The sequence below is a fragment of the Melanostigma gelatinosum genome, assembly GCF_949748355.1.
Source record: "Melanostigma gelatinosum genome assembly, chromosome: 19".
Lineage (NCBI taxonomy): Eukaryota > Metazoa > Chordata > Actinopteri > Perciformes > Zoarcidae > Melanostigma > Melanostigma gelatinosum.
This window is the reverse complement of record NC_136652.1, coordinates 16,168,068-16,282,579: the sequence shown is the minus strand read 5'-3', so window position 1 is coordinate 16,282,579 and position 114,512 is coordinate 16,168,068. Positions and strand designations below refer to the sequence as shown.

Genomic DNA, 114,512 nt, shown 5'->3' with positions numbered 1-114,512 from the left:
TCCTTCTCCATCCGTCTCCTCTCGCTTTCATTTCATCCCGCTACAGAGGATTAGTGTAAAACAGGCACAGCCGTCGCCACCCGCCTCCATCTCAACCGTCCTTTGTTTTCCTGGAGTCTTATTCTGGGCGCCATTCTTAGGCACTCCGGACCCCACTTCCACCCCCACCCCCTCACCCGTGTTCTATCTTGCTGATGCAGACCTTTCGTAATCTGCGCAGAATAAATAAAATAATAAATCCCAGGGCTTCGTCGACTGTTTTACACCCTCCTCATTTTTCTCTGTTTTTTTTTACCCCCCCCCCCCTCTCTTCTCCACTCCTCCCTACTCTCACCCTCTCTGTTCTCTTGAATTTTTCTTTTTCGACAAAAAGGAATTCAGGGGGCTTTTGACAAATCCTGGAGTCTGGCTGGTCTTCCTGCATTTTTTTGGGAATGGTTGAGTCGTGCTTCTTGTAAAGAGGATGTGGCGGAGGAGCGGTGTTTCCTGACTGATAAGGGAAAAGCCTCTCTCCGTCAGGATGTTTGGGCCTGGCTGGGCCCTGCATTAAAGAGCCAGAGAAAGGGAAGGGAACCCACTGTTCAGCAAGCGGGAGGAAGCACTGCCGTGCTGATTAGCATCTTACTAGCCCGTCGTTACTTACCCACCATTTTTCATGAGAGGCTTTGTCAACCTGGCATGTCGTACCGTGACCACAGACACACCACACGCATACATACATCAATGAGCAGGTTTCTTACGCTACAACCAGAAAACAACACTTGATATCGGAACGCTTAGCTACATATGTACCTAAAATTACCTTTCTTCGGTCCCCTATTCAACCATGAGCGTGTGCTTTTGACACACCTTGTGATTAAACTGACCAGAATGACAACATACATCAAACACCAGTGTTTGCATCTGGCTGCTGTCGTTGTTCATTTCTTCGGGGTTAGATCATTACCCTTTGGTGCCTACAGGGGTTCAAAGCTCTGAGGAAGGTCCATTTGAGTGGGACTTTATTTTGGACGTGGGAGATGAACGGGTGGTGCTCCAGGCATACGGGGTGAGCAGTAGTCTTTGTCAGGGTCAGCTCACGGTGCTGCTGCAGACTCCCTCGGTAAAGACGCCCTACTATCACATCCATCACCTCAGGGTAGGACACTGTAACAGGAACAAGGACAAAGACTCAAGCGTCAACAAAGCATCATTCGACTCAGACTTGTGCCCACAGGAAGACAGAACTTGAGCATAAATTGCAGAATAAAACTGTGTTTTTATCATCATATCATATTATTCCCTCATGCTTTCATATTTTAATCGTGTTTCACATCCAAATGACTCAGACAAATGCTAGGGCCACAACAGAGCTTTAAATACAGCCCTGTTTTCATTTTGGTGAAACTGCATTATTCAGATAATCCAATGCTGTTCTTCTTCACAGTTTATTCAGCTAGTGTGGAGCAGGACAATCTTCTGAAACCATAAAGGAACACTGGACATTTTCAGTGGCTACCATAATATAAATATACATATATATTATATACGTATGTGTGTGTAAATGGCCAGAGGCGCTCTCTGGGAGTTTTTACAGAGATGTGTGGATCCTGTGACTTTTATGTTTCAGAAAGTGAGGGCAGAACACTCAACTTGTCACTGTCAATCCTTTTCTCCCCAGAAGTTGACTCATCGTCATCACAACCTTTCGTCGTAGGCTTCTGCTGAAAACCCGAGACAGCCATTGCTGCTGTTTTCGCTGCAATAAATCAACAAGAATGGAAATAGAAAATGAAGTGTCAACAAACACTGGCATGACATTGTTGTGAACTGCATAAACCTTCCTCCTTATACATACAGGCACCTGCAGGAAGTATCTTTAAAGCCCCTTCTTCTGTGAGAAGGGAGCGCATCATCCATTTCATTTGACCAATTGAATCTTTCACACATTTTGCAAGATCACAAGATTTACAATATTTGCAAATATTAGGATATAGGCTGAACAAACAAAACGCCTCCTCTTGTTATTTCTCTCTGATTGCTGACTGGCTCAGTTCCAATCTCAGGTCAAGCCCGTGGAATGAGTCTGTCAGGTAGTCTGTTATGTTTCCTATTTCCCCCTCTGCCGTCATGTCACTTCCCTGGGCAAACAAACAACTCTCGGCGGTCTAACTCAACACCGACTGTCAAGGTAACAGCGTGGGGCTCTGTGTGTGTGGATGGGGCGCAGAGCTTGCACAGCTGTGTAAAGTATTATCCATCTCCTGGGGCAGAGGGTGCGCGGTGATCACTTTAAATATCATGTCCTCCGGAGGCAAGGAGGAGGCTGACTGTCTGGTTGCTCCAGCATCTATTGTGTAGCCGGTGAGGGAGCGTCCAATCACGTCACATTTGGTGGTCGACCATATGTGGGACGGTAATTGGTACATTAAGGGAATTTGGATTTGATTTGGACTACGTGATTAAGGTCTATAAACGCTTGAGACTAAGATGCCCTTTACACTATAGATACTATATCAGCATGTGTTTACTCTCAAGTTATAAAACGAATGTATGCAATTGCACATATTGTATATTTATTTGCAATTAGATGAAGCAACGTTATCATTCAGAGTAATCATCTCTTTCCTGTTAAGCCTTGCAAATAGAAAACAACATTCCCATTACAACATCCTCATCACAGTAAATGCAGCGAACTTTACACCAAATTAAAATTTCCCGTGCGATGGATAAAGACACACTTACATCAGTAAACACGAAATGTTGTCGGAGTGCATTTCCAGTTGGAGTGTGTTTCAGCAGCATAATAACCTGTTTACAATTTGTACTTGGCCCTAAATCTGGAAGGAGGAGGAAAAAACACACACACACACACACACATCTCACAGCAAGGGATTATGGGTGCAGCTATTCTTCATCTCATTGTGGCTCAACAACAGGCAGAGTGTGGGGTGGCAGGCAGGCGTGTACGTCGGACGAAGAATGGACCAGACCCGTCGAGGGACAGGTGCCATGTGGCAGAGGATGTGCGGGGGACACAGATGGGGACCCCTGGAAAACTTGGGGGACTGTACGAGCAGCCAAGGGCCTCCCACCCGTATACCTGTGCTGTGAATGCTGCAGCCGAACGGGATCCGGCACCTGTTCTAAGCAGATACAGGCTACCAGCAAAAGCGGAGAGGGAGGCCAGCACATGGCTGCCAACCCAGGGAAGGAGAAGGCTAGATTTCCATTTACCCATAAGCACGGACTGATTACCAAATCGGCACAGGCGGTAAAGCTTGAGCAGTACTGCAGAATGCAGGAAAAAAGGGATTTAGAAATGTCCTCCAAAACTATATGCATTTCAGTAAACTGCCCACTTTAATGAGAGATTTGTGTTTGTGTAAAATAACGTTTTACTCTAATTAGAAACAGCACTGGAAAGTCAAGGGATAAAAACGAACTTACAAGCACAGATGTATTATTTTTACCTCCTGGCACGCATTGCTCCCTCTTTCTCTCTTTAATATCATGGCTTGCACTGGTGTACGCTGCAGCGCTATCTGGCTTGTTTTTGACTGCCGCAGATTCTCCCAGGGGTGATGTAACTCTTCACCTCAATGTGGAGGAGTATGTTCCTATTGTGCTTCCTAATTGCAATGTGGTTGTTCCATTGAAGAGATAGAACGTCCTTATCTGTTCTGCGTGTGTTCCCATATTGTGGAAATAACTGGAAGAGGCATTACCTATTTTTGATTGATCGTTTTGATTGACATCGTGTTTTTAAATCTCTGACAACTTTGTTCAATCAAGACTGGGGTGATGCATGCAGAGGAACTGTAAAAGGATGTGGCTAATTCCTGCAAAGTTAGGAAAGCTTAAAAGTGTGCATCTTATGAGATGTTGCTGTTATTGCTTTATACAGTCACATGAAGTGCATTTGGACATTGCTCTTTAACAGGACAAGGGCTGCATGTCTTTGATCACAAGGGCTACATGTCTTAAGTAACTCTCCATCGTTTCTATTTTAGTGGGCCCACAAACTGCCATCACGGCTCTGGATCCTGCACCAACAGAGTTTACTCTCAGCGTGCATCCTGAAAAGCAGACGCACTGATGAGTTCGATGAGTGATGTTATAAGTTCAGCGTTGTGAGAGAGCCCCTTTTAACAGCTACTGTGGAGGATAGACAAAGCACACCAGGGTGACTGGTGACAGCTTGAGAGACATTCAGAGTGTGCTTAAATTATGAATATTCTAACACATATATCGTCCATAAAATGAAAATAGATAATATTGAGACGTTTTTTGACAACAATGATGAATAACTTTATTATTCTAATATTATGTTATTAAATGTATGAATATTATTATAAAACGGGTAGCTCAAATTCAGCAATCTGATTGGCTCATAGCCATGATATAACACCAACATACCGATGACATCGGATAGCTTTTTTTGCTGTCGACTTTTGTCGTATTCTTTTTAACGAGGGTAATAAACAACAAGCACAAGCAAGGCTGATGATGATTCGCCTTAATGCCAAGTATTTGGTGCCGAAATAGTCCAAAAATTAAACTGCAGTCATTAGGGATTGTTGATGCATTCTTTTATGCAAATGAAGCACGGCTGATGTTTGTGCAGGTTGGATGGGGCAATAGTTGAGGCGTGAAGGTAGGAGGGGAGAGGGGTTGAAAAAAGCCTTGAAAAGATCAAAGCTACTACTTTAATGCGGCCTCACTGATAACCTCACTACATACAATTGTTAGCCCGAATTAATATCAATTAGTATTTATTGGCAAAGAAAAAAAAGTGGTGACATCTCTGGAGTTATTAATGCTCCATCACCCAGGGACATGAAAACTGTGTAAGTGTGATGTAAGGCGACTGATCAGTGATGCAAGTTCCTACATAGGATACAGGAACAACAAAGCCCCTTATAGCTGCTTATTCAGAGATAAAGTGCGTCAGTCATGACACACAGCATTTCCGCTGCCTTGATGTGCGCTGTTTACAACCAGAGCGTCTGGGTAAGAGCGCTCCTGTATGACCTCGGCAATGGGTCACCCTGGCATCATTTCCACGCTCACTCCCATTCCTCTGACCTTCACGTTGTGGGTCTAATATTCGGGATGTTGTTGATGTCTGAGCTCGGAGGAATCCCTTCCTGCTAGGTGCTCAGCCCTGTTCCCTTAAAGACCCAACATCAAAAATGAGATACGTGGAAATGACTCACGCAGTTGTCCCCAGAGTTCAGACACTTTAACTAAAGTGCCATGTTGACAGGTTCAAAACAGGATATGAGCTGGATGGGTCTATGTTTATTACAGATGGCGGGCTACTTAAGAGCATTGATAGCTGAAATATCTGATAAGCAAATAAAGCATGCTACAGTCACGTATCCACAAGCCTGAACTCACAAACCAACTCAACTTACAGTGCTGTTCATTCACACAGAAGCGACCGTATTACACAAGACTGAGTCAAACGAGCTCCACTAACTTCATGTGTAGGCTCCCTGGACTCTTCAAGTACGTCTTTATTCCGAAAACAGAAGTACATGTGGGTACATTTTTCAAAAAATAATCACAGCTCTTTTTAAGCACAATGTACTAACTGCAAGTTTTGACCTGCAGTTTGGTTAATTGTGCTTACACAGCTCGCACTTTCACGAGGCAGATTTCCCCTCGGTGTTTGGAACTAAGAATCTATAAAAACCCATTAATTACAATAGCCCATGACCTTATAGGCTGAATTATGCCATATATAAACTGACCAATTTCTGCTTAGTAGTAGGATAATAATTCTAGAGGCAAGAGTGCCTCTCAGACATATAAATCAAACATTAGGACAAGATATGTAGGCTATACTAGGCTAGGCTATATAATAGGCTATATCAATCAATGAAGCGAAAAATGTGTTTGAACCATAATTTATTGAGATTAAATGATTCTCTTAATTGTCTCTAGCTGTGCGTAATCATAACCAACATCACTTAAGATAAGGCTACATGGGGATAAAAAAATGTTGCACAACAACTTGACAACCTGGCCATAGGCTTGATAAAGAAACTGGAGGATTCTTCCGTTGAATTGATGTGGTTTTCTGCGAGTTAGCATCTAGTGGCCATGAGAGACGCTGCAGCCAACAGCCCTTCTGCACGAGCTCACCACGGAGCGGAGGTGGGTGCTGTGTTGCTGACTTTCTCCCGATGCAGACATTTCCTGTCCCATATTTTATTCCTGAACTGGGTTTCCTGTCATTGCACTGGAATCCCGAAATTTGAGACACATGCTGACATTAGATTTAAGCTTTCTTTAGCTACATCCATGCTAGTTTTTAAGCTAGTATCTTATATTGTATTTATATAATTTTACATTATGTATAATTGGTTTTATCCGTTTTCATCTTCTATAACATTGTACTCTACATCGTCGTGTTTAGATTATATAGTATAATATGCGCCATTATCGGCACCGTCGTCAGGATGGCCGAGCGGTCTAAGGCGCTGCGTTCAGGTCGCAGTCTCCCCTGGAGGCGTGGGTTCGAATCCCACTTCTGACAGACTTTTCTTGTCTTTTTGCAAAATAGGTTTACACACATTGATGGATATTCTTTTAATAGTACAGATAATTAAGGCAAGTGTTTGACCGGCTTATAGATTCATTAAGGAAGACATGGCAGTCGTGCACACACGGGTACACATACACATGGAGATGCACACACACTTTGACACTCAGCATTACAGTACACACGAACATATTGTTGCTTTTTGAGTTATGGTGGTGGTATTACACATATGGAGCGTAAAGCAAAATTGTGAAAAACATGCAAATTTGCTTTGGGCTGCATATAATTTGATGTTTTTCATTATCAATAAATCTGGCGATTATTTTCTATATTAATAGTTGAATCGTTGGGTCTATAACATGTTTCCAAAGTCCAAGCTAATGTCTTTAGAAATACATGTTCTGTCAGTCCAAAATCCAAAAGAAATTGAGTTAAATATGGTAAAACGGAGAAAAGCAGGAAATCGCCTCATTTGAGATACATATTGTTTTGCCATTTTTGCATGAAACGTTTTCTTTAATAATTAATTAATTATGAAAATAGTTGGATGATGGATTATGTTGATTGACTAATCTTTTAGTAATTGTTGAAGCTCTAAATCTTTACATCTGTTTGGCTAAACCCCAAATATACAGATGTGTGCAGTTTAGAAATAATAAAACAAAACAGCAAATGTATGAATACAAGTAGACACTTTAAGTATTTCCCAGGAGTTCTCTTTCAGTATAATAGGATTTGTCCAGAGCTTGGGCCTGCTGCAGCAGGATAGTGTAAAATGCTTTGTTGTGTTTAAAAGTTGATCAAGGCTGCTACGCTTGGTCATATTTACATTCCCAGCCTGTAATCCTCACTGTGACCTCACTGCAACCTTACTCTGTGACAGGTATGGTTAAAGAGCAACAGGGGTAAAGCCTGCCATGGGTACCATTAGACTGGCACAGCTTCTTAATTGCATATTCAAATTTAGACTGAGTAAATTAATTTGTTCCTATTTACTGTATTGGTTTGTTTGAATGTATTCATCATGTCTTATTTAACATGCGGGGGCAGATGATCTGTTCAGGGTGTCGCCAAACAACAGATGAATGGGCAGCTTTCATATTGGCAAGTGTTTTTTCTAAATAGTATTTTAAAATCACACTGAAGAGGCACCGGCATTGAACATGGAAAAATACGCATCAGATAAACACACTTCTTCAAATCCTGGAACTGTATTATTAATATTTTATTATTATCTTATTATCTTCTCTTTTTATGCTCTAACAATCAAAGTTACGAATAATTGTTTTTTGTATTTTTCTTTTCTTTGGCCTAAATTAATCAAATGACATAACAATGTCAGTATTTGAGACCATCATGTACCTTTTAAGTGAGAGTATTAAAATATTCAACCTTGAACTTGGGTTTAAATCTAAGCCATTAACTGGGGCCATTCATCAAGGCTCCAACGTCCTGGGTGTGGAGCTTTGGTAGGTCTGTGACTAACATTGCAGGAGTACTGCTGCACAGCAGGTTGCACACTAATTAGCCCTGATATTTTAGCTGCAGCCAGGAGGGGGGAGTGCTAAGCCTGAGAATCAGTGCTCACGCTGACTGTGATCCAAACTGCATTGCCATGCTGGGGCTAGACAGCCGACTGCAGACTGAAATGCTTGCTAATCATATTTAATTCAATCTGATGCAGACTACAGGTTCTGGGAAATTCTTACTTTGTGGCACTTTTTAGCTCTGACAGGCAGGTGTTGGGTGGAGCAGTTTGATTGATTGATCGCATTCAGACTTCAAACATTTGATGAAAAGATATGTCTTCTCTCCATGATGACTTCATTCAGCTGACTCAAACTGATGCTGACCTCTTTCACTTGCCTCGAAGGAGTGAGGGGCGGTGCCTTCTTTACACAGGAAAGCACACAGAGAACAAAACCACGTTCTCGGCATTTACTTACATGACTCAGCAAAGGGGTCTTTCTGCTACTTTCTTCCCATGAGTCAGGACACAATTAATCTGCCTCGCTCGAGTCAACTCCACCCCACCATGACACATCAAGCTCCTTAAGACTGAAGACAGATGGCATGCCCCCACTGTGCGTGTGCTTGTGTAGGCTTTGTGGGAGTGGGTGCCCCCTGTGATGAAGCACTTCTTGAAACTCCCGGCATTATAGGGAGGGATCAGCATGCCTTCTGTGAGCCTCTGATAAGGGGTAACCCTTCATGTTTTCTGTGGCAGTTCCTTTGTCCTTGTAAAAAGCGAGCTGACCCCGAGTGATATTTAGTGAAATATAATGAAGTAGAGGCCCTAGAACTGTTCATTGGGTTGGCAAGAAAGGGCCACTGAAAATCGTGGGGTAGCACACAAAAAACAAAAATCATAACTGAATTTCCAGACTTTTATGCTGTTGTAGTTAATAGGCTAACTATGTCAATATGATATTTAAGGAAGCTCATACTGATATTCTTTGTTATTTGACAGTTAAATTGATCTGATATTCATACACAAATACTTTTACAGTTAACATTTTGTGGAAAGGTGAGGGTTTTTTGTTGTCCTACAAAAAATAAGGAAGTTAAACAAAAAGTTGAAAAAAAAAAAAATGGCAAAATGGCAAAATTTTCAGTTATAACTTAAGTAAAGTCAGTTTAATTTCTACAGCCCACAGTCACTTCTCACTAATTTCCAATCGGCAAGACAAAAAATGTCTCAAGATATTGACATACAAACATATTTCTAGTTGTTATAATAACAATCGTTTTCCACTCTAACACTTGGTATATAAAAATATATTTTTATATTTTGCACATGTTCTCTCTTACTCTAATAAAACATGTAAACATATTTATTCGAACCAATAGTGTTGGAGACGAAACCCAGCAGGAACTGCAGCCATATCATGATGACTGAAGGAACTAAAGGTGGCAGATAAAAGAAGCAACATTATGCCTAGTCATAGATTGCCACTGAGCCTTCAACTGCTTTCTAGAAGTGTGTTTAATTCCCTTCATGCAATGCTGAAGGCGAAGTCATGTGTCCAAAGCCTCAGCAGATTTCAGTCCAATCTCAGAGTGATTAGCAGGGCTTTTCATTCTCTCCTTAGCTTCCCATGTACGTGATTAGCAGGTAGGCCCGCTTCTGGACGGAGGCTTTTGAACTGGTTTCTCGCTTCTCTGCTTGCAACACCTCTGCTGTTTCTTTGGGAGTTAGCATCGTACATGCTGTTGCTTTGGAACTACTTATTTTCACTTTGGTTCTTTCATGTTTCTGGCTGATGTGAGTATACATACTTAGTCTATACTCTTGTACATTTTGGCTGGACTCTATGATCGTGTGTACATTAAATGTTATTTGCATGGCAACAGAAATGTGGACTAATAACTAAAAGAACAACACTGGAAATTAAGTTCCGATAAGTTACGTGACGTCATGTTGAGGCGAAGTTGTTTTGTGTGATTCGCACAAAGAAAGGATGCAATAATCCATGTTCAACTGGATGAACTCCTGTATGCAGGATGTGGCTTTTAATTTCCCTGTTTGAACTTTTTTCGTTGCCTCGGTTGGCAAACACGACACCTTAGGGATAAATAGCATTATTCTAGGGAACCAAGGCCACATATGTTTCCTGGTCATGGTGAATAAAAAAAATAAAAATAAACTTTTTGCATCTGTAATCCGCTGAGTAGCAGTTAGTTTAAAAAAAATAAATGTTGGCATGTTTTTTTAGTAACTATGCAATCTGTAGTAGACAGTACTGCCTTACAGTAAGGTTAGTTATCTTTACATACAAGTGTAAAATGTCCCTGTACCTTTTCGATTATGATCACAAACCATCCTGTGGCACCTGTAATGTTGGCATCCTGCAAAAAGCATCTAAAAAGAATAATGTGTGTTATTAGCCATGTGTTTTTATAATTTGGCTTGTTACTGAGCTCATGAAACATATGATGGACAATGTCAGCAGCTGGCTATGCGGGGCTTCTTTACTGTCTGACACAGATGATATGATTGATATTATAACTAGTTCGAAGAATGTATTCAAATATCAGAATTCAGTTCATTGAGGACAAAATATTCTGCTCTGGCTGACGGATGGTCTCAGATGCAGTATCTGAGAATACCCGTCAGTATCCATTTATAGAATTTTATAAATGGCTACAGTCAACCTCAAGACTTAAAGGCTGAGGTTGGCAACATGTATTTACAGCAATCAATTACTCAAAATGTTCAACTGGAGTAAACACTTGCTGCTTCACTTATCCACACCATTGCTAATACAAAAAAACAAGGACAACAACAGCCAAACCTGTTCTTTATATGTGTCAGTCAAGCTTAGCCGATTTTATTGCCACAGCATTTGACTCATTTCTATATGCATCTCATGGTGGGCTTGCGTGCCTTTCCATCAGGCAACAATGAATTATCTTTACCGCCCTAGTATTGTCACAGCAAAAAAATGCATTGTGCTTAGTGCAGATATTGCTGCTTTTTATCGGTAATCCTTGTGTTATTGATTGCAGGAAAAACTGGCTGAGGATGAATTTTCTTCCGTGACAGTGACAATCACCGAGGTAACGTCCACTTTCACTGCCAGCAGGCACTTACGCGTGTTATTTAAAGTCACTTGGAGGATATATTTGTGGCTGCATGCTCATTATCCCTGTCTTCATTTGCTCTTTCATCTTCTTAGCAGTCTGTACATACAGTATGTAACAACCCTGTCGTGTGCATCCCCATTTCAAATGATATTTACAATTGTGAGTGATTTCAGCAGCTGCTCAACTGTGAATACTTCTGTACTTACTCTGGATACATTTGACTGTTTTGTGTCAAATATAATAGCATAGTGTACATAACAAAGTATATATATTAAGTACATGAGTATTAAGTATTTTAATTTGTCTTTCAGCCTGGGATGAGTGGGAGCCACACAGCTGTGTGGTGCGACACCTTCCCCATGCGTAGGAGAAACATGACCACCCCCTGACAACCTGCCCTCTTCTTCTGCTCACCTGAGGCACCACCGTTCAGCCAGAGCAGGGAGACTACCGACCAAAATGTCCTCCCACAAACGCAGCTTCCAGTGCTTCAACGCTGTAGGTGGTGAAGGCTCACACAAGTCTTCTCTCCCCTTCAAGCATTGCACCAGCCGACTCCCCAGGATCCACCACCACGGCATGGCGGCCCACCACGAACCTCTTGAGGAATGCTGCTTTTGCTCTCATTATAGACATACCCAGGCCCAGGAGGCGATACACACTCAGGTCACACCTTTGTGTCACACTCATACCCCATGTCACCACCAGTATGTTCTCAGGGGACCGACCAGGCCTGAGGAGAACCCTGTGGCACATTCAGGCCACATCCTTCATCACAGGTACAATAAGACGGTGGTGTTGGTGAAGAACAGCGACCCCTCATCCAGGATGACCATCGTCTTGCACCGCAGGAGTCTACGAAGTTTTGGGCTTTTCTTAGAGGAAGTTTCGGAGCTCATGCATTACCATATCAGGAAGTTGTGCACTCTGGAGGGCCGCAAGGTAAGGTCATCAATCCCTGGAAATAGAAGGTTGTGAAAAGATATGTTTAGTTTGTAAGTTCTTTTTAACTTGAGATTCTCTCACATAGCCTACATAGTTTGGGAGTACAGGAGTTGTATTAGATGTTATTTTATTATGTGATCAGGGAACTTATTCTTTCAAGAGGAAGTTTCTGTGTTTGACACTAAATTGTGTTTCACTGAATTGAAAAGGATGGCCGATTTAGAAATTAACCGTGAGTTGGGTTTGGCTCTAAAAAAGTACTCACAGAAATATGTTTGTACTGCTACACATTGCTGCCTGAGATTGAAAATCAGAGTGAAAGAGAGGCCTCTAGTGACCGAACTGATTCCCTACTAAATCCCAGCTGAGAGCTTTGTAAACTATTACAAACACACATTTAAATTGTATGGCAACATTCAATAAAAAAACAACATATCACTGAACTGCATGTTTAATATCCTGGGTGTTTTGTTTTTACAATAAACACTCCACATCATATAAAAAGTATACATATTTGCTGGGCTGATTCCCTACTAAACTGATTCCCTACTAAATCCCAGCTGAGAGCTTTGTAAACTATTACAAACACACATTTAAATTGTATGGCAACATTCAATAAAAAAACAACATATCACTGAACTGCATGTTTAATATCCTGGGTGTTTTGTTTTTACAATAAACACTCCACATCATATAAAAAGTATACATATTTAATTATTGGCTTTGTATTTTTTTTCAAACACTCTTCCTCTGGACACTATATCAGACTACTGCATCTTTTGCCATGGAAATAAATAATGACATTTAAAACCTTCAAAAAGGTGCACCCTCTTTATTATATATTTATACTTACTATTCCATACTTTGCAAAATCATTTTAAAAATAAAATGTCACTGAATTGTATGGAAACATCCAACAATGGATGTTACCATCCGAATCCGCATGCTATTCTGTTTTATTTGTATTTAACTGTTCAGTTTCTGGGACTGCGCCGTCGCCTCACAGCAGGAGGAACCTGGGTTTGATCCCCTTGAGTTTACATGTGCTCCCCGTTTTAGCGAGGGTTCCCTCCGGGTTCTCCGACTTCCTCCCAAAGTCCAAAGACAGGCAACCTAAAGCAGCTTAGGTTAAGTGATGACTCTAATTTGCAGAATGTGAGATGTGAATGTGAATGGAATACCGCTGTAACTAGATAATGTGCAATTTGTTGACATTTACACAACAGATATGCTATAATATCAGTTTGACTTGCTTTGGATTCAGTAGTTTGTTGTAATCTAAGTCGAGTGGGATAAATATTTTGAGTGTGTGCATGAGAGAATGAAACGAGGATATTCCCTCACACATACATTCATCAGATTGTGGGTATCTCTCCGAACCTCATTAATCTTTGTCACATCAGAGCTATTTTTGAGAGAGGGAGGAAAAACAGGTCAACGTTGAAACTCCACTCCCCTACTTTCATACCAGAGGTGTCTCAGAAATGTGTCCTCCACAGCGGCAATTCATTATCTTCACCTGGGCTTTGTGTGACCACGGATGAAGCCATTCATCTGCCTTCACCGATATTGGATTTGAAATTCAAAAATGCACTTTCATCAAAACTGACTGCTTACTAGCAAAATAAAATCAACAAAACTCTCAATATTATAGTCTGTGCTTCTCGAAATGACATAGCTGTCAGTAGTGAACAGAAGCAGCGGTATAAACAAATAGGAATGCGGCATTTTATACAATCTATTTGCTACTTCACCACATGATGAATACAAATATACAAAATAAATTACACTGATTTAACATAGTATTATATTTGTTTCCTTGTTATTTTAAGATGTAGAATACAATGAAGAAGTCGTGCCTTTTTAACCTCGGTGAAAGTACATTTTTTAAACAAACCAGTGTGGTTTGAAAGTGTTTCATTAGTAATTTGTAACTAACAATTAGTAAAAAAAAGGTGTAATCCTATAAGGGACAATATCTGTTTATCAGTATGGAAACAAGATCCAGTAGCTGCTTTTATTAGGAATTATGTATGAGGCCTGTCATGATGAAGATGACAATCATCCTTGTTGTCAGCCATCCACGTTTGTCGATCACCTTGCAATACCAGCGGGCATAAAGAGAGACTGAGTGTTTCTGTTGCATTGTACATTTTGGGAGGAAGACATCTCCTAGAGCAAAGTAAATCAAAGTAATGATGTTGCGTTCATAAATTGCAAAGCACAGACCCCTGTTCAGCTTGTCTATATCATTTCGTCTACTATTTTCTCACACCCAGCAAGCTTGAAATATACTGTTGAGCATTACGTGTGGCTCTTACAAATGACAACGGAAGCTCGCCATTGCAATAATGCCCCGTCATGGTGACGTTTCCCTGAGATCATCCTGGATTAGCATATTTAACTTGTCTTTGACTCACAGCTCGACTCACAGCCTTCTCTGCAAGGATTCAGAGCACTCAGTTGCACAAAAAAGGGGAAATGCATACATAATACAATCATCATAACTTCTTAACTGTTTCCCTTGTAAACAGTAATCTCGCTTGTAATCTCTCTGTTTATCAGTGTTTTTTATTTTTGCTATAAACTTCATTCAGTAAAACACTCTCACTCTCAACTCATACTTCCTGTTCTTCTGTTTCAGATTGACAATGTCCAGAGTCTTATGCAGTGCCCCAGTGTGCTTGTCTGCGTGGGACGTGAGCCGTCTCACCAGTCCATTGTGGAGAATTTTCACGAAACATCTGATGACAAACTTCCAAGTGTGAAGTCACGCTCCAGCGGCTGCAATGAAGAACATGGCGGTAGGAGAAATAGTTAATTGTCACAGACATCGGTTCTGAATTATGTTTTTAAAGGAATTACTAATTACGCTCTAAGCTGTGTTTCACTGGTGAAGTATCTGCAAGATACAGTACAATTGTTTTACACACATGAGCTATGTCATCTATTTGTTTTTGTGTTGTCTTTTTTCTGTCTTGATTGTAAACCAAGGACTTCCAACGAAGAAAAGTGCCACCAATCAACAACCGGAAACCGACAGATCTACCAGGCAGTCAGTGCCATCTGACAAGTCATTGCCAGATGGAACCGACTCTCCGGAGAATGTGGACTCCTGCCCGCATACTGGTGATGGAATGAGAGATGATGAGATAGAGAAACGGGTTCGTGTTAATAAAGATGGCAGTTTGTCTATGGAGATGAAAGTGCGCTTCCGGCTTCCAAATGACAAAACAATACATTGGTCGACAGAAGTAAGAAAGACATCAGGCGGGACCTGTGAGTTCCTGCGAAGACACAATAACCCCCATTTTGCACAGGTCAGCTATTCAGAATCTGAAAACATCTCTGCTGGTGAGCAAGATGAGGCTTACATCACAAGGTGCTATCAAAGACACAGAGGAGAGGAGCCTCACTGTCCTCACTGCTGCAGTGACTGTCAGGATTACGACATCTGGAAAAACGTCCCAGGGACACAAGGGGCAACTCGCTGCATTCAAACTTCCAGCTCAAGTGCATCCTCACGTACGATGGTCTCTAGAAAGACAGTGGTTGAAAGGCAAACTAGCGAAAAGCATACAAAAGAGCATATAGAACAAGTAGTGCAGAGAGAAACTTGTGTGGAGCAGACTGTTGAGGCAGCTGAAATTGTAGAGTACTGCACCATCAGGAGTGGTACTTGCTCCCAAAAGTGCACGGTGCAATCCTCCACACCGGACAATTGTGAGGTGTGTGTTGACAGTTCCCCAAATGATCAGGTCAATGTCAACACTGCTCAAATACCAGAGCAAAAAGAACAAACTGAATCTGCTTCCTCTGAGCTTTTAACAGACAACGAGGAGGAGGATATCCCACTGAGTGCTTTAAGAGCATCTTCTCAGACGAGTAAACCTGAAAGGGAAGAGACCACTGGAAGTGCAGTGTTAGATACAGCATCATCAATGCAACATTCATCCCCGAGCTCTACGGATAGAACATCCAATGCTTCAGGGCACTCAAGCAAGTCAAGAAAATCCACGAAATCCTACACTTGTAATTGCGGAGTGTCTAAAGATCTGGAAGATGACTTAAAACGACAAGTCAATGCCCAATCTGATGAGGAAGATGGGATACAAAGAGATCAACCAAGTGCCATGTCTGTCAAATCAAATACCTCTGGCAGATCAAATGAATCTGAAGAAATGCAGAATACGGAGTCTTAAGACTTAGCGGAGAAAAGATCTAAAAGTGCCATGTCAGTTCATTCAAATGCCTCTACAAAGTGTGATGTTTTAGAAGTCACAGCTGAAGAAATGCAAGCACACGATGACAAAGAAACCCAAGAAAGACCATTAAGCAGCATGTCTGGAAAATCCTCGAAAACTGAAAAATCAATGAAGTCAGAAGTGGCAGCCGAACAACATGAATCAGAGGCGGATGTTGATGAAGAACGAGCATTTAGTTCAATGTCATCAAAATCCAAAGCTTCTATTAAATCGAAAGGATCAAGAGTCTCTTCTCCTCTGGATGAAGAACAGGATGAGGAGGTAACTGAGCAAAGGACGTCAAAAAAGGCTAAAGCTAGTTTTGAGGAAGAGGAGGGAGCTGAAGAGGCTGAAGAAGATCAAGAGAGAGTGTCGAGTGTCACGTCAACCGAATCAAAAACATCTGAATCATCTGAAGTTCCTAATAAAGAAAGTGATGACAATCATGAAGATGGAAATGATGGACAGCTAACTGAAGATGATGAAGCTGAAGCGAGAGCTTCCAGTGCTTTGTCAGAAAAATCTGTCACGTCCAAATCATCTGCAATATCCAGTAAGTCTAAAGATTTTAAAGCTAGCTCTGAGGAAAACAACAATGATGAGGAAATTGCAGAAAGAGCACCGAGTGCAATGTCAGCCAAATCTGCAAAGTCAAATGCCTCAGCAGTATCTACAAAATCATATATGTCATCAAAATCAGCAAAATCAACACAGTCAAGTATTTCTGCCAAATCGAATACGTCAGAAAGAGCTCCAAGCATTTTGTCAACTACGTCTGCTAAATCTGCACCGTCAAATTCTTCAGCAATATCTAAAAAATCAAGAGGTTCTGCAGTTCCGTCTGAAAACTGTGGTGCTGCTCCAGAAGAAAGTGTTGTTGAAGAGGAGACTGAAGGGAGATCAGAGACCGCAATGTCAGTACAGTCAGTTGAGTCAAGCATTTCTGTGAGATCAGAGAGGTCACAATGTTCCGCTCGTGTTCCAGCTGAAGAAAGCTCTGAGAGCCCCGATGAAGGAAATGACAAAGAGCAAACTGAAGAAAGAGCAGCAAGCAGCATGTCAGCCAAATCAGTCCAGTCACACGTTTCTGAAATATCTATAAAGTCTGCAAAGAGAGCATCAAGTGCTTTGTCAGCTAGATCAGCAAAGTCACATGTTTCTACAAAATCAAAAGCTTCTGAGGTTCAGTCTGTCAAAACCGATGCCGTTACTGATGAAGAAGATGATAAAGAGAGAGCACAGAGTGCCATGTCAACAAAAACTGCAAAGTCAACTGCTTCTGCAATATCAACTGAGTCAAAAGGACTGGATGGTCCAGCTGAAGGTCGTCAAAAGATGGTCGTCAAAAGAGCCAGCTGAAGAAGCAAAACCTGAAGATGAGACGACTGTAGAGAAAGAGATCACAAGTGAAGATGAATCAAAGGAAGAGATTGCTGAAGATGAAATTACAGCAGAAGAGACTGCTGGGGCAGCCACAACTGAAAATGAATCTGACAATGAGGAAGATGTGGAAGAAGATGAACCTGACGAGGATGAACCTGCCGCAAACGATGAAGATGAAAGTGCAGGCACTGATAAAACTGGAGATGAAAGTGCTGTAGAAAAAGATTTTAATGTCACAAGTGAACATGGATCTGACGAAGAAGAGGCTGTGGAAGCAGGGACAATTGAAGATGTGCAAGAAACTGTTGCTGAAGAAGGTTCTGCAGAAGGCACGGATGCCACCACAGATGATAATGAAACTACAGAGGAGGATTACACAAGCAAAGCTGATGGATTGTCAAAAGAACCATCTGCAGATGAAGATGAGGTCAGCCATCGATAAAAATGAATCAGTAAATAACACAACAACAGATGCCCATGAGACTGCAGGAGAGGATGACAGTGTAGGAGAAGATGAAAATGCTGAAGAGCCTAGAAATGAAAATGAGACTCGAAGTGAGGCAGAACATGCTGAAGTGGCATCAGCTGGAGAGCTCCATGACACAGTGTCAGATGTTCAAGAAGAAGAAAGAGGTAAAGAGGACGACAATGACAATGACAACGAGGAAGTAGACGAAGGTGAAACAACTGGAGACGAATCTGAAGAGGCGGGAAGTGATGAGGAGGAATGTTCTGAAAATGAAAGTGCAAGGGAAGATAACAGTGAAGATGAATCTGCAGAAGATAACGGACAGCAACTTACAGAAGGAGAAGAAGAAAGTGACGTGACTGAAGACCATCAAGAAGATGCCATTACTGAGACAAATGATGAAACAGAAGGGCCCGATGATGTGGTGGCGTTAAGGCCAGATGAGGATGCGGAGGAATTATCAGAAAACAGTGGCGAAAACATACCAGTGGAAGATGTAGATAATAAGGAACAAGGAAGAAATGTAACACTCTGTGAATGCATTAACATCACCAATGGAAGCCGTGATAATGATGAAGATGTCGGAGCCTCCGAAAAAGAGGAGGAGGAAACTGAGGCAGCCAATGTAGACTGGAGAGGAAACCAGGGAGATTCAGCTGATGGAGAAGATGAGGCAGAGGAAGATTCAGACGAACCGGCGGAAGAAAGTGATCGTGGAGAACAAGTTTTGGTTCCAAACAAAATGAAAAAAGTATCATGAAAAAGGAATCACTAAAACTTGAATGTATATATTACACTATATATGTAGGCTGTTTGTGTAGTTTTAATGCAAAACTAAATGGGTCTTAAGCACATATGCTGTAGTTTTTCTTGAAATTACTGCAGTATTTTTCCTCAATTGTTGCTGCTAAACATTTATTTGCCGGATTAAGTAAGTCTCTGAATGTATTTCATCTAATCAAAAGTATTATTTAAAGATTTTTGATTCTAAAGTTAAGATTTAAAGTTATATATTTTTCTAGTTCATATATTTGGAAAGCCGATAATATTTATTTTGAATGTAATACTTACTATTGTGCAGACACAGTACTGTTCACGGCAGTATTTTGTTTTTAGCAAAACTGATGATTAACATCAGTGTAAGAATCTTCCCAATTCTATCAGGTAAATGTGGTGAAGCTTTAACAGGTACATCTGGAAAGTAGCAAACATCATGGCAGGGTTTTATGCATCACGACAGGCCCTCCTATTGTTCTGTATTTTAGACCAGTCAATAGTGTTTATCTGTAAGAAAATATGCTATTCTTTGTGTTGCAGAGGTTATTACCTTGAATGTACTGTACTTATTGTCTCAGACATAAAGAAAATACTTTAAAGTCATTTTTGTTCGTCGTTTTTATGACACAATTCAACGTTTATATGTCACTTAGTACAACGTGTCAGTGTTTTAATATTTTGAAAGACCAGAATTAAAACTACCATACCATGCACACTACCATTGCTGATCAACAGTGTCATCCAGAAGGACTTTCTGGACCCAATATTACTGACAATCAGTGAAGAACTAACTTTGTGGGTACGGGTTCTTTTGGGTACTATAAGATACTTGAAAACGTAATCTATATTTAACACAAGTATAATCACATTCTGTGGAAAGGTTTGGCGAATGAGTGCGTGAGGCTGTCTTCTGAGACTCCATTCACACTCTGTGAGCGCCATTAGACAGCACTGATGGATGTGCCTCTCTCAGAGTTTCCATTAGCAGTCTCTTGTGGTCATGTGACATACATAATTGGTGTCAGTCTGATTGACTGCATACCTCCACAGTCAGGGGCATGAAAAACATCTTGGTTTCTTTTGCCAGCCTTAATGACGATACCAGCGACTAACGTGTCAACAATGTGAAATTGTTCCTCAATGAGGAAGTGTGACAGTAACAGTACTCCTGTGTTCTCTTTAATATGTGTCATTACCTCTTTCATAGATCAATGCTGCATTAATGTTTGACTTGATGAGATGAAACCAATCTTCAAATCTTTTGGAAAAGCAGCGTTTCTTTTTTTTTTTTTTGAGGAAGCACCTGCTTGCTGGCACAGAGCTATTTCCACGGTACACACTGGAAGAGTGAGGAACGTCATCCGGTGCACAATAATAAGGGGCTTTCCCGCATCCCGCATGTTTACCTCAGAGCAACTTGCCTCTGGAACAGCTGCACAGACTCGCTCCCAACTGCAGTACCGCAAACCCAACTGCAGACGTGTCTTTTAGAGAGTGACAGGTACTGGGGAACATTGAGTTCATGCTACAATATCAGGGCAATGGGTCATTTTACTGTACATAATGGAAGTTAACAATTATAAGAACAACTCATAAAACAATATATAAATGTAGCTAATTATACGAACTAAAATGCCTTTAAATATGCAGTGTGCTTGATGTCTGCTGACTAACGAAGGAAAAGAATCAGGAAAAGTGAAGCTCTCCCAAAACTCATGAACATCCCAGAGGAGCAGCAGAAGTGCCTGGTGAATGCATAAGGCAGTTCAATTGTTCCGTGTTTATTGACAATCACTTTGTCCTTTTTAAGGCAAATGCAGGAGCGAGACCTTCTCTCACTGCATGTGTGACAGAGGACAGAAATGGTTCCCACACAGACAGGAAGTCAAAGAGGGGCCTCTTGTGATGTAGAGGGGGATCAAAAATTGAAAGAAGTGTTTCTTTGTGTGTTGATGTGTGTGTGTGTGTGTGTGTGTGTGCACGTGTGAATAAATCAAAGCTTGATAAACACTGACTGAGCCCTTACTGTTAATATTCTTGTAAATATATATTCATTTTATATCATGAATGTCCAGTTTGACCACACACTAGCACACACATCTGCCTCAGACGCATGCAGTGCACACTCACATTGATGACGGGAATTGAAACGCTCATTGGCAGCATTTATGCCTTTGGCCAGAACCGCGCTATAGTAAAGGAGACCAACGCTCCCTTTCTTTCCCACCGTTGTTCAGGTTATCCTGCGGGGCCACTTATGACCCTTCTGCAGGCAGGATGCAATGTCTGGGGACCCCAAACAGGGCTGTACACAAGCATCCGCCAAGCCCTGGGAAGAAAACAAGGGCTGATGGAAAACCAGAAGAAGTTAGGAACCAGGACGCACTCAATAACACTTGCCATGCACCTGCAGCCTGTGTGTGTGTGTGTGTGTGTGTGTGTGTGTGTGTGTGTGTGTGTGTGTGTGTGTGTGTGTGTGCGCGCAGTGAAGTGAGTTCCTTCGGAGAACTACAGCACAGCACAGTCCTCACACAACAGCACAGGTGGTCCAAACAAAAACCTGTGAAGTGTTGCCCAGAGAGTAATATCCCCACGTTGCGTGTTGTATAAAGCCCCCCATAGGAAACAAACACATCCGGTACTGTAAGATGTATTGTTCCCCGCACTTATAGGTCATACTCTGAATGATATATTCATCGCAAAGGCTCTTTGATTCCTCCTTAGTATTTAACAGTCATTTAGCATGCAAAGCAGAAACAAAAGGGTCATAATTACTGCTCGATAACCGGACATATTGTTCTGTGTTTATTCTTTGCATCCTTGAAGAAGAGGGGTGAATTCCCTCTTCAGTGCATTGTGTGGTGAGAATAGGAAAGACCTGGTTAACAGTACTGTATGGTGTGAAAACCCAAAGCATTGTTGTACTTTGATAGATTGACCGCACATCAGTTTGCGATTTCTTTCCCCCAATGTCACTGACTTTGCATCCGTATTCACATCCGCACACCTTCCTCTGCACCAGATACAGATATACAAGCATTGCGCAACAGAAATCCCCAAAGTTCAACACTCTGTTAAATCATTCCTACATAGGAGGTCAATGATGAGGTTATCTATGAATATAAATGGCATGAATGTAGGTCCATGAATAGACCTACTTTAGTAGAGTCAGGGTTTAAAACAAGACCATCTACGCCCTCTAGGGTCAACATTGGGGAACATCAACAAGCAAACAAAGTATGGTACACCTCAGCGGAATCAGGAGACTTTGAAGACATTTTACTCTTCTAATTGAGTGTTTGTAAATTGTTTATTGCTCATGTATTTAGTGTGTGTCATGTTAGATCATTCTCTGGTTACATGCACACTCTTCTTCGTGCTTTCTGCCGCTGCTGCTGTTGAGTTCATGCACACACAAACCTCACAATAGCTCACAGAATTCACACCATAAACATTTGTCATTTAGCAATAAGTTGTCTTGTATTTTCACATGCATTTGACTGACAGAGTAACTAACAGGGAATCGTAACAAGCGACAAAAATCTATTTGGAAGTAGCCTATTTATGATGTATTCACCTTAAAATGTCTATCCTCTACCTGACAAACATGGTTGAATGACGGTTGTAGAGAGAGAAGGACACTTTCATTTAAAATGTGTGCAATTAGAGGTTTTCAAAACCAGTTCATCACATCCATCTTGTGGCAAGAATGTGTACTGCTTTACAGAAGTACCGTAAATATGTATTACTGTATTGATTGCTAAGAATTAAGAAATAAACAATGCAGTGGATTAAAAACCACGAGAGACATATTTCATGTGTCAATATGTAAATTTAAAAAAACATCAGTGTTATATATTACACTTTTTGATATACAACAGTAAACTTCCTTCTCTTCGTGATTTGACCTCGGTTGTGCTGCATTTGTGAGTCTGAAGACTGATGGTGAATTGCATTCATCAACTTCATTCATGACGTGAAAACTGTAGGGTTTGATCAACGTGAACGAATTGAAGTTTAATCAGCAGGTGAGGTTATCTTTGTGTTGTTTTGTTCGACGAACTGCTGCAGATGCAAGGGAGGGAGTTGTGGGACAAAAATAAATAGACAAACTGCTATTACAGTGAACTCAATGTATCCCCCCAGGGGAGGCCCTGATCGTCACTGAGAGAGAGAGAGAGAGAGAGAGAGAGAAAGAAAAGAAAGTATCGAGAGAGAGAGAGAGAGAGCAAAAAGAGAGAGAGACTTACAGACAGAGTGAGAGTGACACACTGACATGCAGTTGGTTTTCAATCAGGAAATTGAAGACATTTTGCATCTGGAGTACTTTTGAAGACAAGTTCAAGGTATTTATCTGCTTGTACGTTTATCTCACACAACAGAATGCTGACAATAGTGCGGGCAATGAACAATCGTATCCAAAAGTGTCAAATTTAGAATTAAAAACAGTGAATTAATCAACTGTTACAATGTTTTAAATGGAAGAAAATAAAAATACTTGAAAGGTTGCACACGAATAGAGTTTTACTGCTATGAAGTCACATGGTAATCATAATGGAACCGTTATCATGTGGGGAAAAAACATATCTTTAATCACAGAAGCAGTCTATGTAACTATATTGTGACAACATACACTAAATTTAGACTGAGCGAAATACAGTTCCTCGTGTGTGTGGAGAAAGCGTGCTGAATGTATTCGTATGGTGGGGTCATGTTGTGAAGCTCTGTGAATATAATGCACATTTTCCTTTAACTTATCACATGAAAACAGACATGGGATGTATACTTAAGCTGTAAAATAACACTTAAAAAGTCTAGAAAGTTTGTGACGTCCACTTGTAAAATTACCCCCACAGTATTAATTACACCTTAATGGATATTTTTAGGGGATAAAAGCTCTTTGATTGTTACCATAACATATTTAAAGTTATATTGTTACAGTGCGGACCACGCTGACATCAAAAGCCATTCAATGAACAGCAACAGCAAGACAGATAATGTGTGACGACAAGTCCAAGCCTCCTACACACACTGTAACTTTGATTTAAGCATTAATCCATTCAGGTTATTCAACTGAAACAGGCTTCAATTGGCTCTTACGACTATTCTTCTAACTGTTTGGTTCAAGTGAAGTATAACCTTTTTTTTTGATCATCATCAATTTTCTTCACATAGATTCAGAAAGAGCGGTTATAAGTGCACCATAAATGAAAAACATGATGCTTTCACATTGACGTAAATAGTGAACTTCTGCTTGGGCCTGTCGCCAGTTATTTCTCTATTTTGAACTGTGACATGTTGATATGGCTGTGTCATAAACTATAAATGCAAATTATATCAGATGAGAACATGTTTTCCACTTCCTCCTATGAGAAGCGATTCATTTTGAACGCATTTGTGTAAAACTCAGCACAGGGCATGAACTCACACAGCGGGCCCGGCAGTGGGAGAAGAGGAGACGGAAAACAGTTCCAATAAGGCTCATCTGCTTTATCAGGTAAGAGCAGAGAAATGAACATGCTGAAACTATCTGGAGGCTCGTAGCAGCAACCGGTACTATTTGATCATTGTGCTACATTGTATTGTTCTATTACATTGAGTAAATATAGTTTAGTAATATGCAGTGTAACTGAAGAAGATTGCCATCATAAATGCAGGATGGGCTGCGCTGGCAGTGGCCAGAAACGAGTAAACGATGACACGTTCTACAAAGGAATACACAACTTTGAGGCCCCCAACTCGTCGAATCACATAGTAAGTAGACCATTGAAAGGAAAAGTTGAAAGTATAGTAATTTACTGTGAGTTGACACACCTTGCTTTATTTGCCAGTGTTTTTCATTGACTTACTGCACATTCTGAACAATACAAAAAATTATATTTTATTCTGTTCTTCAGGCACGAAGTGGAAACACCTATTTGGATAACGGTAATCACTCAACATAAACCACACGCCAACATTTCTACCCAAAAATATCAGGCCTGCGTTTATGCAGTCAACCGAGCAGAGACACATTACTCGAGTCCGAGTACATTTAGAGATTGAAATCTCGCTTCTGTTTCCTCTGTTCTCTTCTGGGGGAAAGATGAGATTGTAAACTTTGTTTTCATGACATGCAATGCAATAAACGATGCTGTACAGATGCTTTCGCTCTCTGCTTACACGATTAACTTATCTGTCAAAAGTAGCACCCAAAAAAAAAAAGCAAATAATAGCTCAAATATGAAATAACTTTGCTTTACTTGTCTTTAGATGAAGTGTTTGTGGCACAACATGACTTCACAGCGACCACCGCCAATGATCTACCTTTCAAAAAGGGAGACACACTTAAGGTTTTGCAACAGTAAGTGGCCTCGTCCTGTAGCCCCTAGAATGCAGTGTGTGTGTCCAGTAGCAGTGAAACAGATCACTTAGTGCTTCTAACCTGAATAAATGTAAACGATGTGCAACATTTGCAGAAACGGAGAATGGTGGGTGGCGAAATCATTGGCGACTGGACAGGAGGGCTTAATACCGTGCAATTATATTGCCAGAGCAGATTCAATGGAGGTGGAAAAGTAAGAGTCAATTTCATACATATAGCTATCAAAATCTAAATTTTATAAAATGTTAAAGACATTTGTATAGATTTTTAATTTGTTGCATTAAGTGTGTTTTGTGGTTATCTCTTCTGCAGATGGTTTTTCAGGCACATGAGTAGGAGAGAGACTGAACGACTGCTTTTAGTGCCTGGAAATAAACCGGGTGCCTTCCTAGTTCGAGAGAGTGAGACCTGTAAAGGTGACTGCCATCAATCTCTTCTTTTGTGACCACGGATCAGCCCTTCAGTGGCAAATTGAAAAACACGGGAATATGTCCAATTTCAAAACAACCTGCAACTGTATACGACCTATTTGTTTCCCGCTTAGGTTCCTTCTCACTGTCAGTCAGAGATTATGAGACAGAACAAGGAGATGTGGTAAAACACTACAAGATCCGCTGTTTGGACAAAGGTGGATACTACATCTCTCACTCCAACTCCTTCCCATCCCTACAGGAACTGGTCAATTACTACACTCGTGAGTAAAAGACTTTGATCAAAGCCGGCATCGTTTAAAAAGAAGCAGATCTGCGTACGCAGATACTTTTAAATGTTAATTTCTAATTAGCCACGATAAAACATACATCATGTGTTGATTTGCATGCAGGTTCGGTTCACTGCTGAGAATTACAAGACGAATGCGTTGACTTTGAGTTGAGGGGGGAAGTTAGACCCTTATGATGTGTGTGTTGTGCATTTCCTGTGTGAGAGCAGTGATGCACTTTCCACTCCTGTGACTAAACCACAAGATAAGAAGGTCAAATCTCTAGATTGGCTTCCAATGCACGGCAATTCACGAGAAAGACGTACACACATACAAGCTTTCAGCTCATCAGTAACTCAATTTAGCTGCGAAGGAAGTAGAAAAAAATGTTGCTTATTACATCCGCATGTTTCTTGTCTGGGTGCAGGTACGGCAGACGGTTTGTGCCAGCGGCTGTATGCTCCTTGTAAGGTTAAGGCACCCGAGCAGCCGTGGGCACACGACGAATGGGAGATTCCCAGGGACACCCTGAAAATGGTGAAGAAACTGGGGGCCGGGCAGTTTGGAGAAGTGTGGATGGGTGAGAGAAAGCTGACAGTTCATCTTGTCGTTGGAAATTTTTTTAGAACCCACGACGGTAGGCAACAGTGAGTGAAGTGGCGCTGTTTTCATTTCTACTGCAGGTTATTATAAGGATACCCAGAAGGTTGCTGTTAAGACCTTGAAGGAGGGAACGATGGAGCCCGAGGCCTTCCTGCAGGAGGCCAACCTGATGAAGCAGCTGCAGCATGAACGACTGGTGCGCCTCCACGCTGTGGTCACCATAGAACCCATTCTTATTGTCACTGAGTTCATGGTCAATGGTGAGACGAAGAGTTTTTTTATGATGACCGGTAGGTCTCTTCAATGGAGGGTGATGAATTGTGCTACAAATATGTGATGATTGTGATGATGAGGATGAGGATTGTATAAGAAAAAGTAGAAGAATTCTCACATTAGAGAAGCTGGGACCAGAGAAAACATTTGTCATTTTGCTTGATAAAAAAAAAAATGTAAGTTGATAAAGTGGTGATGAAGTTATCCTCCTTTTCTCATTTTGCAGGATGTCTTCTGGACTTTCTGAAATCAGACAAAGGACAAAAGCTAAAGATAAATAAGCTGATAGACATGTCAGCACAGGTGGGGAACCTGATTCTAATTGCACAATTTCAACAACATGATCACTTTGAATGTGCAGAATTGTATCTTGTATGTGGCCTTTTCATAGACCACACCGCTCAATGATACAATGAAAGCGTTTTCAATGCTTTTTAATTGCGTTTTTAATTTTTATAAATACAGGAATACTTTGTTTGCTGCTGCTGTTGTTTAACAACATATTTAATTCACAGATATTTTTATTCTCTGACAAAAACAAAATTGCCATCCTTCCTGCTGACCTCAAGGGCTATTTATACACACTATAGCTTCTCTTTTGAATCTGTTATAGTATGGTTCTTTGACACAAGTTATGATGTAAATACACGTGGAAACTGTCAGCAGCCGCTGTGTGGTTTCTGTGGTGGAGCTTTAGCTTGTCTGGCTTGAAACCCTCACGCTACGTCAATTATTGACATCCGGACAGGAAGTCATGCTATTTTTCCATTTACAGTGAGCTCCCTCAGAACTCTTTTGCCCCTCCAAAAAAAAGAAGGTCTTTTGACTTCCTGAGAGTTGGCACATCCTGTTAAACCCTCTTTGCTGTCTTTAAAATACATGCAAACAACTATTCATACACACATGCTGTTGCTGCACAACCTGTACTGATAAAATGAAACTTTATTTTATGGGTTCAGTGTGCTGTACAACAGATATGTTTCAAATTGTGTTATTCCCTTGGACAAATGAATGACCGACAGCTTCATTTCCTGACTTTGCATTTTATCTGATAATTCCTTAAAGACGCTTTTTTTTCTCCAATATTTCTCTCTTCTTCTCTATACGACAGGTAGCTGAAGGCATGGCGTACATCGAAAAGAAGCACTACATCCACCGAGATGTGCGTGCAGCCAACATTCTGGTCAGCGACGACCTGCACTGCAAGGTAGCAGACTTTGGCCTGGCCAGGATCATTGAGTCAGAATACACAGCTCAAGAAGGTGCAGTATGTGCAGTGTTTCCCCACTATAAATGCATCCAGTGCCGAAGCCAAGAGTATTTATAGAGTTTTTGATTAAAGTTTACATCCCTATCCCGGAACATGAAGGTATAAATTACATTAACAATAATTTGGCAGATGGTTTTGACCAAAGGGACTTACAATAAGTGCACTCAAACTCAAACGAAAATAGATTTAAGGGCAATCCTCTCTAATGAAGAGTTTAAAAGCCTTTTTTTTCATACATTTTGTTTTTAAAGAAACAAGATGGAAGAGCTAGCATGTGGCATAGACGTGAAATACTGTAACGTGTTTCTATGTTTTTTCTAGACTGCCTAAAATAAGGCCCAACAAGCCCAAACACCAAACATGTGTAACTTTTTACTGTGGAATATTAACCCTCCCCAAGTTGCTAAAACAATTCACAGAATAAAAATATCGAAGACCTCAGTGTCCTCAATGGTGGCTGTGGTCCTGAATGCATCATTTGAGTACCATGCACATCATCTCTGCTATTATTCACATGCTCAGATTCTCATGCAAACATCTGTCCTATGCTAAAGTGCAGATACACAGCTGTGGACGATATGGGTAAACTCTTCCATCATAGTATATGACATTTTATACCTTGATAGCAATGTACTGTATATTGTGATTACAGTATATATTTCATAAATGTATTTGAGAAAGAATTTGTTTACATCGTGATGTAGGGAATGTCTGTTTTTAATCCCTTGAATTCTGGCAATCATTGCCAGAAAAGCAGAGAGGTTAAAAACATTTACACCTCTGAATACATGTTACAGTAATATATCTGTGTTTAAATCTCTATTGTGTCAGGGTACATCTTGTCATATTACACCACATTAAGAGGTATAAACACACACACACACACACACACAAACACACACACACACAAACCTATTCTCTACAGTTCAGTAAAACAATTTCTTCTGCTTTGTTTTTACCCTCTTTCTGGCAACTAGGTGCCAAATTTCCCATCAAATGGACGGCTCCAGAGGCCATCAATTTTGGCACATTCACCATTAAATCGGATGTGTGGTCCTTTGGCATCCTGCTCACCGAGATAGTCACCTATGGAAGAATACCCTACCCAGGTACGAGAAATGTTTGTTTTTTTTACTTTGAAGAGAAAAATATCCTTAAGCTCAAATTAAATTGTATTATTTTGTTTAGAAATGCAAATGCTGCATTGTTGCTTTGCAACTAAGGAAATTGCAGAATATGATGAAAAAAAAATGATGATATTCTTATATGATGTTCTAAATATTATTTTTCTTAATCAGGAATGACCAACCCAGAGGTGATCAGGAGCCTGGACAAGTTGTACAGGATGCCGTGTCCAGACGGCTGCCCCAAGGAACTCTATGACATTATGCACATGTGCTGGAGGGAGAGGCCCGAGGAGCGGCCGACTTTTGAATTTCTGCAGAACACTCTCAACGACTTCTTTATCGCCACGGAGGGACAATATGAGATGCAGCCGTGATTAAATAAAAGGTTTCCTGTTGATAATCAGAAGACAGCAAAATGTTCTCAACAGCGATGTGGGACTTGAATGGATAGCGGATGAGCACCAACCAAAAGTCATACAGTTTGGTTTGTTTAAACATTTTAAATGGACACATATTTTAAGCCTTCATTTTGAGTGAATGTAAAAGCTATTCATAGCTTCATCTATCGAGAGCAGCTAAGAACATTTGAAACATTTTAAAGTCAGAAAGGATTCCGTTCTGATGTACGATGGATACGGAATTTGGAAATACAATTTCAGTACATGCATGATGTAAAAACGGCTTTTGGACCCGAGGAAGTCAAGTCGGCACAGGTAAAGGTCACAGATGAAACATTTGCTTGGTGCACAAACAAGCAGCCTGAGATTGCATGCACAATACTTTGCACTTTTTAAAATTCCTTCAGTCATTCAGCAGGTACATAAAAAAGGAGGCTTTTTAATGATAATTTATACTTGCATACATGTTCTTTAAATAAAAATATTTACTTTACTTCGAACTTTGGTTTGTTATTGTATTTCATGCCACTTGGTTTCATTAAAGTGCTTTAAAACATGTTCCACATGCACTTTAAATCAAAGTTTTAGAGGTTACAATAACTTTTTACTGAAATACTCTATCATGCACTTAAGTACGCTTTTTTAGCAGTGTCACATTATAAAGAAGACGGCACTCTGAGTGAGGCTTTGCATGCACAGGATGCCCCGTACAAACACAATAATCCCACTGAATAATCACTTCTGCAAACAAAATGAAAGTCTGGGATGTTCATTTTAGTTTAACTTGTGTTGAAAAAAATAGCAAATGGTGGAAAATGCAAGTGATGAGCGATAGCAACTCAAAGCTATAACACTAACTTTACGACAGGTTTGTGTGAGAGGCGAGTGCTGCCTCGAGGACGCTTTTAAAAGCAAGAGACTCTAAATTGCAGTGGTTTAGATCCTCTATAGCTAAACCATCCGTTGGGGCCCTGGACGGTATCTTGAAGATAAGACATAAGTGGAATGGCCGCAGCAGCCAGGAGTAAAACCCTGCCACTTCCTGAGACGACAGGAAACAGGAAGTGTGAGTCAGCATTCCTTAAATGCCACACAGCTAGAACAACCTCACATGCCACATTGGTTGAGGTCTTCACATTTTTGTGTGGTCAAACATCCGTTTGTTGTTTGGTGGTTGAGAAAACAGACTTTTATTTTTATTTTAATATAATATAATATCTACTGCAAGTAAGATGAAAAAAAACATATTCACCAACTCTCTATGAATCAAACGTAACGCGCAAGATGCACCATCATCACGGTAAGTGTTACCTGCCATAAGTCTAGAAATATTATTACTTATACTAATTGTCATTATGGAGTGACTTCATATTCATGCCACACTGGCCAGCAGCTTTCCTGTTGAATCATCAAAACAGCCTGTACCAGCGATTGCAAAGGCTTTTAAAAATGACACATCAACTTTGGAGAGTTTCCAACCGATACAGCAATAGGAGAGCTCTAAATCAGCATCACCAATTACAATAACTGCATGCAAGCATATTATAGCTTCCACTTTGGCAGTCTATTTCATATCAATATTCCTTATGAATGGAAGAAAAGACAGTTTAACGGCAGTTTGGGCAGTTTAGCACCTGCAGTTTACCTTAATTCATGAATTGTGGTTACTTTTATTTTCTTAATAAATAAAACAAATGTAAATGCGTACACATTAGTAAAAGAAAGTCTGAAATTTGAAATGCAGAAAATGAAAGTCATTACCATACTCCTGTCATGCTGCAGAGGTCAGTGTCACACAGTTTAACGTGGTGTGCTCTGCTGTGACCTGCAAAGAGACTGTTGTGCCACTAAAGACGTATGAAGGCAGCAGAATACTGGTCAAGTTCTGTCTATGACAGGAAATGAGGAGAGAGAGAGATGGAGTGACATGCAACCAAGCCTCTCAGTCGGATGAAAACTATTTTCCTTCAATGCAGTGTTTTCATTGACTACTGATGATGCAACATACGGCAGGGAAATGCATCCTAAAAACATACTGCACATCCTCAAACTAGATATATTTACACGTTTCTTGGTCACAGCTATGGTCACACATTCCTCGTAAATCGTATTTTGGTACCATCAAACCATCCAAAGGTGTTCAACTGTGTACAACCTCACATATCCTCTCCTGCATAGTGGTCTGATTCATTACAGCTCTGGTTTCTAACTACTGGGCCACACTGTGCACACACGGATCCTCTCACAGCTTCCTGTATTCATTAAGTCTTTATGTGTCTGTCTGGCTTTCTTTGCATGCAACAGGTGTTTTTTGGCGCTGGAAGACGTTTTAAGCCGAGCAAATGATTTGACAAACATGATTTCATTTAATGAAGAATACTGTAGATGTTTTGGGACGCAGCGACTATTTGTTCACAGTTTTTAAAAAGACACCCAACAGGCGGAGATCATTACAACATCTGTCTGTCAGCTGATGAACCGAGGGAACGGCCATTAATCACGTCTCACGCTGCCGTGGGTTGGATAAGCAGCCTCACCTTGAAAGAAGCCATAATGTTAACACAAGATGACAAGAGGGTAAAGGTTGGGAGGCCTAATCACCCTCTCCCCTCCTTCTGTTCATCACTGCTGCCTGAGAGAGAATAATGACGGGAAACGGCGGCTCATAGGTTGATGAGTGATCCCTGCAGAAGGCAACACGTCAGTAGCATCCACTGAGGGTAACCCGGCGATGTCCTCTGCGATGAAGACGAGCACATCGCCACAGATGAAAAGAGATGTGCTTTCATCTTCCAATATTGTTGCTGTTTTCAATGGCGTTCAATTGGGATTATGCTCCTCGTGAACATGTTTTCTCTCCTGGGCTTTGATGTCATTGTATTAATGGAGTCCATCAATCAAGAGTGTCTGGTCCAATAGATGCAATGGCTCTTGAAATGATGACAGAAGATGTATCCGAAACAATTTGCAAAATTAGCATTTGTAACATAACAAAAAGAGACGGATTTTGAGAGGGAAACTCTTTACTTTGCTGATGTTGTACACAGCTCTTCAGTAGGCTGATTAAATTCTCTCTTGTGGAATTTGAGGAAGCCATTCGTTCTAATGGAATTTACTTTGGAGAGGCCAAAACTAAAGCACACACTCAGTAATTTATGGAGGCCTGCTTACTTTTTGTCAGGGCGATTGGGAAAGATTTAGGAAACCATCTGCTAGATTGATATTTTCTCTGATATATACGAGTCTATGTCAATTAATTTACTGCCGGAAGCCTCAAAGCCATGACGTAGCAGGAACCCCCTCAAATGTATATCTGGTAATTGACCACCGTGGTTGTGGTCAATGATGAACCAAGGGCACCGGCAACTACAGGGAAATTTAATTATATGTGCATTGTTGCAGTAAAAAGTAGTGAAGGATACTGCTGCCAGCGGCTATAGCAGCTGACATTGATAATGTTGGGGAAATGGAGAGTGGGCGCGTCGGTAAGGACGGCATGATCAGCTGTAACTGTCCCGAGCTAGGCAGTGGGGCACATCCAGTAGCATGCACTAAAAGGCCCGGCTATGGAAACTAAGCACAGAGAAGCTCAGATTACACACACAGAGGGAGAGCGACTTCATTCTCTGGTCAGGTAGACATTACTCCACTATATTTACATTGCAAATATTTGTACGCTGCTATATGAATGTCCTGCATATCGTATGGAGAGCCTTCAAAGCATACACGATGCTTTTATCCTGTCATGCCATTTCACTTAATGGGGACCAATACTTAATGTCTTTATCCTCGAGCCAGGAAACCTTTTGGAGTGGACTCAGTGATGGAGCAAGGTCAGCCTTCGATCAAAGGGTCGGCGGTTTGATTCTCGGCTCCACTGGTCCATGTTGATTAACGCCAAATTGCTCCTGCAGTGTATGCATGGGTATGAATGGTTAGATAGAGTCCTGATGGTTGGCACCTTGCATGGCAGCCCCTGCCATCAGAGTATCAATGGGTGTGAATGGATGGATGATGACATGTAGTGTTAAAGTGCATTTGGCATTTATTATCCAGCTTAATGATTCAAATCGTATCCTGTAAGTACCTAAGAGTCATCAGGAGAATGGACAAAATGAACTATAACAGTCTAAGTCTGCAGTCCTATTAAATCCCTGCCATCTATCTGCGTTGTCATTAATTATCAGGTTATTTTACTGGGCACTGAACACCAAGCAATTAACATTGTGGGTCTCTCCTCCTGCCAGGTGAAGTTCATTTTGGTATATTTAACCTTTCCTCTTGTTAGAACATTTTTTAAATGAAAGGATGACTCAGGAATTCTGAGAAAAATGTGACGTAAAGCAGGTAAACCTTTAAAAAGGTCTCCTTCACATTTACGTGCATAATGTATTCATTAAAGACAAGCTCTTTAAGACACCACCTGCATGAAATCATTGTCATGTTCCAGTGTTTGAGATTAATCTGACACTCCAGTAATGGGAAGGTGACACATTCCTTAATGTAAAAATATCTGTTTCGGTATTCCAAAACCCGCACGGTGTGTGTGTTTCCAGGAGTGTAACGGTATCACACAAATAATCAGTCCCACATGGTGCTCCCCCACAGAGAGTGAAAATCCACCAATCGTGGAGAATTGTGTGTTTTTGCACATAGCCTGAATTCAATTAGCAGAACTCTGTGTTTTACCCGAATTACACACAACATGCTCTCCCTTGACGCAGTAAACAGCTGAGCAACAGCGGCTACATGGTGCAGTCAAGCAATTATGACGAGAACAAACAACTCAACCCAAAATTACAATGAAGCAGAATTGAAGTGCAGGACGCGTTGAGTGCTGCTGTGCAAAACTAAAAAGCCATACGCCTGAGTGCTGCTTGTATGGATCGTTTTGGCTCCATTGTACATAAGCCGTTCATTAAATTCCTTAAAGCACACTTTCCAGTGGGATTGAAGCGTTCGTTATATTTCCAAAATGCTCTTGTTTCCTTCATTGCTGCTATAAATCATTCCCAACAATTCATCTTCCACTTTGATCCATTATGAAATAATTTTAAAAATAAGAGGTACCTGCGTAAACCTCTAATTCCATAATTCTACAGCAGCTCTTTCTTCTGACTGCTTTTTGATCACGGTGGATTCTGATGCAACTGCAGAGAAAGTTATCTTAAAGATTTATTTTGACCAGGAGAAATATGCAGCAGAAAGATGCTGCCTCCATTCCTGCTCTTGGTGTTCATCAATATGTCGATTCATGTGAAACAATGAATCTGTTGTCTGTTGCCTTTTTCCAGTGATATAGTAGATGCTCTTTAGTGATGGAGTTGTTTTTTGACTTGAAAAAAGAGGTTGTATTCCATCAAGTTAGTAACTTACGACGCGTTTACATCCTCTCATACTTTTTCCTGGATTCGCTTGAACTGGTGATTAAAGTATTGCAAGAAATGCTGCACTTTGCACACGTTAGCTCATGTTACTAAAGATTGTGTGGTTAGTGCTACATCACTCTGCAGTACGTTTGCTTAATGTGAGAACACAGGAGGAAAATGGGCTGAATATAAAACACTTCATGCTCATTACATTTCCCACCACAAGTTAAATGAAGGAGAGCAACACTACAATACCACTGTTTGTGGTATTTTCTGGCAGCCACAGAAAACATTCTGTCTCGGGGAATGCCCCTCAAATGTCCCTGTCCGCTCTCTTAATATCATCACACCACCTTGTTGCTATACGTATTAGCTGCTGGTGTCGCTCGTGGAATATTATAGCAGCTGTGTTCCGGGTAGGCGTGTATATCCTGTCGCTGCTGCTGACACGTGGAACATTAATCATGGAATGCTGCGCGTGCACTTGAGGTGAAACGCAAAGTGTTAGAAACCTGCGGGTCATACGGGCTACTTTACCGGTAAAGGACTGCAGGAATTACCAACCCCGCGCGCGTGAATAAACAGCCGTAAACACTGAGCTGCGGAGCACGAGGGGGCGGTCTAACAACTTAGCCGCTGTCCATGGTGCTGAATCGGCACAGGGCTTTCCCTCAGTCTGCGAGGGGACCGACGAGCCTGTGAGCGTCATTTTATCGACGACCTGTTCGTACCTGCGCGCCCGGGGGATGATGGACGTCCACAGTTTCAGACACCACATTTAACTCGGACACGAGGACGAAGGACTTGTGGATTTAAAAAAGCAAGAAAAAAAAACAAAACTAAATGAAGAATCCGCCGAGGCTCGACAAAATGTTTGTGAAGACATCATTTGTCACGTACTTTCACTGGTTATCTATTTACTGACCAGCTGCGAGCCCGATTCAGCCAGGAACCGTTCATTCATTCATCAACATGCTATAAAGATGAACTGCTGCGATTTAGTTGCCGTTCAAGCACCGGAGAGCTGCGTTATAATCTAAAGAAGAGCAACGATACCGACCGAGACATGGCTCGCCTGCTTGTTTTGGTCAACTCCGTGGTCCTGTTGCTTTTTGGCAGCGACATGTTCTTGGTAGCAGCAAGTGAGTATATGAGCCTCTGTAGCCGAGGAGTCAAATCGATTATTGTTCACTTTTTGTAAAATGCGCCATTAGCGATGCTCAAAGTACCATTTATTTTTGCTCAGGTCTACTCCCCTATCGCTCACCATTAACACCTGTATACAATGGATCGCAATTATGTTGAGGTTCAGGATGAATTCCTTTACTTTCTTTGAATTCATATATTTAGATTCATATATATACAATAACTGCTTGAATAACCTTGGCAGTTTGCCCTACTTATGCATCTAATCAAAAAACAATGTAAGCACGTTTACAGCAAGAAAGATGCCATTCATTTCCAAAAAAAGAGAATCTGCACTACAGTCACATCGATCCTTTTCTCATTGTGTCTGCGCCCTTAAGAGGTACTTGCTCTCAATCTTGTTTGAATAAAAGAAAATGCAATTAAATCATGGCACTACTGAATAATGTGAACATATATAAAAGCTCAAACCGAAATGTATGCGGTATTTACATTTCTTTAATAATAATAATCGAAAACCCAGTTGCAGAACCAACACTGTCTTCAGTGAGATCAAATAAGAGAGATTGATTCTGCCTCATTTACAATATACTCCCATAATCATTTTGCATTCTTTCCATTGCTCAGCTTCAGTGTTGTGTGAATGAATCTGTCCTATTTCTGTAGCAGAAAAATCTGCTTCTGCATGTGTTCATCAGTAACACTGTTTATCAACCTGTCTACCTCTATCACCCACCCAAAATAATAAACATGACACTCATAAATATAAATGTGGCTGCTGCAGTGAGCTTCAAAGTAAATGAAAATAAATGTTGTATTCATTACTGCCAGCTTCACGCACGCTATGAGACTGTGGGATTCACAGTGACATTAAGCAGCTTTAAATTAATTGTAAGCTTCTTTGGTTCATAGTGAGGTTGTCCATACAAATTTCAACGAAGCATGAAAAGGAACATTTTAGTCTCGCTTTGCTAATTCAACAAGTGGAATTTGTTTAAATATTTTGAAACTGACATTAAAACGTAATGGTGGAGGATTTGTTCTCAAAGCGTTTCATTCATCCATTAATAAAGAGTGTGTACCATTCATTTTATTGATGGTATTTATATATTTATTGATGATAGTGATATGTTGACTGGCTCTACAGATGTCAACAAGACACCAACAAGCATGCGCTCCTTTATGATACTAATACACTGATATAAAATCTAGGATTGAACTAAATCCTGTCTCCCCACACACACACACACACACACACACACACACACACACACACACACACACACACACACACTGGGGTCTGTATGTTTTGTTTATGTGTAAAGTGTCTGCCATCTGACAGCAGATACATTAATGACAACATGAGCGAACATTGGCCCTCACTATGATGGATTCCACTCTAATGCAGAATGTCTACTTGTCAAGAATGTGTCACAAGGTTCATGAAGAGCAGATTGCCAATTTGAAGAATGCATCAGCCTCTGAGTCAGTGAGAAAGAAGACAGAGTGCACCTAAAGCAGGAGTATTCAATCTAAATTAAACAAGGTCCATTTAGAGCAGGGGTCTCAAACTCCCGGCCCGTGGGCCGAATCCGGCCCGCCACGTCATTTTATGTGGCCCGCGAATCCGGCAGCACAAAAAAAACTGATCCTAGGTGCAATTGTGTATTTGCTCATGAGTGCATATCATTTAATAACTCACATCAGACGCAAAAAGCAAACACAAAAAGGCAGATTTATTGCTTTGGGCATTGGCCATGCATTTCCACCTTAATGCTTTTCTTCAGGCGGACATGTCATCTGTCAAATTTAGTTCCTGGTAAATCAGGCAGGTGATTTTCCAATTTTCTACTCACATCAAATTTTTTTTTTTCTGTTAAATCAATGTGTCATGGTTATTCAAGGTGGCGTTTGATCAACAGCTGCACAGGTTGTCTTATTGGGATAAATCAAAGGTGTTATTGTTTGACCATGAAAAAAACAATCTCTTCTTCTGTGAATGTACAGTATAAACAACCAACAAACGAATCATGTGTATTATAAATCAGGATATATTGAACAATTGTGCTTCGCCAGCAAATATAGAGGTCAAAATATGAGATACCTCGCTCTAACAAATCAAACTGGGCTCCTTTCCACGTGTCTCGTCAGCCATCCAGAGATTCACCGGCACTTTCACTGTGTCGCTATGTGCACTCTGGTTAGAGGCGGAGCAGCTAATGCGCTGGGCTTTGGCTGCTATACGCTATGATTCATCCTGGCAGTGCGCCCACATCCCAAGAGGGTCTTACCATTTGTTTGCACAGACACACACGTGCCTCGGCTGCTGTGACCTATTGCTGTTTGATCCCCGATTTGACATAACGCAGTGTGGAGTGGGGCTTACTCAGGACACGTGGCCAATAACAAACATTGAAATACCCACAATGACACTTATCGCTGCAGAAGAACATCAAACAAGCTAGAGGGGAATATGGGGAAGAGGATCGGACTATTGAACTTCACAACAATAAAAACATTTTCATTAGAACATCAAGTCAAAGTGTTTTAGATTAATGTCACACCTGATTCTGAAGTGTGTGCACTGTGCGACACGCGGTAATCTAAACTTCACGTTGTTTACCCGTCAAGCAGTTCGACTTTATCCAATAAACATCCTTGGTATTTTTGGTAAAGTGTGTATTGTATATGATGCAGTTGCAAAAGTAAAACGCTTCAGTGTGGCTTTTAGAAACACGATGCTGTCCATTGTGGGCATTTTGAAATGAGAATCTAATCCTGGTGTGTCAAAGACAACATCTGCTTTGTTGATTACCTTTTTTAGATTTCAGCAAGTTAATGTCCCAGCATGTTGTGATGTAAATTCACTAATAATAGATTCAATTACATATTTTTTCTACATTTTCATGACACAAAATATGAAGTAATTTAGAAACAAGGACACATGAGCCATTATTGTAAATATATGTTTGACTCATTCCTACAGCTCTCCAAAGATCAAGGACAATATATCCCTTGACTTAACCTTCTGTACTATCTTAACACCTGCTTCCATAAATAATACTCTCATTAAATTGACAAAATGAGACAGATGTGACCTCTTGATACCAGTGTTACCACCAGCCAAGCCCTCTTCTCTCCCCGCTCTCTCTACAATTGGACCATTCATTTCCTCTTGTCCTCCCGGCTAAGCTATACTCTGGCCTTTAGCTCATCTCATCCCCTCCCACAAACCAATCTCTGAGCGTGTCATGAGCACCAGGAACTGAGCTTCATGCCTGTGTTTGACCATCGACCCCCCTCCACAAGGGCCGAGGCGGGGAGACTGATAGCCTCGTCTGACCAGAGGGTCTTGAGATCTGCCTCAATCTCACCTTTTGCACCCAACACAGAGGCCATCATTCGATTGTCTCCGAGATAAAAACAGACATGAAGAGTCAGAGAGGGAGAGAGGGAGAGATAAAAAGGGAGACATTGGGAGATAAGAGGAGAGGGATGTGAGAGGGACCTAGAAAATGGCAAATCATTTGAAATGGCTCCCAATTTCATCATTTCATCTTTCATCTTTCTTTCTCAAGTGCACTTTTTGGATTAAATGTTGTGTACAGCACATGCCTTTGGCTGTCATCTCAAGATAACTGTGTTATGGGTTATTGCGCTCCTGCTACATGCGTTGATGAAAGCGGTTACATATTGAATGGAAAACGGTCAATTAACACTTCCTCTGTAGTGAACCCCTGATGAGCAGCTGTGATACTGTAGTTGCATCTCATTAGGAAAAGCATTTAAGTATGTTGTGTTCTCTGATGCCATCTCCTTTGGAAACTATTCTTTTTGTCATGATATTCACATAACAGCACAAGATATTTGCACATGTCTCAACATTGCTTCAGTTACTTTCTGCAACATCACATGAAGTCCATTACACCCAGGCTAATGACAAATGGCCTGCATGGGGATGGCGTCTAGGTCTCCATCTATCCGGCCAATCCCATCGCACCCGAGCGATTGCTTGGAGACTGAAGCTGTACTGTGCCCTCTGTTAGATCTGTCACACTCTGTTTCTCCCCCCCCTCCCCCCTTTTCACCCACTTTGCAATACAGTCTACCCTACAGTTTACTGTACCACGATGACACAACCAGCCTGTGCTGCTGTATTTCCTGTTTCCCAATTCATCTACAAACATGACCACATAAGTTTTAAGACGTCACGTTTGATTAAAAAGAGACACCTGTGGTGAGCTCAGAGTGCCAACACAATGCTTGAGACTATCCAGGTGCAGGTGTGGACACATATGGCTTGGATAATTTAATATCTAGTGGGTGGATTAACTGATCCCTCTGTTTCTGTTTCCGTTCCTTCAGATCGGCCGCCGGCTCCCGTCAATGTGTCCGTCATGCACCTGCGGGCCGACTCGGCGACCGTTTCCTGGGAGGTTCCAGAGGGAGATATAATAATTGGTTTCTCAATCTTACAACAGGTAAATCCTGAACTTCTAATGTAAATCTGGGAGACTGTGGATAGGTTAGCAGGATAACTGGATAACACTGTCTACGACACCCATGTATATAATGCATTATAATCGTCTTATAGCACTGTATAACAAGTCATAAACATTAATAGCAATAATCATAACACATTATAAAGCATTTTATTATGACGTATAAGGTCAAGTATCAAAATACTTCATAATTACTGTTTTTTCTGGAAGGATCATTGTATATTGTAATTCCCATTGTCTTTTATAATGCATTATAATCACTGTTATAATGCATTATAATGTGATTATAACTTACTCAAATGCTCAGTTTTCTTTATGTGTAGGGAAAAAAACATTAAACCTATGCTTGAACACGCAAAATATTGTACAATACATTTTGATTTCATGCATTATGGAAATAATATAATGTATTACAACTATGACAGTTATAATACACAATGAGCCTTGCAAAAATAAAGTCAGTGAGTGACCAACAATTACAACGTTCTATGATACTTAACCTTATGAGATTGTGAATCTTTATGAGTGCCTATAACTGTAATTATACAGGGCTTTATGCATATTAGAATGCATTAGAAGTGCATTTATAATGTGGGAATAATGGAAAGTGTTCACATATAGTGCATTTGTTTTATTTTTGGTTTTTGCCATTTGTGGTTTGGCATTGAGCCTTCGTCGTGTCCTGTTGAAATTCTGTTGGCGCACCATGAAGCAGTATGAAGACGTGCACCTGGAATCCATTTTCTACAGTGTGGGCCTGTGGAACACGGGTGTGAACGACTGAAAACTGATTTTTCGGGGAATGAAAAGATAATATATTCACTGACTGAAGTCCATAGAGGTGGTTGTTATGTGCTCAGCAAACGCTTCGTATCGTTTGTCCAACATACTGAGTACGTACTGTATGCACAAGTTCCCGGGTGAATAAAGATGTGTTGTTGTCTGCATATTCTTAGGAACCCCTTAAAGCTTTGCTTAGCATGAATAAGGGCAGACTAAATCTTTCCTTCAAGCCTGGAGTCAGAATAAAACAAATTGTCAAGAGAAAACAAGGGGTGCAGCGGGACTATGCTGCCAAACGGCATTATTTTAGGCTAAAAAGATTCAAAGGCTTAAAAAAGGTAAACCAATGAATGCTAATCCTGAATGGCTAAATGGCATATGGTGCCGGAATCGTGTTTATGCTTCACGCAACTCAAAACACCATGCAGCCATTTAACTCTGCTGCAATTAAGTCAGTGAGGCTGATGGACTATTTAACGCCTCAATGGCCGTTCGTCATGATATGCTGCTGAATCGGAACACGTTTGGTATGCCGGTGTAAGAATTACATTATTCAATATAGAGAGCTCACCAAGAGGAGAGTGCTGCATGCAAGCAGGGGGGGGGTGATTCTCACAGCTTTGGGTCTTTATTGCACCAATAACATTCTGAAAGGTCTCTGAAAGCTTGCGATTCAAGGCACTTGCAGTTTAAATGAATCAAAATATTGACTCCACAGTCAAGACTCCATATGGTGAGACAACATTGCCAACTGTTAATAAGATAAAGTGCCCAGCATGACGTTCTCCAACACCTTGAATATTTTCTGGTTGGTCACCTCCTTCTCACATTATCACGGCCCAAAAATAGGCTACATGATTGTTTTTAGCTTTTTTGTATGACGCTATGAAGATGAAGTTTATACTACGAAACTCTTTACAGAGGAGAGTGTCTTGCTTAGGGACACATTGTAGGTCAATCACCCCATTGACCAATGTTTTGATTGTTGTATCCCTCTTCCAAACCCCAGAGGCAGGAAGGACACACGCAGAGATTCATCCGGGAAGTCAACACCACCAGCCGCTCTTGTGTCCTTTGGGACCTGGAGGAGGAGACGGACTACATCATACAGGTCCAGTCAATTGGCCTCTATGGGGAAAGCCAAGCTTGCAAGAAGGTCCATTTTCGCACCCTCAAGAAGACAGACCTCTTCCCCTCCAACAGCTCCAATCAAGGTAAGCTGCCTGTTACCTACATGGCAAAGTTCATTTGAAAAAAATGGGTCTGTTTGTGTTCAGAACGTGTGATTTAAAGACGATTATAATTGATGATAATTGTGTGTTTTGGTGTCTTTATGGGATTTGTAAATAAATATTAACAAAATGGTCATTTAACTGTGAGATATTGTTTTAGTTTGTTAGCTGATTTTTCTTTTGTTTAGAGTCTCTCCTCAATTCAACTATGCTATGAAGTTTGCCAAAATGCAGAAGGATAAGGTGGCAAACTCACTGGAGCAATCTTTTCACCGTGTGGCATCTCGCTGTGTTATGTAAGGCAATGCTTTGCTTTTAATTCTACAGTGCATGGTACAGCCGTAGGCGTCTCTCCCCCCCCGAGGCACAGACAGGAGCAGCCAATTACAGATGCATCCCTGATGTTGCTCTGAAGCCTCTTCTGGCTGTTGAATGCTCTTAAGCATGCCCTCTCTCAGCGTCCGTCCGAGGCGGCTCTATGCAGGTTTATCTTCTCCTAGAAACCAATCCATTATTGACAGACTCTTCAAGCATGCTGCAGGCAAGCTCCTTTGAATGTGTGCAACTCTACATCACTCTGGGTGCCTAATCAGGATTTGGACACATTCTGAAGCACTTTGGATTTGTCTATGCTCATGGGCTTGAGGAAATATGACCAGCACCAACAGAGAATAAGTTCAGCAGCTCTCAAATTATTTTTGCTTTGTACTGTAGTTGGGAAGAGTACATTTCAGAAAAAGACCCTTTGCAAATCATCTCTGCGTCAGGGATGAGCCAAATACATAAACTTTTACAATAATGGCAGCTTACATTTGACATTGGTCTAGAAACCGGTCTGATACTTCAAACGTTTTCTTTTTCTTTTTTTTTAATCATATGGCGTGGTTAAGTTTATGATGATAAGAAGTGCAGATGCAAGTGAATCATTTGACGTTTCCCTGCAGTTGACTCCGGTTTGGTGTTATTTGTTCAGCTTGCAAGATCGGCAAAAGAGAAAGAAACTAATTTAAGCTCAAGTTCAACACAAGAGCCTGAACACCGTCCATCCAGCTGATACAGACACTGACGTTACACAGTTAAAAGCAATGGACATAGGAAACCTAACTAACCATGCATAAGTCTTTTGGATTTATGGCAATTGCTAAGACTCAATGTGCAACATAAATGAGGATTTAACCGAGTCATCCAAGTGGGTCAAATAAAACAGCCCGCTCAGCGGATGAGCAGCGTTTGTAGGAGTTTGTGTTTGTAAGAGTAGAATCAATCGGTGTCAGCTTTGCATAAATCTAAGGCCAGCACTGCTGACTTCTCATGCCCCAGTTTCAAAGGCCAATCCCATTTTATAAACCTAACTCTTGTCAAGTTTAGTACTCAACTGCTCTTTTAATGTTTGACACTGTGTCGGCGTATATTTTGACTCTGATGTTGTCTGTAAAAGTAACCTAATTAACGAATTAAAATGACCCCACTGGTGCAATCAGTGAAAGAACATAAAGAAGTAACAGGCAGTAAGTAGATCACAACAACATACTTTAACTGCATCAAGTACACAAATTACATTCTCCTACATACTGGCTTGAGACACCTCTTTCAGCCATGATATTGACTCACAACCCCTGAAAAGGAATGTCTGTTGTTTTATGACAAATAAATGTGTTTCTTGACAAGCTTTTGCACTTTCTGAACGGATGTTTACAAAGTTCCATCCTGAAATAGCAGCATATGTACTCATCATAAAACCTAATGCACCTTAATGTAACATGGAATCTGTTTTGTTCAGGATCTTCCTGTTGAGCATTATTCCTAAAAAGGCCTTTTTAATCTAGTTGGCTGCAGCATCACAGAGGCATTTCAGAGGTCCTTTGTCACAGCCAAGTGCCTCCGATTGAGACTAAATTGATTTGCGGTATGTTCCAGGCATTCCTGAGAGCTAGAGCTCTGATACCCATGAATCAATAATGCTTTTATTTTTTCCTCAATGCAATTCTCTTTGACAATGTGATTACATATTGGTGCATACTATGCCACTGAATGTACACCTGGTTTATGAAGTATTTCCTGGAAAGACATACGCCACATGTTGCTGGAGAATTTGAATTTAAATAAGCTACTGTGATTTTTTTTCTTCTCCCAGGATCAATATGTCTTTCCAATGTCTACTTCAATTCCATTAGTTCAGCGGAAAGCTTTTAATCAGAGTATATATTTGTGTGCTTTGCCCGCCCTTCAAAAGTGAGGTTGTGCTGTTGTCAGAGTTTCTCTAAGATTCATTTTTGTTGTATGTCAGCAGTTTATTAGTATTCCACTAATTTAAGCAATGAGTTTGTATTACATTTTCGAACTAAACATATTTTGAAGGACTCAAATATAATACATTTAACTGCGGTATGATTCCAGCATAATGAAGGGGCTTTTTGAAATATAAGCGATTTAATGTACGATTCATTACACTGAAAGTGATTCTCTTTTTGCTTACGGATGGGGAGACCTGTGATTAAAGGGGGGGGGGGGGGCTGTATTCATTAGCATGTGATGCCACAGTGCATACAAAAAATATCCAGATACGTTATATAAATGATTCCCAAATAAAAGACACGAAGGCGGTACAAATGCTACCTGCTGTCACTGAGCTGTCAAAGGGTTTCACACAGGAGAATACAAAAATATATTTTCAAAGGACGGATGCCTTGAGCAGTCAAATCTAACTAGGTCCCCTTAGACACAGTGCTACTTCAAAGAGATGCCAAACTGTCTTTGCTGTGGGATTTGGGGGGAGCAGAAGGAAGGATCAACTAATTACCTCAAAACAAACTCTTTGGTGCACCGACGGCACCACAATCTGCTCATCCTCCGCTACAGCAGAGAATCACATGGCATCGCTGAGTGCGGCGCCACAACATGAAACATGTATGATACAGCAGCAGGACATGTTATTCGGGTCATATTCACTCACTCTGTGGTATGAAACACTGCACATCAGCATGCAACACAAGCACTTTTTATCAACATGAAGTAGGGTCATTAGATCAACTAGAAAACGGTAAACAGTTGGAGAGTGTTGCAGAATACAGAAGCCCCAAAGGGTCAATTCCTGACTGAAACAGCCTCCTATCAGTAGTTTCTCGATGCATCCTCTTTTTTTATACATGCAGAACTACTTTATTTTTCAGTTGGTTAGGGGTCAGACAGATAGAAGAGATGTAGGATAAATAAAGTGGAGTGCAACTCACAGGAGGCACCAGTCATACTTTGCGCTGACCTCAGTCCTGACCAGGCATCGGTCGTCTGACTTCAGCTCTTCAGATCACTGTACAATGGGAAGGCACAATCAGTCTTCCGTCCTGACCTAAAGATAAACGTTTGATGATTCAGAAAAGAAGATGTGGAAAGTTGTGAGAGTACGTTGTTTTGCTAATACATATAAATATCGAGGACTTTTCTGTCATTTGAAGCTATTTTCCACTCACATTCCCACACACACAACTAACCGAGACTTTCAAAAAACGTGGCAGCATTGCCGCCAATCCGTAACAGCCATCAGAGCGGAGAGTCTGGCATTCAGGGGCCAGTTTCTTGAGAACTTGATTCACTAAAAGAGGCAATTGTGAAGAGTGGTGCTCTGGAAGAGTTCCATACAGAAAAGATATTAAGAGTTAGTTTGGGGAGTGGAAATAGGCCCATAGTCAATCCACTTAATGCTTTGTAATGCTCACCACATTTTCTGACATTTTTTGTTAAATGGCATAACAGTCATGAGAGATAAAGGAAGTGTCCACTTGCCAGTCATGAGCAACAGAATGAGGGTTTAAGATCTTACATTATTAGGAAATCCAGTAAAGAGCTCTGTCACTAATGCTACTTTTGTAAAAGTCAATGTTCAGTTATTTCAATCTTTGGTTGTGATTTTGTTCAACTGGACTGCATATCAATCTATTTCATATGTTGTCGCTTCCATGTAAAAAAGCTTAGGACCAACTGTTCTCAGTAATTAGGAGTCTGTGTTGACTGTACCTGTCCTGTCTGTGCTCTCTCTCATAGATGACCCCACTGTGCAGGGTCTGGACAAGTCCCGGCATCTACAAACAGGGGAGATGATCATCATCGTGGTGGTCTTGGTCATGTGGGCAGGTAGGTTTGCAGACTGAGTTTGGTTCATAATGATTCCGTCTTAAGAGAAATAAATCGAAGGGAAAGACGGGTAAAAACACTTGTATATTGATTAGTTGTTGTCAATGAAGAAATTGCATTCAAATCCTGCTGAATAAGCTAAAAGATAATTGGATTTTTGCAATAGGAACTGCAACTTGTTTGTATTTATTGTCAGCCTCAATGATATAGAATAATGGTGCTCACCTGACAGAGCTTTCACACTCTAGATTATCTTGTAGTTACATAAATACATTGACACACCAATCAATAAGACGCCAATGAATGGATAGTCGTCCAGATCAAGACCTACAGGATCCCTGTTAAGTGGAAGTTAAAGTCCAAAAAACGGAAAAATGAATCTGCCAGCTCTGCATGTCCCATCCCTTTGAGGCTTTTTCTTTTTGCAACAGCGATGTCAAAACAACATCACGCTTTCCTGAGCATTCTCTGTAACCAAGCGCTCCATCCATGTACGAGTTTCTACTCCTTTGAGGAAGCGTGCTGATTAATGAAGTGTTGAGGTACAATGAGAAGTGGCACATCTGACAGGCTGCCAGGAGCCGGGTTTCCCACCCCCGAGCACCAGAGTGAGATGTTAAATAATACGAATGAGAGTAACCAAAGTAACATGGACACTGTGAAGAGTGGGAGTGGAAGAATAAAAACACCTCATGTGGCGCATTCATCATGGACTGCACATTTGCAGCCAGTCCAGTTTAAAGTGAGCTTATTCCCCGCAAAGTATGAGGCATCAAGCAGCTCCAAACATTCACAATTGACAAAAGACAGTTGTTTACATTTGTATTTATTAATGTATTTGTTTATTCCTTTTCTTATTCGATTTATTTGTCCTATCCGTGTCATTTTATCTTTTATTTTGTGAACTTTCACTTGTCTGGGTCTGAAGAAAGTGAATGAAATGATAAAGTAACAAACAAATTGCTTCAACCCAATGCAATCTCCTCTGCTATATTTTACAGTGTGTCTGCGTAGCGATGTTCTGTTGGTTTCTAAAAGTGCTTAAAATGTTGTGAACCTTGTAAAAAAAATCACATTAAATTAACATCACAATAAACTGGAATGTAAACTTCACAAATGACACAAACGCTGCTGTAATTTAACCACCAACCAAACCAGTGGAGATGTCGGCCATGAATGTCTCACAATGACATGTAGCTGCAATATTGCAGAGCGCTTACATGATGCGTGCGTGAATAATAATTTCAATGAATAACTTTTATTTCTCACAGCTCCCTAGTTTTCATTACCACAACCCACCGGATCAGTTATTGAATATTTCATGACAGCCTTCTCATAGAAATTCATGAACCTCGGTGAAGCAGGGAAGTTAATTGTGAGCACACGGTAAACTGGAGGCAGGACTGCATCTGGCAGATTGCATATGGCAGCAAAGCAAACTCCATAGAGAATTACTGCCTTCCAAGCCTTCGGATAAAAGCCCGGCCATCACGCTCCCTTGGGAGCAGAATTCCATTATCAACATGGCCTTACAACGTGCTTAGTTAGAAGAAGTGGTGACATGTCTGTGAGCGACAGTTGCCGCCCCACCACTGAATTCCTATCATCATTTGTGTGTGTGTGTGTACACGTGCCCATCCCTCACCTCCTCGCAGCCGTCATCGCCCTGTTCTGCCGGCAGTATGACATCATCAAGGACAACGACTCCAGCAACAGCAAGGAGAAGGCCAAGCCGTCGTCAGAGAGGAGCACGCCGGAGCACCACAGCGGAGGGCTGCTGAGGAGCAAGGTGAGCATGACTCCTCTGAATACACGCCCACATGAAGGCTCTTTCAAGCATGCTGTATGCCTCCACACTCTCTGAGTGACAGTGAGCCAGCACACACAAAAAACCTCGGCCCTGAAACTGAAGCAGCTAAATGGGATTCAGCCATCATCACTCTTATCAAAATGTTCTGTTTTGTTTGTGAAGCACCTCCCTGCAGAAACAATGTCTTGCAGTGAATAACAATGTAATCTGCTAATTGTGCTCAGCCAACTCTCATTGCTGTTAAGGGCCCACTTAGTGTAGTTTTGTAGGATGCAGGTACATCTAGTACTGTACAGGCTGGAACACAAAGAGCTTAAATATGCCATGATTAATGATGGATTTATTGGGAGATGGTGCTTGATCAATAACTAAAATATCCCCCTGTGATGGTGTATGTGTCGCAGGTCCACATAGACTTCAGTTGGCTTACGACGACCCGACTGGAACCTCCTCTCTTGTGCTTTACTCGTCCACACAATCTCACGTAAAATAGATTAACAGCAAGCAGCCAGCTGTTCCCGTGATTAAAATGCAAGACATGAATTGACATTTGATTAAAAAATGTAATTTGCATGTGGAGAATATTTGTGTATGTTTAATTAAACCAAATCTGATATGAAGCCAAGGACAATAAATGGTTTCTGTTTTCACGGGTTGAAATAAAATGACTTCATATTTTCCTTTCTATTCAAAATATATTTCTAATTTCATTCACAGCGACATAAATCTGTTATATATTACTCAACAATGGTGTGAAATGCAACAATACATTTTTATTATGCCAAAGTCTTGCGCGTTTAAAGTGGAATGTAGATTATTAGGAGTCTTCCAGCATTTAAATAATACTAGCTGGGTTCATGGCTCCTCTGCCAGATATAGGTAACTGTAACTGTAACACTGTATTTGTCTTCTGTCATCAAAATATGTCTTTATTGTAAAGGAGAAAGACAAATTACTAATTATGAATTGCATCTATCTTGTCTGTTGCAGTTTCATCCTTCTGTGCCGTCTATCAACATCATCGAAGTTTGAGCAGAAGGAAGCCAAATTCCTTTCTCTCTCCCACCATCAATGCATTGACCACCTTTCTCACTGATGAGGAGAACATGTGTCGTTTCTGTGAGTCATCGTCAGTGAGTAAGGTTGGCTGAGGCTGTCTTTGCAAAAGACATACATGCATGTACATAGCATTTGTAGGAAAACACTAAAGTACAGGTACACACACCCATCCACATGACCCAACACACACACACACGCAATCATCTCTTGGAGGCCGGTCTTCATGACTTTAAATTCACAGTGTATTTTTGATATTGGCATGTGCAATTAGACACCACGTTCACCTGTTGTAGGCAACTCCGCTCTAAATAAACAAAGCATTTTTCTTTGACAAATAGTGGTTAATATGTTACCTCATCACAAATGGATATTATAGGACTCCTGTGGGCAGATTGTTAATAAGGAGAGAAAGCAAATACATGTGTTAATTTTTAAGATCCGCCACAACACCATGTCTTCATTTTTTCTGATAATATTAAAGTACCATTTTCTGGATAACATTGTATTTTTTCATATTTCATGAAAAAAAAAACATGTCTGTACATAAATCATTCATTTTCTGAAGTTGCATGCAGGTCCTTTGCCTGTAGAACAGCATTTGATGTGCATTCTAAGTTAGATGCCAAACAATGGAGAAATAAACACGATTGCAGTCCTGTGAAGCTGGTCATGTTTTCTTCTATTCTGCCTGCTTTTAGAACGGGGCGTTCGTTTTTATCATCCAGCGTTTAATATCACATCTTGCACATTTCCTGACAATTGTATTTCTTGAAGTGTAAAATGAACCCTCTTTAGAATGTCCCATCACGAAGTTGCAGCTAATTTAATGGAGTTTCTGTGCATAACTCATTTCCACTTTGGGTTTGGTGCATTAACTGCTGGCCCGAGACTTGCAGCACAGTAGAAAACTGCACTTCATGGAGGAAATGCTGGCCGAGTCACGAAAAGTGTTTTAACGCAGGTAATACTTCAGAGTAAATTAATTTGGTAATAATATGGGAGTTAAAATCATCATCACTCCTTTCATTCTGAGGAACAAAATGCATATAGTGCAGGGGAGTGAGACATTAAATCATGACGGGGGCACGATTTTAAACACAAAATTGTTTGGTGGAATTTTTTTTTCCTTCCTGTGATGCGAGGGATAACAAGCAGCGATTTTGAAGAGCTCAGCTCATGTTTTGTTACAGCTCTTCAATTCAAGAGTCGGCTCTCCATTCGAAAAGTTCCCTTGATGCCTTCAGTGATGCTGTTCTGTGACTCAGTGGATATCCATGTGAGTCGGACTGACGTTGGCCACACTACCAAAGACTACAGTGTACTCCTACTGTTCGTTCATTGTAGACACATAAGAAACTATTATGTGTTCACTTCCCTCTATATCTATTATAATACAACTAAAAGGTAAAGATTTATTGGGTAAATGTATTGTGCAGACGGCAGTCATCAAGCAATGAAGCAGAAGGTACGAGACAAGGCCGTCTGCTGCAGTACAAATAGGACATGTCACCTGGCCTTTAAACTAGAACGTTCCGAATCAAAAATGCAATGACACGTACTTAAGAATACAGCTCGTCCTAGAATAGAAAGTGATTGCAGCCTCCTGGGGATTAATAGGTAATGTTGTACACCATCTATATTTTTTCTCCCACCCTAACTTTATCGCTGCAGACTTCTTTCCATTCGTTGTTCAGGGGATTTATGGGATGTTGTTATGACTGAGATAAGCTTTGGTTAGAAGTGATTCAGAGATCCAAGTACATGCTGCATCTATAAATAAATACATTTATAAATATAGGGTTTGCATACAAGTCTATACTTTCCTTATGTTACTTGGTCCCAACATCAACATAATTCAAAACTTGCTGAGAAAAAAACTAAAATGTTCATGAAAAATGTCTTTTAGACCAAAAATATATCACACAAATAGCAGAAACAAAGATGTATCACTGCTATGCACTGAATAACCTGCAGTCATACCTCAAACTGTAATGGAAAAACTTGGAACGATATGGAAGTTATTTTCTTCCATATTGCACTTTCACAGATGAAATAGTAGTTCAGCCGGTCTCAATATATTCTCAATATAAACGGTACAAACATTGCCAACACAACAGTAAGCCATTAAAGCAGCAGAAACACCTTATCAGTGGTTTGTATTGTGAGAATAGTTCAGAATAATCTTGTAATAGGGTCTGAGGTGGTTTGAAGTCACTGCTCAGTGACTGCAGAGTGATGTAAGAGATAAAAACATGTAGACTCCTATCCATTACTCTTCATCATTACAGCAATATTCAGTAAATCACACTACAGATAAGAGTCTGATGACATGAAGTATCCTGTTTACAGTATATTTGCATTCCTCTACAAACATTCATCAGACTAAACAAACATTCTAAGAGCACCATCGTCTCACGGAACACTCACACACAAATTTCATTTGATTTGGTTTTACACCTGCAAAATATGAGAGGAAAAAATCCCTAATCCTTTTCTGTGTTTCAGGTGAACATACATATTCCTTCATGTTCATTCTTAATGCTATTGGGGAATTCAGTTCATTGAAATGTGTTTTACTTGTGAACAAATATAACAAGCTTCGTTGCGTCAGGTTTTTTTGTCTAGATAGTACTTTAAAAGATTCATCAGGTTTTCAGTGTACAAATAGTTGTACCTGTTATTTGATTAACTGTGTTAGGAATCAAAGTTCATATGAACATTCTTTTTTTCTGATTGAGAGAGAAGAGGAGCGATATTGTCGCTTTGCACCTGGTATGCATTATTTGAGTTTTCATCCATGAGCAGCGGGCAGATTGAAGACACATCGATGCGATCGTGTCAGTCAGACGGCCAAACAAGAGGCCGTGCTTGCTTTGGATCGACCGCAGTGAGCTGCTGTGAACTGTTTGAGAGGAAAACAGTGTGGATTCAAACTTCAAACTAAAACGTTCTGGACAGATCAACGATGGCGATAAAGAAGAGTGCTCGTCTGCACAGTGAGCTGAGACGCTTTAGTTTAGTTTAAGCCGAGTAGTTGAAACTCATTACTGATCAAATTATAGAGTAATTATGGAATCAAATTGATTTGCTGCACTTCACAATCATATTGTCTGGCATTGCTGAAGGCTAAAGTATCTTTGCAACTATACTGTGAATGAGAGAAGAAGCTTTTTAACAAAAGACCGGTTTCTTTTGAAAAATCACAGTTGAGTGCAATTCAATATTTATACAAAGTATTTTATTATGCAGATGTAACAAACCACAACAGTTTCCAAATTCTGTACACTTTTTTTTTTAGGATAACTGCTTGTGGTTTATAGACAAATTGCTTTAATAACACAACACTGTTGAAAACCCACTAATTGCATAGATAGAAAATAAGCACCTTCTTTGAAAAGTAAACTGTAAACACATCAGTGGTGAATTTGGGCAAGAATAGCGAATCTGAAATGTCTGAAAGCCTCAAATGTTTTCTGGGCCCAAAACCTTCACGGTCTGATTTGTATTCAGTGCACTGTACACTCAAATTGGCATGTTATACCTCCAGGAGCAGGTCGGTCTGATCACCCCCCTCTCCCGCATGGACAATTCTCGGCTGAGCCAAAGAACCACATCCATTCAAGATCTGCTGCTGTGTTATTGAAAACCATTATTGAGCCCGAGAGCTCCTGGACAACAGCCCATCTCCAAATAGCACTGAATCAGCAGATACTGAAGCATCCACACAGGCATCAGTCAAGGATGGAGCGGAAAAACGTGAGAAAATGTGCAAAAATGAGAAAGATGAGAAAGGTAAGGCAAAAATGACGACGTTGCGTTTTGACGGTGCACTCTGCTGAACAGTCGACGCACGGCTCGATAGGTCTCCCATAGACGAGCTGGAGGCTATTTACGACACCCAAAACCGCAAAGAGCTGACTGTCAAAGATGCTATGGAGACGCTATTTCAGCCAGTCAGGAAGGAAACAATGCAATTAAGCTTCATGGCGTAACCTGATAAAGCCATCCAATTATTCTGCAGCGGGTGTCATGACAACGACACTGAGCCCCCCGCCGCTACCTCCGCCTCAGTCGTGATGCCATGAATACAGAGAGAAGGACCACGTCAGACAAGACTGGGGAAAATATATAATACCCTCCCGACAGCGAACGTCATCCGAGAGTCATCTAAAAATAAGCAGAGATTCATATATAACAGGATCTGGGACGAAGGACGTGTTTTGTGGCACAGACTGCGGTTAAGAGAGGAACATGTGAACTGTGCCGATCGGTGTAACAGGTGATGACCCAATCGAGAACAGGACTTTGAATAATTGAATACTGTACGTGGGTGACTGATGGCTATATTGAAAAACAATAAAGCAATTCCTGCAGTGATAAAAAAACAAAAACACGTAGGATTATATTTTGTACAAATTGACTAACCTAATGAAAAACACACAGGCATACACATTAAAAACAACCTTTGTGAAGCCCTGAATGTATTCATCCTACTTCCTTTATAATGATACCATATGCATACATACATTACACAGCTTTGACATTGAAAAAATACAGAGTAAGGAAATATGTTGCTTTACTCTTAATAATTTGGCCTCGCCATACACTCGTCCTCTTAACCTCACATCATCGCTGTTCTTTAACAGTAACATCATCTTTATGTACAGTGACTGACTGAGGAGACGGCAGGATGTAAATTAGTCGTTGTATTTTGGTTACATAAGCCATATTCATATAGACGGTGTTGAAATACATATTTACAGGAATGTCAGCCTGTCTGCTGTTGTGCTGCGTTTTCTTTACATTGCAAACAATCTCCTGACATTGTTAACACAAAGCAAGCAAGCACACGGGAATACAATGGAATGTCACTTCTGCTCATTTATAATCCACATCTCTCGCAATAGTGTGGTTGTTCTTTGTGTGTGTTTTGGTGGATTCAAAAAAATTTAAAAACAGATGAAGATGCGTTTACCTTAAGACACATTTATGTTCCATTATTCAAAGAACTACTTGAATCAAAGCACAAACCAGCTGAAAGATGAACGCGTAATTCATAAAATATCATGACTGAAGATGTGTACCAGCTTTGCTGACGCCCTCTCTGAACACTGGACTTCCTCCGGTGACGGCTGAGACTGGCAGCGGTTACTTTTGTTTCGCAAAACGACGAGATCAGAGCTTTCAGGTTTTCAGAAAGGAGGCGACAGCCTTTCATGTACACACATCTCTAAACGACTTGATGCTGAGAACATCTTCATCTGAATTCCACTTCTCTAAGTGAAGTTTTTGACCAGTTCAGATTAAAAGAAGGAGACTCTTAAGAAGAATCTTCTGTGGAGAAACACGTAATTCGTGCACGTCTTGCAGTGCCGTGTTGTGCATCGTGTGCACGGCCTTTTCGTCTGGCAGTTGGTGAGAGGAGGGATATGGCGGCGGATGGCTGTTTACACTGAGTGGAGTGTCGACTGTCAGGCATGGCAGTTTCTATTATCAGGGCATCGCTTTCTGTCTTCTCCGCAGCAGCCACAGAACATCAAGCAGAGCCTCACCGATTCAGGTCGTGCACCGGGGAAGCGTGATGCGCTTTGCTGTCGGCTCAAGTGACGTTTACCGGGTTTTTTTTATGTTTTGATTCCCTTCTTTTTTTTCCTGTGGTGCTCTATTTTCCTGTGGTGCTCTATTTCGGCGTGTTTTATTCAAACTCATTGTTGCAAATAGATTCTCGCAGGAGACCTCGCCGGGACTCAGAGCTGCATCGTTAGAGACGGGTTCGGAGCAGGACGCGGCCAGTCTGACGGTGACAGAAAGGTAATATTGCGACAGAAGTCAAAGGCAGGAAATATGTATTCATCCAAAGGGGTTCACAGGATAGGCTAAGCTTAAAAACGGGGAGAGAAGAAAGGATAGGATGTGGAATGACTTGAATGAACAAATCATAGCTTATAAATAACTAGAAAGTGGCTTTGTACAGTACAGTGTGGAATCACAGATGTGCAGATGCCAGAAGTTTCCCCTCGTGGAGGGGGGTCCTTGAGGCATGTCAGCTCATCACAAAAGGTCATCACAAAGACGACCACTTCATTTAGATGATTTGCTTATTTCTGGACAGTCTGGAAATGAGCAGTATTCTAAATGCAAGGCTTCACGCAACATGCAATATCACGCATGCAAATAACATGCGAGTCACATCACTTACCGGTGTCCATCTCCTCTACTTCCATGTTGCTGCATGCCAGATAGAAGAAAGAGAAAATCATGACTACGTGACTAAATATGAGTGGTTTAAATATGTTAAATTGTAATAACGCATCATCAGATGAGATTTAATAATTCAATGGTCTCATTCCAAAGCCGCAAATGAGGGTTAACTCCAAGGTGGCCGATGAATGAAGACATCTTAAATGGAAATTAAATTATTAAATAAACCGAACGGAAGTTCATGTCAACAGTTGAATATACTTGAATAACTACCTACTATTCTTACAATTAGAATTTTTCCACAGTCCCCAACCCTGACCTGTGCTTACACAGCTAATTAAAAGTGGTGGAAGTGGTTTAACAAGTTAGAAGACTGCAAAGCATTGCTAGTGACCCCTGGAGGATGTGCTGCTACATACAAATAAAGTGGTTTAAAGTGAGCCACCAACTGGCCCCCAATGCTATCTTTCTTAAAGAGGCTAAGCAGGACATTAGCTCAAGAGGCCTGATGGTGAGAGGTTTCTGTACAGGAGAGATCGCTTACAAAAACGAAACTTAAAAAGATTCAAAAAAAATAAAAAATGACTCTTTAATTTGACTATTGGAAGGTTTTATGTTAAAAGCTACACAAAGCTCCTAAAAAGGGCCGCGCAGTTAAGAACCAAACCATTCACGGCTGTGGGACCAAAATGTAGAGAAAATAGGCAATGACGATGTCTTTTAGCGTGTAAAACGTTGGCATGCTTCTTCGTAACCAGAGCAACATCTAATGTTTGGCCATTGGCTGGAGCAGTATTTAAAAGTGTGATCCCTGAACATTTCGTAAGGGAGCAGAGACCACAACCCTCCTTCTGCTGATCTAAAGGCACACGTCACACTGAGGAGGTGTGACAGCCATGACAGCTGAAGGTGATCCAGAGTCTTCCACAGATCAGGGCAGATCTTATCCACCATTCGGGCTCCGCCATGGCAGAGCCCGACATCCTTGCTGACCTCTGCAGGGGGAGGATGTCCATCATTCCCACAATCCTTCAGGATTTCCTGTAGGATGGTCAAATCTAAATCGAAGTGTCACACCTTCCTCCATTCGGAATCCACACTTGAGGTCAGCATTTCCTCGTCCCTGCTCAGGAATGACTTCCCTTCACACCCGGCCACACATTTACCCATTTGCTTGGACCAAAGCGTTGCATGCTCCAACACAACAAACAGATATTGGCCACAGGCAACATGACTTCATGAGTTGTGGTCTCTTTAATGTGTGAAAGCACACCACCAGGCTGCTTTGCTCTCTTTATGGATGAACAAAACAGCACTGCAGGACACACACACACACACACATATCGGCTGGTAATGGGAGGAAATGTGAAGGTCCGTCACTGACTGACTGACAGGGTGATGAAATGACACAATCTGTCATGGCACTTTCAAAATGAATATGTGCTGCAGTGCTTCCGCTGGTAACGTCTTTGCCACCACAGCACATTCCGCGATCAACCGGCACACGGAAAGCCGATGAGGTCATCATTGGTCTCCTATTCCAATGGTTTAATATAGTTTCATATCGCCAGCTGGCGTTAACGTGTGCCTGAACGCCATCTTGCACTGAGACTACAACGCCAGTGTGCGTTTGTTTACACCAGTGAAATGTTATTTTTTTTAATTCATTTTTTTATGTTTGATCAACTTTTTGCATCTGCAGAACATATTAATTAGATTACAACATATCTGAGAACATTATAAAAGTCAATTTAAATTACGAAAGTAATTGTAAAAGTATTACTGAATACACATTTTTTTTAAATACATTTCAAATGCTTCAAATTATATTAAAAAAAGATTTAGCCAGTAGTAAATTGTTTAACAAGATATTTATTTTAAAAGTTTTTTGTGGCCACATTCTGGGTCTCAAACATAACTTAACCATGGCCTGTGATATGCTACTTCAGTACACTTACAACTATAAATATAACAGGAACCACCGTAGAAACCTGCAGATGGACATGCAGTATAACAGCTCCACCTTCACTCAACTTTACACTTACGCTGTCATTATTTGTCAACACCTCACCAGTCAATGATGACACGAACAAATAGGTTCTAGGACACCGAATGAAGTTACCACATAATTATTATGTGCAGCCTTTCTGCATCAGCTCATTGCCGTGGGTGTAACGGCATCTTTTAAGTTACATAAGAAAAGGAGACTGTTGCATATGCCTGTCTCTGTCTGTGAATTTCAATACATATTTGTGTCAGTCAATCTGTCAAATCCAGTTTTTCTCCTCTAAAAGAGTCAGAAGGATTCCTGACAGCTGACCATCACTCTCAGTGCAACTGTCAAAATAGATTGACAGCATTCAAATGGGCATCTACTGCATTTCTGTTTAGAACTGGAATCAACATAAAATTCATGAATTTGGTTTTCAAGGGGGAAACATTGAAGTATTTTGTGTGAGTGAACAATCCCATCTCCTTTCCTAAATGAAAGAATGAATCCCCAGTGTTCAGCAGTAGTCATGTGCAACGGTTACCTTGAGAACGCATCATCGAGGCCATCCTCCACGTCCTGTTGGGACATGAACAATATGAATCAATACACAATTACTTTAAATAACAATCCTGCTGCTCCTGGGGCTCTTCACTGAGTCAGCTGTTTGTCATAACGTATTTCATCCATGTGATACACAAATGAATTGATGAGCTGAAGAATCAAATACTGCACAACGCAGGTTTGATTGAGTGGCAATATCGCATGACTAATATAAGTCTGGAAACATATGGATATGGATACTTTTTTGCTCTATATTCTCTGCACAACGTTCGGGAAGCAAGTGATCCAGCCAATTTATATCACCTTGCCTTGTTTTAATTTACGAGATACCAATGAATATCATGAAATAAATATTCTGTCAAATTTACACTGAAAATAATAAACAAATGAACTCAATGTAAAGCAAACATGGATTATAAACAACACAACAGTAGGAGAGGAGTAAAGATGAAATCTGACTCAATTAAAGAACAAGTTCTACCGATGAGAGAAAAATCCCATAAAGGGAAAATATGCAACAATGAACACAGATGGATTTAGAAGATCAGCCCGTAGGTGAGATATTCTAATGATTATAGTGCCACCTAGTGTTGAGAATGTGTAAGTGAACACCAGGATGGTGACTGATGGTGAGCCTCTGCATCTACATGTAACTGCTCCAATTATACAGACATCAGTGTCAGAAACAGTTTATAATGTTGGGCATTTCCCCCACAAAACACAATAAAGGCGGCAAAATTGTTGAATTTTGAATTGCAAATGAAAAAATACAGTACGCTTTGGTATATTCAACTAAAGGTTGCAAACTGACTCGGCCTTTTCAAACTGCATGGACAACACTTTGCAGCGGCTTCTGCCATCTCTTCAAGTCAGCTGACTCTTAGCAATTGATCTCAAAATTGAATTCAGAAGGCAAGGAAAATGCCCAACAATCATGATATGTAGAGGTTTATTTCTTCAATATTTTGTTTGCCAATAGACACACTGCTCCCCATAACCCTTTAGATATTTTTAGATAGTCTTGTATTGATTTATTTACAGACAAGCAGTCGATGGTTTTAATCCAAGGAGAACGGAAATGACGGTGTGATTTACAAAACATAAAAAAATACGAGAGACACAGCAATCCGATACACCGGACTGGTAATGACACAATAATTGACAAAAGCTTATGTGAACACATTGATGGCCTCATGTTAGCGTGCATGAAAAATGATCCTTATACTATGGAGTGAGGTGTACATATTTAAACTTTGGGAATAAGACACTCGTATAGGATCGGTACCCTGAGTTTCAGGTATCAGGAATTTGGTATCAGGAGAGAAGAAGCTGGATAGGTGCATCCCTATCTGTCACCATAGCATAAAACCACTTTAACCATTATTGTTGGCCCAATCAGCAGGTTGGAGATGGTGTGACCTACCCAAGAGTCGTGTTTGATTGGTCGCCTCCGAGTGGGGTTACTGCGAGGCGAGGGCGAGCTGAGTAAAGAGGAGAAGAAGGGCCTCCGGAGCTTCTCCTCCAACCCAACAGGCTTGCGTGCCTCCGGATCTGAGGGAGGTGGCAGGCGTGGACGAGAGGTTGACAGGGACAGGGGAGGTGAGACAGAGGGGGACAGAAAAACGGAAAAGGACGGGACACATACAGACGGACGACAGAGAAGCGAGAAGCAGGGTGTCTTCAGTATTTTCTGCCTCTTTAAATCTCCCAGTCTGCAGAATCGAAGTGAAACATCAAGTCCTGCCTGTGGCACTCACGGCTCTCTCTGCAACAGGCAGAATTCAATTAACCTCTACAACTTTCTCTCTGCGCCGAGTTACTCCAAAAGTCCTTGAGGCTTTCACGTCACATTTTCTCTCTGTCCTCGGGCCTCTACCGCTGGAAGTTGAGCCAATTTGAATTGAAAGCAGCTGGGAAAGCCAGCCCTTATCTCACAACAAACTGAATGGATGATTATGTCTCATTTAGCAGATCCTGTGACCCCCTGAGCAGTGGGAAACATTTTGACCTATAAATGTGACGGCTATTGGATAGTACTTAAAAATCTCCAGCCCCCCCCAAAATGACTAAATGAGTGGCATAAAATTAGCCGATTTGTCCCAAAGTGAGACGTGATTGACGGCAGTTAAACTGTGAGCAGGCCGTCTTCCGGCTCAGTTTAATATGTAGCTAGAAGATGCTAAGTATGTGTATGGAACTGAAAAACCAAAGGAATTGATTGCTACGTACCGTTAGCGGCTTGCTAAATAACATTACATTTTGGCGAGGGAAAAAACTGGCACGTCTATTTTCAAAAAATGTCGCCTTAACCCTAAGGGATAAATGAAGGGGCGAATGAAAATGGCTTGTTTGGGTACCCATGAGTCTCTACTTCACAGAAATGCCCAATTTATGCTAATCTTATGCAGCTTGGGGTGAAAAACCAAGCTCATTGTTGTGTACCAACCTGCACTTTCAAAGTCATTACGCCAGTGTCTACAGAAGCTTTTACAGAAAGCCTCAAGTCTGGAGGAATCTGTTCTTCACTCACTCTAACTCTGCATCTACTTACTGTCTCGTTTCAGCGACTGCAATATGTTACAGTTGTAATCTTTACTAAATTACTCAGGTTATAATCTTGTCAGTGACAGGCAGTTGAGTCTCTCAGCAGGTTTGTACAGTAGGTTGAAATAACACAATCTTTATCCTCATCTTCCTAGAAATACAACACCTGAATTATTCCTGGGCAGTTGCAAGTGTAACTCCATCACTACAAGAAGCACACCTGCCAGTTAGCTCAGTGTGGGTAATTAGCTGTTAGCGCTAGCAATCGGGTCAGAGCCAAGTGTTTCTTGTGAGTGAAGCTGTGCCTGTATTATACTGCAGTTATCTCGTGTGTTTACACATCTGGCAAATACAGTGTCTGGCGTAACCGTAACTCTGTCAGCACATAATTATTTGTTTAGGTAGGTAATAAAAAGGTCAAAGTTGACTTTTGGCTGAAAATAGCGATTCATCTCGTCTTGTCGTAATTATGAGCAAGAAATTCTGCTGCGTCCAGTTCAGCCTTTTACAAAAAAAACAATATTTAAATAACTGCTGTTGAGCTCAATGTGATGTGCAGGAATGCACTGTGGACGAGGACAAAATCAAAGGAACTTACCTGCAGGAACACACTGAGTGTCTGTTGTCTGTGTCTGCCCTTTGCTTGCTGCACAAGAACAGCAGGTCCTGGCTTTTTTGTTTTTGTCTGAAGACAGAAAAAAAAAAAAACATTTGTCAAAACTAAACCTGAAGAAAAATGGGATGTTTGAAATGTGTTGGTATTTGATGACACTCACGCATTTTGATAAAGCTGATGATAATCTTATGATCACAAATGAACGCCACTTTTGTGAAGCATGAATACAAATCAGCAAAAAGCTAAAAACAAACTACGACATGAACGCGAGTTTACGCGAGGCTGTGGAGGCGGACTAGCCGGCGTGATGGTGTTTTGTAGTCTCATTGAGCCACTTCTTAGCAACCATATTTTTTTAAAACATGTAAAAGCTTCACAATTCAAAAGAGGGGTATTTACTGACATATTTTACAATGTAGAACAAAACTTAAAATCTCTTGTGTTTACCACATATCTTATTTCAGGCATCTAACCAGAGATGAGGGAACCGGAAGGGCAAACATGCTGACTCATTTCTGGGTTTTAGGTGGCCCTCAGATCTTTTGATTGTTAAACTTAGTTAGATTCGTCACAGATTGAATGGAGTAGAGCCTTTCCTTACTCATATGTTTTTTAAAACAGTTCAATGAACTGTCTCAGTGTGGCCTTCTTCCTGTTCAGTGAACTTACCTTCCTGAGCAATCTCCCACAGGTCGAGGGCCACTTTAAAGGCCTGGGCCACCGTTAATGTCACAGCCTGAGCCTGAAGACGAAAGAACAGGGGAAGAATAACACATTTATCATGAAACGTTCATCGTGAAAATATAAAACATGTGGAATAGTTGTGATTCAATTTGGTCCTCAAGAAAATGCTTTGCTTTGACATTTAACCATCCACTGTGATAATTTAAATAAAAAAGTTGTATTTCTCTAAATACAGATTGATGAGTTGTGTGTCCTGCCACAAGATGGAGCCATACACCATCTACATTTACGCCACTGGCTTCCCCAGGTGAGTTACATAGACTCAAACAAACTGACCTCAAGACCTGCTACAGTCCAAGAAGCATGTATTCCTCACTGTACATCAAGCTAAACCCAGACAAACACAAGTATACGCAACTAAATCACAACTGATGCACACTTACGATCTTCTTCTTTTGGCAGAGAAATGCGTGGCACTCCAGGGTCTCATTGAACTGACTCTGAGAGACATATGCGAAGACCTTATCCTGAGTTTTATCTGCTGTGCAGTACGAGATTCTGAAGGAGAAGAGACAGAACTTTTAAATAAAAATCATTGTTCCTATTTACTAACACCATCGATTCTCCTGACACAGGAGTGCATTTATGATGATAAATTAGCAATTGCACCAGATAGGAACCAATTGATGAGATGAGTAAATGAATAACGTGCTTTGGCAGGTCTTAACCTTTTGGCCTTACACACTCAGGCAGCCAAAAGACCTGCATGTCTGTGTGAAAGGGGATCAAGCTACGCTGCAGGTCACACATACATACATGTCAATTTAGGCCACAACTTTACTTTTTCTCTCAACCTTTTTCCATATTCATAAGCAAACCAATCATAGCAGGACGAGAGCGCTGGTTTTGAACATGCTAATTAAGTCCCACAGCTGGCAATGGTAGAGCAGGAGACAAATGAGCAGCAGTGACATCCATGAGAGATTTTTACATTAATTATGAAACACATAAAAAAAAGAAAAAATCTATAAAGCTGATACAACAATGTTTTGTGGATTCAAAGCTCCCATGCAAGGCACAGATGGTGAATTGACCCTGATTTATTTGAGTTCAGCGTTGTGCTAATAAAGCTGCAGTGACAACCTGAACATGTTCTGTTTTTGGGGGCTTTACGCCTGCAAGCTTAAATAGTGCGAGTGTTTGTTGAATTCACTGTATTCAGGTAACTTGCAGACGCTATTCCTCACAGTTTGGTCTTATTTGTCTCTTGAGAACATCAGCCAATATAGAAAGGCATGTGAAACTGCAGAAAATCTGATTAAAATGAGTTAATTTGAAAATATTAATTTCTGAAATAATAACCTCTTTATATATTAAATATCTGAATTTCTACTGTCAGTAAAGTCTTGGATTACAAAACTATCTCTGCTGTGATATTGTGCTTGAGACCTCATTCCCAACAGTCACACCGAATCTCTTCTGGATCCAATATCTGGTTTTCAAGAAATCCAATTGCCTGTAAATCCAGCGACAGAGTTATTTCCAATGGTAATCTAAAACCAATCTAGACAAAGTCCACCAAGCCGTTTGGCTCCCCCACAACAGCTCGTAAAGGTTTACTGAAGCGACAGACACACAAACCGATGGATTTGTTTTTGTCGGATTTTACGCACGCTATTAGAAGCCGTATCGATCTCGAGTCACTCCCCGTGTCCATCTGGGGTTGTTAGCTAAACCAGCAGAGTGTGTCATGTTTGTTGTTTTGGATAGATGTGTAAATGAGCCACAGTGAGTGATGGACTTGACCTTTGTCACCACAGTGAAATACAAAACCTAAATCATAAACTGCACAAGAACCAGATTGGATGCTTTCACTCGCATAACGCAGGAATAGAACTCTACAGGGCGAAGGTTTTTTTTTTTTTCCCCGAATAGAACACAATTCATACATTCTCAATTAGATGTCAGACACTCTGCGTCCTCAATGCATGTCATCATCATCGGTGTGGAGGACACCATACAACTGCAGTCGGTCCTGCTTACAGTAATCCGCAGCTATCAGCCGCTCATTTGCTGCACCGCTTCAAGAGGAGCACTAAAAATAAAGTTCATTTATTCGGTCAAACAACAAGCATGAAATCACCAGCGCTCGGATCTCCCTCTCAGATTGTTTGCTTTCTTGCTCCACTGATGCATGACCCACATTGCAATGCCCATGACACCCAGCTCAGTAGTTCCCCATCTCCTCCGTCCTCGAACTTATATTTGGGCCTTAAATTAATTGCACAAAAAGGAGCAGGGGGTGGGGGGGGGGGGGGGGGGGGAAGTTGAAAGGGTTGGCCTATTTAAGTTTGGTTTTCCAAACTGCTCAATAAAAAAAACTATTTATCATCTTATTGAGACATTATCTACTTTCTGCCTAGAATTTATTTGGCGCAACCTGATTTCACTCATTTCTGGGGGCTTTTATCATTTGAGCCTCCACAGATTTGCATCTCGTTGTATGTGCACTCTCTGAATTTTCAATTTGTTGTTCAATAATATTAATAACAGAGTACATTATTCATCAAAAAGTAATGCAAAACCTAGAAATCAGGAAGTGTGGTAAAGCGGTGTTACAGACAATATGAAACAGAAGAAAAAGGCCTGCGATTGATTATATTGTCTTTTTATAACTATATCCAAGTTCAACTTTAAAGGTCACCCTGTGCATGCTTCACAAAGTTGAAATAAAGGTTCTTTATATCATCATGGACAGTCGGATGAGGACGGAAGCCTGCAGATAGTCTGCAAACACAGCCAGTGCCTGGAACTCATCACTCCTCTCTCTCTTATCGTACACTGCGGTAGATCGCCAGTTCTGAGGCCGGGTTTTCCAAATGCACTGCAACAAGAAATGCTGTTTGTTGTTAAGATGTTCATAAGTAAACATACGCAAAATAAGCAAATAGGTCAGTGCACATATACAGGGCATGTCTGACGAGCCAAGATCTCCGAACAAGTAGCAGCAAGAATCTATGACTGTAATGTGAGAATTGAGCTGTGTAAAATTTTTTTAAATAAAATAAAATAAAATGACACAATTTACAGTCACTTCTATGCAGTGTGATGAAACAAAAGGTCTCTTAAAGATCCTTGTGCACGCACATTTTATTCATTATAAAACCAAAAAAACAAAACCTTTTAATGAGTGCCACCAATGTGCCACACAATGGATCGTGTTCACAGAACAAGCCTTCAGCTTGAAACAACAACAGGAAGGAAAATAATTGACAGCATCACAGAATTTTCACCATAAGCGTGAACAACAGAAGCTGAGCTGTCAGTCTGCATCATATCTCCAAAGGGGCTCTGTGGACCGCAAGCCTTTGATCTCCTCACTGTGTAGAGCACCGGTGTTTGCGAGGCAGAGAGGGGAATATCAATGGAAATATTTGAATATTTACAGTGCAAAGCGTGAATGGAACTTCAAATATCAAAGCCGCGGATTCTCTACGTACACTGAATAAAGCAGGTACGCCATTTAACACAACAATGGACTACTTTTGTTCAATTTTTCAACTGGACAGAAGCGCATTAATGAAACACAGCATTTTGCATCAACACTTTTTTGCAAAAAATTGAACAAAAATAAAATGGCAAAATACATTCATGGATGGTAGAGAAAAGATTGTTCAGGGGATCCGACAGACATCTCACAAATCTGATGGTACGTCAGAACAGCGTGTGTTCGTTATGCTTCCAGCTCTTCGTCTCTGACCTGTACGGTTTTGCTGATTGATATGCTGGTCGATCTCTGTGAGCTCCTGTCAGAATATGAATCAGTAACACCAGTGCAGATGGAGGCTGAACACCTCACAGCGTCCTGCTCATTGGGAGATGCAAGTTATACCGTCTGTTTGTTGTTGTTTTCTTATTTAGAAATAATAATAAAAAAATACCACAGACAAATAAGATAACAAGATTGTTTCAGTTTTCAGCAACGATAAATAATAGTTTCACATAAATGACTTGTATTCAGAAATGAGAGATTTCTTCTGTATTTATGATCCAAAGTTTTCCCGACTTAAACGAATAGTTTGGCAATATGGGAACCATAATTATTTTCCTTTAAACAAGAGTTAGATGAGAAAAAAGACACCACTATGCATTAACTATGGAGCTAGTTCCAGGAGAAGGTTAGCTTAGCATAAAGAATGGAAGCAGGGGGAACATCTAGCCTGTCTCTCTCCAAAGTTACATTAAAACACAAAAAAACAACAACAAAAAAAACCAGCTTTACTGTTGTAGAATATCATCAAACCTCCTGTGTGGCTTAGTCCTTGACATAATCCCTGCCAGCAGTTAGACCTGCAGCAGCACTATAAAACAGACATGATCATGTTACAACATTAAGCTCATGATAATATAATCCGAGTGGCTGATACTGGAAATTAGATGCACTGTAGAATGGGCTGCCAGGAACCGAGTGACTGTCAAGGCTGCTGAATTCAACATCCGTTTGTAAAAACTTAAAAGGCCACTGATACGGGATGATGTTCATTGTTTGTGTCAGTGCGTCTTTGTGTGGGCGCGGGTCTGCGTGTGGGTGGGTCATGGCTGCGGGGATCTTCTTTCCAATGCGATGGCATGATGCCTTCCTGTCTGTTTTCTATTCTTCACTCAGCTTCGCCTGAGGGAAAGTGTGAATCCAATAAGTGTGAATACACAATTAACTCTAAAAACTCACACATTTACATACATACTCGCTGTGTGAGGTGTATACTCAAATGTCCATCTATGGACATGATGTTTTCACCGCTTTTTTTCCTTACTTGTTATGCACAATAAACACACATTTGATCCGTGCCCTTACATCTACACTTTCTTTCACCCTTGACTTGCTGCCTTGGCCAATAAGTGGATTAATGTGCAACTAAAATAAGACATGAGAAAGGAGGGGGGAGAGGGGGAATGGGGCTGTAAGGAGGTGGGGGTGGGGTCTCATAAAGGGGATAAATCAATCCTCAGTCAACCCGAGCTCTGCATGTGGCCCTTCTCTCCTGCATCATTACTCGGGAGGATCGGCAAAGACTGGCAAGCGCGAGTTTCAAAGTGGCCAATTAGTGGTGGGGTGTTCCTGCATTCAGATCTCTGTTTATGTTAATATGTGCAGAAAAGAAAGATTTTTTTCAAGACATTAAATAAAATGAAAGGGAGGAGAGGCGGGGGAGATAAGGAGGGAAGAGGAGGAGATCAGAGAGGAGGCTGATTCCCCTGGCCTGTGGTCTGTTGCCGCTGATAAGGTGGATCAGGAACGGATGCAGACCGACACACACACACACACACACACTCACACACACACACACACGCACACACACACGCTCAGAAAACTGCTTGGTTTAATCCTGCGAAAGGAGTCCAAGCGATGGGCCGAGAGCAAAGTGACCGAGATAGAGGATATCAGTTTCTTCTTGTATCAGATGAAGCCACTTCTTTGGGTTTAGGACTCAACTTGAGGGATTATCAGCATCGTTACGCTTCGATGATGGCCCAAAGTTCAATATGGCAATAGCAATACTTTTTATGTTTATGAACCATCCATTTAATGAACCATTGTTAAGTGATTATGTATCATGTCATATTGCATACACATCCTTATAAAGTCAAACGTTTTCTCTTTGAGGTAACTGGAAATGTTAAGTGACACTTCTGCATGCAGCGCATCGGATTCTAAATGCTTTGCATGTTTCCAATTATTTCCATGAAAGTAACATTCCAAAATGAGCTCACTGCCACTTGTAACATGTAAAAGCACTTTGAAATCTATTTGAACACAGTATTTTCGTATTTACCTGTATATGGAGACATTTTCCATGAGGTCTGTAGTCTCTGTGTCTGTCATGATGATGCCCTTCGGTGAGACCGTCAACGTTACTTTTTGAAACTTCTTAGCACTGGCCCTGGCCTGTGAACATGAAATATAAAACACACATTTACATCAAATAGAGAACATCTTGCCAAAGAGCTACACCCTGCCACTCTTGACATAAATTTAAGATGATCTTACTTCTGATAAAACACCAAAAGAAAACCCTCAAATGCTTCAGTGGCTGCCGAGCAAAATTAGGCGGCCTGCATGAGTTGTCCCAGAAATGTGGGGGATTTATAAAAAAGGTGACGGAGCTTGGGGGAGGAAAGCTGCAATGTGTAGCCCAGAATGAAGGCTCGAGGTCGGGCTGGCAGCCCCATCACTCCCCCTGCCGCTCTGCTCCATCTGGTGTTTCAGAAAATACAGCCATAGTGCTGAGCTTGCGGTCTGCGAGAGCGCCTTTCGACAAGGACAATGACCTCCTTAGCATGCAATTAGCAAGCAAACGAGAGCCGTTTAGTTTCGTATCCAAATGGTGTCAGGTTAAGAAATCAGTAGAGCGACTGTGAAGGAACACAGAAGGGAAAGAAGAAAGAAATGATTTTGTCGTTGTGCTGCACATTTCGACATTCACCCTGCATGGGAACTCTTTCATTTCTGCAGAAGGTGAAATAAAGGCCAATAGGGAAGAGAAGAGCTGAGGATGAAAATAAGTGGGATCTTTGCTTTAAAACAGAAACAAGGACTTCTGAAGGACAGCAGGATCGGTGGCGTGGCTTGCTGTGGGAGTCTAAATGCCCTGGAGATGGTGACGAGGAACAGTTCTGCTTAAATTCACAGCACTTAAAATAAGGGAAACGTATAATAAAGAGAGACTGAGGCAGCTCCTTCATGTAGGAAGTGCTGACAACCACCTTCTCTTCGGTCATGTTCGTATGTCGTGCCACAAGGCACAAAAAAAACAATCTGTCAGCTTGAGATACACCAAGTTCAGCCTTTCTTTCTATGTTTGGTCCCTCTGTCTTGTCTTATCGTGAATGAAGCATGTAGCAAATGGAAAAGTCACAAATGTATTCAGTAATCCCATTTAGGTTGATTGGTTTCCAAGGAAACAGACAGAGACAACTGAGTTACTTTTCCTGTCCTGGTAAAATAAAATCAATTGAATCTTAATCCTGCCATTGGGTTCTGTCTCTAATTGAGAAAGGGGGGGGGGGGGTTCTGATTAGGTTGCCTGGCTTTTCTTTCTGTAGAGAAAGCCTTTCCGGCAGATTAGGCATTCTCATTGTTGCGGCGCTCAGTGGAAAAGGTGTGCACGTGTGCGAGCATGGGAGAAAGATGGGAAGAGGAAAGAAGATGGATGCAAGTGTGTGTTCTCAAAAACATCCAATTAGTTTGTGTAAGTCTACAAACTCACCGGTTAAAATGCAACAGTTTCTTCACAGTTGTGAAAACGGACAGGATTCTGAATTGATGTAGAAAGCCGTGCTCAGAAATCCCCCGTGTGGCTCAGTGTTGAGTAAACATCAGATCACTGGTTTGACTGCTGCACGTGTGCAACCACTGATAATCCGGGATTAGCAGCTATGTGTTGCTGACCTTGATATAAACATGACTCGACTATAAGCCAAGAGAATTACAGAAAGTTAAAAAGGTGAATGACACCGATTGCTCGGTTTAAAAGTCATTCTGCTGGTCAATTCAATATTTGACTTACTTTTAATTTGTACTTTTTCTCTTGAATGGACTGTTTGTCCAACATGCTAACTTCAAAGGCAACACTGAATACTGATTATGAGAGTGTATTTTTTCCCCATGAGAATACATTTGCTGAGGTGGGCGTGACTACTGTTGTAGTGCTACCCCAAAGTTGTATCATACTGCAGATACGGTGCAACAAACTACCAATTTATCAGACATGACCATCCTGACAAAATATTGTCCTGCATCATCAGAATAACGAGCATTCAAATCTGCATTTGACAAGTAGTCGTTCAAATATTATGCCCGGCAGTTTGAGGCTGTAATTTCACAAATCCCCAAGAGAATTTCTATAAAAAGCATCGGTGTAATTGAAATCTTCACAATGTCACTCTGGAAATTTCTCGTTGCCATTCAAGATCCTGACCTTGCCGACAAATGTATATGCAACTCCCGAATCAGCTCCATCGTGTGTACTGTATTCTGGTCGTGTGAGTCAGAAGGAGACCAGTGACTCACCGTGGCAACAATTCTGCGAATGGCAGCTGAGGCCATCTCCTCTCCTTTGGGCTGGCCCACCAGAGTCATACCCAGGTACTTCACATTGAACACCATCCCCTCCAGCAGAGTCTCCTTGGTGTCCGTCCAGTTCTCTGGCAGCTCTGTTTGGACAAAAAACACAAAAGGACAAAAGGAAATCACCAAAATGCCCCGATCTGTCTAAACAAGGTTCTACAATTAAAAGAATATTGCAGTGAAATGTGCTTTACTAAAAATAATATCAACAACAATACACAGAACAAGTATCAGCTCAGATAGTTGTGGATGGATGCTGAACATGTTACATAATCCACTTTGTCAAATGACTCCGTGCATGGGATTAAATTCAAAGTTATTTTGAAAGGGGATTTACATGTTAGGAAAGATCACTTTCAAACAAACTACAATAAAAAAATCTGTCAGAATATGTTTCAGTGTCTACATATAATAATGCTTGCCACAATCAGCACAGACAGCATGCAGGTTAGCAGACAGTGGTGTGTGGATATACAGACATTTGCTAAAATGATTGTGTGACATAATCATTTCAAAAATGTGTTTTTTTTGCAGTGCTTGGAATGTCGGCGCTCTGCAATATGTTTTCTTCTGAACTTGTAGAAGTAGAAAATGTGTGCACTGGAAGATAAGAATACAATAATTGTCCAACTTTACTGAGAGTATAAACACGTGGCTTATGGTTTACTTTGTCTATGAATCCATCCATAAGCGATCCTGGCATTCCACACTGTGCTTACCATCCTATTCAACTGGCATCTGTTATCACTCTCTTCTCAGAGAAGAAATTCTGCAGAGCCCCAACAAACCCGGTATCAGCTGCGCTCTGGTAAACAAAAAGGCTGCAATGTCTTGTTGTCTGTTACTGTGACTTCCAACAGGTAGCACAAAGCTGTCCTCTAGGCAGGTGGGGGGGGGGGGGGGGGGACACCTGGACACCCCACAGTGGACCATCAGGAGACGGATTGCTTACAGAACAATGAAACCGACCACATTCTGTGATAAACTTAATGGGGCGATAAGTGAAACACGATCCACATTTCACAGCAATGTCGCCGCGATAAAGACAACCACCAAACGCATGCGTAACCATCTGATAGATAGTCATATGGAACCTTTGTTTCCCCTGTCCAGAGGTATTTCTGCTCAAACACACACACTGAAACGATTGGGAAATTTAAAAAGAGAGAGAAAGAAAGATAAAGAGACACAAACACAATGGCTGTCTAACACTCTACTGGGCTTTGCTGGCACCAAATTCTCCAAATGGGCTCAGCCATCTGTCACTGGCAGGCCCCATGCAGCTGTGAAGGCGAACAGCAGAGAACACCATCCCCTAACAACGCTTCCAATAGCTCTGAATTATTAACTAATCTTCAATCATACTATGGGGGCTGCTTCAAAACCAGAGAGCGCATTTCATGTTATTAAATGCTGTTGCTTTGATGGTGGGCAGCACGGTTGGTTGCTTTCAACCCGTTCGGGATGAGAGGTGTGTTGACGATTAGAAATCTCATATTTTGTCGAATAGATGTTGTGACTCTTCACACTTTTAGCGATTCATGGTTCTGAGCCTGCCGTTTCACACCATTTATGAATGTGTTTTAAATGTGCTATGGATCCATGACGGGGGGAATTCATCCTCTCTTTCCCCTCTACAGGAGCTCAGAGGTCAGGGTCAGTTACTGAACACAGCGGGTTTCAGTTACAGCCCTGTGATTACCTCAATGCGGAAAACACAAGACAGAATCGTGGAAAGTGATGATTAGGATAGAGACCGCTGGGAAACACGGAATATCGTGGAATTTGCTGATAGTTTTTGGTGCTTCCTAACAAAAGCCCCATGGTCAGAGAGCAAATTGGCATTTGCCTCGGTGCTCGCTGTTCCAAGGACGAGAGTGTCGCAGATGCATCACCTAGCAGGCTGAATATCTGACCTGTCGGAGAGCTGCAGCCAATGAGAGCGCAAGACACGCGTCAGGGTCTTTGGCTACTCATCCAAAAATCGGAAGAATTCGACACTAACAGCGGAAGAGCACATTATTTTACAAAAGGCTGGAATATTTTGCAAAATTGATATTCAACTTTGATTGTTATCTTATGAATTGTTGGAATTTCAATCTTCCACCACATGATGAGACACTTTTCTGTCTACAAAATGTGGTTGAATCGTAAAAAACTGAATTCTGAAAAAATTCAAAGAGGGGTAAAATAAGGGACACGACTTTAAAGAAAGGCATTTTACTGTTGATTATTTAAAAAGGATGATTTAAACATCACAAAATAAACATACTTCCATTCACTTCTACTGTATTGCGGTAGCAGCAAACAAAATCCAAACTATCTGCACTTTTAAGATTTGAGTGTAAAAGCTGTGGAATATTTCAGTTTTTGACAGATTTATATGAAAGCTAATAATGCAAGAACACAATGGGGTGAAAAATATATATACATATATATATATAGAAAATAAAAATCGCCAATTGCGAAACCCGTCCCCCAACAGCAAATTGTTAATTTATAACTTAGCAACCATACCTAGGCACTAGGGCAGGTTTTAGTAGTAGCCTTTCCAAAACCATAAACACACCATGTTCTTGTACCAAATGGATTAAACAGTACAAGGGTCAGTATATTCCGAGTTGGAACATCCGCCATGTGGGAGCCAAGATGCTAGAGTTTGGATTAACAATAGCAGTCCAACTCATTGTTAGTTCTTCATCATAGTGCAGTATTTAGTATTTACATGCATTCTTTTTTTTTTTATGGTAATTGTTTTAAAACGAGTCAACTGGAAACTTCCAAAAGTCAGCTGGTGACGCTGTTTGCAATCAACTCCTGGAGTTAGCGCCAGCTAGCAGCTAGCTGCAGCTGATAAAAATCTGCTGGCAACAAAATCAGTGGTTATCACCAAGAGATTAGAAGGTTTTGTGTATAGTTATTGGAGAGATCGGAGACCCATAATTAAAAAAATTAAATGTGCCTCACCTTGATCAACTCCAACATCAATCCTTCAGTCCAGTTTGGGTCAGCCCAAGCTGTGATACAGCAACTCTTGGTCAAAACATTGAATTGCATGGTTGCGTCTTTTTAAAATGTCCCATCACTACAATGCTGAAGTGCTACAGTCCATGTCGTGTCTTCAGCAGGCTACACACATGCATTATTAAAAAGGGCTTCATGTTGATGCTGCAGGGTTTCCAATATATCATCCTTCTAAAAGAGGAGTGCTTCAATTTTTAATAAATCCTGAGTGAGTCTACAGAGGGACGGCTGATGAGAGTGACAGGCGCAAGCAGAGGGAGGCTAATTGGATTTGAACATGTTGAGGAAAATACTGGGAGGGGGGGGGCCTGCACATGGGCAATTTGAACTTTTATTTTTCTATATGCTTCATTTTGTCATCTGTGTGAGTGTGTGTTCGTGTGAGAGTGTGTGTCTAGATGATCTAATTTAAAAAGGAGCACAAAACAAGATTAGGGAGGGCTGAGGCCATGGTGGTGCACGGATGACGTTTGCATCTTTATTAAACCGATGCCTGGCAACACTTTCACACCCGGGCTGTTGCAGCAAGTGCACTGAATCCATTATCTTCACACAAAAGCCTCACATTTGGGGACACGCGCTAAAGGAATCGATGCATTACAATAAAAAAGGCACCGAGCGATTTGAGGACATTTTGCTGCACTGGGCCTCGAGTGTGTTCACATTGAAGTTATAATGCCATTGCCCGGAGACGTTGACCACGGTAAAATATTCTGAATTCTGCTCTGGATGAACACACTGACGGTTAATTAAAAACACAAACAGGAGCGCACAGATATGCGCACTGGCACGACTTAGCAAGGGCAAATTGCGGACCAAGAGTCGAGCATGTCGTTTGCAGCGTGCAAACCGCGGTTCATTGGCCGCAGCTCACTTTTGCTGCTGGATGCTGGATTTAAATTACGTTACAACCAAACTCTTCTTCACTTCACTGGAGTCAACGAGCAATGAGCGGTTCTCGACAGCGCTGCAAGCAGCACTTCCGGGAGCTAAGCAATCAGCCCACTCCGACTACGACCACGCTCTCCACACATCCGCGCCCCTGAACGGGCACCGCGTTAATCAGAGTGAGGAGCAAAAACTGTTGGAATAAGTGTGTGCTCCGGCGTCAAAATACCAAAAGCATTCCCTGTTTTCAATTTCCCTACAGGTCAGTAAGTAGGCCATTTTTCCTCACAGCATCTTGGTTTGAATCCAATGGAATAAGCACAACACCAATATGTGAGAAAAGAAACATTCCGCTTGCTTTCTAGACCCAAGTGACACCCCCCATCCTCCACATCCTTATAATATAATCTCTTTGCCTTCCTGTTTTACTCATCCGATAGAACTTTGAATCTAGGACACCACCTTGACAGGGAAAATAGGCCGCACATTCAGGGAAGATGGTGGGCTGAGAGGGTGTGTGTGAGTGTGTGTGGGGGTGTAACTGGTTTCCTGATTTTGCCTTGAGGGGGAACAGAGTAAAGCTCAGTCCTTCCTTTCAAACTCTCGCTCTTCCCACCATTTTCTTTTTTTAATTCTATCCCTCCACTCACCTGTCTCACACCTACTGCATCTCATTCTTCACTTCCTCTGGCTCCAATTGAACTCACACATTAAAAACAAATCCCCCTCTTCAAATATAAGAGATCTAATAATAATAAGGGGGGCTTGGGAATATGGATTAATATTTCAGATTATCAATCAAAGCTACAGTACAAGCCACTCATTAAACGTCGTCAACAACAAAGATGGAGTCACGGGATCAAACAGCCTGATTCTATCACTAACAGCCCAGCAGCAGCGTGGAGGTGGTACCTGCACATTACATTACTGAACACTTTGGCTCGGCATCAAAGGAAGGGTAAAAAAACACATTTAAAGTGCTCAGATGAGGAGGAATTACCTTGCGCTTCAAACTGGAGCAGTACATCAAACTCCCAACTCTGAAATTTAATATTAAACATCCAATGGGCACAAATACAAAAAAACTCATGCCAAGCTATTTCAAAATCCTGACACCTCAACTTTGGCTCCCTTCAATTTACCTCTATACAATGTCATACAATCGTGAAAAATTCCACCCATGTTAATTGGCCATTGTCAGTTGTTACCATTGTGATGCTTCAGAAGGGGAAAATTGCACCTACCCACAGTTTGTGAAACGCTCACAGTTGTAATCACGTGGTTAGCGTTGTGTATTTAGATAGGTTCAGAGCATGGTTTGGTTAAAATTAGTACATTTATTACGTATATAAGACAAATTTAAAAAAAGTTAACGTGTTGACTTTAGCACAAATGACGATCAGGAACTCTCCTCCACAGGGTCTCCATATCAGTGATTAGACAGGATGAGACAAACATGTCTTTTTTACTCAAACAAGCATATTTGTCTTCAGAAGGATAGCACCCATTTCCTTCACTCCAATTTCAGACGCAGCAGCACCCTGACCCAGAGAAACAGACTTCTAAAATAATTGATAACTCTTTTATTCCTCAAGCCTGTATCAGCCTGTGTAAAATGCCCCGTAATCAACAGGTCACTTTCACATTTATATTTGAAGAGGATTTAATGATTTATTTTCTTTGACTTCATTGTTTATTCTGTCTCATTCTCCCGAGGCGCTCCATGGCTCACAATTCCCTGGCCTGGCCCTTTGGTTAACCCCTCCCCCACCAGTACCCTAATCTCAACCACTCTCCTTCGCTTGACTGAACCCGACCACACCCCTTCATCTGTATTTTACTCTCACATACCTCCATCCACGACCTAATCCTAACCACCACCCTCAGCCCTATACCCGGTCCTTCAACTCTGATTCGCCATCATACGTGACCAGCAGCTCACCAGCAATGAATATGACTCAGTTATTCCCCCACCGCCTCTCTTTTAAAATAACCATAAACCAGTATTTTTAGTTGCCTAATTTGAACAAAACCTGAACCACAGAAGTGCTGAGGTCTGCCGGCTTGCTGGTCCATTCTGTTAAATAAGGGCTTCATTCAGAAAATCTTGTGTAAAGCCATTTAAATGCTCACTTGTCTGCATCACCATGAGCCAATTAATCAAACACAACACTGCCGGAGGAGAGATTGTTCGTTACACAGACTGTTTACAATCTCTTGACAGTTGTAGTTTATCATTGACAAAAGGGCATTACATAGGGAGCTGACGCACACAGTAAATGTCCATTGAAAGTACCTTGGATCATTTTTTATTGAGCTTTTATTGTTTGTCTATGTCTAAGATGTAACGGTATGAACAACCAAGGGCAATTCTTCTACCCAATGACCTGTATGCATATTTCATCCTACAGTTATTACTTTAACATTTCCAAAGCTGTTTCTAGAGGTAGAAATGTGCATTTTAGACACTGAACCACCGAGGACAAAATAAATTGTCACGTATGAAAAGAAAAAAGGGTCCAATCAACCTAAATTATGAATTAAAGTACAGTACAAATTTACGAGAGAAAGAGTTAAATTCATGGCAAGAAACCGTAACCACATTAACGATGCAGATACTGAAGGAAATCTTTCCCCGCGGCTATTTATTCATAAAGCATAATTGCTCAGAACCGTAGGAGGATTGTTTTCATTTGCAATTCAAACAGGGCATGATTCTCTCTTTGCTGATACAGATCTTTTCCCCCTGGAGTCTGCTGGCTCCCATTTCAACATCTTCATCAACTATAAATAGCTCCCTCAACAGAAGTCCTTTCATGGAACAATAGCTTTCTTTTTAATATTTTGTTTTCTGTTCAAGGGCTGCGACTTGTAAAAGAACGAAAAATAAACCCCCAGGTCTCCCAGTCCTGATCTCAAGCCGAGTGCTATAGGAAAACACCACTCATTAGCTTTCCCATCCTTTATCACAGCAAAGCAAAACAAGTCACCTTCAAGAGCTGCTAATCTCATCGGAGACAGTTCATCTGTGCCCCTTTCACAGATGAGGGCTTCCCACAGGAATCCCCTCTCATGCGGTAGATCACTTTAGACCCTTCCAGCTGAGTGATGGATGCTGGTCTGACACAGCCAGATACCTCCTGGAGTATCAAGGGTCCTAAAGGGGTGATCGATGCGAGTGTTTGAGCTCTGCCCTACAGTTTGGATATGGCCCATTCAAACTCACGTATACATATTGTATTTGTATATTTTTGCCTTTACTTAAAAAAAAGGTGCATCGTATGAGATAAGGAGCATTTAGATTGTCTTTAAACGGCTCTCATCATTGCGATTTGATAGTTGTTGAGATATTCAGTCTGGACCAATGTGGTGGATCAACAAACGGACATTGCCTTCATGGCTAACATTTGTAATTGTTCAGTTGCTTGACAGAGACCTGATATTCCATCTCGCCTTAAATGGGCACTCAGCTTCATTAAATAATTCATAATAATCAAGGCAACTAAAGAGCAGCAGCAATTTGCTTAGATGTTTCAGTCCATCATCATCTGCTTCATAATTCATATTTAGTTAATCATATAATCATTCAAAGGAAACTGTTAAAAGGTAATTCACTACACTCTGCTGGTTTGAAGAGAGCTCGTCTCAAATCTTTCAGTACATCAAGATAACTTCTGCTGGGCTTTTGTGCTTTAACACGCACACTACACAGCAATACAAAAGTTTCCCATTTTTTCACTTTGACGGTACGGAGTTACATTTAGGAGTGGGTACCTCGGCTCTTGGTGCCGAGCTCAGTTGGGGACATGATGTGTCAGAAATGGTGAAGGGAGTTTGAATTTTTCAGGGGGAACAGAACACAGAGATGGGATTTAGCTCTCAAGTGGAGAAGCAGGTTCAGCTGATAATGCGCACACACACACACTCGCACACCGACAGAATGACAATAGAAAACATGCTCAGAAAGACTCTTAGTGACAGCATTTCCCACTTCACAGACAGCTGCCACGGAAATCAAACAGAAGGAGGACTCGGGTGTTAGGACTTTACTCTACACACTGAACAGGAAGCTGGATGGTACGCGAGCGTGCGTGTTGTTGCAGCAGCTCTCCCAAGATAGGGTCTCTCAGTTTCCTTGTGGTGCATAATTCACTTGACTTCGGGCCGGGGAACCTTGTTGGTGCTAAAAACACTCCAGAGAGACTGCACAGAGCAGAATAACAATGAGCTGCATACAGGACACTAAAGGCTTCGATAACCTAGAAGACTTTAAACGAAAAACAGCTGAGTTCCCAAACATAACCACTTACAGCACATAATATATATACACTGGGGGCTTTGACATAATGTTATACACTCGCCATAACGCAACTCTCAAGGGTCTCGCAAAGAAAATCAATGAAGAATATGATGTGGAGCAGTTTTTAATAACGTGAGGCCGAGGCTTTCAAAATCAATATTTGTGGAGTGCAACAGTGAAGAAAATATACTCGCAGCTTAAAAAAAAAAAATACCGATCATGAAAAGTTGGATTCAGTATGCATGAGCGTTAGGCCGAAAACGATCCTCCAGTAACTCAATTTCAACGAAGACGCAACAAAATCAATGTGGCAGCTGTTGTTCTGAGAGACATATTTGAAGTAACATTTGCAGTGACCTTTCCAACTACAGGAAAAATAGGCTTTAAAAGATTTAACCAAACCCCCTGATAATACACACGCACATCTCGTTAGATCCTTCATACGTCCTTATTCCAAAGCGTCCTGCTATCCTTAAACCACAAGGAAGAATTAAGGTGACTCTCATTGGGGATTTAAGGCATTAATACAGCCATGATACTTGTGGAATAAAGCTCAGAAGGACTCCCACTAAGCTTTGATTAAACCCAGACTATTCATACAACTAAATAAAACTGCATTTTAACATCACGTTGCCTGAGTCATTTTGCCAAACTTCATATGCACAAAAGAGAGATGGCTATGAAGTACTTTTTGAAGAGAAAATGTTTATTAAATCTTTATTATCTCATGATAACTGTGAGCTTTTTGAGCCGTGAATTCTAAAAAGGACCTTGAGGAATACACAATGGGTTTAAATAACTTAAATCTCCAATGATAACCTGTTTAATTGATTTCAAAGCCCGTTCCATGAAAACCCATTAGCGGGCCTTCATCATCTTATCTGTCCTCAGTCTGCGACTGGTGAGACTGATGAGTGTGCGAGCATGAATTATGCAGCGTATAGGTGGGAAATCTGCTTCGTTAAATCGTCGTCTGATACACGACGTTTTGATGCTTTTAATGGTTTTATGTGAAGCACTTTGAATTACCTTGTTGTTGAAATGTGCTATACAAATAAACTTGCCTTGCCTTGCCTTAAGTGGTCGTATAAATGACTGAATGTGTATAAGCTACATAGATCCTGGAGAATGCATGATGCAAGAACTGAGTGTTTCTCCTTTAAACTGGAAATGATGGACCACCGGGTTATAAACACATCTCAGCTATTTCCTTAGTTTTGAGTCTTCAGTATGGTTGATGTCATTATAAAAATGAAAAGAAGAAACCGGTATACCCTTTGTAACTTAAATCTTCCGTTTCCGTTTCTTATTCTCTTCGGTTTGTCTGCTCTCGGTACATTTTGTGTGTGTGTAACTGTAAACAGGGCATTGCTGTAAAAGGTCATGCACTGTATGCAAATTCAACCTTTCCTGCAGACATGACGTTAAATAAATCCAGGACCTACAGCCACTGAAAGCACAGCATTCAGGCGATGCAAAGATGATGCAAATTAGTTCCACTGTAAACTTTTTCACAGCAAACTTTTAGTGTTATTCAGAGGAAACTAGGAAAAGGATTCTTTTTGATTTTCAGTGGTTAAGGCACGAAGAGCTGAAACAATTAGTACAGTGATTGATTAATCGATTGGCATTGAAGATAATCTGCAACTATTTGGATAATTGACGAGTCGGTTTAGTCATTTTTAAAGCAAAATAATACCAAATAATAATTGGTAGGTAAATCAATAATGACAGTCGCAGCTCTATTAGCAACACAAACTAAATTGCATCCCCCTCTATTGTATTGTGGCAAACTGAGAAAATGTATATCTCTGAGAAAAACAGATAATGGGCGGATAAAAACTAAGCCATCTGCTATTCCCGTCCACTGGGGGTGGTGGGAAAATATGCTTTCTGTGATTTGGGTAAAATCTATTTTTTTAATTAGTTTCTAGAAAGACTATACGGTTTTTAAAGAAGCATTGATGACTCTTTAACTCTGCATCATAACACCAATCCAAATGCTCCATCAGGCCCCAATTCTCAACATCTTTTTCTTTCTTTTTTTTCTTAAATCACATTAAAAGCTGAGGCATCCGCTGTAATTTGCTACACACTAACCCCAACATTCATCCCTCTCATTCCTAATGTATTGCTGACACTCCCTCTGTCATTATCCTGTATGTTCCCACCATTACTTCTGCTCTGTCTCTTCTTCGCTGGTGTGCCCCTGACTCACCGGTTACCGAGCCTTAACGAGCCATTGAGAGATAATTGCTCCTCGAGGGTCAGTGCTAACTTCACACCGCTGACCCCTGCATGTCATTCAGTCGAGCCCCTGCCAGCTGTATTGGAACTGCAGGCTGTACTCGCTGCCAGAGCTTCCAACCAGTCAACGTTGAGTCCACTAAATACAATACAAAGTGCACATTCTGACATTTTCCTCTCCGCAATAAAACACACTTGAAATATGTATTCAAGAACTAAAAGAAGCTTGTTTTTCTTTCTTTGATATTGAGAATGCAGCTGTGCAGCAGAAGCAAGCTTTGATATTTACACCACGAACAGAAACAATCATAGACCGAAGGATGCAGCCTGACTGGATTCAACTCAGTCTGTCCCACAGCTACACCATTTTTAAACGGATGCAGACTGTACAGCACGCACATCCTTGGTGCCAAGGGCAAGTGTGTGTGTGTGTTTATCCTGAGATCCAGAAATGTCTGCACCGCTTATATGTGATGTGATCCAAAGGGAAGGCTTGTACTCCAGGCGCATGCTGTGTCCTCTTCCCTCCTGCCAATGGCTGTGACCTCAACTGATGACAACGGACGGCCACGAGGAAGTGCGGTGGGTGTCGGTTTTCTGTTGGCTAAAGAACTGAAGACCGACTTCATGCAGCTCCATAAATAGATCTTATAATGGTCGTGAGGTAGAGTGAAGTTTCTTTACTTGTGAAAAAGGGCGTCTCTTTACGAGTGTAACTTAATATATTCACGGATCATCGACATATGTGGCCGTTGCGTAAAATGATCCCTTAGAGATGTATACAGGCTTGCAGGACCCTCACAAAAAGAGACAATGCTTGCATAATGTTTGGCACGTATACTGCACGGGAGAAAGCTGCGACACTGAAGGAAGAAAAGTTGAATCCCAGGCTTCATCAGCGTTGCGTTTCAGAAGTTATTTTCCCGTTCAAGCCTGAAATGAAGACCGTCGTGTGCGTGACAGACGCTCGTCTCCTCACCTCCTCTTCGCCTCCTGAATATATTTTCTCAGCAAATTTCACAAACAACCAAAGCAATAACAATATGTTCAGTTGGGACTTTAATATCACATGGTGGTCACATGATGTGCTGTATTGGATGTGTTACTCGGTATACGACCTCGTAAAAATACAATACCCAAGTCATCATCATCCAATCATATGCTTCCGTCTAATGCTTGACCACGTGAACTTTCAACAGAAACTCAAAAGTCCCTGATGGCAGTTAAAATCTATCATATGACAAAGTCTCCACATTATTTCTCTATGAAACAACCTAACAAGACACAGCTACAGTCAGAATTTCCCACAGATTCACTCTATATTTTCATTAGATGTGGTTATTTAACTATTTAAGGTTAAGGTGAACTAAGCCTCTCATCCATAGACAGGACACAAATAATTCATCTCTTTTTTTTCCCCCCCCAACTTTTGATCACACCTAATTTGCGTGGATGAGCCAAGCAGCTGCAACGTTGCCTCATTTGCATTCCTACAGGCAGCTTTGACGCATCGCCACATGCTGGCATACAGATGCTGTCCTCTCTCCAAATGTCCCGCTGAGTAGCTGCTGGACATCAGCAGTCACGCTGTACTGGTTTGTGAGTGCTATTCCTCCGGTGGCTCTGAAGACTGTCATCAGGCGCTTGAAACACATCTGGATTCTGCTCCGACAACACCAGTCGGTCTTTTCTGACGAAAACAACAACAACAAGAGAAGAGAAGCACAACGCAGAGGCTCCGCCTGATAATGTGACACCCACAATGTCTTTCAGGATCACGTGTTGATGGTTTGTTTGTCACCACAGTAATGATGAAGAATATTGGTGGTGTTGAGGGAAATAATAACAATTTCCATCCATCAATGTTTGCACAAAACCAAGATCATAAGTTTTAGTCCAACAGCCATCAGGCAGCCAACATCTGCATCATTATTATATATCTAATCCAATGAGAACACTTTTAAATCCCAAGGACTTACTCCTGACACTCAATATTCAATAATGTTAGAACATAAGAGTGAAGACACCAAGCAACATCTTCCTGGATGTGGAATTAATCAGCCACTTTTAATTAAAGCTGGCCGATTATATGAATCCACGATAAGGCAACAACAAAACAAAAAATGAAACAGCAACAGCATGCTTGCATTTATGGCAGCGAGAAGCTCACAGGCGATGCAGCTGCAGGGAGGGAGCAGTCAAGACATCACTTCACACATCGGAGAGACAGCAGAGCTGCAGGCTGCAGCAGCCCGTCGCCCAATGGCGTGAGGTGTTTGTTGCTCTGACCTTTCACTCAGCACTCCTAACCTCCTGCACTTCACACTGTGGTGACTGGGGCGCGACCTTTCACACCAACACTTTCTGAATCATTTGGAAAATAACTGTTGTTTTATTACATGTAGAGAGGATTTGTTGAACTGCCTCATTGTTTTGTGTGTTTGGGAGATAAAGACAGTAACAAGCAAACTGATAAATCACTGTAGACTCACGTCCCAATTACATTCTTCAAATGTATTCAGTGCCGAGTCTATAACTCAGTATTTATCTGTTGGTGTAGGATTAAGTACATATTGCAAGATTATTTGTATTTATTGTATTCAATTTCAGTGCTGCAACAAAGGATCATTTTAATTACCAACTGATTTGTGATTTGTTTATTGTATTCTCTATGAAATGTGAAAAAAGAGAGAAAAACGACTTTGATGCTTTCAAATGTCCAAACCCCAATAACATTAAATCATATATATACTCACATCTGAGAGGCTGGAAGCAGAAAAATATTCGGTATTTTTAGGTTGATAAAACAGAACGATTGATCAAACATAAAAACTTTTGTTTTTGTGGATCGACATACTCGATTATTCATCCAATTTCCGGAATCAGTTGGAATTGGCTCGTTTGAATGCATGCTATAGCTACCCCAGTTCTTTTTAAGGACAGTTGGCAGTGGGACGAGCCAGAAGGAAGTAAAGCAATTACAACTGAGACTGAACTACACAATAGTCTAACAGCGCGTAATTGAACAGCTTTCTGCACCTCAGTACATCTCAGTACAGCTACAATTGGCAACAAGACAAACAAAAGCTCTCCGGTAACGGACACACAACAGTCCATCACTACAGCCAGAGGCACACATTGTCCTCCTTCCTTTGCTACGTCACCCAGATCTTTACAACATTGTATCCGAATCCAAACATTGCACAACGCACACGTTGCCCGACTCACTTTCGTGCTTGGAAGTTCCCCATGTGTGCCGCGGAACTCCGGGGCTCTTGATAATCGCTCTGCCGGCGGATTTCAGTGCATCCATCCCGAGGTGTGTCTGATCTCCCGGCGGCAGGTGGATTCCCCAGTGTCCCAGGGAGGTAGAGACAGCAGGCTGGGCTCGACCGAGAGGATGCGCCAAAAGAGAGGAGAGAGAGAGAGAGAGAGGAGAGAGGAGAGAGGAGAGAGGAGAGAGAGAGAGAGAGAGAGAGAGAGAGAGAGAGAGAGAGAGAGAGAGAGAACTGATTTAAGTTCCCATCCTCTGGATCGCTCTCGGTTTCTTCCCCTCTCACAGAGACACAGAAGCAGCTGAGGGCACATGCACGCTGCACCGTCTCTAAAGGTAAGGGCGTGTCCCAGTCAGCTTGGCGAGCTGTCAGTCCAAGGTGCTCCAGTTTAAAGGCGCGTCCTTATTAAGGAGACATCAGCGCGGTGTCGTTGCAGTGCGACGGACTCAAACTAATGAGTTTATGGCCAATGGCACTTTTGTTTCCTCGAAGGACCGTCTGTGGTATTATTAAGAAACAATACGTTGGTATTGTTTTAATTCATGACAGAACTCAATATATAGGATTCATTCGTTATCCCTTTATTCGCTTTTTTCAGGCTTGGTCACATATATGATAACTGCTAAAAACAATGTTTAAATGACACAATATATTTTGGTACAAATGATGAACTAACAACTATAAAACTAGGCTTCTTTTTAGGGAAATGCTTGAATATTCTTTTGTATGTTGGCGCCCTCTTTTGATTACAACCAGTTATTACAGCCATCTTTAGCATGGTACTATTTGGGGATATCAGCAGCACTACTAGTAGCTGTAGGTTATTGTTTTAAACAAAATAAACTATAAATTGATTCTTGAATAATCAGTTTTAAACATAAATAATTATGGACATCCTGGTAAGACAATGTTTCCAAAACTGATGATCAGGACACCTACAAAGGGTCGGCAGATGAATCTGAGGAGTCTTAAGATGGTTCACAGTAGAGGAAAGCAGATGAAAAACGAATTTCAGCCGCACAAAGTTATAATCATCTTTTTAGATTTTCCGAGAATCTTTGTCTTTCTTCTTGAGAATTATTGGATAATTTTACTTCAGAAAAATATTCAAATAGCACAAAGTAAATCGAGAGTTACGGGCAGTCAAGTGGAAGTTTGCATATTCATCACGTTATCCTACTTGACATTTGTGTGAAATTGTCAAGATTTGCCGGATGGACAGACAGACAAGCTGTAAACATGATGCCTCTGGCCAGGGCTGTCGGCACAGAGATTATTGAACCAGACATGGAGTCGGTTAAACAGGTTCTCAAGAAGATATTTTAGAGGTCACATGTCAAACATTATGAACCATTGAGTAAAACGATGAACATGATCTGCAACTTCCCCAGTTTAATTTCCTTTGTATGACCTTTGCATTACTCCAAAGTTCCCTGTCTGTACCTTTACTGTAAACGTAAGGCGAAATGCGCCAAAAAAACAATTGTGCCATATTAGGAAATGGGGAACTCTTCACTTGAACTTCCACTGAAGAAAGAAATCAATTTGTGACACAAAATATGCATTGTGTTTTTGTCCTTCATGGTGAAATCTTTATTTTATTTCTCTCCACAACCCAGCACAGGTTATCATTTCATGTCCGAGTTAATCTCTCACAAGTATTTCACACGCAGGAAGCTAAGCAGAGCATGTATAGTCATGTGTTTGTCATCAGTCATCTCGTGGGGGTTATTAGAGTTTAGCCTGAGGTGGCATGCTGCTGTTGTCGTTTTTGGTGCTCTGTGATCATTTGAGAGGGTCTTTAGTTTATATCTAATACTCTCACTACTGCATTTACACAGACTGCTGTGCGTGTGGACATCTGTCTGTCTGTCTGTGTGTGTGTGTGTGTGTGTGTGTGTGTAATCCTGGATACGCAGCGAGTAGTAGAATCATGCAGCTACTTTTAAATTTAAGACTCTTTAGAAAAAGACTGCAGTCTAAAAGGAAATAGCCTCTTAAAGGCTAAAAGCTGCACTAAAATGATGCAAAAGTGACATTGCCTCCTGTCTGCTTCCCTGGAAGACTGTGGATTTAAGATCAACAGTTATAATCAATGGTATTTAAAAGCCATCCAGTCAATAGAATCGCTGCCATAATGTCACGGAGCACTTTTTTTACTCCAATAGAGAGCAACAGTTACAGGCTTCAACAGTTTTCAGATGCCATTTTTAACTGGTTCACAAAAGAGTAACAGTCCAGCATGCTTCGGCAATTTAAAGTTCTCCAATTTAGGTGTGACCAATGCATCTTAAGATGCTGGAGGTATTCTCTGAGGTAGGAAATAAAAATCACCCCCTGCTGTCCTGCAACGTGGGCTGGGAAAGCATGTGATATTTATTTGCTGACACAACAGTTGTATCGATTATTAATCCCCCATAAAACAAATCATGCTTGTGGGTGTCTCTTTATTTGCAAAAGGAGCGGGGGGGAGGGAGGTGAGGTCACTAAAAGAAGTGTAGAAGTACAGCCAGACGAAGAGAGAGTCTCATGAAATAGATTTATGACAGATGGGGTGTAAGGTAGTCTCTTTCAGAAAGGACAACATCGAAAAAAAACCATGCTCTCAGTCACTCCCGCTTTAGATGCAATGATGGATGCTATCCTGTCTGCTTTACAGTCTATTCCCCTCCAATGCTTACGTCATAGTCTCATGCTATTTGTCTCATACACACACGTTTTCATTTGCTCTCTCTCAAGCCGCGTCTTCCTCAGAGGCTGGAGCTAGAAGGCAACTGGTGGGAGGGCCTGTCTTTGAAGCAGGAGGTGGCCTTGGCCAACGATTTTCAGGTCAATCCAGTGACAGGTCAGCTCATGGATTTCTATATTTCTGTAAAATCTCCAACCAAGTACAAAGCCTGCATTGGAGGACTTCACACACCGTCTATTTCAAAGACTGGGAAAACTGTCCCTTCATCCCCTCCTGGTTTCTCTCTTCCCTCCTGCTCCTCTCCTCCTTCTCCCTCTCGTCTTCCTTCCAGTTCTGAGGCACACAGGTAGTCTCGGGACTGGGACTGCGAGTGTCCCAGGGACTCCACTGACAAGCTTCGGCTAGACAGGATGCTACTTAGGCTGGACTGCCGGGCGCCTCTGTGATGGGTCTCAATTTCCACACGGACCTCGATATTGGTTCCTTCCCTGTGGGGGCAGTAGAAAGACAAATAAATCAATACCACGCTGCCAGGCAATCAAAATCAAAAACAGAAGTCTATGCAAAGAATGCCTCGATTGTGAAAATCTGCTGAAGTCACATGACTGATCAACAGCAGGATTATATGCTTAAACATAGGTATCATATGTTTCCAAAAAACAATTAAAGAACAAGACTAAGAGTCTACAGCCATGCCAGCAGCTCTGTAAGGCTGTAGCTACTTAAGTTGCGCTTTATGCTAACATACTTAACAGGTATACTGGTTACCTCGTTCACCAGCTTAGTTTTAGGGTGTTAGAATGCTAGCATCTGCTAAATAGCACTAAACACAAAGAGAAGAAACAGAGACGAGGAGGGACAGAGGCAACATTTACCTCAAAGGAAGCGCTTGTGTGTCATCGCGCTTGCTATCAGGCACAATAACCACCTGGCAGTCTGATTGGCTGTCCTGCTGGGTGTATCCGTGGTGTTGTGTGGCTTCATCCAATTCCTCATAGCTATCTAGCTCCGGGGGCGTGGCGCTTGTACTGGGGAGGTCGCCCACTTCCTGTACACTGACTCTGACTTCCTGGACGCTGGTGTCGCTGGGTGTCGCTTTATTCGGACCTGTCCAGTGGTCACTGACTACATGGGAGAATAGAAGATCTATAAGAGAAGTTGAAACTTCATCAGATCAGGTCGTGCTTTGGAGCAAAAATGACAATGCACTTAGTACTGGTGTCAAGAGTCCTTAACTCAGGTTGATTACAAAGTTATAATAGGAATAGCTCTATAATTTAGGCTATACACTTATTCACTTTTGTGTTTTGTTTATTGTATGGAGCGAGCCAGGAGATGATTCTCTTAGCTTAGCATCAAGACTGGAAACGGCTAATCTGGCTCTCGCCAAAGCCTTCATGGTTAACGTAGAAAAATAAGAGCGGTAGCCATTTTCTCATCCAACTCTTGGGAAGAAAGCGAATGAGCGTGTTTCCCAAATTGTCAAACTATTCCTTTAAATTCTGTACTCACAGCTGGCTAAGTCCTCCAGTTGGATTTTGTGTGTTTCAGGGGGCTCACTCTGCGGTCGGCACCAACCGTTCCGACAGAGCGACATGGGGACGACCCCGTAGACATAAGTCAGCATCAGCGGCACACCCACGCCTGCAGGAAATCAGAAAAAGCAGAAGAAAACAATTCATAATACATTTCTCATTATGAGTGGTGTTGAGTTTGTGCCAAAGAAAGAGTACCCTTGCAATTTAGTACTGCACTTCAATAAAGTAGGAGGGGAGGGACTTGCGAGAGAAAGTGTCCAGGTTTTTAGTCCCTGGTATAGATCAGGCTCCAAAGATACTGGATTCTAGACTTCCCACAATGCAACAGGACACTATCTTTTGGCAGACACTCCATGGCCAATAAATCCTTCACATTCAGCATGGCAGTCTTTCTGCTTTTACGTTTTAGTCTCTGAGCCGAAACCAAGATGTAACTTGAGTAAATGACAGACTTGGCTTCCACAGAAGACACATCTGATAGAATAGGACTCCCTGTGACTGATAAATGCATTCATGTTAATGGCTTTAACATTTTACGACATGTTAAATTGATGGACGGCCCCTTTAAGCAGTTTTATCATCATACTATTTCTGCAATACCCCAAATAAACACAAGAGGGATCCCCTCCTGCTTCTCTGTGCACAGCACACAATAACGTTTCTGGAACACACTGATCTATAAAGCTTTTCTTGGCATCATAGCCTCCATATCGATGCAACTTGTATTGTTTCAAATACTGCGAGCTATTGCTTATGCTCCAGGAAGTTATATCTTCTCTCAGGAACCTATTTCCTTGCACGCTTATGAATCAATTCTCTTTTAATTGGATGCAAGCCGATCACGCATTTTATGTTTTTATTTGAATCTACTGCACATCTAAATGTTTTTGCATATTTATTCATGACTGCATCTAAAAAGCCCTTTTCATGTTTAGTTATTAGTCGTCTTCTTAATTTTGTGTTTGTCGCGATAGATCATCGGCCTTCATAATAAGACCATCACAAGTTCGGTTTATCCCCACTCTCCTTCAAAACCGTCACAAAAGTACTTTCAACAAGTCACACAACTCGATGAGCAGCCGCCTCCCTCCGCTGTGTGATTATACAACCTGTGATTGAGACAGGAATTTGGTAACACAAAGCGGTGCAGTCCAAACAAAGGGACATCATTAACACAGCGGGAACACCGGGGCGCTATTGACTCAGCAACAGGGTGAAACCAGGGCAAGAGGATGAGCCTGCCAACCAAAACGTCCACAGACAGACGGGATGTGTGTGTGTGTGTCTGTTTGAGTTAAAAAGAGAGAAACAACAAGACAGGGAGCTTTGAGTAAAATATGAAAAACAACAATTGCAGTGCTGTGAGAGAGAAAATGAAATGAGACCAAGGGGGCGTAGAGACAGGGCTGCAAATAGAAGTAGAGGTACACAGGTGGTGGGAGGTGAAGGTGAAAAGTAGAGTGCAGCTAAATTCGTTTGAGTGTGAGTGTGTGTGTGTGTGTGTGTGTGTGTGTGTGTGTGTGTGTGTGTGGGGCGCGCCAAGGTAGGGCCCATCAGTGTGCGGTTCAGTGATGGTCGTGGCACCGCAGAGGGAAGCTGAGAAGCTGCTAAAGCCTTTCTAAAGGATTTCTGTCACAGCCATGAATGTTATCTACAGCAGCAAGGCCTGAGTCATCAAAACGCGACTTTGCACTGCACTGAGTGTGTTCATGAAATCAAGTGGTATATGTTTGCATACAGAAACTTAGCGTGTGGGTATTTATATGGCTGTAAAGGTTTATGCTAGATCAAGTCTGGCTGCATGTGCATCTCATGATTATTTGTTGGTGTTTGTGCATGTACATTTGGGTATCTAGTGCCGAACAACCCACAAACTGTGAAATACGACTTTGTGGGCTGCCTGGATCAGAAAACATGTGTTTCCACAAGCCATTCAGATTTTGCTCCCCTTCCTATGTCACATGCAGGCTAATTAGAATATATCGCCCCGATCTGAGTATCTCTACCTACAGCTGGCGAACTACCTTTGGAAAGGAGCGCCATGCTTTTCTTGCAAGACTTTCGGGAGGGGGACATACAGACACAGGCAACAGCGCGAGAAAAATGTGTTTTTTTGAAGGGTTTGAATTATAAACCTGAAAATAAGCATGATATGCGCCCTTTAAAATAATCGTTTTACATTTTAGGAAATCTGTTCATTTGCTTTCCTTTCAAGAAGAATGATATCATTTTGGAGTCTGTATGGTAATTGTGAAGCTCCTGCCAGCGGCTCTTTAGCTTAGCTTTATACAAAGACGAAAACACGAGGAACAGGAAGCCCGGCTCTGCTGAAAGGTAACAAAATCTAGCTACCTAATATGTTGAACTAACTCTTTCATATTATTTTTAAATGGTGCGTTGAGTGTGGAAAGATGTGGCGTTTCTCTCTCTCGTTGATCCTAGGCTCATTATTATGGAAGGGATTATCCGAGACACTCCACAGCTAGAAGCCAGTGTGCTGGTCAAACCCACATTAATCATCTCTTCTTTAATGGCTCTTTGATCCACATGAACTACAGCTTTATTATTCAAATAAAAAAGATGATTAACATACGCTGCCTCTTTGGTGTCTGACCTGAACTGCTCTGTCTCAGGACATGGTGGTAATTTGATCTCCTTTAATCACTCTTCTCTGTGTGCAGTACAGAAGGTGGCCGTGTTGTCGTTTTGTTCCTTACCCACAGTGATAGCCGCTATGACCGGCGACACAAACACCGACATCATCACCCCACTTGCCACAGTCAAGTAGTGCTTACTTCCTGAGATATTGTTTTTCTTACAGCGACCATGGACCTGGAAGGCAATACATAGAACACAAATTAGATGACGGAAATGTAATTCGATTCTTGCTGTTCTCCTTCTCTGCCACCGCTTATTCATGTCCACTAAAACATGCGACCCAGCATGCACCAGGGGAAAGGAAACCAGCCTCATTGACACGCACAAGCTATCGCAGAGCTCCAACACAAAGACAGACGCGATTAATGAATATTAAGTGCAAAAAGTGCGTACTCAAAAAGTACGCACATGCATTCAAAAGGTATTTGACGTGACACAGGATTTACTGGTTGTTTTGTACCTTGCGGCCCATGTAGATTGGTATGCCCACAATGATGACTGGGATGGCGATGCCGGCTATAAGGGAGATGACCACCGGTGCTCCGAGCAACATGCCCACCTGCCACAGAACCTTGCGGGTTTGAGACCACGGCTTCTTCCCCCAGAATGTACATCCTGAAGGACTGAGGCACACAGGAAACACAAACAGGGGAGTTCAGATAAGAGTTCAAAATATATACATCATAACGCACGCAGTGCAAATAAATGATACAAATAAAAAAACATATAGCCATTTTACATATGAATACATTTTTACCTGCTGAATATGTTAGCATTAAGCTCAAATGCCAAACATCATTCTTAAAATATTCACAAATGGTGTGATGATCCGAACCCTTAACCCTTAACGCAGCCCTCGCAACTCTGACACCAACGATTTTGAATGATTCTTCTTTTTTAAAAGCAGGTGAAATGAAGAAGTACTGACAATATTAAATGTCTGTCTCATTGCTGTCGTTACATCATTACCCAAACCGAATGACCTCATCTGCATTTCTCATTCTAGCTTTGTCCTCTTCCAATCAATCACAGTAATTTGCATCTACTATCACTCACTTATCTTCCATGCTGCTGTTTGATCACTTAATGTGACGTTGGGTATAATAAGTGTTGCCTTAAAGTGCTTATTTTATGTAGTATCTGCCTTTGGTGTAATTCTAACTACCGAGGAGAGCAGTACAACGCTGAATAACGCCGTTTGGTCTTAATCAAGACCAAACGGGGGGGGGATTAAAGGTATTAAAGTCGCACTCTGTTGCTCTAAACTGGTCGATCTGTTGTGAGACGCTAAAAGCTTCTTTAAGGTGTTCACTATAATGTGAAGTGTGACAGGCAGCCAAGGATGAGGGGAGAGAAAAGAAGGGTGTTAAGACACAATGACGCTCATGCTGACAAACACAAAAACTCTCTTTCTCATCGGAGACATTCATCAAAAACATATGCATGTGACACCATGAAAAATGAGAGATGAAAAATCCATTCATATCCACACACTTCTTCAAATTTAGCCAATCAGCTTCTAGCTAGCCTCATAGCTTGAGTTACATATTCTGCCAGCATGGAAATATGGAGGCAGGTAGAGTTTATTAATTGATGACAAGTCAGCAGTGACTCCCTTCCAGCACTGGAAAAATCAATGGAAGCTCAGCCGATGAATTCAAAGCCTTGCTGACTGGCCCAGTTTTTGTATTTCTTAAAAACATGCAGATGTTTGTGTGCATACTTCCTCTGTGGTCACACACAACTAATGAGTCGGGGTTTTTTTTCAATATTTTGTTGATTCTTTTTGGGATTTTAGTTTGTTTGAAAAAAATCTTCAAATACTTTGTTTTGACTGCCCAACAGCCCCAAAATATATCAAATTTACAATGAGCCAGATGCAGCAAACCCTCACATTTAATGATCTGAAACAAACAAGCATTCTGCATTTTTGCTTGATAAATGATTTCTCGGCCATTATATGTGGTGTTGATTCATTCTTAATCGACTAATCGTGTGATTGTCTGACCTGGTTTGGTGCGTCAACGTGTTCATGAGTACCTGAGGTAGTGCACGTCGGTAATCTCCTGCATACACAGCCAGCAGAACTGACAGGCGCACACAGTGCAGTTCATACGGTTACAGCTGCCATCGTTGGTCTTCATGATGTAGGCACCGCAGCGAGGGCACGCTTTGATCTCCTCTGCATCTTCAGCAACAGACTTAACATGTGAGGGGTGTCCACAATATACATTCACCCATGATAACAGAGTACACGACAAATAAATCCTCTGGTTCCTGGCACAAAGGATTTGGATCAAAGGCAAAAAAAACAAACAAAGTCTCACCTCCTCCAGGTTCTTCATTGAAGACGTACAGCGTGGAGGCGTCGTTGCCCCCTGAGGTGTGGCGGGCTCGCTGTCGCCGGGCCTGATCACACGTCTGGTTGGGGTGCCACAGCTGCCGACAGTGGTAGCAGAACTCTGTGTCACATCCCTCACGGCCACAGCTCAGCTTGGGACACTCTGCACAGCCGTGAGCTATGACTGCATAGCTGAGGAGAGAGTATTTCATGTATTTCATGTATTTTGGTGGGAAGAACTGAAACAGAACAGCAGCAACAGTAAGGTCACGGTTGAGAAGTGAGTGTAAACGTTGTGCTCCGTCAAACAGACCACACGCGCTTCATTTTGGGGCACAGACACAAATCCTTCCTCAAACATGAGAGTACGGTTATGTCAGATTAAAAAAAAATGCTGGTATTTGACATCAGCACAGGCACAGAAATAATTTGCACTTGAAATACTTGTGCTGCGGCTTCTGTCTGTGTGCGCTGGAAAAAAATCTCGGAGCATCACATGTGCAGCAAAAACAATGACAAAGAAAGAACCACTTTTTGCCACACTTTCTGAGAGCCGACATAATCTCCAGCTCAGCTTCTGTCACTAAGATCTCGAGGAATGTGTGTATGTTGGGAGCATGGGAATACACAAACCAGAACTGTGACCAGAATACATAATGGGTCACATCTTCAAAGGCTACTCTCTGTGGGAAGTATTTAAAACTCCACTGACCTCCACATGGAAACCTGTGGAACTCATAATTCTGCTGATCTGTAGGAGAGGCTCTAGAAATCTGATCCTGTTTCTTTGAGTTATATTTAATTCACCACAGCATCAGACAGGATTGGCTTATTGATTTTTGCTCCACTCATTCATCATGAACCGCCTGTGAACACTGACAGTTGGGGAGACACACAGTCTAGCGCTGAGTCCTGAACCCTGGTGCAAACATGCTTTTGACCACAAATATTCACTGAACATATTCACACACACACACACACACACATTATGATTTCCCATCAGCAGCCCTATCCTGTTACCCCTCCCTGCACATTAACGTGATCCAGCAATGTATCAGTGTCTGTACATTGTGTTAACAACAGCAGAGAAGATGAGTTAACTCAGAACATGTCTTGCGGTTGCATTGCATTGTGGTCTATTGTGGGAATGGGAAAAAAAAAAACACATCTAATATTTCTTCAGTGTATTTCTCCCTGAATCATTTGTGATGAAGTCTTCGATCGATTCTGCGATGAAATTACATCGTAGCTGTGCTTTAAACATCTCTATGCGACATGATGTAATCCGCAGAACAGCCAGTTCTCCTCAGGGAGCAAGAAGAAGTCGAAGACCCAGACACGCCAGGCACGTTGGAAGTTAAAGGCGAGTTCTTCCTTCATCTCCCAATGCAACATGCATTCGGTTTACTATATGCAGTCCCACATTTACATTGATTATTGTAGATACAAAATGGAGAGAGGCTTGCTTCATCATTCACGACCGGTCCGTTTTGTCTTAGGATCTGCATAAATATTGCATCAAACTTTTTCCCAGCCTTGGGATGCTTAAACAGCTCAAACCGAGCTTCCAGTTGCTGCCAGTTCATCTTTTCAAAGCCCCGTCAATCATTGTGACACTGAACAGCTGCTCCACGTCTTGTGTTTTACAACATAAAGCCGGTGGTGGGATGACAGGGTTTTGACAAGAACTGCCATCTTGTAACATTGAAATAGGCCTCTCTCTTTGTTGTCTCATGGTAATTACAGTACAGGGAATTGCTACTGTGTGACTAAAATATGTCACTAAAAAAGTACACTTTTCTGAAAGTTTTGACGATTTAGAGACGCAATTGTTTTCATTGTTCAACCTTTATTAAATGATCTTCGCTCAATGTTGTTAGGGAACTATCTTCATACCAAAAAAGGGTCTTTGTAATTATTTGTGATTGTGAAGGGTAAAAGGTGTTAATATGCAACCAACTGTGGTGTTCTGATTCTCACCTGCAGTCAGGCGCAGGGCACCAGCGTGTATCTGGATCAGCAGCCAGGAAACGCCTCAACTGGTACTCCTCAAAGCGATCCAGCAGCGCCTGGTCATCCAGGATGTCCCGAACGTCCAGTGGCGCCAGTGTCTCAGGGCACTGCGGGCACGCGATGCACACCCGGCTCTCTGATATCTCGATGCGCAGGTACTGGCGGAGGCAGTCGGAGCATGTTCGGTGGGAACAGGAGGTGAGTCGTGGGAAGTGGCAACGTGGTTGACTGAGCAGGCACAGTGGGCACTCCTCCAGGTGTTCATCCAATAGCTGCTCCTGGCTGGAGGAGGAGACAGACAGGACGCCAGTGGAGCCGCTGCTGGCCCCGCCCACGCACTCAGCTGTGGTGGCACCGTCCTCGCCGGCCTCCGCTGCTGGCGGACCTCCTCCTTCTCCTCTTTCTCCTCCAGCCTCTTCTGCTGTGACGCTGAGGTCCTGCGAACCATTACAGAGCTGCTGACTTACCAAAGCCAATCCCGTTAATTAAAAATATTCTCATACACGGGTTGGCTTGTGAGGGTACTCTGCCGCTGTTCACAAAAATGGTTTATATTAAGAAATTCAAAAAAAGCAAATGGAATATCCTCAAATTTCGAGTGAAAATCATTATTACTGAGTGTGTAGGTGGATGCTTGGTGTACTTAGTTGCTAGGCAACATCATTTCTCTAAATGACCAATTAATTGAATAAACACTCTAATGGATTTGGTCTACAACAGTATATGAGAAAGGGAGGAAGCAAGCAGAAGCTGAAGTTAATGATCTACAGCCTCGCCAGCTTCCTTTGTGACGAGCCATTTTGATTCTGGCAACAAATAAAAAATAGACATAAAGGATAATGAAACAAATATAAAAATACCTGACACATTAGTACATTTTCCTCCAAATGCAAATTTCTGTCCGTGTGTTTGCAAAGACAGCAATACAGATACAACTCCAAGTAGACTTTTTAACAGAATTGAATATAATAAAACCAAGATCAAACATTTTAGGGAAACTAAAAAACTGCTGAACTAAAACTCACCATGTAGCTAAAACAAAACTTGGAGGAATAATATGATAAATATGGGATTACATGCTCAGTCTCACCTGCTCTGGATGCTTGCTCGGGGTCAGGGTGATGGCCACGTCCTCTCTGGGCCAGGCTTCCACTGGCCTCTCGGGCTTTGGCTCCGATTTGGGCTTCCTGCTGAAGAAGTTCAGGAAGCTCAGCGGCCCCGTCTGCTGCTTGGGCCTCTTCATGGTCTATGACTAGAGCGGTAGCAGCAGCTGAGGAGGGCAGGCCAACGACCATGAGCAGGATGCAAAAGTGTGTGGGTGTGTGTGTTTGTGTGAGAGAGAGTGAGTTTTGTGTGTGTGTGTGTGTGTGTGTGCGTGTGCGGGTGTGCAGCGGGAGCTCTCACAGCTCAAACTCTTGGAGCTGGGCGGCTGCTCTGCTATGCGAGGGAGGAAGAGCGGGAGAGATGGAGAGGCAGACGACAGGGAGGAGGTAATCCCTGCCCGAGGGGAACATCACCAATTTGGAACCTTTCCGAGGGCTGGTCATGTGATTTGCTTTCTCTCTTCGGGCTCCTTTCCCTCCTCCTCTTCTTCTTCCTCCACCTCCACTGCAGTTCCCTCAGTCCGAGCTAGTCCTGAACTGGCGGACTGTCCTTCATCGTTTTAGGCCTCCTCTTCACCGCGAGCAGTCCCTTACCTTGGAAAGAAAACATCACAAAATTACACAAATTATGGGATGTGAATTCTGCCATTTAGTCAGGAAATATTGTGTAACACAAAAAAGTCCCTACAGAAAAAAATGGAGCTGCTAAACAAATCAGAGGCTCTGCGATGGTTTAATATAATTATTCATGACATCATGATGACGATGATGATTCCCCAAATAAATATGAAATGTAAAAAGTTTTTGTTTTTGATATTTTCTTGTGAATTCACGGGGAGTTTTTCTTCTTGATAACTCCAAAAAACGATTGAAATACAGCAATAAATAGCAAGCAAATGAACTCTTTGGTTTTACTGCTCACAACCGGTCAGCAACTGGTGACGAAGGGTTACAAGTACACGTGTCTTTGTTTTGGGAGGGCACAGGAACAAAAGGTTGGGAAATGATTATCGCCACATTGTCCAGCCCTACATCAATGCCATTTACAATGTAATAATAAATGTCATAACATCATTGGTGTTTACCAGTAATCAGCTGCAGATTGCCTCGATTTATACTGTAATTTAACTTTTATTGTCTTTTCTTAGAAAACCCTCTCTGTGAACCCCATGCACTTAAATGTCATCTATGAACTTTTTTCCCCCGAATGGCAGCAAATTCTGAATCCGATGATACAACAGCAACAGGACGTTTACACATAGATGGCACAATCTGTGCTATGAGGTTTAATTTGTTATATTATATTAATTACTGCAAAACGACTCCACATCAATAGAAGATATATCATGTTTTAAACAGTGAGCCCAGTCTCAGACACATTAACAGGAACTACATTTTAAAATCTGACATCACAAAAAACAGCGATTTCAAACACAAGCAATGCCATTTAACTCCGAAATCTCGATCTAAAATCCCTTGAGAGCCGTTTATAATGAAAAACATTGGAACAGATAAGACACTGAGGGGTTTGGGTCTCTGCGACCCGGCCCTGGCCGACATACCGTCTGAGACATGAGCAATAAGGTCACAGCCCGGCCGTGAGACACAAAGAGCAGACGGACGAGAGAGAGAGAGAGTTGTGACTGGTTTGACAGAAAGGATCGGTGGAGATGCAGGGCGATGCAGAGGAGAGGCAGCGATAGACAACTCATTCTGTCTCCATTAGGCAGAGGCGAGCTTTCATAATCAGGCCCAGAGAGCAAAGAGAGCATGAGGTAATTCATGCAGCCCCAGACCAATTAAAATAGCTGTCTCCATATTGACGCTACTTCAAATCGGACCATGGAACACGGCCTGAAATAGGATGTGGTGATAGATTGGAACCTATTTAAAGATCCGTTTCACATTCTCTCAAGTAAAATCTTTAATCTTTTTTTCATATCCAATGAATTGGAATGACTCGGGTCAGGGTATGCATGGCTACAGGAGCTATATGCCTCATCATTCTTCGAACAGGGATGCACAAAGAATCTGGATTTATGTAACACTGCAGTGCCTAACCTGCCTTCTTGCATAGAGACTGAGAGTTGCAGTAGTATTTATATTCTAGTCTTGTGGATATGTTCAAATCCCCATGAATAGCAGGCTCTTCTTGCAGCGGCACATCATTATATACATGTATGGTCATTTAAGAGTACAGAACAGACATTCTTGCCCTTTGAAAAAGTTGGCACCATAAACTGATGATTACTGTTGATATTTTAAATGCAAGATATTTTTTCCACTGTAGCGCTGCTGGAAATACTGTATCTCTGGATTTTGCTGTGATACAATTTGCCACAACAAGGAACATGCACGGAACACTGACAAACAGCTGTTGTTGTTAATTATCTGCTACAAAAGCCGCACAACTTTAAGATCCTCTTTGAAAAGGATGTTCTCTTTAAAATGTATCAACCAAATATTCAAATAAGTGAACCGATTTTTTTTTTTTAATTGTCAAGATGACAACCGAATGGGGAAGAGTGCCAGATAACATATTACATCTTTAGAGGTGAAACAAATCGCGAATAAACACAGGTTCAAATCAACATCTTTCAGTCCTGGTCCTCTTCCAGACAACTAAAGGAATATGAACTGGCTAGACAAGAGGCGTTTGTGAACACATTCAAAGCTTTCCGTTTCACACATGGCAGACAACACGGAGGATACAATATCAAAGCCACAGCTACAGTATCCATACAACTCCGACAAACGGTTTCCTGTGCTGACAAATTCAGCTCAGCGGTGTTTGTTCAAAGGTCTACTTTACCTTTTCCAACATTTAGAAGGATAAAACTGTTACAGACTCATTTCTCTCATGAAAAACCTTTGTGTGCAGGCGTTTACATATTTCATGTTTCATTTTCACCAAATGTAGCTTTTCTGCATCGGATTCCCAGCCACTGTGTTGTGCATCCGCCTGAATTTCCTCAACATCCATATTCCACAGGGACTAACTTTCTTAGTACAAGAAAGGTTCCAAAGCAACGACCTCTGTGATCAACACATCCCTGTGCTGCTGTTTATTTATAGACATAATTATGAAGACAACACAAGCACACACATAACACTTTCAAAAGAGCTCAATTTTGCATGCGATGCACACACTGTCTGTGCAGTGTATCCACACGTTCAAACACACACACACACAGGCATACGGATACATGCAGGAGTAGACACATGCAACACATAGAATTTAGTGTTTTTGAATTGCTTGGTGGCTTATCACTTCACACTACAAAGACGGATAGCCAAGTAGTTAAAAAAGACTATTTGCAGCTTAACGTAGACAAGTTGTCACTGCGAGGGAAAGTTTCCCATCAGAAATAGTCAGAAATGTTTGTTTTGCACAAACCTCATGCTCGCTGAGCAAAGATAAAGACAAAGATTAAGATTAAGATTAAGGGGGAAATAAGAGTCCTGCTGTATTTAACGTCATCCCTCAGAAGTCTCAGGGGAACATAATTAACAACACGAGGGATGGACACAGATGTGTGTGTGTGTGTGTGTACAATATACCGAAAAAACGCTCCTGAGGCCAAAGACACACTTAAAGATTTGACCTACCCTCTTTACGCTATAGGACGCCGGCGCTCCGGAAACACGGCCTCAGAGCAAGAATTCTAATTCTTAATGCGTCTCAGGGGATTACGGAGAATTAAAGGACAAATTCAAAATCTGTCCTTCGAACTTTCTTTCAGTGCCAGAGCACACAGTCATAAAATCACTAATTCTGACAGGTTTGTTTTCACCCCTCCATTCTTGTGGAAATTCTAACCTGAAATATGAGATTAAATGACTTTGAATAACTGTGATAACACTGTAAGTATTCATTATGTGTCATACACATGAGTAAAACTGCAAAGTGAATCACACTGTAACCTGCTGCTAAAGGTTTGGGAGACCAGTACCTCTGAGAGTTTAGCAGCCACACCACAGGTATCTTTCTGTGCCGTTTTACTGTTGGGCTGTATACTGTACAACAGACTGTTTTATAAAATATACAAAGTCATATCATTTGTATAATTTACATATCACCTTATGGACTTACTGAACACACACATCACGTCTACAGTGCGAGGACAGTGAGGACAGTGTGTCTCCAGGATGTGGATCTCTACTAACTCAAGAGGACTTCCAGAAGATGGCTGTTTGACCTCGTGACCTGTTGAAGCACTTTACAACATGACCAACATTTATTCTGTGTACAGCTAGCTACACTAGCTCACATTAACAAAAGCTTCGGCCACACGTCTCACTCTTCATTCACAGCAGCAAACCCTCATTTTTTATTGATTTCCAACAGGCAAAAAGAAACTGATCCCTTGGCCAAAAGCACCCGCGGACATCATGACATAATGTACAAAGGTGTTGGGTGAAGTCTTGTTGACATGATTCAACATGCTGACTCACACATATTCTAATCCGACAACAAACGCAGCACACACTCAAACACATTTCTAATGTAATGTAATAAAGGTAAAAACTTCTAAAAAGGGGCATTCTACCAATCTTACACATGAATAACTGTTGAACCCTGGTGATATCACCAGGGTTATCTCAGCTTGAGCTTGGAGAGTTTTTACAGAAAAAAGCAATCTGGCTCAACATGTGTTACAAACTGGAGGCATGGAGTTCGAAAGACATGAGCATTTACCAGGCAGGGGAGATCACATTAAATGATATTGGGAGCATTATGGGAAATGTGGGACATCTCTGGCTCTGCTTCTCCGATTTTTAACATTATTTGTATCATCGTTCTCTTTGGAGTCCCCAACTTTATGGAAGTGCGATACTAAATAGCTGGAGTAGCCCTTTAAATAACTTATGAAGGCTACCGAAGGCACTGTTCAAAATGCAGCAGCTTGTACTGATTTTATTACAATCATTAATTCATCTACAGATGACGACACGGTGAAATTACTCTTTTAAATGAGTGATGCCCTATCACTGTTACATTTTACCGATATGGTTGGCTTTGTGACAAGAGAATGTAATATATCCAAACATAATTAATGTAAGTTACATTCTAAATGTGCAGTCATGGCTTTAATGTTCTCAAATGAATCATTTTCTGCAATAAATCCGGACAAAACGCACTGTAATCCTGTGCATGTGAAAGTTATTCTCGGGTTTGTTATAGCCTTTCTGATTTCACTAATGACTGTCTATGGGTTATAGAGTCTACTGTGGCACTGTTGCTATTGATGACAGATAAAATCACAATGACAGATGGGATTATTACACAACCAGCATCTGACCTGAAGCGTTTCTCCCCCCTTTGAAAAGCCAAACAGGCACCAAACGGGCCACCTTTTTTTTTTTCATTTTGTCCTTTGAATGAACCACATCATCCCGACCCTGTTATCTCCTCAGTTTTGAGTGCGTTTTTTTTCCGAGGACACTTGTTAACAAGCTGTTGCTATGCAATCACTGATCAGAGAGGATGTCTGATGTTGAGTTCTGCCTTAGCTGAGGGAAACCTGATGATACACCCTTTTAAATATCTCTTCACTGGACACAAGCCCACATCAGCAATGCGGGTTTCAGAGGCATGAGAGGAGTGACCTCAGCACGCGCGCGCACGCACGCACACACACACACACACACACACACACACCAAAATGTTCTGTTTCTGCACCATGTGGCGCGCAACGCTGAGCCTTATAGTGACCTCTGGCAGCCTGCAGGTTACTTTATGTTGTTAAATAACCACAATATAAGGGATTGCAATTTTTACATGGTATTAAACAGTCGTGTATATTGGTGTGGGATTGCATAACAGTGCTGCATGTGTCCGTAGTGTATTGCCACTGATCCATATGCTTTGACTCCACAGATTAAATAAGAGAAGTGTTGTTCAACCAAATAAAACGATAATATAAGGACAGGCCATTTATTGGGAATGCAATTGTAAACTAAAGGAAGCCTCTTGTAATAGCATACTGATCAAATGCAGCCTTGCATAACCTCCACGCGTATTTAAGAAAAATCAGAAACACATTTCCCTACTTCCATTTGAATCATTTAAAGAGGGGTCTGTCCAGGGCATCAGTATGCTATTGCAGGGAGTGGCATGTTTAATAGGCTACGTATTCGCATTCACCTCCACCTCCAGATATCCCGCATAAACACGAGCGATTAGCGAATGTTAAGTGGTCTAAACGCGCGTTCCAAAGTCTGCAGATGAAACACACAATATTTTCGATTCCGTAAACGGTATCTTACCTCTCAGTGCGGCGCCTTCTCTTTGCAGCGTAGAATCAACAACTGGCTCCTCCCCTTGAGGACCAAACAGTAGCACAGAAACCTCCCCAGTCTCCTCTTCCTCACTGCTGCACACAAAACACAATCTGGCCGTCAAAAGCTGCACAGAGGCTCGGTGCGATGGTTCCGGTCCGGAATACGGTGCATGGGAGAGCCGAGGAGACGATATTCACGGTGAGGAGAGCCTTTCTCCCCCCCACCCCTCCACCCCCCACCTCCCGGTGCAGCAGCAGTAGACTGATAGCTTTGCTGTGCGGCGGCCTGAGGGGAGGCACAGTGCAGTGACATGAGCCAATGGGATGACGCAGAGTCCCAGGATCTCCTCTGCATAAATGCCCAGTCTCATTGAAAAACACAGTGGTTCTCACATGTTTTCAGTGCTAAATACACACACATGCCATCTCTTTTTATATTTTGTCCCAGTCAACCAGATATGTTTTGCTGATCATTTCGTATTAAAAGGACATCATATAGACCCAGTGTCCACGAGAGTGAAAGTTTATATTCTGTAAATCTCATAAAATAAATTCCAGTAAATTAAAAGCCAACAATTGTTTAGGGATCTCCTGATGCACCTTCTGAGGCCCTGGACTCCAATTGTTAAAAACACATGTTTTATTATAGGGCACGCATTAAAAGGGGTTGAGGTCAACCTGTACATTCTTTTAGATTAGCATAATCCCAAATAAATATATAGGCCATAGATGTACGTCTTTGTCACTGAACAGCTTATAATTATTTGTATTGTCCCTGTAATGTACTGTACGATTGCATTTTATAATTATAATTTACAAGCATACTTTATTAATTCGTTGGACAAGGAATTATAATAAAAATATAGAGAATGCAATTCATTTCAAGCCACCTTGAGACGGATGAAAGTCTTTACAGAGGGCATGTTCCTCATTATAACTTTTAATTATTTTGAGGAAATAATATATATATATATATATATATATATATATATATATATATATATATATATATACATACATGATGCAACATTTGCATCTTTGCCCACATTTGACATGTTAAGAGGCAATGTTGCGACAACTTCCTACAATTTTACAATGTACTGTGGAGTGGATGTTTTTTGTGTTTTGCCATATTGTGATGAGGTTACAATCTCAGAGTAGACTGCTGTCTGCTGGTTTTTGGAAGTATGCCTACTGGGGTAGTCAACTTCCTTTCCAAATGGTGAAAGTGCATTGTATTTTTGTTGGACTGATACATATATCTATACGAACTACAACTATAATGATTCAGTGTTAGGGGTAGCAACCGGAAATTGTTTTCGGAAACGGAAACACCCATCCCACAGAGTAGGGGATGGATACAACACAATGGAATCAAGACATATCCCGCCAGCAACAATAACATGTCCGGTGTGCGCTCCTAACCTTCAGGATAAAAGCAACGAATTTAAACCGTTTAAAAAAAAGATTCTGAAATAGTGTGATTTTGACATCAGTAGAAATGATTAAATGCAAAGGCACAACAGAATTGGGACACTACCCACATATCGTTTTATTAGTAGAGTAGAACATTGTCTGGATGAAAATAGAAAGCGAAAAACAAGTTGAGCTCTCATTTAGCACAGTGACTACAAGGCCATACAACTCATTAATGCCAATATAACTAAAATAAATCATAAAATCACCTCATTATACAGTGTAACATTGGATTTACATGTTTTCTTTGCTTTTTACACATACACATTAAATTACCAAATCACATGAACGTAACGTCTGTTTAGTATTCATTCAATATTTTCCGTTTTTTTGTTTAATTCAACTTTTACGTTGTCGTTGTTGTAGATTTTGCTTTTATTCTGAAGGACTCAGGCCGGAAGTCCTCTTGTTGTTGCTGCTGATGCCGGATCACAGGCGCATCAGAAAATCAATTAAGTTATGACAAATACCATTAATTGCCTTTCTTTGTCACCGCAGCTCATGAAGAAATGGCGGATCTCCAGACGTTGTACAATTGAGGGAAAACCTTCCGCACCTAATGGCGTGTATTCCGACGATAACGAGCATCTCAATCCACAGGAATATTTACGTTTTTTAGGTAAGTTAGCTTGATAGCTAACTAGTGAAGTTGACATTCGCTGCTAATTTAGCAACAGGTTAACGTGTTAAGCCACGGCTACTATTGACTGAAGAAGGCACTTGTCAATCATTACTACGTGCTGATGAGGACGCGTTTTGTTCAGCCACTCGTTAGGTTGCAAACCGTCAGTTTCTCCCAAATAATGCTAACATTTCACGTTGTACAGGGACCACATCTGTTAGCTGCATGCTAACGTTACATGAAGGCATCTTTCAGTTTTAAATTGCTAGCTGATTCGCTTGATTGCTCTTCTGTCTCCGACTACAGCACCAGAGCTAACGTGTTAGCCATTTTGGTAAAGTAGCCCGATAGCTAGCCACTTAAAGGTGGATTCTGTGTTTGTTTGCAGTGTAAGTGCAGGGAATACACTCGTATAGCATGTTTCCTGTGATGTTAGTTTATCAACTGCACTGTGTGTAATGTCCTCCAACCGGCTTCATTAGGACACAATAGATGTGCTGAAGAATGATGGCTAGATACACTGCAGTACGACTCATGGCACTGAATTAGTGACAGTTTATATTTGTTTTATTTTACGCAGGGGGCTTAACTGACGTGAACGAGCTAGATAATGCGCATATGTTACTGTGAAATGACTAATGTTGTTTAATAGTCTGTATGTACTCTGTATGTGCAGTATTTGTTTTGATGACACCACCACTCTTCACTACAGACTTGATCCAATTCAGTTTTTAACGATTAAGCTTTGTAACTGAAATGTGTGTTATTGTATTTGTCGGTACATTTTGGAGCTGAAACGATTTTTAATTTGTCAGGTTTTGTTTAATAGAAAATGCATATTAAAAATTCAAATAATTTTTTGTTAAGCAAAAATACCACAAATTCAAGGGTCCAACTTGTCAAATTTGAACATTTGCTGTTCTTATTCTTTTGTGATATTTGTGTGGGTTTAGGACTGTTGGACAGGGAATTTCAAAATGTCACCTTACGCATTAGGAAATGATGTTTGGCTTGAATTTAAATGAGTGGGTAAACTTACATTTTCTAGACCAATACACTATTAATCCACAAAAATAACAACTAATTGATTTTGTCTTTCATCTATAGATATACTGAAGAACACCTTTCAAACAGATGACAATGAGCTGATGGTTTTGGAAGTCTGCAAGAAGACGTTGCAAAAAAGAGAGCGGCTGTCTGGAAGATGCCAAGAAAAAAACAACAGAATCCACAGCCAGTCAAGTGTAGGTATTCAAAGATCCTTTTTTCACGTTGACAAGTTGATTGCATAGCAAAGAGCTTCAGAAATTGTCTTGACATCTTTTTTATTTTTATTTTAAACAACATACACTAACTGTGGCTTCACATTTAGGTCTCCGATTAAATCCCTGTGAATGTTGGCCTGGTCGTTTACAGCGTGTGTCCTCTTTCTCTGCTCACATCTGGACACCAGGCGTTGCTGTTTGAGTACTTGAAAATGTTTCACATTCTGCGTACAGTCGCATCATTTTTTTCGAAAATGTGCATACTGCAAGTTACGCCTGAAATTCATAAAGTTAGAAATGTACAGGCACGTTAAGAGATCAGATCCTCAGTTACTCATTGCTTATTATTGTTAGGTATGTTCTTAAAGAAAATAGCAAAAATATTGTTATTGTCATGCAGTAATAACACAAAGGGTTTGCTTCAGGAAGGCTTCCCTTTACCAGCACATACAACCGTCCCACCTGATATATTATCGCCATCATGTCAAGCACCCAAAAACGGCCACTAGATGGCAGCATGATGCTGTTTCTGTAGGATTTGCTCAGCAGTGCTGATGAGCTCAATGCCCTTGAATTGGGCTGCTGATCAGTGCCAGCTGTGCGATATCTGTGTGGATTCCATCAGGCTTTGAGAGACCAGGTTAGGATTTTCAGGCATCATTAGCTGTAACTGCAGTAAAGGAGCTCCATCTGTCAACTGCCAGCATAAGATGCTGTGTGTACACTGTAGGGAAGTAAGATTGTGTATTATTAAACAGATAACCCTGTAGTGTCACTGAGAGGATTGTTACCAGCAGAAATACAGACCAATTACTGATTACATGGCCAATTGCTTTTAAATACACCCCGTATTTGTATGCTTTACGCAACTTTAATTCTACAGCCATGTACAGTTGTGCCCCGAATAGTTTAACAACCGCATGGAGCCCGGTGTCCCAGGACCTGGTGACCAGTCAAACAGCAGGTAGTGGGAGGAGTGTGGCTGCAAATGCAAGCCCAGAACTCCCCCTGGCTCAAATTTCATCTCATCTGGTCACCCGATTAATGTTTTCTTGCCCCGGGCGAACATTTAATGTCGAGCCCTAATCGGGCCGCCTATGATTGTATTTGACACTGAGCTGTGGAGTTTCTCTGAAATGTTGCTTTCTGCTTAATGTGCCTTTTTAAGAGCTTGTTGATTTAAAACTGAGTAAAATGCTGGTAGTCATCAAATGTTGATTTGCTCTTTTCTGTGACCGTAGTGGATTCTGAAGATGGAGTAGCCGTTGAAGCTCCTGGAAACCTCACCTTAGACACGGACTTCCTTCTAGGACAAGACCTTGAGTTTTGTGATCCTGATCATGACCACAAGATTCTAGGCCTGGACAAATTCTCAGGTTTGTGAAGCATTTTTTTTAAAGGAAATTACTAAGCAATGTTCTAATCCTCAAGATTTCAGTTCGTGGTCAACGTTACAGTGGAAACAGCAAAGTGCTTGAGCCTCTGCTTTGTCAGAAATATACAACTGGAGAGCAACCTGTATATTTCATTACACCCACAGCCAAACACACTCATGATAGTTCAAGACAAATAGTTTTATCGACTGCATTCAGTGCTAACCTTGTGACGAAATGCACTCGTTTCCTGTGGTTGCTTCACAATAAAAGCCAATCATCACACTGGAGTAAAGCCAGCGTCCTCTTTGGAAAACACGGTGAAAGGAGCCCCCACGTTGTTGTGCGTGGGGGCTCGGGAGTATATTGGGCGTCGTGGTGAGAGCGGATTTCAAAAGAAAAGCAACACTCCAGTGAACGTGATAGTCTGTCACTAATAAATGAAACGACTGTAGAAAATGATCGCAGAGTATCACTCAGACAATATCGGCACATTCTGATGTGGAAATTCAAAATTGAAGCTCCAATTACAGAATACATTTGGATGAGCGCAATACCCCTAAATCTGTCATTGTTCATGACACAAGGTGAACAATGGCAAATCATTTAGGCTTCACGCACGGATGTATTTTCCCTCTAAATTCAAATTGATGTTGAAAGGAATCGTCCTGTTTCTCTTCAGAATGAAAGACCACCTCAGCGTGGAACTCAAGACCGCGTCAGGACATGCTGATATGTAATTTCAAAATGAAAGCCTTTTAAAATGTAGCATTATGTTCCCTCTAGATTCAGATTAGAATTGAAAGAAAATGTCCTGTTTCCTACAAACCAATTTTACTTCAGAGTAATTGCAGACCACCTTACAGTGTCACCGGCAATATCGGGACATTCTGATGTGGATTAAAAAAACAACAACCTCATGAGCCATATTCCCTCTGAATTAATATTAAAAGGAAACGTGCCATTTCCACAGCCCAAGTTTACTCCGCAACGATAGCAGACCACCTCTGAGTGGAACTCTGACAGTATCAGGACATTGAATTTCAAAATGAAAGCCGTCTAAAATGTTGCTCATGACAGCTCTGATACAGTGAGGCAAAATGACCCGCTGCATCATTTCCTGGTACTCCCACGTGTGAAAGTAGGCAATTTTAATCTTAACAATGAAAACTGCTCTATAGTTACAGAATGTAAATACATTAAAGAGTCGTTGCAGGACGTTTTTTTTTAAAAGGTGTCGCGTGCCGTTGATGTCAGCTCGTCTGTCTTTACACTGAGTCTGTTCGTAAGTAGGTCAATTCTATCGGTCAGCCACGTTTTTCTCTTAGTGTCTGAACTGTTTCCAGTTGCATGTTCGTGTTTCTATTAGTATATTTTCTAAAGGTCTGGTCTGGTAAATGAGTGATTATGATACAATAAAGGGAATGGGGGTATCACACAGCCTGATCATTATAGTACATTTCAATTGACTCCACAGTCTGAACCTTTTCTGGTGGAAGGACGATGGTGTCATTATGTTTTGTCAAAGCCCACATTTTGACTTCCTGCCGTTTGTAAGAAAAACATGTAATGAATCGTCGTACCTCTGAAAGGCTTCATTTGTAAAGTAACCGCTCCACAAAGAGGACTCGTAGGTTTTTACAGTTAGTTTGTCAGCGTAGCGCCTTCTGTGCCACCGTCGGAGAAATGGAACGAGCAGCTCATTTTTCCCAGCATGCCTCTTTGTCAGAGAGAATGATCTGAAAAATGGAAAAGTAGAGAAAGGAGCTGAGACACCATTCCATTATTATACAAGGCTCATAAAAACAGGACCATTACCATCAAGGACACTATTATAAGAGGGCATTTATTCATCATCATCATCATCATCATCTGCTGCTGCCTCTGGTCCCACTGCCATTTCCCCCTCATCATCATCATCATCATCATCTACCCTCGTCATCATCATCATCATCATCTACCCTCGTCATCATCATCATCATCCACCCTCATCATCATTATCATCAGCCGCAGCAGCCTCACCATTATAGTCATCATCATTACCATTAGGCTCGGTAATCATCCACGAGGGGTTTCCATGGGGCAGATAAAAGGGCAGCAGACTCTCGCCTTCCTCACATTTTTGCCTCGGCGTCCGTGGAGGAGGGTTGTTTTTCTTCTTCTTCTGGCTCCTCGTTCACTTTCGGAAAGAAGACGCTGAAGCCCGGAGAGTTCTCCGTCTTGCAGCTTTTCTTCCTATCCTCTGTGAAAAGTCTCCTTTTTTCTTTTCTTTTTATTGCCTGAAAACCTGAGATTGCACGAAACAGCACAAACCTTTAGCGCCGTGAGTATGAAATATTTCTCTGCTGTTTGCTGTGGAGATGGATTCTGTCTGTACTGAAGTCCTCTTACTCACCGTGATGGAAACAGAGGCGTTATCTGTAACCGCTCGCTGTTTTCTTTACTCGCGTTTGAAGTCGTTCAGTGAGATTCGTTCAGAGATGCAGTGTGAGTTGGATGTTTGCCTTCAGGTGTCAGTCTGACCTGACCTGAACTCGGTACAATGAAATGTGTCACTTATTTTTATACTAACTGTGTAACCATAAAACATGTTGTAATCACATATAAATGTAGTGAGTTCAACAATTATACACATTACAAACAAGATATTTTGGATTTGCTAACATTTGAGCTCAACATCTGCAATAGTTATAATACTCCTGTTCGATTTCGAGGAACAATACAAATGTTCTCACTGTATAATAATGGCTGTGTGTGATTGTGCTGTACTTGCAAAAACATCTTGGTCTCAATGACATTACCTGCGCTGTATACAGTATAACACAAAATGCCATTCTAGATGGATTCAGGACAGTTACTATTGTAAACCGTGGTGTGAAATATTGCAGAATGAACAGTATAGATATGTGCTCTTGTTTGATAAAGTCTGTAATGACATTTGTAGTGATTTTGGGGGGAGGTCTTTGTTCTGAAAACATGTGCAGTGTCTATAAACAGCTTTGTCTTCCCCTGCTCAGAAGTAGCTGCTGAGATCGGTTTCTCTGTGTATCCTCTGGGTGATGAGGAGAGCCCCGCCTACAGCCAGCTCAGCATGGAGAGTGAAACAGACAACTCGCACAGCACAAACGACACCGGCAGGGAAGACGAGGGCGGCGCCGCCCAGTCCGAGCCCGCTTTCCCTCCTTACCTGTCCTGCAGGGGCTGCGGACAGCTCCGCGACGAACCTCTGGGGCCGGGCATAGACCTGGTCGGTCCGTACTGCCTTAGGTGCTGCAAAGCCTCCCGGGAGGCCAAAAGCACGGACTTCTGCTCCCCTTTCGGAAGCCTCGCCGGGATGCGCGCGGCTGCCCATTTGCAGCTGGACGGCGACGAGTTGGGGAACGAGATGGGTGACAAAGGGCTGACAGTTGAGGACAAATTGGCCAAACTGCACTCGTGCCACCTCTGTGGCTTCTCGTCGCGTTACGCCAACCACGTGAAGCGCCACATGAAGACGCACAACGGGGAGAAGCCCTTCAACTGCCCCTTGTGCACTTACGCCTCGGCCCAGCTGGTGAACCTGCAGAGACACCTGCGCATTCACACCGGGGAAAAACCGTACAAGTGTGACATCTGCTCGTTTGCCTGCAGCTCCCTCGGCAACCTCAAGAGGCATCAGCGCATGCACGTGCCCTCTGCGGGGCTGCGACAGGACGTCCCGCCGCGGCCCACCGGTGGCCCAAACAGCCTGAAGAGAGACTGGGCAAAGACTGGGCAAAGACCCAATGAAGAAGTGTCTTGTACTTCAGCCAAGGGTATGTGTCATGTCCGTCATTCATTATTTCATCATCTTCATAACTATTTGTATGTTATCATTTGTCATTTAGTATCTAATAACTCAGTCGTCTTTTTTTTCAAATTTCAGAAGTTGCAAGGCCGACTTCAAATCTGAGTTTGGGAGCCCAGAACAATGACTACCTGTCAGCCTTCGATGGCTTAAAGGGGGCATCACCACCCCCCGTACCAGCCTCTAACCCTGCTGCTGGCCACCAGCCTCCACCGCAGCTGAACACCGCAGACGGTGGCGGCGGCAGCAGCAGGGCGACCAGAGGGGGCGCAGCGGACGGCGCCGCCCTCCCCTCTTCCCTTTTCCCCTTCACCTGCCGGTTGTGCGGCATCGTGCTGGAGGACGAGGACGGCTCCTCGGCCCAGATTTGTGCCAAGTGCACCCTGGAGATGCTGACTAAAGACTCGTCGTCGTCTCCCAACAGCCCCGGCGAGCGCAGCGACAAGGTGTACACCTGTTCCGCCTGCCCTTTCCTCACGCACTACCCGAACCACTTGGCGCGCCACATGAAGACTCACAGCGGCGAGAAACCCTACAAGTGCCCACAGTGCGACTACGCCTCAGCGCACTTCGACAACCTCAAGCGCCACCACAGGGTGCACACGGGCGAGAAACCTTACAAGTGCCATTTGTGCGACTACGCCTGCGGGAACCTCGCCAACCTGAAGCGCCACCAGCGGGTGCACTCGGGGGCAAAGCCCTTCCAGTGTGCCGTGTGCAGTTACAGCTGCAACCAGAGCATGAACCTGAAGCGCCACATGCTCCGGCACACCGGGGAGAAGCCGTACAAATGTCAGGAGTGCGGCTACACGACCGGCCACTGGGACAATTACAAGCGGCATCAGAAGAAACACGGCCTGGCCACCGACGGATGGGTCAAAGTTCCAATGACCGGCAACGACGAAGGGGCGGAGGCGAGGAAAGGGATGGGAGTCGGCGCTCCGACTCACAGAAAAGAAGCGGGCGTTGATATGCAGTACATGTCCAGGGAGGGAGGTCAGACACTACACTCGTGCTACAAACTTGAGATTGTTTAAAAAATATATATAACTCAGCAAAACTAAGCTACCAGCAACTTTTTTTTTTTTTTTTTTTTCCACGAAGCCTTTATATATCGTTTGTGTGTGTCAGACTTTTTGTGTTGTCGGATGTCTTCAGAGGCTGCTAACTGTTTTATTTGTAGAATCTCGCACAATTTGTTCTGAATATTTGGATTGAAGTGGATTTTGTTTTTCTACTCTGCTTTTGCGGTCGGGACAAATGGACGTCGTCTACCGTGGAAGCCCTTTGACTGTCTCATTCTGTACGTTACAACAGCCCCCTCTCGTATTACAACGCACATCTGGTGATTCCTGCGAGGACGGACAACGTTACAGAATACTCCCTCAGTACACACGTGCACATTTCTGCCTGAACTGTTGAGCTGCACTGTGTAGTGTGTGTGTGTGTGTGTATAAGTTTGTTTGTTTTTTTTATAAGGGGGATTTGCTTCTTTTTCCTTTAAAGTTGTTGGTCTCAAAGTTTCGCTCAAATCTTTTCTTTTCGTGCCAAAAAATGTAATGACAGAGCTTAAATGATCACATTTACCTGACTCATTTTAACTGGAGCATTTTAAGTGCAGCTTTCAGTAAAGATGGGTCCTTGTAAGGGCCAATGTTGTGCTTTGTTTGCATTGGGGCTCTGGTAATGGCATGCCTTCACATTACTTTGCTAATGTATGTACTATTAGAGTGCTATTTAATAATACTGGAGTTGTTTTACCCTTACTGAACTACATTGAGTCATTAGGTTTTGCTAACCTAACGAACTGCATTGTCTTTTTGTTTTTGTTGCAAACCCCTCAGGATTATGTGATTGGGAAGATTATAAAGTATTTTAAACACACAAATTGCATGCACAAGCATTTTGAAAGGCCCACTTCAGTCTTTATTTGGTTGTTTGGTTAAAGTAAAAGCACACACTTAAAAAGGGTTAAGACCAAGTTGTGCAAGGGGGGGGAAAAAAGCATTGTTGACATTTCTTATTACAAATTCTCATCGAGCATGTCGTTCAAAAGATTTATTTCCCCTCAAACTTGTACGTTCTAAAAATAATTTTATAATTTCAAATGATTCTGGGTCTTTCTGGTCTCGTTCCTGTCGATTTATTCTTTACTGTTGACTGTGAAATTAGCCCATTCTCGTGTTTTTTACTTGAAAAAGATCACACTATTAGTAAGCATGTGCGTGTGTGTAATGTTTCTAATGTGGCTGTAATACACTGCTAGAAGTGCATACTTTAATATATAGAAATGTCTTTTTTAATCAATTTGAATGTGTGACGTGTCATTTAGTTCCCATGGGAAAAATATTAGGGACTGATTTAAGTTTACACTTTATGAATTACTGTTATATGCAAGTGAGATATTTTTCAGGTTGCCAACTTGCCATGACACAATGGAGAATTGATTAGTGCCGACATCCCCCCCCATCTGTTTTTTTGTCTGTTATGCAGTGTCTCATAAATGCCTTAAGTGAAGATTTTGAAATAAACACATTGAATTAATTTCATTGACTGTCAAACAGACTGGATCTCACTTCTTCCTCAGATCTGAGTGGCATTTACACACATTCTAAGGATGCCGTCCTGTCGATTGGTGAGTGGGTCCATCACTTTGGCCTTGGACTGAAATATGACTGACATTTGTGGTTCTGAGTAATATATTTTGGATGGATGTTCATAACATTTAATAGGCATTCAGAATCATGATGACCAAACACCTGCAAACCTGGCATCATCATCGAAGCTGTACTTTAAATTTAGGAGCAAATGTTGGCATGCTAACACGCTACACTACGATGGTAAACATGAGCATGTTTGGCATACACCTTAGTATTTCTGACATCTCTTGTTGACAGACTGATCTGACGATTCATTTCAAAAACAGGTTAAATTTCCTCCCTTCAAAATGCAAAAATATGAAGCCGTTAAAAGGCAATATTGCTTTAAAAAAAAAAAAACTCACTGGATGTTGGTTTTAGAGAGAAATAAATTCCTGTCTTCTTGGTTTGTTGCTCAATCTTCATGGTCCTCGGCACACACTGGTTTCTGTCGTCACTCGGTCGAGGGAACACCTTAACAAGAAGCTGAACGGGTCTCCTCCTCGGCATGCTGCACAGCTCC

General features: G+C 41.6%; 5 protein-coding genes across 8 annotated transcripts; 3 read left to right on the top strand and 2 right to left on the bottom strand.

The window, feature by feature from the left end:
• Nucleotides 1–24,381: 24,381 nt before the first annotated feature.
• blk (BLK proto-oncogene, Src family tyrosine kinase) lies at nucleotides 24,382–30,127 on the top strand. The gene is made up of 13 exons (XM_079290462.1): nucleotides 24,382–24,434; nucleotides 24,595–24,691; nucleotides 24,835–24,865; nucleotides 25,190–25,280; nucleotides 25,396–25,494; nucleotides 25,614–25,717; nucleotides 25,846–25,995; nucleotides 26,429–26,581; nucleotides 26,685–26,864; nucleotides 27,104–27,180; nucleotides 27,989–28,139; nucleotides 29,125–29,256; nucleotides 29,446–30,127. The coding sequence occupies exons 2-13, from the start codon at nucleotides 24,596–24,598 to the stop codon at nucleotides 29,646–29,648; spliced, it is 1,467 nt and encodes a 488-aa protein (XP_079146588.1). The 5' UTR covers nucleotides 24,382–24,434; nucleotide 24,595; the 3' UTR covers nucleotides 29,649–30,127.
• Nucleotides 30,128–35,873: 5,746 nt separating this feature from the next.
• fndc4a (fibronectin type III domain containing 4a) lies at nucleotides 35,874–50,157 on the top strand. The gene is made up of 6 exons (XM_079290513.1): nucleotides 35,874–36,183; nucleotides 40,553–40,668; nucleotides 42,482–42,686; nucleotides 46,743–46,832; nucleotides 48,488–48,621; nucleotides 49,633–50,157. The coding sequence occupies exons 1-6, from the start codon at nucleotides 36,108–36,110 to the stop codon at nucleotides 49,672–49,674; spliced, it is 663 nt and encodes a 220-aa protein (XP_079146639.1). The 5' UTR covers nucleotides 35,874–36,107; the 3' UTR covers nucleotides 49,675–50,157.
• A 5,246-nt stretch (nucleotides 50,158–55,403) lies between these two features.
• On the bottom strand, nucleotides 55,404–84,200 carry LOC306793185 (low density lipoprotein receptor adapter protein 1; the record flags this gene model as incomplete). The annotated part of the gene is made up of 10 exons (XM_079290676.1): nucleotides 55,404–55,495; nucleotides 55,901–55,929; nucleotides 58,437–58,471; nucleotides 59,880–60,007; nucleotides 61,599–61,685; nucleotides 62,286–62,358; nucleotides 62,744–62,858; nucleotides 68,135–68,247; nucleotides 70,372–70,514; nucleotides 84,116–84,200. The coding sequence occupies 10 exons, from the start codon at nucleotides 84,198–84,200 to the stop codon at nucleotides 55,449–55,451; spliced, it is 855 nt and encodes a 284-aa protein (XP_079146802.1). The 3' UTR covers nucleotides 55,404–55,448.
• Nucleotides 84,201–86,007: 1,807 nt separating this feature from the next.
• Nucleotides 86,008–97,059, bottom strand: LOC306792899 (E3 ubiquitin-protein ligase RNF19A). 4 transcript variants are annotated; one of them, XM_079290265.1, is made up of 9 exons: nucleotides 96,492–97,059; nucleotides 95,369–95,838; nucleotides 93,375–93,580; nucleotides 93,088–93,235; nucleotides 91,508–91,670; nucleotides 91,107–91,221; nucleotides 88,364–88,495; nucleotides 87,727–87,997; nucleotides 86,008–87,339 (listed from the first exon to the last, which is right to left on the bottom strand). In XM_079290265.1, exons 1-9 carry the CDS (start codon nucleotides 96,642–96,644, stop codon nucleotides 87,075–87,077), a joined length of 1,923 nt encoding a protein of 640 aa, XP_079146391.1. In that variant the 5' UTR covers nucleotides 96,645–97,059; the 3' UTR covers nucleotides 86,008–87,074. The 4 variants fall into 4 exon arrangements, with proteins under 4 accessions (XP_079146391.1, XP_079146393.1, XP_079146394.1 ...); XM_079290267.1 differs by having other exon boundaries at nucleotides 87,727–87,976; XM_079290268.1 differs by having other exon boundaries at nucleotides 91,209–91,221.
• Nucleotides 97,060–104,770: 7,711 nt separating this feature from the next.
• Nucleotides 104,771–113,853, top strand: znf513a (zinc finger protein 513a). Its single transcript, XM_079290246.1, is given in 6 exon segments — nucleotides 104,771–104,883; nucleotides 105,994–106,130; nucleotides 107,393–107,527; nucleotides 110,542–111,318; nucleotides 111,429–112,331; nucleotides 112,334–113,853. Coding segments are annotated over 5 exon segments (1,899 nt in total). The 5' UTR covers nucleotides 104,771–104,883; nucleotides 105,994–106,090; the 3' UTR covers nucleotides 112,378–113,853.
• Nucleotides 113,854–114,512: the final 659 nt, after the last annotated feature.

Excerpts from the sequence above, each read along its gene's own strand:
- blk (XM_079290462.1), top strand. The coding sequence starts at position 24,596 with ATGGGCTGCGCTGGCAGTGGCCAGAAACGAGTAAACGATGACACGTTC. Across the intron at positions 24,692-24,834 it reads CCAACTCGTCGAATCACATA|GCACGAAGTGGAAACACCTA; the intron begins GTAAGTAGACCA and ends TCTGTTCTTCAG. Across the intron at positions 24,866-25,189 it reads AAACACCTATTTGGATAACG|ATGAAGTGTTTGTGGCACAA; the intron begins GTAATCACTCAA and ends ACTTGTCTTTAG.
- fndc4a (XM_079290513.1), top strand. The coding sequence starts at position 36,108 with ATGGCTCGCCTGCTTGTTTTGGTCAACTCCGTGGTCCTGTTGCTTTTT. Across the intron at positions 40,669-42,481 it reads GTTTCTCAATCTTACAACAG|AGGCAGGAAGGACACACGCA; the intron begins GTAAATCCTGAA and ends TCCAAACCCCAG. Across the intron at positions 46,833-48,487 it reads GGTCTTGGTCATGTGGGCAG|CCGTCATCGCCCTGTTCTGC; the intron begins GTAGGTTTGCAG and ends ACCTCCTCGCAG.
- LOC306792899 (XM_079290265.1), bottom strand. The coding sequence starts at position 96,644 with ATGAAGAGGCCCAAGCAGCAGACGGGGCCGCTGAGCTTCCTGAACTTC. Across the intron at positions 93,581-95,368 it reads TGCCCTGCGCCTGACTGCAG|CTATGCAGTCATAGCTCACG; the intron begins GTGAGAATCAGA and ends CTCTCTCCTCAG. Across the intron at positions 91,671-93,087 it reads ACCGACGTGCACTACCTCAG|TCCTTCAGGATGTACATTCT; the intron begins GTACTCATGAAC and ends TGTGTGCCTCAG.